The sequence below is a fragment of the Thunnus maccoyii genome, chromosome 12 (assembly GCF_910596095.1).
Source record: "Thunnus maccoyii chromosome 12, fThuMac1.1, whole genome shotgun sequence".
NCBI classification, from domain to species: Eukaryota; Metazoa; Chordata; class Actinopteri; order Scombriformes; family Scombridae; genus Thunnus; species Thunnus maccoyii.
In genome coordinates this window covers 9,478,780-9,619,801 of record NC_056544.1, presented here as the reverse complement: position 1 = coordinate 9,619,801, position 141,022 = coordinate 9,478,780, and the positions used below count along the sequence as shown (strand labels likewise).

The 141,022-nt window shown below is 40.0% G+C and overlaps 10 protein-coding genes across 27 annotated transcripts; 7 read left to right on the top strand and 3 right to left on the bottom strand.

Moving 5' to 3' along the window:
* Window positions 1–7,818: 7,818 nt before the first annotated feature.
* LOC121907952 (carboxyl-terminal PDZ ligand of neuronal nitric oxide synthase protein-like) lies at window positions 7,819–27,830 on the top strand. Of its 2 annotated transcripts, none has more exons than XM_042427540.1 (10): window positions 7,819–8,513; window positions 9,072–9,143; window positions 11,472–11,564; window positions 11,677–11,735; window positions 11,863–11,971; window positions 15,687–15,816; window positions 16,271–16,398; window positions 23,846–24,007; window positions 24,903–25,071; window positions 25,548–27,830. In XM_042427540.1, the coding sequence occupies exons 1-10, from the start codon at window positions 8,409–8,411 to the stop codon at window positions 26,078–26,080; spliced, it is 1,560 nt and encodes a 519-aa protein (XP_042283474.1). In that variant the 5' UTR covers window positions 7,819–8,408; the 3' UTR covers window positions 26,081–27,830. The 2 variants fall into 2 exon arrangements, with proteins under 2 accessions (XP_042283474.1, XP_042283473.1); XM_042427539.1 differs by having other exon boundaries at window positions 9,072–9,152.
* Window positions 27,831–31,860: 4,030 nt separating this feature from the next.
* Window positions 31,861–41,554, top strand: LOC121908664 (discoidin domain-containing receptor 2-like). The gene is made up of 16 exons (XM_042428867.1): window positions 31,861–31,943; window positions 33,147–33,249; window positions 33,793–34,030; window positions 34,737–34,884; window positions 35,088–35,190; window positions 35,293–35,500; window positions 35,925–36,165; window positions 36,333–36,398; window positions 36,908–37,044; window positions 37,240–37,450; window positions 37,540–37,763; window positions 38,077–38,204; window positions 38,413–38,631; window positions 38,725–38,959; window positions 40,479–40,628; window positions 40,831–41,554. The coding sequence occupies exons 1-16, from the start codon at window positions 31,868–31,870 to the stop codon at window positions 40,963–40,965; spliced, it is 2,622 nt and encodes an 873-aa protein (XP_042284801.1). The 5' UTR covers window positions 31,861–31,867; the 3' UTR covers window positions 40,966–41,554.
* A 182-nt stretch (window positions 41,555–41,736) lies between these two features.
* Window positions 41,737–47,464, top strand: LOC121908705 (3-keto-steroid reductase/17-beta-hydroxysteroid dehydrogenase 7-like). The gene is made up of 9 exons (XM_042428932.1): window positions 41,737–41,936; window positions 43,229–43,432; window positions 43,516–43,608; window positions 43,750–43,864; window positions 44,281–44,475; window positions 44,832–44,936; window positions 45,074–45,130; window positions 45,240–45,338; window positions 45,524–47,464. Exons 1-9 carry the CDS (start codon window positions 41,902–41,904, stop codon window positions 45,620–45,622), a joined length of 1,002 nt encoding a protein of 333 aa, XP_042284866.1. The 5' UTR covers window positions 41,737–41,901; the 3' UTR covers window positions 45,623–47,464.
* Window positions 47,465–51,376: 3,912 nt separating this feature from the next.
* serbp1b (SERPINE1 mRNA binding protein 1b) lies at window positions 51,377–59,969 on the top strand. Of its 4 annotated transcripts, none has more exons than XM_042427611.1 (9): window positions 51,377–52,069; window positions 52,864–53,044; window positions 53,367–53,507; window positions 54,066–54,137; window positions 54,596–54,670; window positions 56,201–56,378; window positions 57,251–57,334; window positions 57,574–57,762; window positions 58,754–59,969. In XM_042427611.1, the coding sequence occupies exons 1-9, from the start codon at window positions 51,814–51,816 to the stop codon at window positions 58,811–58,813; spliced, it is 1,236 nt and encodes a 411-aa protein (XP_042283545.1). In that variant the 5' UTR covers window positions 51,377–51,813; the 3' UTR covers window positions 58,814–59,969. The 4 variants fall into 4 exon arrangements, with proteins under 4 accessions (XP_042283545.1, XP_042283548.1, XP_042283546.1 ...); XM_042427614.1 differs by having other exon boundaries at window positions 51,378–52,069; window positions 57,251–57,313; window positions 57,577–57,762; XM_042427612.1 differs by having other exon boundaries at window positions 51,380–52,069; window positions 57,577–57,762.
* A 1,312-nt stretch (window positions 59,970–61,281) lies between these two features.
* Window positions 61,282–67,204, top strand: LOC121907989 (UDP-N-acetylglucosamine/UDP-glucose/GDP-mannose transporter-like). 3 transcript variants are annotated; one of them, XM_042427617.1, is made up of 13 exons: window positions 61,282–61,503; window positions 64,494–64,527; window positions 64,629–64,715; window positions 64,836–64,903; window positions 65,009–65,080; window positions 65,182–65,250; window positions 65,338–65,440; window positions 65,527–65,619; window positions 65,722–65,789; window positions 65,872–65,950; window positions 66,038–66,120; window positions 66,707–66,775; window positions 66,897–67,204. In XM_042427617.1, the coding sequence occupies exons 3-13, from the start codon at window positions 64,629–64,631 to the stop codon at window positions 66,925–66,927; spliced, it is 822 nt and encodes a 273-aa protein (XP_042283551.1). In that variant the 5' UTR covers window positions 61,282–61,503; window positions 64,494–64,527; the 3' UTR covers window positions 66,928–67,204. The 3 variants fall into 3 exon arrangements, with proteins under 3 accessions (XP_042283551.1, XP_042283549.1, XP_042283550.1); XM_042427615.1 differs by lacking the exon at window positions 61,282–61,503 and adding an exon at window positions 61,573–61,965; XM_042427616.1 differs by lacking the exon at window positions 61,282–61,503 and adding an exon at window positions 61,576–61,965 and having other exon boundaries at window positions 66,707–66,759.
* An 84-nt stretch (window positions 67,205–67,288) lies between these two features.
* mier1b (mesoderm induction early response 1b, transcriptional regulator) lies at window positions 67,289–77,487 on the bottom strand. Of its 5 annotated transcripts, none has more exons than XM_042427607.1 (13): window positions 77,403–77,487; window positions 76,594–76,618; window positions 75,331–75,479; window positions 75,061–75,240; window positions 74,772–74,901; window positions 74,557–74,624; window positions 73,023–73,095; window positions 72,743–72,894; window positions 71,122–71,203; window positions 70,870–70,973; window positions 70,412–70,539; window positions 69,761–69,888; window positions 67,289–69,240 (listed from the first exon to the last, which is right to left on the bottom strand). In XM_042427607.1, exons 1-13 carry the CDS (start codon window positions 77,409–77,411, stop codon window positions 68,924–68,926), a joined length of 1,545 nt encoding a protein of 514 aa, XP_042283541.1. In that variant the 5' UTR covers window positions 77,412–77,487; the 3' UTR covers window positions 67,289–68,923. The 5 variants fall into 5 exon arrangements, with proteins under 5 accessions (XP_042283541.1, XP_042283544.1, XP_042283542.1 ...); XM_042427610.1 differs by lacking the exon at window positions 77,403–77,487 and adding an exon at window positions 77,099–77,368; XM_042427608.1 differs by lacking the exon at window positions 77,403–77,487 and having other exon boundaries at window positions 70,412–70,458.
* A 2,573-nt stretch (window positions 77,488–80,060) lies between these two features.
* dynlt5 (dynein light chain Tctex-type family member 5) lies at window positions 80,061–82,200 on the bottom strand. Of its 2 annotated transcripts, none has more exons than XM_042427620.1 (5): window positions 82,114–82,200; window positions 81,624–81,757; window positions 81,328–81,419; window positions 80,864–80,988; window positions 80,061–80,763 (listed from the first exon to the last, which is right to left on the bottom strand). In XM_042427620.1, exons 2-5 carry the CDS (start codon window positions 81,734–81,736, stop codon window positions 80,560–80,562), a joined length of 534 nt encoding a protein of 177 aa, XP_042283554.1. In that variant the 5' UTR covers window positions 81,737–81,757; window positions 82,114–82,200; the 3' UTR covers window positions 80,061–80,559. The 2 variants fall into 2 exon arrangements, with proteins under 2 accessions (XP_042283554.1, XP_042283552.1); XM_042427618.1 differs by having other exon boundaries at window positions 81,624–81,780; window positions 82,114–82,199.
* A 3,344-nt stretch (window positions 82,201–85,544) lies between these two features.
* sgip1b (SH3GL interacting endocytic adaptor 1b) lies at window positions 85,545–130,658 on the bottom strand. Of its 5 annotated transcripts, none has more exons than XM_042428465.1 (26): window positions 130,615–130,658; window positions 130,002–130,140; window positions 129,793–129,911; window positions 129,358–129,445; window positions 97,002–97,065; window positions 96,437–96,485; window positions 95,810–95,866; window positions 95,395–95,452; window positions 94,582–94,757; window positions 94,416–94,427; window positions 93,835–93,846; window positions 92,773–92,797; window positions 92,592–92,655; window positions 92,333–92,403; window positions 92,160–92,234; window positions 91,999–92,067; window positions 91,146–91,907; window positions 89,542–89,663; window positions 89,170–89,320; window positions 88,571–88,682; window positions 88,102–88,257; window positions 87,784–87,916; window positions 87,499–87,701; window positions 87,107–87,171; window positions 86,708–86,872; window positions 85,545–86,550 (listed from the first exon to the last, which is right to left on the bottom strand). In XM_042428465.1, exons 4-26 carry the CDS (start codon window positions 129,377–129,379, stop codon window positions 86,528–86,530), a joined length of 2,646 nt encoding a protein of 881 aa, XP_042284399.1. In that variant the 5' UTR covers window positions 129,380–129,445; window positions 129,793–129,911; window positions 130,002–130,140; window positions 130,615–130,658; the 3' UTR covers window positions 85,545–86,527. The 5 variants fall into 5 exon arrangements, with proteins under 5 accessions (XP_042284399.1, XP_042284398.1, XP_042284397.1 ...); XM_042428464.1 differs by having other exon boundaries at window positions 129,793–129,890; XM_042428463.1 differs by lacking the exon at window positions 129,793–129,911.
* LOC121908443 (phosphatidylinositol 3-kinase regulatory subunit gamma-like) lies at window positions 122,724–129,159 on the top strand. Of its 3 annotated transcripts, none has more exons than XM_042428468.1 (10): window positions 122,724–123,075; window positions 125,413–125,524; window positions 125,639–125,737; window positions 125,861–126,041; window positions 126,216–126,332; window positions 126,446–126,588; window positions 126,724–126,900; window positions 127,012–127,086; window positions 127,200–127,370; window positions 127,492–129,159. In XM_042428468.1, the coding sequence occupies exons 1-10, from the start codon at window positions 123,021–123,023 to the stop codon at window positions 127,763–127,765; spliced, it is 1,404 nt and encodes a 467-aa protein (XP_042284402.1). In that variant the 5' UTR covers window positions 122,724–123,020; the 3' UTR covers window positions 127,766–129,159. The 3 variants fall into 3 exon arrangements, with proteins under 3 accessions (XP_042284402.1, XP_042284404.1, XP_042284403.1); XM_042428470.1 differs by lacking the exon at window positions 122,724–123,075 and adding an exon at window positions 123,184–123,504; XM_042428469.1 differs by lacking the exon at window positions 122,724–123,075 and adding an exon at window positions 124,826–125,278.
* Window positions 130,659–135,721: 5,063 nt separating the features above from the next.
* Window positions 135,722–140,803, top strand: LOC121908521 (intracisternal A particle-promoted polypeptide). The gene is made up of 10 exons (XM_042428598.1): window positions 135,722–135,960; window positions 136,356–136,740; window positions 136,868–137,079; window positions 137,226–137,445; window positions 137,563–137,718; window positions 137,966–138,133; window positions 138,233–138,370; window positions 138,902–139,024; window positions 139,247–139,467; window positions 139,580–140,803. The coding sequence occupies exons 2-10, from the start codon at window positions 136,395–136,397 to the stop codon at window positions 139,802–139,804; spliced, it is 1,809 nt and encodes a 602-aa protein (XP_042284532.1). The 5' UTR covers window positions 135,722–135,960; window positions 136,356–136,394; the 3' UTR covers window positions 139,805–140,803.
* The last annotated feature ends 219 nt before the right edge of the window (window positions 140,804–141,022 follow it).

Sequence of the window (141,022 nt, the reverse complement as noted above, 5' to 3'; positions counted from 1 at the left end):
TATTTGATAACCATATGTTGTTTAAATTGGAAAACTACTACAGCATTACTCAAAAAAATAATGAATACTAAAGTCTCAATTATTGTTTTCAGTAATTCAGAACACAGTGAATACAAGAGTCAAGCGATATTTAGGGGTTTTGTGGCAACATTTACAAGAAATAAAGCAGTTCAGATTTCATGTTCATGTTATTCTAACAGCTTGGAATCTGTCCAAACAATATCCACAAAACCATTTAAGTTATCAAATATAAGCCTAGTAACACTATCTGGGAAAACAGTCTGATAACAGTCTGATAAGGGACATTTTCAGGGGACATATTTGTTATACCTACAGTATGTAGTGAGCTGGACTGATGTAGTGAATGTATGCAGAGTGGAAGGTCTGTGTGACCAAACGGATTTCAAGTGTGTGCTGTAACTTCATGTGTCTACTTCTCCACTTCACAAACAAACTTCTCTTCAGTGTTTTCTGTTGTTAACTAAAAATAAATTAGAAAATTTAACAAAGACAAAAAGAATCAGTATGTAAAGGTTAAAAATAAAATCCTGGACTTTTTCTGTGAGCAGTTCAACTTCACTATTTTTAACTGCTGGACTTTCTATTGGCAAAAGTGCAAAAAGGGAGAAAAAAAAAATCCCCAGCCAAACCAAACCACAACACTGATACGCAACTGCAGACCTATGGTAACCCCTTAAAATAACACAAAGAAAATAATGAGGAAGTCTACTGACAAGCCGCGTACGGAGGAGGAGGAGGAGGATTTCTTCAATACTGATGTCAGTTTATGAGTACAGAAATATGCCTGTATGCTTTTCTTTATAGTACAGGAAATCTAAATCCTTCCTTCCCATAACTACAGTAAAAAAAAGGCCTTATTGAAACCATGAAATAGTTGCTTTTTAACTTTAAATGAAGTTTCCATCCAACTCATAAAACAAAGAATGATCTTAATAATTCTTTTAACCCTGGCACAAAAAATGACAGCTTTAAAATTAGATCTCATCACCTTCACCAGACACATTTTTGACGGCATAAAGATAAATTAAACAATAGACTTTTTGTAGCCAAATCAATTTCTGTTCCAGACTGGATCTTCAGTTCACTGTAATGTCTTCAGATTTAGCTATAATCACAAGTTCTTCATTTGCAGATTTGAAATAGTTATCACATGCTGGCTAGTCAGAAATAAAACATAATGTGTTTACATGATTAGCAAAAACAAATGAATTGAGTTTATTCCAGCACATTGTCTTCTACATAGTTTTCTCTGTGTGTCCGACACATGGATGAGCTGATAAGGGGGGAGAGGCCGAACCTGCTGGAGTGCTTCTAACACATGGATCAGTTTAAGTGAATGGCTTTAAATGTCAAGAAGGTTTAAACATAATTTGGAACAAAAGAGGTGGTGCTCTGTTAAACCATGGATCCGTCTCATCTGGGCACCAACTCCACTGGTAGAAATGAGTCAGCATATTCATTTTAAAACATATTTGCAGTGTGAGTGGTGATTAATAGTGTCGCCAACGGTGCTTGAACTCAGGAGAGCATTGTAAAAACAAAGAGCTGCAGTCATGGATACCAGGTTACCAAGGGAACAAACCCAGCACAGCTGAGCAGTCCCATAATACTCAATTACACTACAAGAGCTTAACCTCATTTTCATTTCATTTGGTTTGCAAAATGAAAAAATATGCTGTTACCACAAATAAAATCCTTGTCCACTGGTTGAAAATAGCCTCTCATCGGTAACAATAAACACTTAACAGTCTGATTATAGGTGATATTAAAATTTGTGTGATGTGAGATATAAGAATATACCTCACTGGGCCTTTTATTTCAACATCTGGTCTACATTATTGTGGTGCAGTTCTTCATTTCATGATGCCATATGAAGACAGCAGGGAGTCAAGTCATATACAGTGAATAATGATGACTCACCTCAGTGAAGTAAAGGGACATATGTGTCCTATTAGTGTGAATTTCCAGTAAAAAAATATGTAAAGATTGAAAAGACATTTTGAGTTTATATGGTGTTTGTGTGTTGACACAGTTTTCCCTTGGACATTATGGTTTCTTCCTTCAGTCTGAAGACATGCAAATCAGATGAAGAGGAGATTCTAAATTGCCCAAAGCTATGAATGTGTGTGGTGTATGTTTAGGCCTGTACAGGGTGTTTCCCTCTCTTATACCCAGTGTGGGTTTTCAGTATGTAGACAAAAAGACTGATTCATTTAACATTAGCTAATACAAAAGACGTAACACCAGAGTGAGACATTTTTAATTGGAAATCACACTTTTTCAAAAATAAAACACATTAAGAGTTTCCAAAATATGCATCAAAGTGTCTGAGAGCCTGTCCCATAGGAGACTTTGTCTGTGATCCTACCAGATGATCTGTCTTTCCACTTTATTTGTAAAGCGAGAGAGTATTCAGCTGGAATTCCCGAATATGAACTCATACTAAGTTAAAGCACCGCCCTCCCAGGGAAATCAGCCAATTATCTGCCTCTCTGCTTACAACACATTTCAAGAAACATTTGCAAGAAAGTTTTGAGAACCCCTTTCCCACAATTATTCTGACAGGGAAGGAATTAACTTCAAACTTGTACAGTCGTAGCTGAGTAAATCTTACATTAACATGACGGTTTAATGCAAAAGAACACTTCCCACCATGTGTTTGTCTGCTTTGTTAATTAATGCTTTACTTACTCTATGTTAGTTTGATGCATTCCCCTGATGGGTTTTGACCTGAGACGATATTATGAAAACTATGAATCCTTAAAAGCTTTAAAGTCATTTAATATCATGTTGACACTATTTGAGTGCAGCTAATAGGATCAAAGTTCACCAAGTTCCCCACTTAAGCAGATTATTTAAGTGGGAACACAAAGTCCTGAAGAGTTGAGGACAGTGACAAAGTAGAACATGTGCAAACAATGCTAAACTGAGGCCAACATTTAGAGAAATAGTTTGACATTTCGGTTAAATATGCTCATCTTGTTTCTCGTTTGTTTGATAATCTTAGAGTCTTGTCCCCTCACCCCCTTACCCCCTCACCCCTCACTTTTTATTCTGTGCACAATGTCACATTCTTTGCACCCTTTTTCGCACATTCTCAATATTTAAACTATGTTTTTCACTACTAACAAAGTGGAAAGCAGCCTTGAGGATGTCATGACCGGCAGACGGAGTTAACAGTTGTCAGTATAGGATGGAAAATATCTCCCATCTCACCTCCCGTCCACCCCCTGCCACCAGACTCCCCAGACACAGATCCCTTTCTTTACAAATGCTGACTTCTCTCCCGTCAGGCATAGGTGGTGTTATACTTTTTAGGAAATGTCTGAGGTCTGAGTTCAATGAGAAGAAAGAGCTGTGACAAGCCAAAACAGCTGTCTAGGAAGATGAATAAGTGGTGTGAAGGAACCCTGACTCCACCAGCAGTTTCTTTATTCCAAGAAAACATTGTTTACTGTAGCTTTTTGAGGATTCAGCTGGGAAATATGAGGTTAAGTAATGCATGGAGCAGTGCTTCAAGCCTCTTTCCTGCTGGAAAAAAGAAGACACAGGAAACAGTGTGACGTATGTCTTCCATATCCACATGACTAATTGAGAAATAATGAGAAGTGTGTGTGGTAATAACTGTGTGGCTTCAACAGTGACAAGGTAATTGGGTTTTGGGTAAGGTCAGCTTTGTACTCGGCCGCTCTGTCAAACACAGCAGGCTGTTGACCTATGCTAGTTTATTGACCTATGAAGAGCAGCTGATCTCATTTCAATCGCTCACGTGCCAGTTCATGAATATCAACACAACACATGATTCCTATTTGCCATCATGTCAGCTAATACAAACAGAATTAATTTCGAATTTTGTGATACAGCACAGAGAAAAATAAATACTGTATGTTTATGACAATCAGCTAAGTGATATTGATTCAGGAGCCAGTCTAAAGCATGTGCTTTTTATTACTTTTTATTATTTTCAGTGCCCCAAAATGCCATATTTTTCCGGTCAAGTGACAAAGCCCTGAATACAGAGGTCCCTTAACCTTAAAAAAACACTTATTTTAACCCAAACGATGTTTCCCTAACCTTAAATAAGTTTTTTTTGTGCCTAAACCTTTGCAGTGTCACATAATAAAAAACATTTATTTGGAAGCACAGACCAATTATGTTGTCATGCCAACAACTGTTGATATGGGGTGTCTGTTCAGAAAACGCTAACATTGTTCTGGCGTGCATGGATACATGACGTAGATTTGTTGCCATGTCAGTTTGTTGGTCGATAGGTTATAGGATAGGATTGTTGGTCAGCTCAGTTCAAAGATTCACAGTCGCTGGCTATGTACAGTAGTTTGTTCACTAAGCTAGGTGATCGCGTCGTTGTTCATACCATTGCAGTATTCAGCACTGATTCTGACAGTCTACAGTTCAGTGGTATGTTCAGTCTGCTGCTGGTTCAAGCTGTTTCATTCAGCTGAGAAGGTATGTATACTTTATACTACTACTTGATACTTATACTTTTTTATGAACAATGTTAATAACGTTAACAGCTCAGCAACCAACTATTTGCAAGAGGTATTTCTATGGCTTTCGCAGTCTATTAATAAGCTTTTAATAAAGAAGTAACGCACTGTTTATCACACCTGAGCTGACAACGGTGCACTCAGTCACCACTACATGGAGCTCCACTGCTAAAAGCAATTCGTACATGTTCTGAACCCCTCTGGTATGCACATTCATGTCCCCCTGACATTTCATCTAGCAAATCGTCAGGTCAAAATTACTTCTTTTTCTTCAAAACATCAGAGGAATTATTTTGAAAAATAAAAGTGGGCAACAAATGTGATTTTAACTAAAGTTATTAAGTAAACAGATGTTAATGCAGCAAGTGAATAAAGTAAAAGGAAACAGAAAGCAAATCAGCCTAAATTTCAGTTTGTTAATTTAAAATGATTAATGAAACATGGACAGAAAAATAGTGTGTGTGTGTGTGTGTGTGTTTGTGTGTGTGTGTGTGTGTGTGTGTGTGTGTGTGTGTGTGTGTGTGTGTGTGTGTGTGTCTTGTAAATCTATTGTACTAATACACTGTATCACACATTAGGACCACACCGCTCTTTCCTCATGTGGCGAGTGGAGAGCTGAGAGACAGATAAGAAGATGCCCTGAAGCCACACTTGACCCATATTACGCACTTAAACACCCAACTAAACACCAGATGTGTGACTTACCCGATGGTGAGTGTTAAAATGACTTCAGCATCTGACGCAGATGCATCCATTCCTACTCATCTAATTTAGATTTCTTAAGAAGACTCATTTGGACACAATGAGCTTTGGTTCTTGTCTGTAGAAGTGCTACATCACATATGAACCAAATAAAGTGTAAAAACATGACAACCAGCCGTTATGATGTGCTGGACAAGATGGCACATGCAGAAAATGGTCATTCATGCTGCAGGAACTGGATGCACTGACCAAGACATCAAACTACTTGAAACGAGGCAATCTTCAGAAGAAGGCCTCCACAAGCACCCGATATTATTTCTGTTCTGTTGAAGCGTGATCTCAGGGTATACTTTGTCCCTAGAAAAGTGTGGCTGGACACTTGTATCCCAAAAATAAAAAGTGATTTTGAGAGGTGACACAGCACTCTGTTCATTTGGACATTAATGGAGTCTCTCTGTGCCTTACTGAGACAGGGACTACAACAATCACGCTGAGTGCTTCTTGACACAGGTCAGCAAAAGACAAGAGGCAGAGGTAGAAGTAAAGAGGGACATGGAGAATAAAAGGAGCTTGCTTAATATATAAAGTGGATGTTTCACTTTGTCTCTTCTGCTTTGTCTGTGTCCTGTAAAATGCAAAGAGCTTTGTTGCCACCTGCTGGAAAGAAAACATGATTCAAGATGGAGCAGGAAATACAACAAATGTGTTGCTGACTGGTGAGAGAAAAGCAAAGCTGCAGGTTTCACTCCAGATTTTCTGCAGTCTGTGGGTGGAATACTGTGGACAGGTGGGCGACCAAAGTAAGCACAGCAATTAACTATTTTCATGTACCTCAACTATAACACTAAAATGAAATTTACATTTCAAGTTTACTGGTATGTGATGTTTCAGAGAATACTGGTCAATGAGAAATAAGGTCAGATTTTGTTGAACTTAAAGGTGCAGTGTGTAGAATTTAGTAGCATCTAGTGGAACGGACTTGGCAGAAATGGAATATTTATATCAATTATAAATATTAAAAATATATTTTTAATATATTAAAAATTATATTATTAATATTCATAAGTATGTTTTAATCAGTGTATAATCACATGAAAATAAGGACATGGACAAACCAAACACTGGCTCTAGAGAGGGCCTTTCATTTTTTTCACCGTAGGTTCTCCTACACGGTTAAAAGGGGAGGAGAGGGATATTCAGTTGGCTGCAATCTGCAACCTCACCACTAGATGCCACTAAATCCTACACACTGCACCTTTAAAGCTGCTATAATCAATATTTTCATGTTACTATTGGATCAAATCACTACAAGCATATGAAAGGGTTTGTCATAGTGATGAACCATCCAAGAATTATCACCCGACTCTGCAGTTACCCTCAGCTCTATGAACCATTTAGTTTCTTTCGGTTCATTGTTTTGGTTTTCCAGCCTGCAACTTTACGGTTTTGTTGCATTGTCATCACTCTCATCAATTTTCAGCTAAAAAGCTCTGACAAACCCACTGCACACTACCTGCTCAGCACCAGATAGCTGACAACTCAATTAGCAACTCCCTGGTGAACACAGTGGAGCATTTAACTGCTCAAGAGCCAGATATGGATTTGGTGGAGAGTGAAAAGAAGAGTGAATATTTAGTTTGAATGCTAATGTAGCTTCCTGGATGTAAGTGTGATGTATAAAAGAAAAGTAAGTAAAAACGATTAGCAATGAGAAGAATGCACTGTTATCTGTTATCGCCTGAGGGTGATGTTAAGGTGAATTGGGGTGCTCAGTGTATAGAAGGAGCTGCTGAGGTAGCAGACATATGTTTACCTGCCTCCTAATAAAGTAACCATCGCTAACTTCTTCTCTTTGTTGTTATAATTTTATTTTCCCACAATATTCTGTGATCAGATACAACACAACAGTAAGTATTCATTTGTATCAACTCAAAAGGTTGTGTTCACAGCTTGTTTCTGCTGTCCCCAAGTGGCCAAAAAATTGGTTACCACAGGCTTAAATTCAAATCTGCAGGACAAACATTAATTAGAATATGAAACACGACGGTCTTATCTGTCACCAGCATAAAGAATTCCAATAGAGGAAGGACTTTTTTTTTCTTGTGATAAATGCCAGTCACAAAATTGCTTTGTCAAAACCTATATCTGCTCCTAAAACTGCAAAGTAAAAAATACAGTACAGGAGCACTATAGGTTAAAAAAAAAAATCTGTGCACATTCAGCAAGTTATACCTTAACTTTATCTATATTCCTAATTAGCTGAGGGCTGTTTTCATATTTGACATGAAATAAGTTGCTGCATTGTTCCAGCTCTGCTTCTTGATCATCTCTCCCCCTTATAATGAAGCTGAGCATCAGAGTAAAGGTCAAATCTGTCAGTGTGTCAGCGCTGTGAGAAAAATCCACTAACACCTCCTGGCCTTTATGTAGAGGAGCTTCACCGAGTTAAGAGCATGTTATGGTGTCAGTTAATTAGGCTACAAGACCATTGATGTTCATTTAATGAATTGTTTTGTCAGAGAAATTTTTATTGTCTCTCTTTGTTTTTATATTCTACCTCTACTGTATATGTGCATGCTTTCTCTGAGATTATAGGCTACATTAATCCTCGGAGGAAACCAAGTGCCGTACAAGGACCCCTGGGGCTCCTGGAATCCACTGGGAGACCGTGATTTGGGGATTTGTTTGTTCCCTGCGATGCCACTAGATGTCATACAACCAAACACCAGCTGTAGCTGCTAATACAGTGTACAAGGAGAGTCTGTCTTCATTTATTAGATCTTAACCAGTTTAATGGCTAATAAACGCCCGCTGCTTCTGAATATTGATCACTCACTTTGATAAATTAGTGCCTAGATTGATGCCGCGGTGCTTCGAGGGGAAAAAAAGCAATCATGTGTTGACATCCGTGCGTCATCTGGACCCCGGCGGCGGCGCGTACTGCTACTCCGTCGTGCCTCCTCAGACCGGAGAGTGCACACATCGATCACCGATCAGCGCGTTAACTGAATCCATCAACCAATCAATCCGTTGCGACCGGCGCGACTCAACCCGGATGACCTCCAGAGAGTGAGGAGAGTGCGGAGGCAGCAGCGCCCGGAGGAGATGCGCATATCTGCAGGTCTCTAGCGCTGTCGTAAAACAAGTGTCGGGTACAAGTCAGCTATCATTTAAGCGATGCCAGGGGTAACCAAGTATAATTTAGTGGATGACGTGCATGATTTGAGGATCCCCATGCACAACGAGGAGGTGTTTCAGCATGGGGTCTGCTTCGAGGCAAAGGTAAGGACCCTCTTTGCAACAGATACTTTCTAGGTGGCAGGAGAGATTTCAGACATGAGGATCATAATGTGTCAAATCCTGAGGGCTGTATTCATGTAACTGTTACTAAAAATCAATGTTTTTGCAATGTTGTTGTTGGTGTTTATTAATCTTGTTATACTTCATCTTTAATTTGCTTTGCATTACTTTGAATTTTTTTGTGATTTATTTATTTCTGATCTTATCCGCATGATGGATTGTTGCTTTAACTGACAACTCACATAATTTATTTCTCTTATAAAATTTTGGACAACCCTGTCATGAGTGTAGATCAATTCTCTGACAGTTTCCACATTGTCAATGAAAGTTTGAGTCTTTGACTACTGGCATATCCGCAAAGTCAACAGTCCAAGTGATTTATCATCTCGCAGATGGGAATATTTCCAAAAAATGATGTGGAGGCTTTCAAAACCAGTACAACTGAAATAAAAAATCTGCCAGCACAGAGCTCACTGATCAATCAGTGCCAGTCAATCCCTCCAATTGCAAATCTTTCAATCTTTCTCTTACATTTTGCAGTACATTGGCAGTTTGGAGGTGGGTCGCCCCGGCAGCCGGATGGAGATAGTCGCTGCGATGAGGAGAATCAGAGTAAGACATGTAAATATGTAACTTCCCTGAACCATGCAGATGAACTTCACCCATGTGACTTCAGCAGTCATGACCCAACAGTTGATGGAGTGCATGCACATTAATCTTTTCTGTCTCTTGTGTTCTGTGTCTCATCATGTGCACAGTGCTGAGAAACATCTCCTCAGCATCCTCTTTACACTTAAATCACCGGCCTGCGTAAAACCACACACTCGGCAGATTCAGTGGGCTGTCAGGAGCCTTTTAAATCACAGCAGGATTCATAGGGCAGCTCTGATGTTACAGCTGACGAGAGATACAGCGTGCAGGTTTATATGCGATACTGTTAAAATACTGGAAAAAACAACATCTCTCGAGCCTCCTCCTTTCAGACCAGACAAGGCCACTGACAACACTGCAATGCCTTGTCATTGCATATCACTGCAGTGTTACAGAAGCACAGAGAGGAGAGGATTTAGCTGCTTGTCAGCTGTTAGATCTAATCTAACAACCAAGTTATTGTGTCATTCGGAGGTCGGCTGCATCCACAGTGACAGCCAAGAGGGACTTAATCCTGATCCCTTGCACAGTGCGATATAATGGCCATTTGCCCTGTAGTGGCCGAGATTTTAATGATGCTGCCTGTTCGAATGTCCTCATTGGTATATTGTGCAAGAATCTCAATTATCTGTCTCTATAAACCTTTTGTTTTTCTGTTTTTACAATGCATTTTTCTTATAAAAGGGATTTTCTCCTGTACAGCAGCTCAACAGGAAAAAAATGTACCCACACAATGATTGAAGCCGTTATTGGCAAAGTGTGTGTATTGTGCATTTTTCATCTCTCAAAAAGACAAACTTTAAATTGAATATGTGTATCATGTATGTAGAAGCAGACTTTGCAATGGGCTTTTCTGCAAGGTTGCAACACAAAAATAATAAATTGGATAAACATGAAAAAAAGAAAACACATTAAGAAACAAATAGGTATGTAAATGAAAATACAATAAACAGCATGATATTAAATGTGGGCGAGATTTAAATTGATAACATAAAAGTCAGTCAGTAAAAGCATGGCTGTTAGTGAGCTCTGTAATGGCACAATAATTAGGAGTCTCTGCTTCTGGGCAGACACACACACAATGAATATTCAAAAGCTAACATGCCCTTAAAAGAGCCTGAAGTACTTGGAGTGGCTTTAGAGATACAACTAACAGTGAGTTGACCTAACCTGTAGAGTATTTGTTTGCTTGTGGGCAGCGTTAGCCTGAGTTAGTTTCAGGTGAATGTGCATGAAAATGTGGTGTGAACACTTCCTGTGTTCCACTTCATTGCCCTCTGACAGCGACATGTGTGTGTGGAGATGGATGACACTGTTGCCCCAGTTTAGGTAGGGACTGCATGGATAGCATTAGCCTAGATGAGACACTATGGGAGTTGTGTCCTTCACCTGAGTATCTACATTCCTGGCTGCATGGGGAGAAAAACTCCCACACAACAATAAGATGGATGATCTGGATAAGAGCGTATGACAAGAAATAAGAGCTCAGTGAACCTTCCTGCGAGGGGCTTTTCTTCTGCACAGGTCACAGGCTAATAGACAAAGTGCTCCAGATTCATTAGGGCTGAAGTCCCCATATATTACTTGCCATGTCTGTAATATAAATCCGTGAGATTTCTTTTATTCTAAGATTGACATCTAAGAATAAAAAAAAAAGAGTGGGATGACGGGTCCAATCCAGCTGAAAATGAAAGTCAGCATAGGGTTGTTATTTTTACACAAACAAAAAGAAAAGATGACAGAGAATATCCAAGACTGTCATCATGCAGAGAGCGGTGGCGGTTCATTCACTGAGGAAGGGATGGGTGATTTCACAGAACTTCATGTGATCAATTAATCATCTGATGTTGTTTTCAAAGCAAGGGGTGTTATTCCACATAAATCCTGGTTGTTCTTAGATCTCCGGGCCCTGATATTTGGAGTATGAGCCTTCAGTGGAGGCAGAGGGTACAGACTCGAGCATTAATCATGAAGAGGGATGAAAGTGTCCCAAACATGTCTACCTCCCTGTGGGAAGTCGGCCTTTGAAAGCTTAAACAGCTCTCAGAAAAAGAAACTGACAGTGTCTCAGTGTTTACTCAATCTCAGATTTCCCCTGAGAAGAAGATAGTCGTACATAGTATCCTTCTGTTGGTATGATCCCTTCTCTCTTTTCCAATGTATCATTTATCTTGTGTAAAGAGCCTTTTGACAGTGGGACCATGTAATATTTAGTACAAGCCAAGCCACTTTTGACTTACTTTTTTGTCGACCATGAATGTTAATTTGAATATCGTTCTTCCTCCACAGTATGAATTCAAACTGAAGAAGATAAAGAAAAAGAAGGTCAACATTGTTGTATCAACTGATTTTGTCAAAGTGATTTTACGCAAAAAGAAGAAGGTCAGTCCTGTAAAATACCATTTTATTTAATCACATACCTTGAACTGTATCTGATGTCTTGTAAAAACACGTTTCTTGCTGTCAATTCTTGTGTTTTTTAACGTTGTGACAGAGAAAAGGGTGGACATGGGATGAGAATACAATCTTGGTGACACAGGATCCCATCTACAGGTAGGCCCTCTTGATGATATTAAATGAAAAACAAGGAGACGATAACCAGGGAGCTCTAACCAACTCAATACGAAACCTAATCAAAAAAACAACCAACCTGATCCCATGTAATGCCTTGCCTCAACAGGATCTTCTATGTCTCACATGATGCTCAAGACTTAAAGATCTTCAGCTATATAGCAAGAGATGGACAGAGCAACATCTTCCGCTGCAATGTCTTCAAATCTAAGAGGAAGGTAAGTTGAATTCCCTGATAAACTGAAAATGATGAAAGGATAAATCTGGTGATATTCTATATTTTTCTTATTGTCAATAAATCAAAATAAAAGCTGAATCCAACAATGAATTAATCCTATTAACAAGCATTGTCTGTGTAGCTGACATATTCCTCTGTGCCATAAAGCCAAATTGTTGTCAAAAAACTACTCAAAATCAGTCAGCCACATTTTTGCACTGGATTGCACTGTTTATTTTGAGTCATCTCATGTGCAGCATCATGCGTCTGTAAATACTCACTAAAGAACCAAATTTACAGATGAAATTAGCCCTACTCCACAGTCAGCAGTGTTTGTTTTTGGAAACTATTTTGCCTTTTTTTAATCAAAGTACTGTATATATTGTTGACATTTTCTGAAAGGAATAGTCCAACATCTTGGTAAATACGTTGTTTTTTTTAAGCTTTCTTTTAGAGAATAGATGAATAGATTGATACCACTCTCATGTCTGTACACTAAATATGAAGCTACATCCAGCAGCGGGTTAGCTTAGCTTAGCATAAAGACTAGAAACAGAGGGAAACAACTAGCCTGGCTCTGTCCAAAGACAACAAAATTCACTTACAAGCACCTCTAAAGTTCACTAATTAACCATTATTGTTGTATTATGTGGGGTAAGATGTCACCATTAGGTTACACTTTGGTTTTTGTATGGGCTACCTGTTTCCCCCTGCTTCTAGCTGTGCTAAGCTTAGCTAACCAGCTGCTGGCAGTAGCTTTATATTTAACATTAAGACATGAGAGTTGTATCAATCGATGTTCCCATCTAACCCTCGCCAAGAATTAAAATTTTCCAAAATGCCAAACTTCTCCTTTTTTAATGTAGTTGGTAGGAATGAATGTGCTTGGGCCTGAGAGCAACAGGACAGACATGGGGATTTGCAAAGTACTGAGAGACGGACTAACACATCGTTGGTTTTGGTCTTTTCATTAAATTTGTTGACAATAATAAAAGTATAGAATATATCCAGCTTTATTCTTGAAGTGGACTGCAAACAAATGTGAACTGCAGCCAGTCTGTCATTGAATTTTGTTTTCAGCTGAAAGCTCTGTATATTATTCAAATGATGATTTTATGCCCGTTGTCTCACATGTATGGTCAGTTATTCTGCGTTGTGGTGAAATGCTCATGAAAATGAAAGGCATGTTCTTATACACATATCTGCATATCAAGCAGAGCCAGTTTTTTCCTCAATGACAAAGACAGAGCATCAGCGAGGTTGACTCCCATCACTTCACCATGGATACCAGACAGACAGTGACTTAGCTGAAGCTGAATACTAATCATCCTGGTGGGAAGAGAAAAGAGGAGGGGGTTTTTCATTCTTCAGTTAAAGACATTTTCAACACTGCTGAACGAACACCCACCTCATTGTCAGGGACACGGCCAGCGGTGCCGCACTGCCTCCCCAGGGCTGCAGAGCTTTATCTGGGTGTTGCAGACCAAGCATGTGGCTGAGTAGGAGGAGATGGACCTGCTGATAAGAGGAGATTTGATTTATTTTCATCACTGCATGCTGCGGCCCAGCAGGGCTTACATGTCAGCTCAGTACATCCATAGAGCATAGAGCTTTGTGTTTAGCCCTGGGAGGGCTGGCTGTTTTACTTGACAGTTTTAAACCAAAATTAAATTTTGTATTGACGGGGCAAAATAACTTTTTTTTACTCTGTGTGTTATTTCTTTATGCTATTTCACATTGAACTTGTTTGAACTACTTTCAAGCTTGAGTTGAGATATTGACTGAATGCCTTAGGGCAGGATGATCCTTCAGAGGCAGACAATAATAAATTCATTTTGATGCTGCTTTTGCCACTGTTCAATTTAAAAAGAACACAAAACCTCACCTCTAGTGAGATTGAGGAAGGATATGGTGGATTAAGTTTAATTCCAGTGGATTTAGTATGCTGCCACTGGACTGCATATAAGGGCTTTAGGAAAAAAAGAAACCTTGAAATCAGTCAGGAGATCAGGGAAGTGCTGGCGTCTCACAGGCCATGTTGACTTTTCTTTCCTGTGAGTGCAGCTTAAGACACATCAATACCCATATTTAAGCCAGAAATACAGTGAATATTTAATCTATTTAGTATTAATATTTTACAGATTTTTTAAAAAGCCCTTAAAGACAATAGAACAATCAAATTATTTTCTTGATTCATCTTGCTGCTGGTCTATAAAATAATGAAAAATACCTCTCACACTTCCTCAAAACCACTTCAAATTGATTGTTTGGTCAGTCAACACAACCTAAAGGTATTTATATAAGACAAAGAAAACTGTGAATCCTCTCAAATGAAAAGCAGAAGCGAGGTAATGTTTAGAAAAGCTTGAAAAATGACTTAAACAATTAATCAATTATCAAAATAGTTGCAGATCCATCAACTAATCAATTCACAAGTTAAATAATGCCAAAACCTTGATTTAAGATCATAATGAAAATACACTCAAGTGAGCAAAAACCAGTACATATTTTTTGGAAATGTGTTGAGAAATAGCTTTAATGTCATTTAAAGGAATATTTGGACATTTCGGGAACAACACTTACCGTTTTGTTTTGGTTTTTTTTCAATCAATACCACTCTCATATCTGTGCCTTATCTTAGCTTCACATCAAAGCTGGAAACGGCGGGAAACAAATAACAGGTTAATCCTTGATGTTTTTTCACTTTGTTCAGACTAAGCAAACAAGATTCAATCTTTTGAATTAGCTCTAGTTGTGCTTGTGGACTTTTACACAGAGCCAGACTAGATGTTGTCCCCCTGTTTACAGTCTGTATGCTAAGCTAAGCTGGCTGTAGCCAGCAGACAGTTAATATCACTTCTCTAGACACATAGAGAAGTGATATTAATCTTCTTATATTGCAGATTTCAGGAATGTCAAACTATTCCTTTATTATCACTAAAGTATTTTTGTTTAGGTCTTTTTCACATAATGTAAATAAGTCAGTTTCTCATTTTTCATCACAAATGTTGTGTATCAGGGCTTTATGTGACTCATCATAGAAATAACTTGGATATAAACAGGATTAAAGTAAAATTGAAAATGTTACTCCTGAGTGAACAGGCTGCATATACTGTAAATCATCTGTAACAGAACTTTAGAATCCAGAAGCTAATTTTTCAGTTTTTGCAAATGAAACCATCTCTGATGGATGACCTGGCGATGCAGGTACACCTACTGAGCCTCCTGCAATAACAACAAACTTATCTTCACTCCCTCTGCCATCAAAGCTACTTGCCTCTGAAATGGACCAATCCATCACTATGACAGCAGAATATATGCAGAGCAGATAGACAAGGACAAGCAGCTGAAGCTCTGTGTTCATAACTTTAATTTGGTCTCTATCTCTGCTCCTGTTTGCTCCCTCCATCCCCCCTCTGTCTTCGTTTTTCATCTCCCTCTCTGCTCCAACATTCCCCATTTTCTCCCTTATTCGCTGTGTGTATTTTTCATCTGCTTTCTCGTTACCTGCACACAAATGTATGTACCTATCCACTTTCTTCCTGCACAATTCCTCTGGCACCTCACTTTCTCCCCTGCTGGGTTCCTTCATTTTTTGCATCCTGCCTTACTGTGCTCTTGCTGCTACTTTCTCCCTCCCCTGCTCTCAAAACCCCAACACACACGCTGCCACACATACACACTCTCGCTCGTTTTATCTCTGTCCTCCCTCCCAGTCTCAGGCCATGAGGATTGTGCGGACGGTGGGTCAGGCATTCGATGTGTGTCATCAGCTGACCCTGCAGCAGAAATCTGACGACCAGGAGGATGAGGAGGGGAAGGCGGACGAGTCTGAGGCAGCGCCAGGTGATTCACACCTACACACAAACACACAAAATTATATCCACAAATCCAGTCCCTTCCCCGTTCTCCTTCTGCAACAAACTCAATCTCCTTTTTTTCTCCTCACACAACAACACACACAAACTCCCCAGGACCTCTCTTCCTCTCTCCCTCTTGCTTTCTCTCTCACACAAATGAAAACACCTGAGAGCCTGCAGAAACAAACACACCTCCCAGAGAAAAGATGTCATTATCCTCTGCCAATAGTGTTTTTTAGCAGCTTTCCATGCTGCAGCCACAGATTGGTTTTGGTGAGTCGTGCGGGCCAATGATCAAAGACCTTGCTCATGTGGGGCTCTGCCAGCTCTTTGCCCGCTGCTGCTGTCACTGCCTCCAGATATGTTGCACACTATAAAGCTCAAAGTAAAAAGACAGCATTAAAAAATCCCCCTCCTATACCTATCTGGTCTCTCCACAGCTAAGAAGAGATTTGCATTGTCAGAGGAGACCGACCTTGAAGCCACAACAGAGGAGAGCATTGAGTGTGTCTCTTCATCAGACCTGGAGAAGAGCAAAAAGGACGAGGCCCTCGGTAACGACGGGAAGGTAGAAGATATAAGTTGTCCTTGATCGTTTCAGTCCCACTATTTTCTCACTCCTTTAGAAACATAGAAGGTTATATAAACACTAAAGCACAGATTGTGTCCTGCAGAGTGTAGTTTATGGACACCTCATGGCACCACTCTGCAGCTAACAAATATTATCATTATCAACGAATCTGTAGATTATTTTTTCATTGGTTTAATTGTTTGGATTGAAGTGTTAGTGAAAAATGCCAAAACCCCAAATAACATTATAGCATTTTTGTTTTAAAAAAATTACTTAAAGGGGCACTTCCTCAGATTACTCATCTTGAGGAGTGCTACTCACCTTGTGAAAACAGTAATGTCCTCTGGCTCTGGAAGAAGCATTTCTTTTGGGCCCAAATCTCGATTTGGATAACTCTACAGTATAACAGAAGGCCAGCTATACAAACTGGGGATGTGGCGTTTAAAAGAAGTGGGTGTTTTCCAGGCAGGGAGAGTCTAATGCTAAGATGCTATATGTTGCATCATAGGAAATATAGGAACTTGACCACTTCCTTTAATCTGTTTCTTCTTAGTCAGTCAACATTATGTTAATGTAAAACTAAATAGCTGAAGTACCCTTTAAAACAATTAATCAATTATCAAAATAGTTGCAATTAGTTATTTCTTTTGCTTGACTTTGCTTAATTAATCAGCCAATTGTTTCAGCTCAACTAAAATGCAGCATCCTAAAAACTTTTAATGCCTATAATTCCTGAAACTGGACTGATTTATTCTCCTTCTTCCACACAGTCATGACACAAAACTTTATTATTAGATCATTCACTTTGTCCCATTTGCAGTTGCATGTTCAAGAAACATCTGAGAATAAACAAGATGTGGTTTAGCAGAACATATTTTTTCCAATATTTTTGAAAAATTTTCATTTAAAATATCAGAAATGTCCTGTAAATAAATTATTCTGGGAGGTTCACAGCTCACACAGGGGTATGATGAAAGTTTGGTCTCATAAGGGGTAGTATGAAGAAAACACAGCTGAAGGATGTATAGGGAGCAACCGTGTCTCTAAGGGTTGTTTGTGAAGAAATGCTACACAAGGCTCTTCAATATTGATGAGATCATATGATTTATTGATGAAAACGCAGCAAGATTTTCTCACACTGCTTCACTAATCCTGCAATGTCAGACAAGCAGATATCTGCTGTCTGATATTTGTCAGCTTATTTTCCATCTCAGTCTCTGTGGAACTGTTGGTTTATTACCTGAGAGAGAAAACTAGTGTTTTGCTGGCGACTGGTTAATTGGTTTGAATTGAATGGATATTAGATCTAATTACATGGTCATCTGAGAAGAAGGAAATCAGTTTTATATTTTCGTTATTTAATTCTGCCACAATATTTCATATGTCCAGATCTCATGAGCAGTTTCTCCCTCTTCAATGTGTAATTTGAAGGTCAAGTGTCCTTCACAGTCCAATATTAATGACAAGAGAGTCCACCATATTGATCTCCTGTCTCAGATAGGACAGATAGGCTGTGTCCTTCATGGTCTCTCTTCCCACTGCAGCACTCTAACATAATTGTGTCATAATTCCTGTATAGTCCAACTATCCAATGGCAGCCGGTCCAGTCAATCTATAGATCTATTTATAGATGCCGCTGATCAAATCCCCATTAGGACACTCTCTTCACAATTAGATTGAGTGATGCTACTCTATATTTTGTAATACAGGCGAGATGTCTCTTTGCTATAACCAGCATTTGCTCATGAAATGTACAGAATGACTCATTTATAATGTTTGTGTTTGTGGATAAAGTGCCCACCTCTTTAAATGACAAAATACCAGTTTGAAATGTAAATTTTAAAGGTGTCCTGTGGAGTTTTCTTGTAAACAAACAAAAGTTAAGTTTACATTGAGCGTTACTCTCCGAAACACATTATGTGTATACTTGAGACATAACAAAAGTGTTGAATGCATTTTCTTTCTCAAGAAAGAAAATGCTCCCTATACATTTTTCTCAAATTGCAAAGCCAATTGTAAGTATTTTAAATCCTGCATGTTTACTAGCATGCAGTCTTCCACTTTCCTGCCCTTGCTGACACATTGCTGCAAGTCTTGGCACATTACAGACACCTGTAGATCATTGGCAGTAGTGTGAAACCATTGGCAGGACTGTGCCATCCTCGTGCCTGCATGAGACAAACAAAACAGGGACACACTCATGAAAAAATGCTCCATAGTGCTACTAGAGGTCTGAAACTCCACAGTATACCTTTATTCGCTTACAGCAGATGTAAAGCAGCAATAACCAGTATTTTGATATTAACATTGGATCACATGACGTGTAATGTGAAAGGGATCACTCATAGTGATGAACCTACAAATGATTGTTACTAGACTCTGCAGTTCCTCTCAGCATTACAGAGCGTTTTAGCATATTTTAGCCCATTGTTTTGGTTTTACAGCAATTTAGTGTTTTGGTTCACACTCACTGTTCTCATTAGCATCAACAGCAGGTAGCTGCTTTCTCTAAAAACTCGCTATATACTACCTGTACATGCACCAAACAGCAGACAGACAAAGTCAGCAACTAGCTGGTGAATATAGTGGAGCATTTAGCAACTGAACAACTAGATATTTCCCTCAGGAGTTTGTGGAGACCAAAACAGAGCTAAAAGGAGAGAAAATATTCGACTAACTGTAAATTCATCAAGGGGCCAGAAACACAACTCCAAATGAATACTAGTGTTGCTACATAAGTCAAGTCAAGTCAATTTATTCATAGGGCACGTTTAAAAACAACAGAAGTTGACCAAAGTGCTTTACAGAGAGATTAAATTATGGGATTATTTGTTTGATGATCACAATCAAACAAAAACACAGGATCAAAATAATAACACAGACATAAATAAGACAGAAAATCAAATAAAATCACAACACAAACAGCATTGCACAGGTGACAAATAAAATACAAAAAAATATAAGCCAGAGTGTTGTCAGGCATGTCTTTAAGATGACAATTGAGAGGCTAAAGAGAAGAGATGGGTCTTTAGGCGGGTTTTTAAAGCCATCAATGAAGGGGGAAGATCTAATTGTTAGTGGCAAACTATTCCACAATTTAGGGCCAACAACTGAGAATGCTCTATCACCTTTGGTTTTTAAGTGGGTCTGTGGAATGGAGAGCAGTGATTGGTCAGCAGATCTGAGGGGTCTGGAGGTGGAATAGGGGATGAGCAGTTCAGAGAAAATCAATTCTGTACTTCACTGGTAGCCAGTGAAGAGGGGCCAGTACAGGGGAGAGATGGCCTCTCTTCTTGATACTAGTTAGGAGTCTCACTGCTGCATTTTGAACCAGCTGCAGGCAAGATAGGGCTGACTTACTAATCCCTACATAGAGAGAATTGCAGTAGTCGAGGCAAGAGGAAATAAAAGTGTGAACTAAAGTCTCCAGATCTTTAATGGACAGGAAGGATTTTAACTTTGCAAGTGATCTAAGATGGAAGAAGCCAGTGATGATGACTGAGTTGGTTTGTTTATCAAAATTTTAAACCAGAATCAAAATAACACCAAGATTTCTTGTGTGGGACTTTACATTCAGTGGCAGAGGCCCAAGGGCATTGAATGTGGTTGTGGAGTTGTCTGCAGGGCCAAAGATTAGGACCTCGGTTTTATTCTGGTTTAGCTGAAGGAAGCTTTTTGCCATCCAGGATTTACATCCTTAATGCAATTTAGGAGGGAGTTAACACTGCATGGATCACAAGGTTTCAGTATTAGGTTTCAGTACAGCTGGGTGTTGTCGGCATAACAATGGAAGGGGATATTATATTTTCTGAAAATGCACCCCAAAAGAAGCATATACAGGGAAAGCAAAATGGGGCCTAATACGGATCCTTGTGGTACTCCACAGGAGATGGGTGCATTATTACATTATCAATTCTATCAGAGGCTGATCAGTCTTGGAGGAAGGAGGCAAACCACTGAAGGGCCTGTCCCTGAATGCCAACAACTTGGTTCAGGCAGTCCAAGAGGATGGAGTGATCGACCGTATCAAAGGCAGCCAAGAGATCTAAAATAATTAAAATAGTGTAATATCCTGAATCTAAAGACAAGAACAAATCATTTGTCACCCTCAGGAGAGAGGATTCTGTGCTATGTAGCGTTCCAAAACCTGATTGAAATTTGTCCAGTATGCTGTGTTTGTCCAAGAGGGAGATGAGTTGATTGAAAACTACTAAGAATTTTGGATAAAAACAAGAGCTTTAAGATTGGTTGATAATTATCAGGAACAGACCGATCTAAGTTAGGTTTTTTGATTAGAGGGTGACTTTAAAGCAAGCTGGGATATAGCCATAGACAAAGAGAGCTATTAATTATTGATAAAATGCTAGGCCCAACAGTGTCCAGCACTTCCTTAAGTAGGCGTGGGGGAATAATGTCTAAGGGACATGTACAAGGTTTCATATGTTAGATAATATGTGTCAAAGAGGAGAGAGAAAATGGTTCAAAGTTGGTGAGAACTGAGGAGCATGAGCTTAAATCTGACAGATCATAGGCTGGTGGTGAGATCTGAGATTGTATAGTGTCAAGTTTACTAGTAAAGAATCTTAGGAAATATTCACAGGTATCCGATGTTGCTTCATGACAGTTTGTGACTGCAGGGTTGCATACTTTATTTATTGTATTAAATAAAACTTTGGGTCTATGGACATGTTTAAAGATGATGTCAGAAAAATATTTGGTTCTCTCTGCTTTGATACACTGTTGATATTTAGCAAGACAGTATCTCAGATGCTGGTAAGACACTTGGAGTTTATCTTTTTTCCATTTACGCTCCGCTCTCTCTGCTTTCCTGCCTAACCACTTTGATTTTTGCTTTTCTAACTTTATAAGGTGCAGTTGAGTCGAGAATATTGGTGCAAGTGCAATTGAATAGTGTGACCAGTTCTTCTGTGCCCAGACCAGCAGGGGGAGCTTTAATGAGAGCAGAGGAGAAGGCATCTGAGAACTGCCTGGCGGTGAGAAGGGTAATAGACCTGGAATAGTTTCCTCCCATACTGTGTTTAGGAGTCTGGGAGGGGGAGGAGTGAGGTGGAAAATATAATGGGCCAATGATCAGATTAGCTGACCTTGTTTATCTGGACATTGGGCACTGGCATGCCAGAAATTAAGATAAGGTCAAGAATATGACCATGTACGTGAGTAGGACCCATGACTAACTGGGTAAGATTGAGAGAGTCAATTAAATGTAGAAAACCCTGAACAAGTGGGTTAGATGGACAGCAAAAGGGAATGTTAAAATCACCACTAATTAAAAGGTTATCACAAAAGACAAAAAGTCAGAGAATTAATCAATAAAAACCCTGTTGAATTAGGGGATCTATATATACATGCACAAAGTATTGGAATTGACTGTTAGATCTTACACAGCAGTCATTCAAAACTTGTATATTCATCAGTTGACATTGGTTTATTAAAAATCATAGCTAGACCCCCACCACAGCCAGTAAGCCAGTTTAAAAAAAATTGTATTTTGGAGGACACAGAAAAAGAGCTGATTTCACCATGTCTTTACCAGGTTTCAGTGAGAAATAAAATTCAAATTTATGGGTTAAAATAAAATCATTTAAAATGAAGGACTTGTTGGAACGTGATCTGACATTTAAAAGCACCATTTTTTGCAAGAGGTGCCACCTGGGAGGTATGCAAAATGGTTTCCATGTGATTGGATGAAATACGGATCAGATTGCTTGTGTTGGAAACAGTAGTGTGGCTGTACTGCTGACAATATAACCTGGTAGTATTTCTACTTATTATTCGTACTGATATACTGGCATTCGTAGGGGGAGTGGAGCCTCAAGAACATAGCCCAGACTCTTTGACTGTGTGAACTGGAACCAACACTATGAGTTAAAGGGCTTGGGCTGAACAGACATCATTTAAGGGATGATTAAAATGGGGTGATGTGTCACTTTTGTGTTTACAGCTTGTTTCCACTGCCCAACATGGCCAAAAAAGCAGTTTCAACTTAATTTAATTAAAAATTTAAAAAACTGTTAAAACAAGTATTGTGGGTGTCTGACTGCTGTGAAGTAACTTTAAGATATTTCCATCTTCAGCTTGTAAAATGGCAGAAGAAACAGATTTAAGGCTCTAAGGTTTTAGTAAATTTTCTGCTTTAGTGTCAGGACCAAGCATTTAAAGAAATTCTTCTTTCAACGGTGCACTCATTGCATTGCCTATAATTCAAGCAGAAATCTATCACAGAATCAAGCCGCAATACAAAATCCTCCATCAACGTCTGCCTCAATAGAGCAGAATGCAACTGCAAACTCTGGATTGATCTGCCTCTGGTGTGAAATGTTTAAACAACTTGACATGGTAGATAAAGTATAGATCTTTCTCTCTCTATCCTCATGATTCATCAACTATAAAAACTCACTAAACCTCACTCAGTCCACCTGCACACACATGCAACACAAAGAAACCTATTTTCTGTGCTGTTATGTCTTTTTGGGAAAAGATGGAAATCACCAACCAAAGTGTGAATTGAAAGGTGCAAATTCAGGCAGAGGGGGTACACAAAATACATACAGTTCAGTTTAACGTGTCATCACAACACCTTGAAAATCACCTAATGATGTTATCTAGTAGTTTAAGCACTCATGGATTTTTCCTTCAAGATGAAAACAGACAGACGCGATGCTGCCAGTGCAGTGTCTCTTGGCTGTTCTCTCCCTGAGGGCCTCAGACTGACGGGCTGACTGTCAGTTTTTTAACAACTTCTTCAGATGTGTTTCTACACACGAGCTCTCATATGTTTGTTCATTCCACTTTTACTCCATTATTTAGGTTTGTTGGTTATACTACATCACCGATTACAGTACTTTCACTTATATCTACTGTACAGCTCATCCACAGCCATATTCCTCTTGCTGTGATGTATTGTCTCTTTGTTTACTTTGTTTTAAAGTGGTAATATGCAAGATTATGGCAGCATCTTTGCTGCCAAGCGCCCGCTGCTAAGAAAGTTTTCCACTGCACTGTCCAGGAATGATGTAGCAATCAACTTCAGGGCTCCAGCAGCTTTTTCCCTGTATTTATTTTATTGAAACTTGAATGTCTGTGGGTGGTGCTCCTGTTTCTATTTGTTCATGGAGGCTATGATCACTGTAACTACCCAGGCCTTCTTCTGTTGATTCCAAACCAACCACATTTGTGGTATTTGGTATCAATCAATCTTCGGTGTTGCAGAGGATTTTCCTGGAACTCCTTTCAGACACTAGTGTTTAGAACATCAAATGTACGTCTTTCATGAGCTTGTCATGGGTGAAGTCGTTCATCAATTGGACATTTAATGAAAATATCACACTATTTAATATCACAATATCAAGACTTTGACTTTACTTTAACATTTTTCATGCTATTAAAAGTAGCAGTGCCAAATTTACTGTCATCTCTGCTTTAGGAATCCGATGACCCCTCTCTTCTGCTGAGCTCCCCCATCCTCGGAGCCTCTGTGTCAGGTCAGTCGGCAACAGAGGCTCCCTGCTCTGCAGACCACCAGGTCCACCTCCTTCAGAAACAGCTGCAGCAGCAGGAACAGCAGGCACTGGCAGCTTCTGCACAGGTACGGATAACACTGGACAGTTTTTTTTTTTCTTGCTTTAAGAGGAACAGTTTCCATGATATACACTTCTCCTTTTTTGTTGAGGATGAATTGAATTTTAAGAGCATGTTTGTTGATGATTTCCTGACTAACAAAGGCACAATTATAGCTTTGCCCTCAGTAATATGTACATTCAAATTCTTGAATTAAAATCATAGTAAAACTTAATCTGGCGTAACACAAAACTTTCTGTAACAGTGACCACATTAATAAAACGAAAATCTGGAAAGTTAGTGAAAAACCGCAGGAGTCACACTTTCTCATCTTATGTGGAGAATGATGACGATAATGATGCACTATTTCCCTTTTCAATCAGTGATGTGTTATTTAGGGTGTTGTGAGGAGTTTTTATTATTGCATTTTCATCTCTTTGATACCTCTAAACTTTTATACAGTCTAACATCAAATTAAATATGCTTTTGAAGGCCCTTGAAGATTTGAAGCAAACTGTTTTTGAGCTGTAGACTTTTTGAATCACTTTGAATCACAAGTTGATCCATAAGGCTGATGTGTTGCTTTCAGTCTGTCTCTTCTAATGCAGTTTCTGATGAAAGCAAAGCATTCCCTCAAAGTCATTAATGCACCAAAGAGGGAATCTGTAGACCTAACAAAAACCCAAACTGAAGAGTAAGTGTGGAATTTCATTAGCAGATTGCCTCTTAACAACAGTAATAATTGAATGTTTCTAGTTTGGATAAAATCGCATTTTTAAAAGAAAATCTTAGGAAATAATAATGAAAGCTAATTGGGCTATGTCTCTTTAGTTTTTTATACAGACTGATTCTTTTCTCTTTGTGTCATGTGTGCAATATTGTCTGAGTTAGTTTTTTAATAGTGTGTCTGTTGGTGTATTCAGGTGCACGTGCTCCAGGAGCAGTTGTCGGTGGAGGTGTGTGCTCGAACCGAAGCCCAGACGAGAGTTCAGAGGCTGCTGCAGCAGAACACGGACCTGCTGCAACACATTTCCCTGCTGGTCAAACAGATCCAGGAACTGGAGCTCAAAGCTGCAGGGCGTTTAACATCTAGTGAGTGGAAATCTGCTTTAATCTCCACTTACTACTCCACTTTCTTTTTCATATACAGTATATATTTCTATTTTGTTTCTTTATTTTCATCAGATTTCCTCCCCATATTATATGCCATCCAAAAATCATCCTGTTTTCTCTGCACATTTTTGCCTCTCCCCTCTCCTTCCTGTCTTCATGGCTCCTTTTCTCATCCACTTCTGGCAGACAATTAATTATCCCTATGGCACCCTTCTCTGTGGATTCAGTGCTGCTCTCTGCTCTCGCCTCCTTGAATGTAGCTAGTCGGGATATTCTGCTGTATAGCTATGAATTATCAAATCCTGTTAGCACAGACGTCATCCCACTCTGTATAATCTCATCTGCTTTGCTCAGACCTCTCTTGAAATGTCTTGCTTCTCTGTTTACATGTGATAACTACTTTTTCTCTCTGTACTTTGATCTTTATTCTAATCTCTTTTTTCATTTATCCTTAGTGGGCTCCCAGGACAGTCTTCTGGAAATCACTTTCCGTGCCAAGCCCCCCAGCACGCCCCGTGAACCTCTCACCCCCTCTTCATCTACGGGCCCCTTAGCATCTCAGTCCCAGCACCAGATTAGTGACAGTGCCTGGGTCTCCCCCCTCCCTGGGCCCTGCTCTCCAGGCACCATGGGCACTGACGCCAGTCTTCTGGGGCTCAGTGGCAGCGGAGTTCGGCTTGAGTGCTTCCGTTTCTCGTTCCGGACGCCGGACAACCAGGAGCAAGGCCAGGAAACAGGGGAGACTCCCAGCGACGGAGCCCCAGATGACAGTTCGCTGCTGAGGGATCAGGTCTTGGGAGCCCTGGAGCTGCTCCGGTTCAGGGAATCAGGGATCGGATCAGAGTACGAATCGAACACAGATGAGAGCGACGACCGGGACAGCTGGGGGCATGGGGAGGGAACGGGGGGCGAGGGTGCCGCTCGACTATTGAACGTGTTGAATGCAGAAGGTCTACCGGACTGCTTAGGAGATGAGATGGCTGTGTAGTGGTGCTCTTAAATCTGCAGTAGCCAATTTTACACTTAACACATAAACCCCAATAAGAAAAAGGTGAAATTCAGAATCTGAAGGACTTCATGACCCAGAAATCATGCATTGTGACAGTAAACTGCATTGCCTGCAGATATAAATTAAGGTGGCTGAGAGTGAGTCCAGCTGGAAAGAGTGCTCGCTTGACACATTTCTGAAGAAAGTTTTGATTTTGAGTTGGGTTTAGATTTTTCACTTCCTGTGCACTGAAAAGATGTGACTTACAAAATTGTATCATAAAACATGAATGATAAATGTTCATAAAAACAAGCTTGAAACTAGACATCACATGATTAACACATGTGCAAGTTCAAAGATAAATGTACACACCAAATAATATAAGTAATAATAATAGCCTACAGAGTTCTGAATAACCATAAAGATGTTCAAGCTTATTTTTATTAAGTCATTCATGTCTTTATCATATAAATTTATATAAAGAGCACAGTTATCAGTCCAAATTTTTTGTGAGTGAAGTTTCATGAGTTCTACACCACATACAGTGTATGTACTATACTGTAACTAGGAAATCATACCTTCAGCATCACCATTTTTGTTTCACAGCTCTATTGCAGTTCCAGTTTGTGATGTAGGCTGAAAAAAAAATGTGCGCAATACAACTTTGGCAAGGTTTTCAAACAATGAGACTGTCACAGACTGTCAGATAGTTTAAACACTGTCAGGCTCTGTCTCTCTGTGTCTGGTATGTGTTAAATAACGTACATGTGTATGTTGATAATTGATGTACCTTACAAACGTTTGGTTCCCTGCCTTGGTGCCATCGCCACCTGCTGGGCTTGTTTCGCTGTGGTTGTGTCTGTGTTAATGGATTTGTGACACATCTGGCATGGACATTGTCATGTTTGTTCTTTTCTAATATGAAGAAAAAGACTCCCTCGCCAAGTCTGTCTGGATATGCTGACACATTTTTTGGAGTGTGAAAAGTAAAACCTTGGCTGTGCTTGCTTTGACACTTGATCTGTAATTACACACAATGAGCATGTATGCCTAATAGATTTTGTCCCTTTTCAATACATTGTATATAATTTGATCAACTTTGATGCAAGGCATAAAATACTTGGCATGATTTTATTCATACTGTTCTTTATCCTGTTTATTATGAAGTACATTTTCCGATTAGTCAAGCAATGCTGTGTCTCAGAGGGGATCATCACACTGTGTGCAGGTGCTGCTACAAGCTTATTTGTGCTGCTTAAAAATGTAGCCACCACATAATGTAAGTATTATTTATTAATGCAGTACTGCAGCAGCGATAAACTGCTGCGTCACTGTTGCTCCAACCTTACGAGGAACTGTTAAGAAAGTCCTCAAGTACCTAGTCGTGGATAGATGGAAGCGTCTGAGACTTCTGCACGCCTTCATATTCTCCTGGCCAGCTGTCGCACCAGTTCTACTGTGCTGACTGCGAGCCAACTCTTTGAATCACTGAATTGGGGACGTGTCTTTGAGCTCTTTCCAAAATCGATTAATCTCTTCCCGGCCCTCCTCTCTCCCTCTTCCTCTCCCCTCCCTCACCTTCCTCCCCTCTGTTCCCTGAAGCTCGTTACCTCTTTCTCACTCTCTTGCACTCACAATCTGTCTGCTGTATCCATCTATCAATATTTCTCTGTCAAGGTTATGTCTGTTCACATGAAGTGTACTAAAAATGAAAGTGCACTTACATCGATGTATCTCCTCGTGGAATAAAATGCCCTTTCTCAAATGCTGTCTGGTGTCATGGTATATCCAGTGCATTTTGTGTGAGTTAATAATTGCTGAGATGTATCCGTTCAAACTGAAAAAATATCCTAATAATAAGCAGCACCATTCCCTGGGTTGACCTTTCAAAGCATTTTCCTTGTTAGTATTTATTACTGGTTGAGAAAATGGGATATGCACATGCAGAAGGTCTTTTGTGAGGCTCTCTATCATCATTACAGATACACCAGCTGTGGTTGTTGCACATGTTCAGCATCCGTCAAGCTCACTGTGTGTGCAGACAGCAGCCGCTTGATGTAACGCTGCAGACAAGCTGGAAAATATGAAGAATATCAGCCATTACTCACCCACCTCCAGCCACGACACCCTGCAGCTCTGCTAGTGCAGCTGCTGACACAGATAGTGGGCGGCCTCCAGTAGCTGGCTTTTACTTTGCATGATTATAATAGTGTCACTCTGCTCACCCCCTCATGAAGCTATCTTAGTATTTTTAATTGTAATCAAGTCAAATTATCTGAGAAAACATTGTTTCAGTGTACATGCTGTGTTATCCTTTGGTTTGGTATTTTTAGCCTAATGACTCTGCTGATCCCCTGACTTTAACTCTAGCACCATAGTTGGATGTTTTTGATTTTTAGTGAACTATGTCAATAACTCTTAGATGGATTCCTTAGAACTGCAGTAAAGATGTCCATATTGCCTGGAGGATGAATCCTAATGATCCCCCGACTTTTCCTCAAGTGTAGTCAGCTTGTCAAAATGTTTACTTATCCATTGAAATATCTGAACATCTGCATGATGAATTGGCAAAACATTTTGTACAGATATTATATGGTATGGTTATGGTTATTATATGGTTCCCAATCCTCCTGATGTTGCTGATTCACTGACTTTTCCACTGCCACCACCATAAGATTGATGTTTGTGGTTTTGAGTTAAATGTCTTGACAGCTATTGGATGGATTGCTATTAAATTTGATGAGTATTTTTTTTATTTGTTCAACAATTGTGACCAAATAGCTACCTGCAAAACTAATGACCCTCCTAAATTACCAGTTTCCCACTTGTAAACAGTCTTGACATCAACCTCCAAGTCATAATTATGACTGAGAAAATGGGATTTTTTTGAAAGCTCTGATATATCTGACTCAGAATTTAATAATTAGTGGGCTATTGCCGTGAACGCTGGCAAGGCCTTAACATAGTCATCTTTCCCATCCATCCGACATGGTGTGAACGCGCCATAGGTATCAACAGTTTCATTATGAGCATATTAACATGCTGACGTCAACATTAGCCTCACTGTACAGTTGCTAGCATGACACATCCATTACATCTGTTTTTATTACTCATTATTCCAGTTAAATTTACCACTTGTGCAGATGATATTCATGCACTCCAACAGATGTGAGTAGACCTGTCAGCCTGTGAGCCACCACTTAGCTGTCTCTGTATGTCCGTACGTCATGTATCCATGAGAACCTGCACCATTTATGATGAGTCATGAATCTCTCTCTAAATCTCCTCCTGCAAAATAGTTGATATTCTGCTAACCCATCGTGATCAGTTTTATTAAAGAGAGACAGTCACACATCATGATCATTTCTTAGAAATCACCTTTTAAAGAAATAGATTGATATTTGGAAGAAGATGCTCATTACTTTTTCTGCCAAGAGTTGATGAGAAGATTCATAACACTCATGTTTGTACACTAAATGAAGCTACAGCCAGCAGGCCAGTTAGCTTAGCTTAGCATAAAGATTGGATTCAAAGGGAAAAAACTAGCCTGCTCTGTCCGAATGTACCAGAATCCTGTTATCAGCACCTAAATTTCACTGAAATCTCACTAAATCTCACTAAAATGCCTTAGAGGTGCTGGTTGGCATATTTTTGACCTTTGACAGTGCCGGACTAGGTGTTTCCCCCTCTTTCCAGCGTTTATGCTAAGCAACTGTAGGCAACCTGGCTGTGGTGCCATTTTAACTGAGAGTGGTATTCATTTTCTCAACTCCTGGCAAGAAGGCAAGCAAGCATATTTTCCAAAATGGCTCTGTAATGAAGTATAACAGAGGTCTTGAAAACCCTTTTAAGTGTTGCAACTGAAGAAAAGAATAAGAGGTAATGTGGTTGAAAAGAAATGCATGGACTTATAAAATAAACAGTTCAACTGAAGTTTTAACACGACACATTCCTCAGAATTTCCCCATATTTTTCTTTCTCTTTTTATTTTCTTTCCTCTAGAAAATTACATCAGGCTTTGGTTTCGCACATAACATCCTTAAGGAAGCTTTTCATGGATATGTGTGTTGCTGCAGCAGCAGTGAACTTCTTTCATTCTGACCAGTGCCATGTCATGAATTCATGCCAGTTTCATTTAGTAAAAAATACATAACGGTATTGTAGTAGAAACTTTGTATTGCGTTTTTTTCTCAATTTAACATTTGATAAAAGAAGTGGAGAAGTCAGAAGACTTATAAGCATAAATTGCAGGATATTTTGTGGTTGTCCATGCTCCTAACCCATTCTGATTCATATATTGATTTATGATAATCAAAACTTCTTCTGCCTCCTTCTGCTTTAGCTACTGTGGCTATTTTACTTTTAATCCTTGCTGTGACTCATTTTGTTTGCATTCTGTGATAGTTTTTTGTTTTTCTGTAAAGCATCACATCTCCTCCAGTAATTAGCAGGTTGTCCTCTGCAGGAAAATGAACTCTGCTCTGTTTTTGTCAGTAGCTCTTGGTGGAAGCTGCCAGATACTGCTGCTCTCAGCTGCCTCTGTGGGCCATAATTGAAACCATTTGTGGATCAGGTGGAATTCTGGGATTTTGGCCTCCCCTCAAAATCCCAAAGCGTGTTATTTTCTCTGTTTCTTTACTCCAGCCAGAAAGACCAGAAAGACTCTTACATCAGCCTTCATTTCCCCTCTCTCTGTCTCTCTCTCTCTCTCTCTCTCTCTCTCTCTCTGTCTCTCTCTCTCTCTCTCTCTCTCTCCCTTTTCCATTCCCAGAAAGTTCTTCCGAGGAAGAGGTCAGCGACTTGCAGTGCTGAATGCATCAACTCAAACTAAATGAGGAATATTCGCTGAGACAGATGGTTTCATAATAAGGAGAGAAAAACTTGCGAAAGTAAGTCTAATTCATATTTTCCTCATATGAGACTATTAACCCCAATGTCCACGTTGACGTTTAATGTGTGTGTGTCGGGCTTGCTTCAGTATAGAGAGCAACATCATGCAGGAAAATACATGACACAAGTTAAAAATAAGCCTATACACAAGAGAGTCAGATCAGATCAGAGAGTCGTAGCTTTATTTGCATTTCTTTTTTCTTATTATTTTAATCAGGTACCAGCGAATTTGCAGTAAAGTAGTTATTATACCAGAAAGGTCAATGACCATCATGTCAGCTCTTCAGAAATGGAAATTCTAGTGAAAGATGTGAGTTCTCATCATTAAATTCAGTGTATATTTTATTTCTTATTATGTGCATGTCAGACAGAAGCTCATTTTGCACTATTAATACGACTACATTCTACACGTCACACTGCCACAGAACAACTTTGTCCCCCCACGTTTTTTGGTGAATGCACCACATGAATAACACTGAGGATCTAGTGTATGCCAGTGTGTGTTTAAGGTATAAGTCACTGTAACCTTCACAAGGCTTTTTATAAGGCGAATAAAATGAGAGCTCATACCGCAGGTACTGTGGCAGGAGAGAGCAGGACTGGATTACAAGGAGGACTGTGTGTGCATTTACCACCAGGGTTGTAGGATGTTTAACTCTGTTTAACAGTTTGTTACATCCTACTATCACTGAAATGTAACCACATATTCATGCTCATCCTAAATTTACCCATGATTGTTGTGGTAAATTTGTTGACATGGATTATTGGAACTTAAAAAAAAGTCATACTTTGGATTACTTTGCTGATTATGACAAGCCTTACAACTAACCTCACGCACTGATCTACAACCTTCTTGAAATATATTGGTGTGCAGCTCCTTGAGAAGCGACAAAGGTCATGGAGGTTCAGCAGATCACGCACCACCTCGTCTTTATCCTGCTGGCTGCTACAGTAAGATCTCAAGTCAACCCAGGTACACATTTATCTTTTATATATCTGCCATTTAGCTGATACTGTTTCTCAGAACAGGGAGAGGTTCAGTTTCTTACTTCTTGAACTCTTTGGTGGGCATTAAACTTCAAACATTTTCAAACCGCTAGTCCGCCCTGCTCGCTGCACGTGCAGTTGAACAATGAATGATAGAATGAGTCCAGTTTAGTTTACAGTGTGTGATTAAAGCATAAATGTATGAACCAGCCAATGTGGATCTGTCATATGTTCGCTTAAAATAACGTTTTCATATTCCTGAGGGATAGGTATGTTGACAAGATGGAGAAGGAAAGCAATTTTAGGTGGGTGGGCTTAAAATGCAAGAATGTAGTGTGTGTGTGTGTGTGTGTGTGTGTGTGTGTGTGTGTGCGCGCGCGCGCATGCATGTGTGTCTATGTGGTTTACCTAATGGTCAGACGGCAAATATCCTCAGAACAGGCAGACCTTTCACAAGCGGGGGGCATTTGGGGGAAAAAAAAAAGTTTGAAAATTTGAAGGCGTAGTTGTAGGTAATACACACATACACACACATGCATACACACACACATACAGTCATTTGACTTTCCCACTTTGAATATTTTTGCAGTAAAAGGCTTATTTGTTCTGCTTCTCTCTCAAGCACATGTCAAGCTTTTCAGTGGGAAGGTGAATAAAACACAGATGTCCCTTAATTGCCAGGTAGAGGTGGTATGAATAAACAGTGACACTCTGGTAGATGCAGTGAGCTGCCGTATGGCCACTGAATCATATTAATACTATAATCTTGCTTCTGTTGTTGTCAAAGGTATTTTTTAGCACCCACACAACAGTTAATGCCCAGCAGATGCCGATCCTTCAAAACTCAAAAGTTTCTCTCACGTGGCTGCTGTAGAAATTATGAAAAGGAATGAAAACTGAAGACCGGGCAGCTTAGAGGCCGCTCGTGTCTCATTTTGCTTAGACTGGCACCTACACAGTGATGCCTCTGTTTGGCTTTAGAGGCCTTGCAGGGCTGCTGGAAGGGGACTGGGGGGAAGGGACACACCCTGACCACTTAACACTCAGCTCCTCACGTCCTGCAGGGATATAAAAAGGATAAAAACTCATATGGCATGTGAAAGATCTCACACTCACATGTACAAACACATAAAAGACATATTCATAACGTGAGCAGCATGTGTATCAGTGATGCTTCATGTGTTTGTAGAAATGTGTCGCTATCCTCTCGGTATGACCGGTGGGCAGATTCAGGACGAGGACATCTCTGCTTCCAGTCAGTGGTCTGAGTCAACTGCTGCAAAATTTGGCAGGCATGTCATGGCATGATTATTAATATTTTTTTTCTTTCATTTCAGTTCTTTTCATTTACTTTGGGCCACATACTCTAATATGTCCTTAGAAAGCATGCAGGGTTGTAACAATACTTAAGTTCAATAATCAGGAAATATGCTTTGACCTTGTTACTTCTTGAAAGCACACAGGATGTTTCCAACACAAAGATGCCGGAAACAAAGTGGTGCAAGCAGAATATGTTGAGATTTTCAGGAACTGGCTAGAAGTTGAATAATTACAGTATTGTTTTACAATATTTCCAGATGGAGTACAGAGTAGTCGAAGATGCTGCCATGCAAATACGAATTCATTAACATAGAAAAGATAACACATAGTAGATAAGTTAACTTTTCCTCTCCCCTCAGTATTCTTGTCTTCTCTACCTCCTTCCTCTTCATTTATGTTTCACAACATTCTTCTTATTCTTGCTCTAAGATTTTCTGTCCCTTTCCCTCTTCCTGAACTCTTCACCCTTCCCTTCTTTCACTGTCTCATCTCTTATTCTTCTCTCTCCTCCTCAGACTTGACTTTGACAACGGAGACGGGGATGGTGCCTGGTGCCCTGACATCATGTCAGAGCCCGACGGCCTCAAAGAGTATCTCCAGGTGGATCTGCGGTCACTGCACTTCATCACGCTGGTGGGCACACAAGGTCGCCATGCCGACGGCATGGGTAACGAGTTCGCCCAGAGATACAGGATCAAGTACAGCCGTGACGGCAACAACTGGGTGGGCTGGCATGATAGGAAGGGAAGACAGGTGAGCGCGTATGATTCTGTTTGGGCCTAAACGTTATCATGACCAGGTGTGTGCAGAGTAAACACTGCCATATTGAATCTGTATTTCAGTTAGACAAGCGGACCATACGTATGTCATTGGCTCATTTTGTTTCTTTAAGTAACCCTGACAACGGTATGAGGGTGCCAGATATACCACTTTAACTTCAATTAGTCATTATGACAGGAATTTGTCACAATCAGTTTAACAAAGTCAAAGGTGTTTAGATGGAAAAGACATCTTCATTGCAACTGATAGCAGCATAGTTCAGAAAATGGTTTTAAATAGAGAAACACTAGCACTGGCATGATATATAGAGTACCAGTTTGTATACAGAAATAACAAAATAGTTAACCTGAAAAACTCACACTGATGTTAAAAATGCAAAAATTTTTGTCACAAAGCAACCTTGATTCTCAGCAGCGGTACAGTATTGTTCAGTTGATGATTGTTTATGCAGTTGTGTTGCGTAAGATACAGTTTTTTTTTAAGCTTGACCCAAACAAGAGACAAAAGGGCAGCATGTCTCAGCCTCTGCTGCATTGATTATGACTTTTTTTTAATCAGTTTCTTGTCAGTCCCCTAATTTTATGCCATCATCAATATGTACAGTATGTAGTTTGATTTCTATCCCTGACACGTGTCATTCAGACAGTCCGAATTTTGTCATGTGCATCTCCTCTGCCAGGTCATCGAGGGGAACAGGAATGCGTATGATGTGGTGCTGAAGGATCTGGAGCCTCCCATCATAGCTCGTTTTGTGCGCTTTATGCCAGTGACAGACCACTCCATGATTGTGTGTATGAGAGTGGAGCTCTACGGCTGTGAATGGCTGGGTTAGTCATACGTTTCCATAACAAATGTCTTCATTTAGTCAAACTACCAACATCAAGCATATTTTAAAAACAATTACCAAAATATATGTATTTGTTTTTTTCTATCTTGGTCATTTTTTATGATTTGACATGTTAAAAAATGTGTTAATAGTCATAATCTGCACATCAACAATAATGTCTAACCTTTGACCTGTCCCTTTTAGATGGCCTGGTGTCTTACAGCATCCCAGATGGGCACCAAATGATCTACAGAGGCCTGGATGTCTACTTTAATGACTCTGTGTATGATGGTGCATCAGCTGAAAGGTTTGTATTTTTCTGCTACTTATAGAAAGAATTTTTTTTTTCTTCGCATTGAAATATCAGTCATAACTTTAAATTTGACATGCTGTTGTTTTCTATTTTCAGTTCTTCCATCCAGCCCTTTACTAGACTCACAAAGGGGCTCGGCCAGCTGACAGATGGTACCTGGGGTCTGGATGATTTCCTTCACAGCCACATGTACAGTATGTGGCCAGGATACGACTATGTGGGCTGGAGCAACAAGAGCATCCCCAAAGGTTACGTAGAGATGACCTTTGAGTTTGACCACGTCCGAAACTTCACTTCCATGAAGGTAAGAAGTCAGCGCAGGGAGTAGTAGTGAACAGCTTTATGGTGACAAAGTGGAATAACGTTAAAATTGCTGAACCAACACTATACTGAACTGTGCCATGCTGGGCAAGCAGCCGTCCTCTATAGCTGCTGCAAATTTTATTGAGGCATAAACATTTTTAAATGGTGCGAAGTGTCATTGCAGTGTGAAAATGACTTTCTCTGTATAATCAGTCTATTTGTCATAGGTAAATGCTGTAGCCAGAGACCAGAGATGGAAGATAATGTTTTTAAGCTACAACAGCGAGACAAATTAGTCTTTACTAGACCAACTTCTGCATAATCTTCCCCTCTTAATTCTGACTCCTCTGACTAATTGCAAGATTTCTTTTTAGTTCTTTGATCATGCATGCATATATTTACATATTCCGCATCCACCCCCACAGGTTCACTGTAACAACATGTTTAGTCGAGGGGTGAGGATGTTCAGACAGGCCACCTGTTACTTCCGGTCAGGATCAGAATGGGAGGCAGACCCTGTGTCCTTCAGGCCTACTGTCGATCGTGTGAGCCAAAGCGCCCGTTTTGTCACCGTGCCCCTCGGGGACCGCACAGCCAGCGCCATCAAGTGCCGTTTCCACTTCAGTGACCTTTGGATGCTGTTCAGTGAGGTGGCCTTCCAGTCAGGTAAAATGGGATCCTTGTGTGGGTGTCATCTTCCAGTCGCTGCCTCGTTAGAAACCGAATGTTTCTCCATTTTATTTTCCAGAAAATGCTGGATAGCTGCTCTTCTGTCTGACTGTACAGTATATCTTTCATCTTTGTCTTTCCTCCTTTCTTTCTCCCACTCACAGGCTCAGCAGTGTACAATACATCTCTGACTCCTCGCAAACATGGACACCCAACAAACATACTACCAGGTCAGCAGCTGAGCACCATATGTGTGTGTGTGTGTTTATTTAAATATTGGCAGTAATTTCAAAGAAATCAGGCACTGCAGAAAAAGACTGGCAGGAGAGTGTACGCTCACTTGAATAAAACATGGGGTGAATATAATCTTCAGTCAACCATAAATATAATTATACATTTAAAAACATTCATTTATTATTTATCTTAATCTGGCTTGAATTTGTGTTATACATCTTAGATCTAGTATGTGTGATGATTTATTTCAGTCTAAAAATGCAGGTAGTATCACTTCAAAAAGGTGGGTTAGCTCGAATGTTCTCTGATTAAACAGTGCCCCCTGCTGATACACTTCAAAATGACTGATCATTAAAAAGTCACGCTTCTCTTACTGTGCTTGCAATGACACATGAGGGGATTAGGCAATAAGAATGTAATTAATTTGGGCTATGATAAGAACTTGAGTTGTGATGGATTAAATTAAATCCATCTCAACTCCCAACTCTCATCTCATCTTAATTAGGGGATGATCCTACTCATAAAGTGGATGACAGCAATACCAGGATCTTGATTGGCTGCTTGGTGGCTATTATTGCCATCCTCTCAGCTATCATAGTCATCATCCTGTGGCGGCAAGTCTGGCAGAAGATGCTTGAGAAGGTGTGAAGAGATTTTCCTTTTGTATTCGATGTCTCATAAAAATGTACGATTATTTGATGTCTTTATTTTTGATAATCACTGAGAAAAGTATTTTTGGTTATCATTCAGACTTATGGTTCTAATCCAACCACCCTTCAACAAAATTGACTTCTAATTCAATAATTAACAGCAGACTTTAACTACTCACCTTCTTAGGCATCCCGTCGCATCCTGGATGATGAACTCACAGCTCGTCTTGCAGTCCAGACTCAGGCCTTCTCCTTCCACCACTCCTCTCTGTCCAGCGAAAGTGGCTCCACCACCAACTCCACCTACGAGAGAATCTTCCCCCTCTGCTCCGACTACCAGGAGCCCTCACGCCTTATCAGGAAACTGCCCGAGTTTGCTCAATCCACAGAACACCTGGGTAAGATGACAAAAGCATAATAAAGCAGTGGAGGTCGGCTGCGGCTGCAGCTGCTGCATGTGAGCTTTTGTGTGTCTCTTCCACATCAGGACCAAGCACCTCCTGTAGAGCCCTTGCAGCCGGTGGCTCAGACAGTGCCCCCCACTATGCGGAGGCAGACATCATCAGCCTGCAGGAGTCCTCGGACAGCAGCACCTACTCCATCACGGCTGTCAACATGAATCTCTTCGCTGGCACCGATTCATCCATGAGAGAGTTCCCAAGACACAAGCTCACCTTCAAGGAGAAACTGGGAGAGGGCCAGTTTGGAGAAGTACATTCAGTTTTGTATCTCTGATGTTTGTTAGCATTGCTTTGGGATATTAGAAGTACTCTTGGAAATGATTATTAGATTCTTTTGACTGATCTCTCTATGCCAACATTATGTTGATGTAACTTTATAGCTCTTGTTTTTAAAATGAAATGAACTGAATGATAGATGTTGCTGTGTGGTGAAGTGTGAAATGCAGTGACTATACAGTAGATGCTGACAAAGAGGCAACACTTAGTGGTATTAAACACAGCTAAACAGATTGGTTTAAGTGGTGCCAAGTGGATGATGGACTGACAAAGTGTTTTTTAAACAGGTGCACTTGTGTGAGGCAGAGGGCATGCAGGACTTTTTGGATGAGGATTTGTCTATAGAGGGAAATAATGAGTCACCTCTGCTGGTTGCTGTTAAAACACTGCGAGAAGACGCCAACAAGAACGCAAGGTATAAGAAACTGGTAACTTCTTTTTGTTTGTCACTTTTAAGACAAATTATAATCTCTTACTGTGTGTATAATATAATATTTTCCTGATAATTTACCATCAAACAGGCAGAAAATCTACACATTTGTCTCCAGCTGCATGGTTCTAATTATTCATTAAGTCGTCAATCAGTTAGTGAATTACAATTGTTCGTCCCCACTCTGCCATAGGAACGACTTCCTGAAGGAGATTCGAATCATGTCTCGTCTGAGGGACCCCAACATTGTCCGCTTGCTGGCAGTGTGTGTGGACACAGACCCTCTGTGTATGATCACTGAATACATGGAAAACGGAGACCTCAACCAGTTCCTCTGTAATCTCAGGCTAAAAGAGGCTGCTGATGAAGACAAGACAGGACAAGAGGAGAAACAGGAGAAGAGTATGGTCAGGTAGGATCAGCTAAATTGTAATGATTATGAGGGGTATAATACATACAATACATATTGATACATAATATATATTCTGTTTCTTTTGCTCTTTAGCTACAGTAAATTGATAGGCATGGCCGTGCAGATTGCATCTGGTATGAAGTACTTGTCCTCTCTCAACTTTGTCCACCGTGATCTGGCCACCCGCAACTGCTTGGTGGGTAAGAACTACACCATAAAGATTGCAGATTTTGGCATGAGTCGCAACCTGTACCGCGGGGACTACTACCGGATCCAGGGCCGAGCCGTCCTGCCCATTCGCTGGATGTCATGGGAGAGCATCCTACTGGTGAGTAATCTGAGGAACATGTGTGACGTCTGTTGAGGAAAACTTAAATAACACATTAGTCTAGCTTTGTTTTGTTAAGACATAAAGCATGTTCCAATCATGCTCATGTTGAGGAAGTGGCTGTTTACTGTTTAAATGTCACATTAGACTTTATTCAGTTAAGGTCAATAAGTCAGGAAGAGCACAATAATCAGTCATTAAAGCCCCCACACTCCCATGGTGCACCCCCACAGGTGTTTTCACTTATCTTACCTAATTAGACCTCCTCTCAGGACTGAGGGGAAGTGTACAGATTCTGCCTGACAGACCTTTTTCACAGCAGACATTTTGACATGTCAAAGCAGGAAGGGCACAGGTGCAATTAATCACATTAATGATGGCTGAATCCCATTTAGGTTTTCCAAATTCATGACCCTGGTACAGTGAATTATGGTTCACCAGTATGGCTTCCTTGGACACTTGAATAGAAGAGAGCCATCGTTAATGTTATCATTCTCACCAGTGCTTCTCCTGCTACGACAAGTCATAATGTCAGCCATGGATAAAGATTAATTGAATTCTCCCTCTTGCTCCTATTGCTCCTATCTTTTTTCACATCAGACATTTTGACTTGTTATAGTCATATATAACACCTTTAATAAAACTGACTGGGCACTCTGTTACAATTGTGGCTATAGTGACAGTGTTACTAAATCTGAATGTAATAACAAACGTCTGTGTTACACAATGAATCTTATACTTGTAATTGTTAAATTCCACATACACAAGGCAAGAGTCTCTTAGTCTTTCCTAAACATAAATGTTTTTCTGTTTTTTTGGCTACTTTAAGACTTATGACAAACAAAAAAAGTGTACATACATTGTTGTTTTATGAAGAATTATTTTCCGTGTCCCTCAATTAACTAATTATGTTGTTTTTCATTGTCATTACTGTTTACTTGATATTTTTTGATATTATTTTTCTTATATTCTTATATTTTCATGTACTTCACATATAATTATGTTTTGCACAATGACATTTTGAATTGCACAAGAATGCATATTTTCTATTTAACTGCTGAAAGTCTGTATGTTCATGATGTTCAATAAAAAACTTTTTTATTATTTTAACATTAACTTTTCCATTTCAAGGGAAAATTCCCCACTGTGAATATGATTATTTCTTAAAACTAGGTCACCTATTTAGTAGAAATGTGCAATTATTTTTGAAATTGGTGCCCTATGACCAGAGAAAACTGAGAAAAGGGCTGTAGATTTCCCATACTGCTTTTAAGAGGGACTTACCGTCCCAGTAAGTCATGAGACAGTGTGACAGTGAGCCAACATGCACAATATCAGGACCCTGAAACTGGAATTCATCCTCCATTCATTTTATTATTCACACCTGTGCTTTTCCTACTGTGACATGTCAAAATGTCTCCTGTGAAAAAAGCCTATTACGGTCGGGCAAACTACTTTTGGTACATTAAGACAGGCAGCCCCATAGCTCCACCTGACTTGTCTCTTTTCTCATTTCCAGGGTAAGTTCACCATGGCCAGTGATGTGTGGGCATTTGGGGTGACTCTGTGGGAGATTCTGACTCTGTGCAAGAAGCAGCCCTACTCCCAGCTCTCTGACGAGCAGGTCATTGAAAACACAGGCGAGTTCTTCAGGGACCAGGGCAAGCAGGTGAGCATCCAGCAGGTTTAGACAACCAATCCTCATGAGTACAGTCTCTTTATAGTGATCACATAAACTATTACTGGCTATCACAGAGCCAGATTTACAGGCAATGTCTAAAAAATCTGTTCATTTTTAATTTAAAAAAATGCAACTCATTGCACTTTTAATACCAACCCTACATTGAGATTATTTTGCCTTACACTTGCAGGTCTACCTGCCAAAGCCTCCCTGTTGTCCTGATAGAGTGTACAATGATCTGATGCTGAGCTGCTGGAGGAGAAACGCCAAGCAGAGGCCAAGCTTTCAGGAAATACACAGTCGGCTGATGGAGAGCCTGGCGTAGCAGATGGAACGTATCATTTCTCTCTGTCTTGCACTGTCACCTTTGGTCCCTTCGGTCAGGATTTACTCTGAATCAACCTGTCAAATGTTTCCATTTGTTTTATGCTTGCTTACCACAATGGTGCTGTAAATAATAAGATATGATGAGAGGGTGTGCAACTGAACATGGTCTTACTTTGTAGATATGCAAATGAGCTCTGAGTATTTATTAATTTCTTTTTATTTCCTATGCTATGTCTATTTATAGAGTAGGCTACTCCATGGTAAGTCTAGGTTTTGAAACATAATTGTGAATATTTTTAAAAGTGTTTTCCATACATATATCTAACTCTATTGCACATTTATTAGAGAATGTCAGTACAGTTGTGTGACCTTTTTTGTTCAGCGTTTCTTGTGACATGTTAATAACTGTTTTCTGGGTGATAATGTGTTTTTACTCTGCAGCAGCTCACTGACATGTTTTATAAACATTTTATGTCCTTTTGCAGAAATGAATGAACTGTATATTGTTGAAGAGTAGCAAAGAACCAAGATATTTAATAGCTGTCAAACCAAAGATTCTTGTAAATAAAGAAAAATGAATAAGCACTTCTGTTTGTTGTTTTTGACTGGAGTTTGTTGTTCACATTTGTTTTTGTTTTGTTTTGTATTGGTTTGGATTTTTTGTCCAGTTGCCTTTTAGACACAAGCTGAAAAAATTATTGTAGCGACATTTTCAAGCGTTGTGCTCTTTTGGACCTCCTACCTCTCCGTAGTAGAAGCTGATTGGCCAGCTGTTTGCTGTCATCCAATCACACCACGTACCTGCTTGTGCATAGGCTGGTGCTTTTTCTACCGGAATCGGACGATGTGGCTGTCTATCCTGGTCTGTGCCCGGTTGGTCGGCACTTAAAACTTCTTTCTTTTGACAGAGAGCTGCTGTGAACTCCGGGCAGACATGGAGAGAGTTGTCCTGGTAACTGGCGCCAACAGGTAAGATTACTGAAGTGATAAATAGACACTCAGTTTGTCACGAAGTGGCGCCTCTTGCTCTCTTAGAAACTCTGAAATGTGACTGAATGTGTCCTGTGGGAGAGCAGGCTGTAAATTACCTCCTCCTGACACATTAACTGCTTGTAAATCTGTGATAAACTGCCTGCGATGTAAGTTAGTAATGTTTGCCAGTTGATTCAATTCACTATGTTTTTTGTATCTGCGTCAGTCAGACATATAAAGTATATACAATGTAACGTGTCTTTTTTAACATTTAATATTTTTCTCAGCACTCTATGCACTCTCCACTTCCGTCCAGTTTAATTCATTGGGCTTTATTGGCATGAAAGTTTCGAGAATAGTGTTGCCAAAGCATCAAAATACAATTTGTCCAAATATTTGGACAATACAAAATAACAATAATATGAATACTAACACAACATTAAGATTGATATATATTAATTATATACACACAGTATACTGTCCCTCAGGTTGTGGCATGTTGATACATATTATAAATAGTGAGCAACAAGATATGTTCACAGTTCACACAAACAGTTTCATCTGTATATAGTCATTACTTGTCTATATTTCTGAGGATTGTTGTGTTCTTACTGTGTGTAAGTACATTACAGAGAGCCACTTAACTGGAGTCACATTCTTTGTATGTGTAAACATACCTGGCAAATAAAGATGATTCTGAAAAAATACCTATATAAATAATGTAATGTTTAAAAATAGCCTACAGAAAAATTCAGAAATATTAAAAGTAAAATAAATAATACATACAGTATATATGTAACAAATAACAGTGATGCACAGTTCTGTCCTTACATTTCTAAACTCTAAAGCCCAACTGATAAATAAATAAATAATAAACATAAAATACTATCACCTACTTTGACTTCTTATTTTAGCAATAATTTAAAATAGAAAAAAAATACTACTTTCGAAAGTCTTTGATAACAGGACATTACCCATGAGCAATCATGTTGCATCCCTCTAACCTCTATTCAATGCACTGATCTGGGCTCTGTGGATCAAAATTATGTGATTTACAAGAGTAATATACCGTAAATCCTCATTATCCACTTAGATAATACAAATTTAAAGCTATTATCCCCAGTTAGACCTTGAGACTGCAAACAAATGTTTCCAATCTATTATTACAATACCTTTACTCCAAGAGAGTCCTCTATGTTTACCAGTGGATTTACTCAATCTGGGTTATGATCACCCGGTTCCTCAGAGAAAGTTTGCTTACATGTGTGCATTGTCATGTTTGTCTGCAGTGGCATCGGCCTGGCCTTGTGTGACAGGCTGCTCACAGTAGACAGCCAGCTTCGGCTTTGTCTGGCCTGCAGAAACATGCAGCGGGCTCAGGCTGCCCGCTCCGCCCTCCTGACCTCTCACACCGATGCCCATGTGGACATAGTGCACCTTGATGTGGGCTCTGTGCAGTCAGTGCTCACTGCTGCACAGGAAGTCAACGCCAGGTAAGACACCATAGATACACAGCCTCTATAGCTCCTTGTTCTCTTCACTCTGTGGTTTCAGCACCTAAAATGTGTTTCCACAGGTACGGCAGAATTGACTTTCTATATCTAAATGCGGGAATTATGCCCAATCCACAAGTGGATATCAAAGCCTTATTCAAAGGCCTGTTTTCCAGGTAAACCTCCAAAGCCAGCTCACCACTTACTTTATTTTGATTTGATTTTTTTCATATTGGCATAAAGCTGTGGCTGTCATCAGTGCAACTTGTTTCTGATTGTCCATACTGTTATGTAATATTGTACCTTCCCCTCTGCAGGAATGTCATCAACATGTTTGCGACAGCAGAGGGTCTCTTAACTCAACAGGATCGCCTCAACTCAGATGGCCTGCAGGAAGTTTTTGCCACCAACCTCTTTGGTCATTTCCTCCTGGTACACCAGACTGCACACCTGCATGAATTTAAATCTAAAAGATGCCATAATCTGACATAATATAGTCTTTTTTGTTATATATTGTAGCAAAATATTGTGGTAGTATATGGTATATTTATTGTCATGAGCAATAAATATTGCAATGTAGTACATTTTCAGTGAGTTATTAACCTCAATCCATTAATTGTTATAAAACACTTGTAGCAGTATATTGTATGTAGAATATAATAAGGCAGCTATTATGATGTAAGATGCCTTTACTGGTTGGGTAACTACATGCAGTAGTGTAGATTAAATATTCTTTTCACAGCTTTGATGTTGCATTGTAATTATAATCAAGTCACTGGCACTCATGAACTTCACCTGTGACAGTGTTCTCTGTCTGTGGGCCTGATGTTCATGTCTCTCTGGTCTAGATCAGGGAGTTGGAGCCTCTGCTGTGTCAACCAAGTCACACATCAAGGGTAGTGTGGACCTCCTCGAGTAACGCCCGCCACTCTGCCTTCAGCATCGAGGACATACAGCACAGAGATGGGACGGAGCCTTACAGCTCCTCCAAGTACGCCTCAGACATGCTCAGCCTGGCGCTCAACAGACACAAGAACAGCCAGGTTTGTATGTCACACACTCTGCAGACTGCTGGTACAGTAATGACTATCACTGCAAGCACTCAATTGATGGAATTGTTATTCCAAACCAGTCAGTGAGGAGTGGAAGTCGGAAATATGATATCAGTCATGCACTTAAATGTTTTCTAAATTTTTCTTGGGGGCAACGAAAAACAAGCTGTAAACACAACATTAACATTTTAACATCATCTAAAGTGGTTTAGATGAACATGTTGGCATTGACTGCCACTTATTCATCCAGCAGACATGAGCAACATTAGCATTCATATGGAGTCGTGTTTCTGGCCGCTTGACAAATTGACTTCATTGAATACATCTTTCTCATTTCTTTTTATCAGGGGCTTTTCTCCTCTGTGATCTGCCCTGGGCTGGTGATGACCAATCTGACCTATGGTATCCTCCCCTCCTTCTTCTGGACTCTCCTCATGCCCATCATGTGGCTGGTGAGTTGATTTTTTTTTTCTTTGTGTCTGTTCTACTTATCTGTGTGAAATGCACATATTCTATGTTTCATTTGACCAGAACTATTAACAGTCTCATGTGTTTTTTTTTTGTTTGTTTGTTTTCTTGTGCTGAACAGATTAGAGTCTTCACCAACACATTCACACTCACACCGTACAATGGAGCAGAGGCACTGGTATGTCATCAGACCATGCTGATACTGAAAGAAAAAGTCTTTAAGGATTTATATCTCTACTGTGAATGAATCATAAACATGAAATCCTGCTCTGGCCTTTCTTTCACAGCACTGGCTGTTTCTTCAAAAGTCAGAGTCTTTGGATCCGAGGGCAAAGTATCACAGTTTAACATCAGGACTTGGAACTAACTACACTCAGCCTCGACAGGTGAGTAACTTGAGTACATCACTTACGCTGGCGTTTTACTGCTCATGGTGTGCTTATGTGAACCTCATAGCCCAAATGTTAGTATTGCAGTAATTAAAACATAAGAGTGCCAAGCAGGAAGAAATGGAAAAATGTTATTAATGTGTGATCTGAGACTATTTTCTGTGTTTATATTCTTGTTTCAGATGGACATTGATGATGGCATGTCAGAGGTGCTTTATGAGAAACTTCTTGAACTTGAGAAAGGGGTCAGAAGGAAACTGACTGAAAGAAATATAGAGTAGATAGTTTACTCTTTGGAAATGGACCATGTGTAATTTGTAATGAGAAACATCAACGGTGCTCTTCGTTATTTCATGCTTGCCAATTTATACTATTGAGATATGGGTTTGCACGACCATACTTCTACCTCAGCTTTGATCTGTTTCATGTCATCAGTGATCTTGTTAGCTGTAGGAGCTGCGCAGCCAGGTCACAAAGCCACTTGGTAACCACAATCATAATAAAATCAGCAACAAATTACAGAGAAACACTAGATGAAACATTTTCATGACAATAGAAAAGGGGTGAGGTTTTGATTTTCCTCAGATTCAGCATTGACACGTGTGATCACTGATGTTAATATGATATTCCCTTCTTATATTTTTCATGTCTAATTTCAAAGACGTTTTTATATGTAAATTGATGATAATTGCGCTGCTATTGAACTTTTTATGTGACTTTTATGTTTGTGATCTCATAGTCATTTATTGATGAGACACTACTCTCAAATTGTCTTCTTAATAAATCCAAGACGTATCATGAATATCAACCTTCATACATGAGCTGCGATATTCACACTACTACAAAACTCTACAAAACTCTTTGTTTTGTAAGGCCCTTACAAACCCCTGTTTAACACAAACAGATGTTTTGAGGTAATTTGCTGATAAAAACGTCTTCTCTGCACTATGTGGCTTACAGCTCTCTGATTCTTTTATTTTGGTTGTACAACTTAATTGGTACTTTCAAGTGGGGTCCTATTTTTCATGGAAGACATTTTTTACATGTCACAGTAGGAAAAGCACAGATAAATAATAAAATTTATGTCTGTAACGTGTGCTTTTCCTGTTATGTCAAGTCAAATGTCTGCTGTGAAAAAGGGATAATGATTTGAATTTGTAAGTTGAATTGTTGCAATTTTTTGTAATTAAGTACTTTTGTAATAAATGCTTTTCTTTGTTCATAGCATGGCACTAATGTGCAGAAAACATGTTATTAACCTTTTTTTGAAAAGGGAACAATGTGACGTCCTGTGGCTTTGGTTTTGAGCTCTAAACGCACCACCTACATCTCAAGTCAACATTTTAATCTCAGAAAAAGCCTCTTTTCTAACTACTCACATCACTCATGGACATTGTTTTCTACTTTAATAAGTCAGAAAGGATCTCAAAGAATAATCATTATCATGACAGAAGGAAGGACATATAGCACAATTCAAATGGATTGGAAATGTAAAATATTTGATCTATGCTACCAATCAAAGCAAAAAGGAACTTACCTATTGATTTTCTGGATGAAGATGGGTGAAAAATCATACTCCACTGTCCAGGCAGACATGTGCCAACTCTTTGCTGTTGTAGAGTGCTGCTGCTGCAAGCTGATGCTCCAGCAGCACATTTCTAAATCTTTTAGCGCCACCTACAGGTGAAACTGTATCAAATGCTACAGACTATGTCAGCATCCCCATCTGCACAATTTTGCTTAATTTGGTTACCATGGAATATTACATTAAAGAGATACTGTGGCAGTTAATAAGTAGCATAGTGGTGTTTTATTAATAGCCACATGGTGGGGCTATTGGTGACATGCTTCAATATGTTGTGCACGTTCTCATAGAGAAATTGTGTGCTGACTTTCTTTTTATAATAGAGGACAGAATTGTAGAAATATCATATTATATTATTACTAAAGCGCCCCTTGTGGGTAGAATTGTATGAAATGTTACATACTTGTGCAGTGCGGCCATATGTACAATATTCCCACATTTGTTGCATATGAAAATATGAAATTTTGGATTGAAGTAAGTTGATCAAAAAAAATCTGATTTCATTTATTTGTGTGGAATAAATAGAAAGTAAACACTGGCTCACTCTCACATTTTCTGCAACACACTGGCTGCACAGCATTCTGGGAGACATGATCCCACCAACAGCAGGGTCGCCCAATGAGAAATAGGTTACCTAATTAATTAGTTAACCTCAGTGATAGTGAAACAAATTACTACATTAATGTAATATTATCTCACATCTGTCTCTAGGCTAAAAAGTCTATGCATATTGTATAAATCTGTAGTACATTAAGATTGTATTATAATTAACGAGTTCACTCTATTTCAGCATTTTAAAAATAAATATTAAATTTCTTGTTATTGGAAAAATGTATGTTAACAAGCACTTAGAGCAATGGTTTCTGTAGGGGAAATATTTATGTTCCCCGGGTCATTCTCTGGTCATTTTCTATACTGGGAGCAGTAAGTCACGACCTGTCTGTTTCAGAGCGGTTCATCTCTGTGTCTACTGAGGCGGGCTGGGATAAGCAGCTGTCTTGATAAGGCTGGGTGTATCCTATGGCAACCAAGGCTGGGTGGAGATATGTTGTGTTTTGTACAGACGGTCAGACTGGTTTCCTCATAGAATGGATAGCATGTGACCTGTGTACAGACTACGTGACTTCAGTTAACTTTAATCAGCACAGTGTCTTGTTTATAGTTCAATACCCAATAGAGGCATAGATGAATAAAGAATAACCTTATTTGGAGGTAGTAAGAGTAAGGATTTGGTGAAGGGTTTAAATAATCTTGTCTGGAAGTAGACGGCAGAGTTGAGTGGCATTGTACCGTGTTTCACTTGTACTGTAACTCTAACTACTGTAACTAGCTTCCCTTCAAGGGTCACAAGATATATCTGAGGGGTCATGAGACAATGCTAGATAGAATACAAGAAAAATTAAAAAAAATACATATTTCTGCAACAAATTCTGGCTTTTTATCATTATTTGCTGTTTTATTGTGAACTAGACTTTAAAGGGGGTATTATCCAAAAAAAATGGGTAAAATGAGTAAAGGAGGAAGGACACTGTTCCTTCAGGGAACAAACCAGGTGCAGCGAGGGCTGCCTTTCTGGCATTCCCTGGAGAAAGTGGAGTTCCCAGGCCAGCCATAAATAAAAACTATAATTGAATAATTTAATGTAATAATTCACAAATCTACCTTAAAATTTTCTCTCATGCTTTTTATTATGGTTATTATTGAATCACAACTACATTTTTCACATTTTTACAAACCATAATGTTGGAGTCATCAAATGCACGTGAGCTCAGTAACAGCAGCAGTCTCCTCTGTTGCTGCTTTCTTGTTGCGATATAGACACCACTGCCGGCCTTGTCTTCACCCAATAGCTGTATCATGTTTCCTCTACAGCAGGCTTCTTACCTTACAAGTTTTAAGTAGCTGTTTGTTTATGGTCTGGTGTTCTGCAGCCATCAACAGACCGCCAGCTGTCATCTGTGGCTGCTTTCACTACAAATCATACATTATGTTGCACAGTTATCTGGCTGGTTTAAATAAATGAAACATGTGCTGAGGTCTGTATGCTGTTTTTAAATAGGTGATGTTCAAAATAGTACCTCCTCCTGTTTTGCTTGCTAAACTTGACATACATGCAACAGCTGCCACACTGATTTGCAAGTTATTTGCCTTTTTGCCACCTCAGTTTGAGGTTTATTACTGTATTCTCAGTATTAAAGGGAAAGTTCAGTATTTTTCAACTTGGACCCTATTTTCCTAACTTTTTTCTAAGTGAATAATGGGGACAATTTTTGAAACTGGTCCAGTATTGAGTGAAATCGCCTCAGCCAGCAGCCAGAAAACAGGCTGAATTGTAATCCGACGGGGCAATAATGCCCGTCAATGTATGTCCACTAAATGTGCTTGTTTTTGCCACTGACAGGCTCAGATTGTTATCATAAGTGTCTGACAACATCATGGAAAGGACCATACAGAGAAATATAACGTATTTCTTTACCTTTCGCTCGATCCGATCTGCTTGTCACTGTGTCTAACCAAGTCTCGCTCAAGGAGAAGTCTCGTTCTTCCATGAGAGTTGAGTTGTTGTAGAAATCAGCTAATTAGTCCAAATTAGTCGAATCAAGTGGATATATTCTTCTAAGACTTTTTAGTGCAAAAGTTCTTCTTTTTGTTACTATACTTTCACTGAGGCTCAACAGAGAAACACAAAGAGGAAATTTTATACTAAAAAGACTGTCAGACTTGATTTGACCAACTCACACTGCCTCATATTAACTTGTGTATGTTCCATTTAAAGGATAGAGCTGCGATTTTCTATATTTTTCTTATTTTGTACAAATGTCATGTGCAGAGCCAAAACCAACAATGAACTCATCCACCTTACAAGTATTGTGTGGGTATCCAAAGTCTGATATATCATATTCCTCTGTGCCACAGACCTCTGTTGTTGCAGAAACTATTAAAAATGTGTCAGTGCTGCACTGGATGACTTGAGTTTTGCCTCTTGTGTGTATACAGTCTTTCCTCTTCTATGGTACAGAGGATGTTTTTTTATTTAGCTGTTTTTCACTGCAGGAGCCACCTTACCTGTTACTTAACTTCTTCTTTATCTGATCCACAGTCTTCATCTCTTTGATGTATTACACTTAATATTTACTTAATTTTATGTGTTATTCATTTAATTCTTTCTCCTCAATAGTGTATTTCTACTACTGAAACTTCTATGGTACATATGGCACCTACTACATCTACGTCTGTCCATCCTAACAGAGGGAACCCTTCCTGTTAAAGGGTTTTTGTGGGGTTCTTCTTTGTCCAAATTGAGAGTCTTAGGATAGAGGGTCCTGTATGTTGAAAAGATCTTCTCAGAAAAATTTGTATTTTTGAGTCACATGAAGATTTGTGATTTTGGCTTTACACATAAACTTGACTTATTGACTTAACTGGACTTAATCAATTCATCTGACTATAAAGAATCATTACAGACTTTTAATTGATTTTTGAGTAATAATATAAAACTTTTAATCTAGCTCGTCTTTTGTGTCCGTTAAAGTTTGTTTATTAACTTTTTATCCTGTATTAATCTGATTAAAGTTCTTCCTTTAGTAAAATTACATTTGCCTCAGTTTCTCTTTCAGTATGAAAAGACATATTTCTTCTTGTCAGTTACACGCAAGATAACCTATAAATCCATGCACTGTAAAATGAAGATAGAGGAAGAAAACAAAAGTCAAAAGATGAAGGTACATCAGAACTATATGTGCAGCCACACACTATCTGAAACACCAGAGAGCTTGTGCAGTGCCACACAAATATTAATTTTAGCCAGAATCTGATTTCATACAATCATGTCTTCCTGTGCTCATTCAGCTCAGTGGAGTCTGAAATTGTATTTTATCTGTACATATTTTATAAAACGGTGAAAAATCCTATTATATTTAATGAGAAAACCATTTCTCTCGTCAGCAGATATCAAAGCATCTAAATTACTGCTCAGAGAAAATGCACAAACATAAAGCCAAGTAATCAAACCTTAATTAGGGCAAATGTCCAAGCTTGGCTCACTTTATTAGATGCTTGTATTGCACTTTACTATGTGATTGCATTGCAGTGACCTTCTCTAAAAGCACTGAGCTGAAAATGATTCATTCATGCATTCTGGACAAGTTGTGCGCTTGTTTTTAAATCAAAGGCAAGACTCCAATACGAGCCTCAGCTTACGTGAAGAAGTGTTTGTGTGACAGCTTTTCTCACTGTGCTGAGGAGCTGACTCTGCAGAGGGCCGACTTGTCAGATATGTTACCACCAGCTGTTACTCAGCATGCCCCCATTGGCCTTAAGCCACACCATTTGCTGCTTTTTATAAACTGACAAATCCCACTTAATCTTAGCATCAGCAGCTGCATTTACAGAGTGCCAGTGAATTTTTAGCAACAATTGTATCTGTCTTATTTATTATATTGGTGTTTAATTTTAGAAATGAGTCAAGAACTCCTGTAAACAAAACATTGGATATTTATATAATGACATGCATGCACATTATTCCCTGTCAATTGTTGTGAAGTAGTTGACTTTGTTACAGCATCATGTAGGAAAAGCTGTTTTTCCAATAGGAGCCACATAAATCTATTGAGAGACATTGGACGTTTCCATATGCATGTGACGTCCACTCAGAGATCAAAACCCGGATTATTGTAAGAGGACATGAGAGCACATCATTACATAATGTAAATAAAAACATTGCAGGCAGCGCGTGTTCACATTGGTGCGCGCTACACGATGTCCCGGATGATGCTCGTACCGGAAGAGAAGGGGCAGCTCTCCCAGCCATTTTGTGGCAGCATCCCGCGAATTGTTCGCATCAAGCCTCGTAGAATCGGAGGTGAATCCCGCTGAAGGGGCGCCATCATGCCCGGACACCTGCAAGAAGGCTTCGGCTGCGTCGTGACCAACCGGTTCGACCAGTTATTGGACGATGAGTCCGACCCGTTTGAGATCCTGAAAGCTGCAGAAAACAAGAAGAAGGAGGGGGCCGCCGCTGGGGCCACCAAGACCGCGGCTCAAGCTGCCAAGCAGCCGAAGAAGGAGTCACAGAAGGACAGGAAGAACCCGCTGCTCGACAAGAAGGAGGAGAGCCAGGCTCCAGTCCCCCTGAAGAAAGAAGGTAAACATTTCCACCTGCGCTCCCGCTCATGTGCACTGCATGTTTTCTTTTTCGTGTTTTTGTGTCAGCTGTCATGTGCAGCTCCTGCTAGCTGCTGCTGGGTCTGAGGTCAACATGGACCCTGTCCTGTTGTTGTTATTATTAGAGGACAGACTCATAATTCCTCTCAGGCTGAGGTCAGTCGAGAAGAGCTCTCTGCTCCAGAGGATAACTGTGACTCTCAGGTTTAATGCAAGCTTGTGTGGCGAGCTTGTGTCGCAGAAATGGTTCCTAGCAGCATCCGTGTGGACGGCGCAGTGTTGGTTACTGGTTACTGGCTGATGCTTCGTGCACTGGCTGCGCAGCTCTGTTAGCAGCTGCAGGCTGTGCAAAGCAAATGCGCAACATATTTACCTGCGGACTGGTAAAACTAGACAGACGGCTCATTATTTGAATTTATCATGACTCCTCTGAGTGAAAGGCTGTATTTTTTTTCCCGTGTTAAGTCGTCCTTAATGAATTCAATAACAACAGGGTTGAGTTAATGAAAAGACAGGCCCGCGGTTAGCCAGCAGTGTTAATAATTGCAGTAATGGAAAGTGGTTTGTGCTTTTAAAGCTGCAGACAGGAGAGGTGACACATTCCCTCAAGAGTGTAAATATATCACCTCACATGACTGTTGACATGTTTACTGCACGTGTATGTGGTGAAAAGTTATGTTGACATGTAAACACACTCATTAAAGTACATAGTTCAAACACCAACAGAGCTATGGAAACTTTGACTGATTTTACACATGCACTTTTGATTGACAGGCATCAGGCGGGTGGGTCGGCGGCCAGACCAGCAGGGTCAGCCTGGTTCCCAGCATCAGGGTGGGCAGGGTGAGGGGCGACCCGGAGACAAGAGGCCGGACCGGAGACCTCCTCGTGAGCGCCGCTTTGAGAAGCCCACCGAGGACAAGCCTGAAGGAGGTGGAGAGTTCTCTGCAGACAAGTGAGTGGCTGTGAGGAACGATGAAGAGCGTATTTAAACATAGTCAACAACCCCAAGGCAGTCTGGTGCGATCACACGATCAGTGTGGGGGGGTGTGTGCAGGGATTAAGTGTGTGCAGCTATTGATGTAATCGTAGCCCACTTAACCTCAATGTCAAAGCCCAGCCATCTGTAAACTGCTAGTTTTTGGAGCTGGGCTGCTCTCTTTGACATTTTTATTATAACCTCTGATATTAAGATTACATATGCATGTGTCGCATGAGTTTGGATTGGATTGTTTTTTTGTTTTTTTTAAATGAGTTCATCTGTTTCTGTCCATCAGGCCTTCTGGAGACAGGCCCCCAAGAGGGCGTGGTGGCGGCCGGGGTGTGCGTGGTGGAAGAGGTCGGGGTATGGGCCGAGGAGACGGCTTTGACTCCCGTGGGAAACGCGACTTCGACAGACACAGCGGCAATGACAAATCGTGAGTCAGATCTGAACTGGGACCTCAATAGACCAGTGAATCCATAAATAGAAAAGACTTCTTACTTGTTCAGTCTTTGTTATTTACCATTGAAAGATATTTTCTGGTACTATGTAAATTACCCAACATTGCCCGGAACAGTTTGGACTGTAAACATCACTTGTGTTTGGCATAAAAGGGGGATGTTGAGTAACTTAGACGCAGGTTTTGCTTATTTATTTGAATTTGCAGTAATTTCCCCTTTTGTTTCACATAAACAAGCTTTATTTCACTTTTCTTTTTCATGCTGCATTGAACAACAGCCTGAATTCCCAGAAACACGTTCAGCCCAAATGGCATCACAAGAAAAAAATCTTTCTCAATTCTCAGATTAGGATCAGCAGATCCCTGTTTTTTCCCTCCACATTACTAATCTACTGTTGACTACAGACTTGGTGTCAAGGGTTGTTGGTGGTAGAGAATTCCTCTTCATTGTGGGCAGTAACTATTTTTAGACTTCTTACATCAGTGTGTGTGTGTGTGTGTGTGTGTGTGTGTTTTCCTTTCTGTTTGTTCCAGCAATCAGAAAAGTGAGGAGAAGCGCAGCGGCAGCGGCTCACACAACTGGGGCAATGTGAAGGATGAAGTGAGGTGAGTGTTCAAGAGTAGACACACAACCTGTTTATCTGAGCGATACTGTCTGCGAGATGATAATAATACACATCTGATCTTTGTACAGACTTTTCTTACTGTGAGTGGTCCGTATAAAGGAACTCTCTCTTTTATTAAAACAAGTGCACCAGTTTGAATGGAACAGGACACTCAAACAGTACATGCAACAAGAGAAAAATGCAGATTTGGTTACTCTGGCAAAGGCTCTGCCCTCTGTAGTCAGATAATTTTACAGCTAATGGTAACATGATATGTGTATCCAGTAAACTACATTTAATGTGACAGTTTTCCTTGGTTTTTCTATATTTAAATCACCAGATTAATGACAGCTTTACGTTAAAAGTGTACAATTCACATGCTAAATAGTCTGAAAATTCAAGTTTATGTGTAAAGCCAAGCAATGGGTTGACAAGGCTGCTATGTGTCTGTGTTTCCAGTGAGGCTGAACAGGCTCCAGCTCCTGAGACGACCCCAGAGGGAGAGGAACATGCACCTGCCGGTTCTGAGAACAAGTGAGTATTCATTTCCTGTCAAAAGCTCAGGTTTCAGGTGATGTTTGGATGCTCCATAAAGAAATTTCACCTGTTTAAGAGTTCTAGTAAACCGTTGTTTGCAGCTACATATTACAGCTCACTGTGATGTTTTCTTTTGGTTATAATGCAAAACATTTGGCACATATTTGTGTAAGACATTTGAGGATCTCTTCCGCCTTGATTCAGTCTGTATACAGACACCAGAGGCTGCTTCTCGTCTTTCACACTCATGTTCATTTACTCTGCAGTCACTGAAACAGGACTTCTGAGAGACCAACATGTCCTTTTTGCTGGTACTCAGCAGCACTGAAACACAAAGGACGACTGGCAAAATGTCTGGATAATGACAAGTTGGTCTGTGTCACACACAAGCATTTCCATCACAAATAGGGATGTCAATGATTAATCGATCAATAATGCAGAAGACAAGGGACGTGCAGTGTAACTGTTCTGTAGATTTGTTGTAGTATGTGGTTGCACCACTAGGTGGAGCTTCTTAGACTTTAATAAGGTTGGGTTACAGGTGTGTTCAGTGACCACCCTTAAGGGCTGCACTAATTGTAAAACAAACACACCTCTCTGCCATCCACAAAAGAAAAAAGTTGCAGCGCGCCTCGATCTGCTGCATGGTTGTATAATAAGATCTGCTCACTGTCATGTTGATGAACTCTGAAGCATAAAGTTGTGAAAATTCACGGAGTTGTTTTTTGGCGGATGACCAGTTTAGCTATCTGAGGCTCATGCTAACGTTAAACTAGCATGTTGAACAGAAACAGCTGCTCAGTTAATGCAAGCTGAGAGCTGAGTGTCAGACAGCAACATGCTTCCAACAGAATCAAAACAAAAGTGATGAACTGTATAAGTGACACTCCCTGCTCTGGGTATAAATGCATTTTAGCAGTGACAGTAAATGGACAGATAAGGTTGGAGCGACAGTATTTGTACATCTGTTGCAGCTGAGCAGCTGTTTCCAACAGCTGGACTAACGTTAGCTACAGTGAACACACATCACTCCATCATGTAGATCAGGTCTGTGTATTGTTTTATATAAAAGCAGTCAGACTGAAGTCTGTTGTGGGGAGATTGGGGTAACAAGTTTTATATTTATAGGATACCGTTACGGGTTATTTACTATTTAAGGCTGCTGCAATTTTGATTAATTGTTAGATTTGTCCAACACATCTGTCATTCAAGTGACTTGTCATTTACTTGATCTGTTCTTTTAACTCTCAATGTCTCTGATTTGGCGTCCAGCATCGGTCACATCAGTAGTTCAAACAGTGGATGACCAGGTTGAATTAACTGATAATCAATTGTTAAGGCAGCCGACTATTGCTTGAACAAATTGCTTACAATTTTCATCCCTTGTCACAAAGCTTTAGTGAGGATGGGATAAACATTGTCACTGACCTGCTTGGCCTCTGGATTACAGAGCATGTATAGAGCTAAGAGGATTGGCGGTTTTCAGGTTTAAGTTCCTACATACATTGTTGTATGCTGGCTTTCCAGGGAGAATGAGGTGGAAGAAGTTAAAAACGAAGGCCCCAAAGAGATGACCCTGGACGAGTGGAAGGCCATGCAGGACAAGGAACGCACCAAGGTGGAGTTCAACATCCGTAAGCCCAACGAAGGAGCCGACAGCCAGTGGAAGAAAGGATACGTTCTGCACAAGTCCAAGAGTGAAGATGTAAGTATGGGAGGACTGACTTGTTGTGTGGTCCGACTGAACAGAACAGACATGTTTTCCCTTTTTAACTGACACTACACCGGCTCTGTGCAGGCTCATGTTCCAGCTTTGTCCAAATACACATCACTGACATGTATTTTCAACAGTTTAAAAAATAACAGTTTAACCAGACAAATATAATGAACCACATACTCTCAAGGTGTTGCCTTTTCTAAGTTTTAGTTTTCTAGCACAAAGTGAAAAGCCCAGATAACATGAAGTATGTAGACAGGAAACATGCAGACTTATGGACTGATACCATAACTGAAGCTTTGTGTGTTTGAATTCTGTGTACACAGCTTGAATTTTATCAGTGTGAGACAGAAACGGAACCAATGTGGACACTAGGACTGCAACTGACAATGATTTCCATTATTGATTAATCATTTGCTCTATAAAACATCAACATGTCCACCACATTACCCCAGAGCACGAGGTGACATGTCTTTTTCTGTCTGACTAACAGTCTAAAACCCAAAAATATGACATTTACTGTAATGTAAATGGCCTGGTTGTTGTTTCTGTGTGACCTACTATAACGTGTAATTCTCATATTTGAGAACTTTGAAGCATCAGATGTTTGGCATTTTTGCTTAAAAATGTTTACCTGTGTAGACTTTTGGTTATTGTGCTGTTGCCTTTTTAAACAATTTTAAAAACTGACCTCTCTCTGTTTGCTTTTCTTTTTAATTAATGTAGTGTAAATAGAAAATGATCATTTGTGTTTTTTAGTGTCTTTATTGCAATTTCTGTGTGAACTTGGTGTTGCACACACATGCTTGCTTGTAGGTTGTTGTTGAGGTCTTTGTGACCTTCTCATCTGTGTGTTTCAGAGGCCTGTCGGTGCTTTGATTGATGCCTCAGAGACGGAAGCAGAACCACCAACTCTGTACAAGGTGCCTGCAGTTCCCGCTTTGGTCTGTCATTCACACACTCCATAAAAACATTTCACTTCTAACAATCTGTATAGTGATTTATGTAATGCACCTACAAATATGGAGAATAATATAATCATGTTTAATTGTGGTGGTTGATGTTGGTGTTAAGCAATACACACTAAAAGAATAAAAAAGAACACTCACTTCAGTATTCTTTGAAAAACGAATACAGAGTGCAGTCAAACTCTAACCTACTTGTTATCATCATCTCTTTTCAGCAGGCCACCGCTGACGAGTCCAGTGACCACCACTTCCGCAAACCAGCCAACGACATCACATCTCAGCTGGAGATCAACTTTGGAGACCTTGGCCGCCCCGGCCGCGGGCGTGGGGGCGCTCGCGGAGGCAGGGGAGGCCGTGGCGGGGGAGGCAGCAGGACAGCACGCGGGGGAGGACGTTCCGAAAAGGTAACAATAAAAGCTGTTGTCACTGCTAGCAACAAAGGTTTTAGTGTCCTCACAAAAGATCGAGTTCACTGACCGTGAACAAGGCCTAAGCCTAAAAGCACTGACTTGGAAAACGTGCTGCGGAACACAGACGCTGTCACAACAGACTAATAACCACATGCTCCACGATGCAAAACACAACAGACTGATCTCATGTCAGCGGGGAGGCTTTCTGCAGTGATGGTGCTTAGTTCTGTGAAGTCTATCTGTGAAATATTAGAGAACAGGAATGGGTATTGTTAGGATTTGATAGTTTTTCATTTTAATGGGATTAAAATTTATAAATAGGTGCACCAGTGCTGAATGCAGAGAGAGAGAGATGTAAACCAGTGACAGGCTGTGTAGTTTGCATGTGGTTTGTTACAGAAAAAAAACAAGCCTGCAGGCAAAGTAAAAATGCAGAACATTAAATGAATGAATGAAGTTCAGCTACTGATAGCCATACCAAATGATGCTGGAGCTTACAGGTATTATGCCTCTGACCAGTCAGGAGCCGGCACCAATTTCAGACCAGTCCTCATTACCCATTCCAAGTGAATCTGTCACAATTTCCTAAAACCCAACTTGATGTCCTCACACTGCTTATTTTGTCCAAAAACTATTCAATTAACAGTGATATGAAACCAAGAAATGCAGCAAATCATCATATTTGCAGCAAGGGTTGATGCTTGAAAAATGACTTGCTGATTGATTTTATGTTGATCAATTAACTGACTTGCAAACTGTCACTGATCGTCCTCTAATTAACTTATTCTTTACTTAGACATTTACTGATTTTAAATGACAATTGTGTATTTGATGTAGACAAAGTTATTTTACAGCTGCTCATGTTTAGACAACAAGGGGCTGAAACTAATCATTATCAGTTAAACTGACATTTATTTTCTCAAACATTTCTGCTGTTTAACCATGTCCTTTTTCTTGTGTGTTTTTTTTTTTTTTCCCCCACCAGGCTAGTGGAGTGTCAGTCCCCAATGTGGATGATCCTGAGGCCTTCCCAGCTCTGGCCTAAAGGCTCCTTTTCCACCACCAGCCCACCCATCAGCCCTTCCGGGGCCCCCCCCTCTACGAGGCTTGCATGCTTACCACATCTTCAAGTATATAAGAAAACAGAGAAAAAAAAAAAAAGATTTTAATGACAAAAAAAAGACTGTCATCCCATACCACTCACACCACCAGAGGACTAAAATTTTACCTGTTTTAAAGGAGAACAAAAGACAAAAAAAAAGGCGAAAAAAGGACCTCTTGTTACACTGAAGTTTTGTATTTAGGAACATGAAAGCAGGGATGTTTTCATACTTTCTTCTTTTTTTCAGAGATTATGCATACTTCATTGACTTTTTTTATTTTATTTTTTTGTTTTGTGCTGCTAGAATTTATGCATTTCTGCGATTAGGTTGAAGTGTGTGTATCTCTTCCCCTGAAGCTTTTGTGCTCGTTCCTCATGACTTTAGCTCAGTATTATGGGATCATCTTAGAAAAGACTTTCTACTGGAGTGTCCCCCCCCCCGCCCCCACCCCTCCCAGTAATACACACTGATGTGGTAGCACTACACTACATAGGAAACTTGTAATAGATATCTGAAGTATGGCTTAACATGCATTTAAAGTGTAATTACTCTGATCCTGACTACCCATCCCGTTTGGGAGGCACAAATTCAGGATGGGTAACCAGGCGAAGTGACTTCCTACTAAAGCTTGGTATTTTTCTGCTTGTTGTGCAGTGAAAGTAAATGCCTCTTTTTCCTTTTTTGATAGCTTGCCTTTTTTTTTTTTTGGTGGACCAGTGGTTAGTAATGCTTTGTATCCCCTGATCCAGATGTGCTTCCTGTGTTTTCAGGGTGTCCCAGGGCCCAATGTATATCTTTAGGCTGGTCCTCTTAGGTCATACAGACTGTACTACTTGTATCTTCAGGACCACTAAGCAAATATTGTATTTTTTTTTTTTTGTTAAGTGTGTGTGTGAGAGAGTGTGTGTGTGCGCGTGAGGGTATGAATGCAGCAAAGTGTGAAGCTGAATGTGTGATTTTTGACAGCTAGTTACTTAGAATTTAAGTATTCCTCTGCTATGAACTTGCCAGTCTCAAATGGTAGACTGTAAGTTCTCGCCTGAAGTAGTTCATAATGTCTTTTGAGAAGTGATTGTTGAAATCTAGGTGAGAATGATAGATAGACCGTTGACATATCTTGCTCTTAGAGTATCTGTATTGTCTTTCAGATCTCAAAGCACTTGGTTTTATCAGCACCAGTCCTCTGAACACCCCCCCCTCCCCTTCCCTCCCCTTCCCTTCCCTTCTGTAAACCATAATTGCTGTTTTTTATTTTTACTTTGTCAGTGCAGCAGCACCAATGCATAATTTGTCTGAAAGAAATGTCTGCTGTCATTGTGGAACAATCAAGAGCTACAGAATGTAATGTAAACTAATGGTGCTTTTAGCCACCTGTGTCAGCATTTCCAGTAAGCATTTTATTTTAATGAAGCGGGTATATTTCACATTGGGTTGGGTTGGGGCGGGTGGGTGGGGGGGGTTGTATTGTAGACATGATGGAGTGATTTTAAAGCTTTACATGCTGTGCTCTGCAAAGACTTGCTGGTGATGCACTGATACAGACGGCTGGAGCAGTTTTCTTGTAGGACTGTTTGAGCCACATGACGGTAAAACGTTCTCTGCAAACATCCCTGTTCTAATAAATTTGCTTTAGAGGTGTTACATGTATTCTGCCAATGGTTGTTGGGTTGTTTAAAATCAATGCTGTGATTTTAAAGGTGTAAACAAACGTGCTGTGGACTCTTCATTGAAATGTCAAGGAGGTTGTGGTGTATTTTAGTGCTACGCTATAGATTTGAGTGGGTTGTAAACAGCCCAGAGTGTTATATGAAGTTACAGTCAGTTGCCAGTTTATTAGGTACAATTAGCTAAAACTAATGTACCTAAATTGTACTGCTTGATACTGACAATTGTTGATATTATTTAGTCTACCCCTCATTTAAATAAATATATTGGACAGTATAACAAAAACACCACAAACTGCAGCCTCCAAAATAGCAGTGAAGTTGAGTCAACACTTACAATTTAAACAAAAACGGCATAAACTTCATGAATGTAAGATTTACTGCAGGGCTGATGTAAGTTATTAATAGCTAAACGTTAGTTTTAGCCAGCTGTACCTAATAAAGTAGCAACCTTGAGACATAAATTGACTGACACCGTTTAATTAATTCAGTCATTCATGTATATTGTGTGTATGTTTACAGATTTAATTCTTATCTTCAGTTTTACAAGTCTTAAAATTATATTTCGTCAGTTATATGGTGAGATTTTAGGCCAAACTCTTGTTGGTCGTGTCTAGATGGTAAACCTAGATTTGCGAACCTCTCGCGAGGCCGTGCTTTCCAGAAAGGTAATTAATCACTGTCACAAATTAATGATGTCCTGTCATGGATGTATTACAAAAGCATTCATGCGTTCTATTATGTGACAATATCATAAACTGTATGGACAATACTGAGACAAGGGCTGGGATTTGGGTTATGATCGCTTGAAACGCGTGTAAATCTCGCGAGAGGTTCACAAATATAGGGTTACCATTCAGACACGACCATTCTAACAAAGATGTAACGGTTACCGTTGACGTTTTAGGTCAGAGATGAATACGGCTTCCCCGAGGAACATTTTCAGAAACAACAAAAATATCTCAAAGGTATTTACTGCTTTTTATGTCAAATAATTTAAAGTAGCGGGGGTCAGTCATAGTTTATGAGGTTACATTAAGGTAATTAAGATTTTTTGCTAACAAAGTGCAAACTATTCCTCGAAAGTTGAAAGAATATAATTGAATCAAGATGGTTCCCTTCTTCCCGTTTCCGTTTTCGCCGGCAAACGTTCTCATACCGCTTGAGTGAAATTGTTGTACGCATGTGCAAAAGCTCTCGTACGCTTCCGTTTGAACGCCAGTGTTTGCCTAAATGATGGCAGAGCTCCATAAACGTCGACGTGAGTTCAGCGACAGAAATCTGTCGTCTGGAGGAGCATCTCCCGGAGTCAAGAGAGACACATCCGGTGACAGCTCCGCTGTGCTTCTGAAGCTGCTGGCTGCGGGTTTTTATGGAGTCAGTTCATTTCTCATCGTTGTCGTCAACAAAAGTGTCCTGACCAGCTACAGGTAAAGGTGCAAAGTGCAAACTGGAGTTAACAGGCTGCTCTGTGAAGGACGGGTGGTGACAGGTTTAATGAAGTGTGAAGGATACTCTGATACTTTTAGGTAGATTCTGTTCATTCTTAGAAAGGGAAATCGTCTTTTCTCAGCCTGTCTGGGGCAGGCAGAGAGTGTGTACACTTCAGCAGTTTGTTCATTCAGGACAGGGCTGTATACAGGATTTTAGATATACCATACAAAGACCCCCTTTATACCCAACCCACCTTAAGAATCACAAAATGTCACATTTATTTATTTAACTCTACAGTCATGTCTTTTGCATGACAGAAAAGTTCTCTGCACAGTGGTGGAAGAAGTATTCATATTATTACCCAAATCTGATTGATGGTTTTAATGGTTATAATGAAACCTACCATTCAAAAATGTTGTCGCATCCTTCACTTTCAGAAAGATTCATAGAACACAATCACAGAATAATTCTGGCTGACATGTTCTCCTGTTTTAGATAACATGAGATCATGATATAGTATGATTGTGAATGTATTTTGTCTGTAAAACGAATAGTGTCAAACCAAAAGAAAATACTCTCTCTGTTCTCTGAAATATTAATGAATGATTAATAACCCATTTATTAATGACTGATAAGATATATAGGGATGCTAAATATGTTTATGGTTCAAAATTTGGTACAGGGACTAATTATAAAGGGATACTTGAGCCGGGTCAAAAGTGACCCACTCCATGGGTTTGGGGCAGCTGTAAACACATTGACATATTATCATCTTTTGAGTTGATATGGCTATCAGGCAGTTAGCTATTTACACACCCAGCAGACACAAAAATATCTGGCTCTTTAGCTGCTAAATTACTGCTAAACTATGTTCACCAACTTTGAAAACAACAGAAAACTTGTGGGCTGTAAAACCAAAACAATGAGCTAAAAGATGCTAAAACGCTTCATAGTGCCGAAGGTGACTGCAGAGTCGGGGGATAATTCTCTGTTGGTTCATTACTACAACCGACTCCTTTCATGTACACACAGTCATTTGATCCATTGTTAATGCAAATATATTGATTATAGCAGCTTTAAAGGTGTACTATGCAGGATTTTCCTAAAAAACATGTGTTGACTCATACAAAAGGCGTCAACCTTTGGGCAGTGGGTGTGTAGCCTCCAGCCAATAACTGTGTGCAGGTGTGAGGTCGAGATTCGTAGCATAGCAACAAGGTTACGTCGCTGTGTCTGTCTCTCCTCTGAGCCACTCTGCTCTCTGTCTCTGTGTCATGGATGTATAAAGAGCTGCAGGTCTGTGTGTCTGCTAGACTGAGGGCGGGGCTGAGCGACACACATGCAGAGCAAAGAGGCCACAGTGGACAGGATGAAGCTCTGCATTCACACAAAATCCAGCAATGCAGCACCTTCCTGCAGTGTGGTGCAGAGGTGTGCGCATGTTTATTTGTGTTTTAGAACATAACCGCCGTGAAACAATCAGAAAATAATGTTTTATTTCTCTGATTCACAGCTTTGTCCTCACCAACACCGCTCACTCTTCATTCACTCTCTACCTCGCTCAACCACCGCTGTTCTCTCTCTCTGGTGTGAGCCTGGGAGGAGGGGCCAACTTTGAATGTTGTGTTTACAAACAAAAACCGACAAATCCTGCATAGTATGTCTTTAAGTAAAAGTCACAATAGTAGAATGTAAAATTTGTCAATTACAAAAGAACATATTATTACCAAAATGTAAAAATTTAAGAAATTTCAAAAGTAAAAATTTATTTGTTATACATAAGAGAGACCCCTGTCAGAAAAAAAAATACATTTGATTATTATTACAGATGTATTAATGTGTAAGCAGCATTTTAATGTGATATGTGGTCAAAGTGGAGATAATTCTACTATTTATATAGTGTTGCATATTTATGTATAACTGCATTATATAATATATGTTCACTATAGGTTTCCTAAGATCATAATTTGTAACTAGTAACCTTAAATGTTATGCAGTAGAGTACAGGATTTACCCTCTATGAAAGTATCTATGTATCTATGAAAGTACTCAAGTAAAGTGCAAGTACCTCAAAATTGTATGTAAGTGCAATAATTTATTTATTAAGTGACTTTATGTCATTGTCTCTACATAATGTTCTTTTCCCAGCTTTGCAGTTCCTGGGGAGAAAACAAATCCATATTATTTAAACATATTTAACTTTTTTAAATCAAATTTAGTCTAAAAATATACAAATTAGCTGTGTAATATGTATGTAATTGCAGAATGTAAACTCCTTCTCCTCATGTGATGATATTTCCCAGAAATATCACAGACGACACTGTTGTCCTTGATGGTATCTGCTGCCCTGGATGGGCAGTGAACCAGAGGTTGACCTGCAGTAGAGAAGCAGCTGTCTTGCATGATGATGAAGTAGAGATTTATTTTAGGCCATCAGTATTCTACTGTTTTAATGAAATATCAGTTGAGTCTTTGCTTTGTCCGTAATTTTCCTCATTCATAACATCGTCTACATGTATTGCAGATTTCCATCATCAACATGTGTTGGAATCGGCCAAGTAAGTTTCTCTAAAGAGTCTGAAGCTTATTCATCAATAACTTCCTGTTGACTCAAACAGGCCATGATGTACCATGTCTCCCTGCTTCAATAACTCTACAGATGTTGGCTACCATTGTCGTTCTGAGGATCGGAAAGATGATGGGTGTTATCTCATTCCCGGATATGGATCTGAGTATACCACGGAAGGTGAGCTACAAGATAGATTATGAAGTGGACTCAAATAGATGATAATATTCAGAGGAGAACATCATATTAAAGATCAAAACTACACTCTGGCTTCACCATGTCTTGTATGTATGTTTCCAGATGTTCCCACTGCCTCTCCTCTATGTTGGCAATCAGATATCAGGACTGTTTGGGACACAACGACTCAAGTTAGAGCTTGTTATCTATTAACTGCTATATTGTTATATCATATAAAACATAATTTCCTTAATATGAAGCAGCAGAATATTACACGGTGCTTTCTCCTCTCCTAGTTTACCCATGTTTACAGTTCTGAGGAGGTTCAGTATTTTTCTTACCATGGTGTTTGAGGGACTCTTGCTGAAGTAGGTTCAGCTTTACATTTCCTCTGCACTATTTAATGAGAATGTGCTCGCGTCTGAAAAGGAGTCATTTTAATCACTGGCATCAAATTTCTTCTCTGCAGAAAGACTTTCTCTACGTCAATTAAGATCACAGTGTTTACTATGATCTTTGGTGCCTTTATTGCTGCAAGGTGAGATGGACACACACACATTACACAGTTCCCAGGCAGTGTGTGTAAGCATGTATTTCACTCATTGGCATGATCTGTGTTTTGCAGCGCTGATTTAGCTTTCGACCTTGAAGGATACATATTCATAATGCTGAACAATGTCCTAACAGCGGCCAGCGGGGTCTATATGAAGCAAAAACTGGACTCTAAGGTGAGCAGAGCTGCTAATCACGACTTCAGTGTGATGCTTCTTTTGCATATGATGTCTTAAAGCGTTGTGTGCTGCTGTTCTCATAGGATCTGGGTAAATATGGGCTTCTCTACTACAATGCTTTGATCATGATTTTCCCTACTGTGGCGTATGCTTACTACACAGGAGACTTGCAAATGGTAAGGGAGTTTTTTTTAAGACAAATATGAATTTATAATTTAGTGTTTGACAATCAGAGTTGGTGCTGAGACTCTCTATTGCCTGTGTGTGTTTGAGTGTAGGGTTTGGAGTATGACGGATGGTCTGATCAGCTGTTTGTTGTGCAGTTTGTCCTCTCCTGTGTCATGGGGTAAACTAACTGCTATTCCCATCATTTGTTAATAGATAATATCTGCTGCTCTCGTCTAATTCTTCCTCAAACTTTCTCACAGCTTCATTTTAATGTACTCCATCATGCTGTGCACGCAGTACAACTCAGCACTCACCACCTCCATCGTGGGCTGCATCAAGGTAGGTCATTTAAAGTTGGTCCTGCCCTTTATTTGCTGTTTTCATGAATGCAGATGTGTGCAGTGACCTCCCGTGTGATTCCTGCAGAATATTCTCGTGACCTACATTGGGATGGTGTTTGGTGGAGACTACATATTCACCTGGACTAACTTTATAGGTCTAAACATAAGGTAAGACAGACATTTTAGGAAATATGCTTATTTGCTTTCATGCTGAGAGTTAAAAGAGAAGATTGATACCATTCTCATGTCTGTTCGATCAAAATGAAGTAGGTTAGCCTAGCTTAGCATAAAGACTGGAAACGGGGGAAACAGCTAGCCTGGCTCTGTCTGGAGGTAACAAAATGCATCTATAAAGCTCAATTATTAACATGTTCCATCTCCTTTATTTAATTCATACAAAGATCAAAGTGTAAAAACAGCATGTTGAGGTTTTACGTGGGGTTATGTCCAGGACTGTTTCTTGGTTCTGGGCATTTTCCAAACAACCAGCCGAGACACTGCTCCTGCCAAGAAATAGTCCAGCATGTAACCCCACATAAAACCGCAAATTGTTGTTTTTACACTTGGTTTTTGTATGGATTAAATACTAAAAATAGAGTTAGGGTTAGTGAGTTTTACAGGTTCTAGCTGTTCCCCACTATGCTAAGCTTACAGACGTACAGACATACGATTTGTGTCGACCCTCTTTTATGAGCATTTGATGAGCTCTTATTTCCAATTTGGGACCAGATTTTGTCATATTTGTTTCCCACAGCATCGCTGGGAGTCTGGTATACTCTTATATCACCTTCACACAGGAGCAAACAAGTAAGAGAATTAAAAAGTAACGTCAATCCTAACCTTCACTTTAATTTTAACACCATTTTCTTTATTATTGTGGAATAATCTGTAATGTATCCATGAACCAACGTGCTAAAAGTTTCTGACATTTTTTCATTTTACAGAAAAGGCGTAAACCACAGAGACCCACCCTAACACTGAAGAAATATATCCAGAATAGATTTTATATTGTTTATATGTGGACACGCATGCAGGATATATGGTTGGATGTGTTTAAGCCAGTTAACATGTTTTACATTTATTATTTTTGTTTTGTCGTCATACCATAGTTTTCAGTGCAATCATAGAAAGTTCTCTTCTGATGACACAATTGTCAACTTTTATATTTGTAATCAAGACAAAGTGCCTTAATTTTTTATAATTATATTTCACTGACTAAATTTAAAGTCATGAGCATTTTTATAACAGAAATCTATTAAATTAATTACTTTGTAAAGCCTTGTTTTTTGCTGTATTCATGTCTGCACAGTCTGGAAGCTCAAAACACGACAACTGATATTCATTAATACATTTATTAAATATAGCCAATGTTATTCCATCCATAGCCAGTCTTGGAATACACTTCATTTTTATTCATGTTGTCATTTACAGAGAAAAAAAAAACAAGACATCATTGTCAATAAGGGAAAAAAAAAAAGACTAAATGGATCAACGTCTTTTGAGACAAACTTATCTTAATTTGTGAATGTAAGTTCAAAGCTGGAGTACAAAGTAAAACACTTAAGCTGAACAGCTACTGTACCAAAATGGTTTAGGTCTTCAGGTCACACGCTCATGTCAACCTGACCTGTTTACCTGCTGGAAATCCACTGCTCTGAAGCCACTTAGAGAACAGACAGTACATATTGGTTGAAACTAAGTGCTTTGAGGAAGCAGAGTTTTTCAACCAAAGGCGAGCAGCACACTAAACCATGATGCACAAAAAGATGTTTCTCTGCAACAAACATTTCAGAAATAGCAGGATCATATTAGGAATGGGAAGTGCTGCCGAACTGAGGGAGAAAAAAAAAGGAATGGCTACTTTTTACATACATTTCAGAGCAACATAGGCGAAAAAAGTTTCTCAACAAAAAGCACAGTCTACAAGGAAGACCAGAAAGTACAGAGATGAACAGACGGTTATAAAAAAATGTACCAACTGTTCAAGGTAAGAAATCTATACAAACTTTACATTAAAAATCACGGACGTTCTGTCTAGTAAAAACAAAGCGTTGAGCAAAGCACTGACTATGAAAATCCAAAAATACAGCGATCTTCTACGTGATGAGTTATAATACAGGACATCACTGATGTCAGCTGCTTTACACAAACAAACCTGCGGGGGGAGAAACCCATTGGTTTATTTATCAGAATCAAACAGACAGCCGTGACAGAGGCCAGAGCGGGTTCAGAGGTGAAGGAGTGAAAATGTAATTCTGCTGGGTTTCATCACCACTCCTTATCAATAACGATGAGAAACATACAATCAAAGTGCAACTACAGTGAGCCAGCGACAGCACCGGCTTATCTCGTGTTTGCCTACTTTGCCTCTTTTTGACAACTTAAGCACATAATCGTTAAAAACATGTCCCCAGTTTCAGCAAATGTTCAAATGGCTTGAACAGCAAACACCCATCATAGACTTTTCTTTTTTTGTTAAAAAATATAAATATCTCTTGTGTAAAAAAATATTACAGGGAATTTATTTTCTTTGAGTACAAATAGAAAAAAAGAGATTCTTGGCAAAAAATTTGTCAGTCAGTCTCCAAAAAGGGAATAAAGATGATGGTAGAAGGTGTTTAGTAGGACATGATGGAGCTGTGGTACTTTGGGATGAGCTTTGCAGGCAGTCACTACATGGATGGGTTGGAGGGACGGGGGGTGTGGGGCAGCCACTGCCCCTTCCCCCCCGGAGGATCAGCTGCAGTTTGGTTGGCTGTGTTCTTCAAGGTGTGATTTTCAGTGACCTTTGACCTTATCAGAGAGTGAGTCATTGAGTCCTTGCTCTCAGGAGATACTACACTTGAGGACTGAGAGGGGCTCATCTTCCTCATCCCCTGCTCTCCTTACCCATAAGCGGGGAAGAAGCAACTTTTTGTTTTCTACCCCAAATCAGTGTCTATTAGTCAACTTCGCTGAGCTCAGGAGGCTTTTAGTTCTCCTGTGTTCTGGAGGGTTCCACCTCACTTTGAGCCACCGGCTCTGCCTCCATCCTGCACCTCTTGGCCGGCCTGTCATGTGCCACCGCTGTGTCTGTGTGGTCCATAGGAGGCTCCAGAGAACCATTTCGGTCGTGGTTAGGCGCACTGGGCTGGCTGCAGCCATTGGAGTTGTTGTCTGAAATGGGAGGAGGAGCTTCCACTGACGGGTGAGAGGGACCGTTGGACTGAACTGGCTCAGGTTTGACTTGGTTTGCTGGAGGTAACTGAACGCCTTCTGCTGGGTGGCTGGAATTGTGGCCTGTGACACCTGACAAAGAAAGAGAAAAAGTGAGTTGTTTGTGACAAAGAATTTCAACGAATAGCTTGACATTCCGAGAAATACACCTATTCACTTTCTTGTCGAGTTACACAACAAGATCGATACCACTCTTTTCTGTCCATCAGGTAGAAGCTACATCCAGCAGCTGGTTAGCTTAATTCTTGACTGGGAGCAGTAACTTCTCCATTGGTTGCCTGGCAACTGCTTCCAGCACATAAATGGTAAATGGACTGCACTTATATAGTGCTTTCTACCTTAATGGACAAAGCATTTTACAGTTTTTTTGCCTCATCCATCTATTCTCAGACATACACACACACAAATGGCGACGCAGCTGCAACTTTAGGTACAGTGTCTCAAGAACACTTCAACATATAGACAGTAGGAGGTGGAGATGGAACCACCATCCCTGCTATTAGTGGACGACCCGCTCAACCTCCTGAACCACAGCCACCCACGTCCTTTGTGTGTGTTAACGTGTATATGAATGTTGCATTCATCGGCTCACCGTTCTGACTGCTGCTGTCTTCCCTCTCGGAGTGGCTTGCGCTGCTGCTGGAGGTGGTGGGAGGAGGAGACGCTGCTCTGCTAGATGTCGCGCTCTCCGTCTCATCCAGCAACCTGTCCATGTAGTCTCTGATGAAACACAGCAGAACACAGCCCGTTTACACACAAGCGAACAATTCCCAACTGTTTTTGTGGAAGTGCGGTCCTGTGGTTGCTGAGTCGATATCTCAAGTTTTCACTTTCTTTAAAAAAAACAACGAAACTGCAGCTACACGACGTTAGATCGCCAACTTTTGTGGCTTTTGTGTTTGCACTCAAAAAATACATTTTATTGGCTTTCCAGTGTATTTAAACATATTAGGTCATTAAATGATTATTAACACAATAAGACCGGATGCAACATTTGCGTGTGTATAATAAAGCTAACACAAAGTATTTGCTATTATTATGGCTGGGTGTTTCAGAGATTTGAATCACAATTTATAAAAACAAAAAACCACAACATCAATCTGAAATAAAACAATTTGAGTCGTAACATTAATGAGCACTGCACTGACGGTAATTTACATAGATAACAAAGCATTTCATTTTAATCATTTACATTGTCCGCATTAGCAATGTACTCTGATACTGTATTAACAAAAAGACTTACGTGACACCAGGGTGAAGGTTGTATTTCCTTTTCCCAAGTCTGGTTTGCTGTGCAAAGAAATCATAACGCTCAGACTTCTTCCACATGTAATAAAAGGCCACACATTCTCCTACAGACCTAGTTCTCACCTGAAAGATTTAATTCAGCAGACATGAAATAGCCATTATTACCATTGTCTGAAGAGATAGATTCAGTACAAAACAAATAAGGAGACAAATCAAATTATGGTTTGGGTGTCTACAGACACTTAACACTCAAAACACTAAGAAATTTGATTTGTCTCAAAATGCAACACGGTTGAAATCGAGCAGATTTCAACCCTGAGCATCCAACAGCCACATAACAAACACATCAACATGAATGTCAAATTAATGTCATGCTTATCAAATTATTTCAATGCAATGAATGTATTGTTGACATCTTTATCACAAATGTTAAATCATGAGGCTTTCACGCACTTCTCTCACCTTGTTGGCCTGTATTAAGTGAAAATCTTTCCCATAGGCTTTTAGTCCTTGTTCAAAATTTCTACATTCCTCTTCAGTCCAGACAGAAAGCTCCTCTGCAGAGGAGATAAGTCAGATGCAACATTAACACTTCAGATCTTTTTGAAATAAATCTCAGATGACACAAGCAGAGAACACTGGACTATTGCAGGCATCTTGCATCTGAGAAAACTGGGGAGAACATTTTAGCGAGACTCTGCTTACCTCTGGCTGCTTTTACATTAAACCTAAGTCTTCTTAAAGCTTCCTCTGTGTCAAAGTCACATTTCACAAGTTCATACAATGCCTACAGGGGAAAAAAAATCAAACAGGTTTTCATTAGCCATGTGAAAAGCTGTACACATGTAATACATGATCTTGTCTCGCTTATGTAAAAGGATAAGGCTGGCGTTATATTTTTATTACAGTCAACGATTCCCATGAAAATACCAAAACAAGCTCAGTACTTTCCAACCTCCCTGACCTGTCTCTGTCACTCAGCTCCAAGCTTATTTACTCCTACTGAAGATGTAAATCTTTCACAAGACTACATTAAGTCGACAGCCACACCAGGGTCTCTGTGAGGCTGTATTGATCCTAAACTGTTAGATAAACTAAGGTGTTAGACAAATTGAAAGTTTGACCTGACTATGGCACTAGATGAAAAGTCAGGGGATCACACAAGTTCACAAATCAATGTTCAAATTGCACAGTAAACCCTCCAACAGTTGTGGAGACACTTCAGTCTGAACCACAAACGTCAATGTGCTGGTGGTGGTAGATGAAAAGTCAGGTATCGCCGTAGTCATTAAGAAATCTCTCTGGGAAACATGAATGTTTGTGTCATCTAGTAGATATTTCACTGAATATCTGAACATTTCATATGTGTGACAAATTTCATGGCAATCTATTAGTAACTCAATTAATGAAATGATACAGAGACACTAAAAACCAAAATTGTCAACCTCATGATATTGCTAGAGAAAACATCAGTAGGGTTCATTCTCTGGGGACCAGGGCTGCAACTAACAATCATCTCCATCACTGTTAATCTGTCCATGATTTTGTCAATTAATCAATTGGTTTATTTTATGTCAGAAAATTGTGAAAAACGCCCATCTCAATGTCCAAAAGCTCAAGGTGATGTTGTCATATCACTGACCAACAGTCTAAAACCCAAAGATATTCAATTTACTATCATATATGACAAATAAAAGCAGCAAATAATAATAATAATTAAGAAGCTGGAAACATGCATGTTTGCCTTTTTTGCTAGAAAAAAAGTTACTTAAAATGGTTAATCAATTATGAAAATAGTTGCTTATTAATTTTCTGTTAACTGATTAATTGTTTTAAGCTCTAAATGTCCGTACAAAATTTTATGGCAATCCATCCAATAGTTGTAGAGATATTTCAGTCTGGACCAAAGCTGGGGCGACCAATATTGCTATCTGTAGAACCCCGCTGGCTTGGCTACAAAGGTTCACAGATACATACTTTCATTTTTGAAAGTAATTTCCTAAACAGAAGGGTATTTCAGTTTTTAGCAAACATTTCTAAAACAGGAGGGAGTGGTGTATAGAAAGTGTTGCAGCTTAATACACTTTTAGTGCTTCGTTGAGTACTTTCAGCGGCAGGATGGTCTATGTGTGATTGACTCAAAACATAAACTTCAGTGCAACAGTGTGGCTCACTGATTTGTTTTCAATAGTTTTCAGACAACAATGTAGATCTATGACACAGAGAGATAAGTTTTATCAGGCTTAAGCTACACAGACAGTACTTGTTAGTAGGATAAATAGTTGGTTTCATGGGTGAAAAAGTAAAAATATGGCCAGTCTCTTACCTGTTCATTGTCTTTGATATGGGATCCCTCTGGGATAGCATCTACTCCCTTCTCCTCTCCGGTTCGCCTCGATGCTTCTGTCAAGAATTCCACCACTTTGCCTTCAGGAAGACACTCGGGGTTCCACAACAGCTGGTCGTCATTTTCATAAACTACAGAGCAAATCCAAAAGAAAAGGGCAACAAGATTATAAGCCTTTGTCCACTATGTCAACTTTGGTTTATTTGGATCCAGACAGGATATACAGTTAAATAGCCTAAATACTCAGGGGCTGGTTTACCTTTTTCATTATCTTTATATTTACAGAGGCCAACAGGTGTTTCTGCCTGATACATGGATCCCACCATAATCTCCTGTTGGAAATAAACACACGGTTAAGACTGAGGTGTAACTGTTCCAAACTAAATCAAAAATATGAATCAACAGACAGAGAGCAGACGTACACTACACACTAAGCTTTTACACTCAAACATACACTGATCATTTTTAAAAACTTTTTCCTCGTTTCCTGTGTTTATAATGGATTAATATGTATCACCCTGGATACTTTCAACAATCAGACTGCTTCTGGGCTCAACTGCGGATTTATACCAGCTGACTTATCTTTCAATGAGGTTCTTTCACTGTGGAAAACTGGAAAAATATTCTGTCCCGGACATTTGGTACAGAATTATCAGCTTTAAAACACACTTAACACCTCTATAGCAGAACCTGAGGGCAGAGTCTTAGTCTGATGTAACAGATACACGAGGATGACAAAAGCATGATTACTTGTTAACAGCATCCCAACTGAACCTCACACAGCACCTAACATTGAGGATCTGGATGACACGGTGCCACAGACATTTCAACTGACTCATACATGTACTACTGGCTCACCTGAGGAGCAAAGACTTTCACCTGCAATTTCCTCTAAAAAAAGAGCTGGAAACAACAAGCATCAGCTCTTTGCTGCCCCTGTTGATATCACAAAATTCTGACGTGCTGGTCAGCAACAAAGGTAATGCTATATAATCACTATTTCTTCCTCAAAAAGAACTTTGACTCAGAATCAAGTACATCATAATAGAAGAAATATGTCTATTTGAGTCCAACAGGCTCTGGAGCCAAAAACCCTTATTGTAGGAGATGAAATTAGAAGGGATGTAAAGAGCAAAGACGTAAAAATGTGCTGCCTGCCAAGTGTAAAAGTCACCGTCATGGCCCAGAAAGTATCTGAAATCATGGTGAACCCATTCCAACCAGCTTCTTTAAAAATGTCTTCAGCTGCTATCAGCTGCTCTCTGTTTTCAACAATTCTTTGCAGACTGGTTACTTCCCAAACATTTTCAAAACTACAATTATGTACCCACTCAATATTTCCAACCAGCTGTTCCTTTGCAAAATCCTAAAAAAAAAAAACAAGCATGCAATTGACTCTTATCTGATAAACTCCAGTCTGGTTTCAGAGGAAGGAAACTGTTCTAATGAAAATTATAAATGATCAACTGAATCAACTGCGATAGGAAAAAACTTTCCATTCTTGTGATTCTGGGCCTCAGTGTAGCCTTCAATACTGTTGTTCATTCTCACTGATAGGCTGGAAAAACTAAGTTGGTTTAAGTCCTACTTATCAGATCGCAACTTTGTGTCAGTTTAAAGCTTCTCCAAAGAACAGATATTCCACATGGGGTGCCACAAGGTTCTGTCCCGGGTTCACTACTTTTCAACCATATTGTTTTTGTTCTGACAAATGTTTTTGGCAATGTAGAATCAATCAAGCTCTACTCTGAATACGTGTGTGTGACACTCTGACAAATAAAACTATTACATACCTTTTTCCAGTCTTCAGATGGAACATAGTCCTCATCTTCATCTGACTCCTCCTCTGCATCGTTATTAGCTGAGACACAATGTAACATCAATTTACTCTGCTAATTCTCACAAATATTCCAAATAATTTACACTGTTTTGAAATGCAGACGTCACCACGCATAATTATGTTGCAACAAGAAAGAAAGAAAAGACAGAGAGATATGATGGCACTTACTTTCAAAGTACTTGAGTTTCTGGGGACGAATAAGTTCTGCTGTGCAAAGGGACCTGACTGAACGTGTGCGGCCCTCAGATGTTGCCTGGGCTTCATCCCCCTGTGCTGATGCGTTCTTAACTCCCTCGCCCTGAAAAAACACACACACACACACACACACACACACACACACAAACATACAAACACACACACTACGTCAACAAGCTGCTAAAATTACACGGAACAGTCAACACAACAAAATATTTCAATGTTTTTGGAAACCGAAGAAACTCATGAAACACCAACATACCTCATTTCTTTTCAGCTCGCCAGTGCCTCTGCTGCTTTCATCATTGTCCAGGTCTTCTTCCTCGTCCTCTTCCTCATCTTCTTCCTCTGGTTCTTCCTCCTCTTCTTCATCCTCATCTGCTGGTGAACCACCCCCATAACCGTACAGACTCAGCAGCTCATGAATGGGCATCTCTCTTTCCTGATGAAAGAAAAGTGACAATGCTGTAAAATTAAAGCTATGCTACACAGGGACCACAAAACCAAATTGTGGTGAAAGTGTGAAACTCACCCGTGCAAGATCTTCAATCTCGTTAGCGTTGGTCTCATCTGCTGCCTCCAACATTTCCTCTTCCTCCAGGGTGCGTTCATCGTCAAAGTCATGGACAAGCATGTCTGCTGATGGGTCGAAATCATGGTCATCGGAACCTGCTGAACCTCCTAAAGAAAGTAAACCACAAGCATTTTAGGTGCCTTTGTGAATAGAAATATAGCCGAGTTATTCTTTAGTATACTTAGGTATCTTGTTTATTAGCTTGTTTGTTTATAGCTTGGTTTACAAATCACAATCACAATTTAAAAAGTCTTTAAATTGTTTGTTTTGTCCAACCAACAGTAAAAAACGATAGATATTCAATTTACATTTTACAGTGATATAAAACAGAGAAAAACTGACATTTAAGTAGTTGGAACTGACAAACATTTTGCATTTTTAATTAAAAAAAGACTTAATTCATTCACTTTGATTCTGTCCATCAACTATTCAACAAATCTACAGATCATTTCAGCACTGGATGAAACATTTCCTGGAGGAAATTTTGAACAAAACAAACCAAAAGGTCAAATCTAGAGAGTTTTAGTTTACTTTTTTTTTTTACATTAAATAAAGAATGCCCCAGAAATTCACAGATTTCAGCTCAAATGTGTTGAATTAATGCTTTTCTCTGTCATACATGGTAGTAAATTGAATGTCTTTGGGTTTAGGAGTGTTGGTCAGACATAACAAGACATCTGAAGAAGTCATGTTTGACTCTGAGAAATAATAGTGGGCATTTTCGGACTCCTTCAAGACAAAACAATTAATTGAGAAAATGATTCAGTGATAATGAAAATACTGACTTGTTGCAGCCCTAGTCCAATCACTATGTAGTCCCTGGATTTTTTTTTAATAACTTTTTTTTTTGTCTCTCAAGTGATCATAATTGAAAACATGTTTTACTCATGTTAACATGACTGATGTAAGCAAACCTCTATTCATAACTTTTGGACAATAATTATTCATATTATTGTTATTTATGATTGAACTTAAAAAAAATACCATTTTATTGCTGTCCATTGTTAAGACTATCCAAATACCGATCAATCAATTTGGAAATAATGGCGTGTCCCCATCGTACGCTTTGAATTTTGGTGCAACCATTTCTTTATAATTACATTTTTTAATTTAATTTTTGTTCATATTAAGTATCACACTGAATTGAGTGTTAAGAGTTACTAACTTTTAAACCCATGTTATGCACCTAAACATCAACAGAAAGACTCAAACTGTATGTACCTGGGCTCGAATTCCCGAGGGAGGACTGCAAAACGGAAAAGACAAACACAAATGAAGTTACTGAACAGCGTTAAGATCAAACATCACATTACATGTACAATTTCGTATGTTTTGCGTTGTATAAACTTGACATGTTGCAGTTATTCTTCCTTGGGGGAGAGAAACGGGAGCTGACAAAAAGCGCGCCTGACCCTGTGCCCTGAAAGCTTTACTGAGCAGTTCAACAAGAAAAGAAACAAAGACTGACACCACTTCCTGCGGGAAAATTTAAGTAGCATTTCAGTGCTGTGAAAACCATAAGTACAGCAGTGTTTACCGCCTGGATTCAACCACTGTTACCTACATAAGACGAGTGCTTACTAAGTTAATTTGCTCAACTGGCTAACTTACATTACAAGTTACAAGCTAATTCAATTAATATATATTTAGCTAACGCGTCTAAACTAAGCTTGGTATCAACAGCCTGCGAATAATGACGGGAAAACAACACATAAAACATCTCTACCCGTGACGCTGCCGCTTTGACTCTGATTAAAATCGTGAATATGTATAATCAAGTGTTCCTAAACAAAACCGCGAAGTGATACCGCTAACCGTCGGGGCTAGCACAGCTAACGTTAGCTAAACCCGAAGTTTACTAAAACATGCTCGTCTCAAGAAATAGCTGTTACCTAGCAACCCAAACGTCTCATTCTAGACGTCGTATATTAAAACTACGATACACAAACAATGTGTACATTCGACTGGACTTACTATCTTGCATGATAAAATTATATTTTTTCTCTCGAATATTTATTTCACTTTCTTACCTCCGCCATGTTTGCAATCCTGCAGGGTCACGTCAGGGGTCAGCTGCAGTTCCCGGATGTAGAGCCCCGCCCACCTGCAGGATGGAGAGTAATGCCCCCGAAACTCACTAGAATGACTAGAATATAACAAATAATAACAAAAATATTACTTAACACATACATGTAGATCTTAGGGCAGAATATTAGGGCCACACTGAGAGGAAGAAATGATGAGATTTAAAGAATAAAGTCATAATATCTCAACAATAAAGTCGTAATAGTACGAGAATAAAGTAGTGATTTTACGACAAAAAAAGTAATTTTATGAGAATAAACTAAGTGGTTACATCTAATGTTAACACTTTTTTCTCCTAATATTATGATTTTTTTTATTTTTCCTCGAAATATTCTCACTTTATTCTCGTGATCTTGAAAAAAATTATGGCCCTAATACTAGTGCAGAGACACAGATGTGTAACTATGAGTAGAATACACCGTAATATTATAGAAATAACAAAAACCCAACTTTACACATATATGCTGTAGATTTAAATGATGTACATGGTATTTCAAAACAAGGTTGACCCCTGTATGGTTCTGGACACAGGTTTGGACACACTTTCTCATTCAAGTGATTGGGGGGGTGTTCAGACTTTTGACTGGTAGGCTATTGTGGATATATACAGTATATGTATGTAGGTACTTCACCTATATAAAATATACAAATATAACTATAACTACATCTACCAGAACCATTACTTCTGCACATATTTTACACAACCTTTCTATTTTTACAAGCCAGCAAGTCAGGTCATGCATTTAGCCTAAGTATTGTAATGTTTATAATGTATTGTATATGGATTGAATTCCATTTACTTGACCTTTTTTGTTGTGTTTATTACTCCTAGTTCTTATCTGTTTCCTTGTTTCCTGCACTGCTGTAACATGCCAATTTCCCGTCTGGGCATCAATAAAATCTTATCTTATCTTATCTTAGCCTGAAATGGAAAATATATTCCGGTTTTGTAGTAACTCAAATCCTCTGTACATTTGCACTTAATTCTAGCATTTCATACACACTTTGAGTATTTTGAGAGTTTGAGATTTTTCCCAGAGTGCCATGTTTTGTTTTGTTTTTTTCAGAATAATAACATTTTGCCTTCTTACTGTTGTAGGTTAACAAATTTTTGACTGCTGAATATCTTACAGTATTGGATCAAAACAGATCCTGTTAACTGTCTCACATTAACAGGACCCTTGGTAAACTATTTTCACAGTACACATTGTGACTTGTGTTTAGAGGAGAAGCACGAGTGGAACTAATGACATTAAAGATGGGTCACTTACATTGAAGTACAACCAGTAACTTGTCATGCATAATATCATTAATGTTATTAATAACACCTGTATTTTTTATGACAAGACGAAATCATGATTTGAAAAAAGGTCTATTTGTGCTTTAATTTAAAAAAAAAAAAAAAAAACAGCTGCATGAAAACAGTTACTTCAAAGGTGGATTACTGACCTGGCCAGTGGCAGCAATACCCAAGGGCCCTTTACTGTAATGCCTCAGCTGTGACCAAAAGAAAAGCCCCTGGTGGTTAGAGGTCCTTTGGCACAGGGGTGAATATCACATATGTAAAATGTGTGGGTAAATCCCAAGAATCTAAGAGATAAAGGACTGTACAATGTGAAATAAATATTACCAGATACTATAAAAAACAAGCTAATTTTACACCATATCATCAACTGCTTTAAGGCCAAAGGACCTGACTTGAGTCTAGTTCAAAATAACACATTATAACTGTCATCAGTTCTGTATAACGACGTACACTCCTCTCGAAGAAATTTATAACAGGAACTATATTTTGGATTTTGGTTGTGTTTAGCCCTACCGGCTCCATCTTTGATATTTAGAAATGGGCTGGTAATGACTATTTTGAGATCAGCTCTATTCCATGACACAGTTCAATTTGACAACAAGTGTACCGGTAAATCGGTAAATGCAGCTATCTCTTCTCGGAATCACTGATTTATGTCCATGATAGTGGCCCCACGCCCCACTATGTTGCTATGTAGATAGCCATCACCTCAGTTTGTCATAGCGTCTCAAGCGATCCATTAGGCAACACTTTGCTAAATCTGCGGCAGTAAAATCCCTGCAGACTAGACATAAAAGGGCAATTTCTTCTCTTTAACATTTACGAAAATGTAGTCAATCAGTGATCCTTCTAATGGCCTAGATTCCCACACATATCCCGCATTGCCAGATTAACACCTGTTGTTAAAAGCAAATGATGATGACGCAAGACACGCTGCTTCCTCGGGACCTACCTGAGGAAGACTTCGGATAGTGTGTGACATCACTGGAGACTCTGCATAAAAGGGCCGATAAGGACAGATGTTTTTACGAAGACAACAGAGTGTGTTTGTGTGTAAAGTATCTCAGCGCAGTATCTGGCCTCCTATCTGACAGCACCATGAGATCCTTACTCCTGCTTGCGATGCTGCTGTGGTGTGTAGCACATGTTCAGACACAGAATAACACAAACACCATGCGGCTGTGTGGCCGGGCACTCCTGCGGGCGGTGGTGTTCACTTGTGGAGGATCCAGATGGAGAAGGCTGACAGGAGAAGAGAAGGCTTTGCCATACGGTCAGTACACAGTCACTTGAATTGTTGATGTTAATATCTCCTTTTTCTTTTTTAATCAAAATAATAGCTTTGGCTCCTGTTAAACAAAGGCTGATATCTTTTGGCAGGCATCAGGGATCCAAACCTCATAAAGAGAACAGATGTGCCAGCGATGGACCGTCATTGGCGGGACCAAAACCAGGCGTTAATATCAGTGTGCTGTACACTAGGCTGTCGAAAAAATGATCTCTCCATGCTCTGCTAGAGGGCAACATCCCAAGGAGGTCACCAGTGATTCATTAGTTTGAAATATAACCATGAGAACATGTTTAAGGTGATGTGATTTCACTTTCCATGCTAGAAAAATAAAATTAAAAAAACATTGAATTTTGGTAACAAATTTTTGTCTTGTCTTGTTATGTATGTGGCAAAATGTGCAACATAGATAAAGAAAAGTTCAACAACAGCAATCTTTTCATAACAGTGAGAAATGCATGACTAAAATGAGTCCTGTGTACTTGACATCCACACCAGTTTCTGTGCTTCACTCAAAGTAAACGGCGTAGACAGTTGCTACACCAAACAGAGAGCTGTTCTTGAAAGAGTGAGAGGCAAAGGTGTCGTTAGATGCATCCCAAAGACAGCGGCTGCTGATCTGCATGCTCTGTCCTGTGAGCTGGCCGATGTGAACCAGGGTGACGATCTTATATCGGGGGATCATGAGGTCCTTTACACGGGCTCTTATCACCTAAGAGAGGCAACCCACAGAATTAGCCTTGATACAGCAGAAAGCCCGAGGTGTTACTAAGGTGCTGCTTGAACGAGCTTTTCACAGAATTTTAATTTACCTCACATATTGTTTTTGTCATTTGTCGAGACCATTCTACTTCATATTTCTCCTCTTGGAGGTAACTGGTGAGTACATCCTTCAGTATGTCTGTGACAGCAGGAACAGGGAAGCGTTTGTAAGGTCCTGTGGTCAAAAAAACAAAAACAAAACAACAATACCATGACTGAATAAATTTGACTTTGTGCGTGACTGCTTTGGTGTTTAACAGGGGTGTAAAAACATTGTGATGCATTAATTTGAACTAGGAGAGCAAAGTGCATTGTTTGAAAAGCTGAGATGGATTAAAATCTATGAATATTGCATCAAAATATCTGCTGCTTTGACATGTTTCTAGTCTTGTTTAGCCTCCATCCCTCATGATACTTTAATGAACTGAATCTGGCCTAAAAGGATCAAAACCACAGTTTTGTAGTTGGTGATGATACTGTGGTGTGTTTGTTGTGCTCATGAACATTATCTCACCCATCTGGTAGGTGTTTTCCATGGATACGACCATCCGTGCATTATCGTCATGGTGTGCTAGCTCATCTATGCACGACACAGTGCTTATAGAACTGAAAGACAAGATCAGGATGAAGAAATTGTCAGGAAAAGGTTGTCTGATTTCCAAATAAGTAATAACTGCAGAGTTGACTTCCAGTATCAAACTAATGAAAGATAAGATGCTATTAAAGGTATTAAAGATGACTGAAAAAGAATAAAAAGAATGATAAAGGGTGGATATCAGCTTATATTGTCTGGATGTTTGGACAACTCACTCCTTGGTCCTGCCAGTTGTTTCTTTGCCTCTGACTCCATGGCTTCCCTCTGAGGGCGCCTTTCCTGTCTTCTTCTCTCTTCTTTGGGATTTGTCTTTAACCTGATCAGACATGACAACTTCCTCCTCCTTTAGCTTGTGTTTACAGGATGAAAAACCTGCATTAAATATATTGTCAGTAGCTCATATCAAAACATAAGGTAGTTAACTCCAAATAGCACTTGGAGATATATCAAATACACACTCTCGATAAAGGAACACATTCATTTTTAGTGAAAATACACGAATAGAGTTAACGTTAGACCGTAACGTTTAAGTGATCCAAGCTATGCTCACTTAGCTTTTTAGGTTAACCTCGTTGTATTGGCGATGTAAATTGATAATTCTTTGGGTTAACGCTCACTGGATAAGAGTAAAGGTTTACAGGACATATCGTGGCAAAATGAGACACACGGAAATATTGGTCAGTGAAATTTAACATGTGTTTTTACCGATTTCAGGACCTCTCGAACCGAGCAGAACAAACTGCTACCTTAGCTCGCCCCGGAGAGCTTGGTGTTGTCATGACAACCATGATCAGTAAGTGGGCGGGGTTTTCAAGGCAAAGGTGACGTCAGTGCGTGTGACGTAATTTAGGAATAAATCTTGATGAATAATTAAAAAAAACATTCATAGTTAACATGCAATTTCACAATCTGATTTATATGTACACACTATAAACTGTAAGAAATATAGTTTTATATATACAAAGACTCCTCTCACTGCAGTAATGGACTGTTTATCGATGTAGAAAATGTGGTGTATAGTGTATATAGTATATAGTCTAAATGTAGCAAATATACTGGTATTTCTGCTCTTGCACATTCTGCTGTCTTTTTTGCACATTCACTTGCTCACTTGCTGCTAACTATACCATACATTAAGTGTAAGTATTGTTTCTTTATCCATATCTTAATGCTTATTTATGTTTTTTCATGTTTAATGTGTCTTTAAATCTTTCCTCTTTATATTTCTTTATAATCCCCTAAGCCCCCTCCTCCCTTCCAATTCTTCTTCTCTCTTCTTATATTATCTAATATTGCACAGTCCAGAATGTCATTTCACAATCCTGTATGTGACAAATAAAACCTTTGAATCCTTGAATATCTTTGAACAAATGAGAGAGAGATACTTTTCTCATATTTCATTTTCTTTATTACCAAGTAAAACAGGTATTACATTATATTGATTTTTTTTTAATATATTTACTTTCAAAATCTTTGGATGGGAAATTTACATGAAATGTTTGCATATTCTGTGTCTAATACAGTGAAAGAAATACAGCCAAAAAGTTGTAGAAAAAATAAACTTACAGAAACCCTCTGATATTGAGGACTTGTGTATGTTCACAAATAAGGCAAAGAAAAACACAAGCGTTAACAGAAAGTTCGAAGTATTATTCTTAATTAACTCAGAGACCCATGTGTGTGTGTTTTTTTTCTTATTCCTAAAGCCCAACAAGAACTAAATGAAATATTACACCCAAACTGTGAGTCAACACATCAAAACATTCTATAAAATGTGATGTTCAAACACATATCAAACCTTACATGTTGTGACATGAAGCCATGAAATATTTTATGAATGAAATTTAAGGTTTGTTTTGTGTGCAAGTCAAACACAGGAGATAGAAACACCTACAGCAGATTCATGGAGTGGGAATATTAATGAATACATGCCAAATTTATTGACAATGAGTTTCTGAAGGTTTCAACAATAGCAAAACAGAGAGTGGAGGTTTAAGTGAAGGCAAAAAGTCTCCTCTCATAGCACGATTATACAATAACACACGCGTCATGACCTTATTGGAATGGATAAGTTGGTGGTATTGCATTGATAAGACTGGTGATGGACAAATGCAGATTTCATGCGGCACCGTTTGGAGTTATTCATCAACAGTAACACTTTTTTTTTGTACTGTACAAGAAACCCACATGTAAAACAATTGATGAAATGGTGTCGTCACATATAACCTAATGCCTTATGAGTGCTGACATCAATAAACCAAGAGACAATCACAGACACATCCATATGCCCAGAGAAATATTTGAAACATAGCTTTTTATGTACACTTTTTACACTTAAATATTGCTATTAGAAAATGATAAAACATTTATTCAACATGGTGGAAAAGGAAGAAAGTATAACAGCAGGGACATGAACAGTGCTGCCTTCTTAACAGACATTTCTTTTCATTCTGTGATGTCCCCCAATAATCGTTTTCAAGACCTCTATCAAAGATCATGGTCAAAGGAATTGGCCAAGCAGCATTAAAGGCAACTCCTACAATCGTCAGCTCTGGTCCCTCAATATTCCTCCTTAAAGTTAAAGCTCCTTTTCACCACCGTATGGCACTCACATCTGGCTCTGTATGCATCAAACATCTTAAGGCTCTTTCAGACATAAATTCAGTCACAACAGAATAAATTGTTCAACTGAAAGTAGCAGCTTACGACCAATCACACACCACCAAAAATACCACCAAAGTCCACGGTTGTGGGGAATTTGATGTATCTCGGAATTGCACGTGTCCACAGTGGTAATGTTTTGTTCTCCAGCAGGTCAAACTGCTGTAACTGATTTACTGCCAGTATCAGCTTTTTGTTCACATGACCCGTTAATGGCAAAATGCCATCAAAGTAGTGGTAAAGGCTGCATGTATAAAAGTATGGCATTATGTGTGAGCTTCAATCCTGACTGCAGGATGGAACATTTGAGCACAAGCACATACATTATATTTTCTAGAGAAATTATTATCACACAGACAATTATTTAATTTGAGCACACAAAAATCTATTCTGTGCTCAATAAATTTAGTTGTATGTTTGTTATGTTATTATCGATATAAGCGCACAGTAGTAAGCTCTCTTTGTTACAATTTCAGCCAATCAGAAAACTGGGGTAATTTCTGATCCGCTGTTTTGTTTCCAATCTGATTGTTAGTAGAATTATCAGTTACAAAAAAGATAGGGAAGCACTGGAAGAAACACAGCCACATGCATAATAAATAATACATTAATACAGTTTTTTAACATAATTACATTGTTTTTCTTTATTCTGTGTAATTTAGTCTACATTTAGCTAGGTAGCTACCTAACTTCTGCCAGATAAGCACAAGCTAACTATTGTTATTGGTTATTAACATTAGTATTTATTTGGAGTCCTGTCTGTGTCCACTTGATGAATGGAAGTGCAATATTTACTCTCCTTTTAGCTCTGTTTCTGGTCTTTGCTAACTCCTGAGGGAAATTTCTTGCTCTTTAGCTGCAAAATGCTTCATTACGTTCACCAGCTAGTCGCTAACTAACTATGCTGTTTGTTGCTGGTAAGGTAGTGTACAATCAGTTTATCAGAGCTTTTTTGCCAAAAATATCTGCCCGCTGCAGCTGGAATCGAAGCAATGAGAGTGGTGAGAGTTAGCCAAAACAGTGAAGTTGCAGGTTGTAAAACAGAAACAATGAGCTAAACGACGCTATAAAGCCCTGTAGACTTGAAGGGAGCTGCAGTCTGGTGATAATTCTCTGTGGGTTCATCACTACAAGCTTTAAACTTAAAGGACCAATGTGTAGGATTTAATGGCATCTAACAGTGAGGTTGGAGATTGCAACCAACCGATAATCCCTCCCCTTCCAAGCGTGTAAGAGAACCTACAGGGGCTGCGAAAAACGCAAACAGGCCTCTCTCAGTCAGTATACTCATTTTCTCAAATTTAAATTCAGGTTTTTAATTTAGGTGCAGTGTGTAGAATTTAGTGACATCTAGCAGAACAGACTTGGCAGAAATGGAACATAATATTCATAAATATGTTTTAATTAGTCTGTTTGCCCTGAAAATAAGAATCGTGTTTTTGTTACCTTAGAATGAGCCCTTTATATCTACATAGGGAATGGGTCCTCTTCCACCGAGCCTGCCATGTTTCTACAGTAGCCCAGAACGGACAAACCAAACACTGGGTCTAGAGGATATTATGAAGAAAATTGTAAACACGCACATACATTTATTGAGCACCGAGTAGATTTTTGTTTGCTCAAAAGAAATTTTTTTTGATAATAATTTCTCATGTTCTTGCAAAAGATCCCTTCCTCTGCTCAAAATGTCCTGTCATGCATTTAGGATTGAGGCACAAATATAATCCCACATAAAAGCACCTTCAGATTCAGAGTGTTAGTCCGGCGCTGCGGGTCATTTTGAACTGTGAACTGACCAATCACCTTTAATCACAAGACTGATAGAATGGGCTCTGCCATTTCCAAGGCTGTCTACACAGAACAATTAATTCTGCTTAGACAACGATAAAGATCAGTCGCACATGATTGAAAAAAAAATCTGATTTGAGGTGGCAGTGTAAATCAGATATTACCATGTAACCTATAACTTATTGGAATACAACTGAAAAGCAAACCTATATTACATATTGTTTTTTTTACATTTTCCATTCTTTTCCACCTTGTTTAAGATTGTTTCAATATTATATAATCTATTCACATTATCTTTTACAGTGCATTTGCAATGACAACCAGTTAGACAAAAGAAACTGAAATGAATAAGGCTGGATCACTGTATGAATCCACAATTATGTTGAAACAAGAACAAAGAATCAGGGTTTCCCTATATTTTACTCCATGTAAGCCCATAAGTGTTCCAAGTGCACAAAACTAATGATTTGTATTTACTTGCATAAACTCAGCAGCAGTCAGTCTACTGAATATGATGTTATAAAGTCAAATATCATCTGTTTGTTTGTGTGTGTTATGTTATATTATTCTGTTATATCTCAAGTTTCAAATGCACTAAACATGGGATGGATCCGTAGTCTTCACAGTCAAAAGCCATTGATTCTCTTGGTTCCGTTCACAAACAGGTCCACTAATTATCCGCCAAATATTTCCCTGTGAAGCAAAACAGGACGAGTCAGAGAGTCGAGACATTCAGCCTTTCAACAGGTTAGTGTCTGGCTGTGTTTTACTTTAGTGGAATAATTCAAACAGTGATTTAATTTAAAAGTAAGTCACCTGGATGTCACAAACTTCAGATACTAAAACTTACCTGCAGCAAATCTCTTCTTGACCAGCGATAGCCGGTAGCCGGTCCCTACTAGCTGGATGTCACACCCTGACAGGGTGCTCCCCTCACTGGTGAACTGGACTGCCAGCTGGGAAGGTTTACAGGGACCTTCTGTTATCTGGAACCGGCCCAGGAGAGCCCCTACTCCTGCATGACACAGATACATGTCTGTTATAGTATGCTACTTAGTTTAATAAGATGTAAATGTTATTTTTTTTAAAGAAACTAACTAACAAAACACACTTGTGGCTTCAAGGAAAAAGTTGCATACTGTAACATACTGTTTCAGTTTTAAAGTCAAGTGGAAAAAAGGGAGAATGCAATGACTATGATAGTAAATTTGACAGTTAGATTATGAACATGATAAGAATGAGTACTTGCCTCCGTTTTCAGACCTATGAGAGAGGCTGGAAATCTTCCACAGTATCGTCTGCTGCTCTGAATTCCTTCATAAGAAAACAATGCCACATTACAGAAGACATGACATGCATTAAGTCAAGCAAAAGATGGTAAGGAACTGTCCACGCTAACGCAGATGAATTATTATCTTTTTCTAGTGGACAGTTTTACACAATTGCTTCTACAAGATTTTGCCTATATTTTGCTAATTGGTGCAACAACATGAGATCACACAGTTAGATTTCCTGATTTAATTTCAAATTTATAGCATTTCAACATCTATATCTATATCTATTTTGGTGGAAGACGCAGGAGATTGTGCCACACTGGTCTTAGCGCTTCTATAAGAGGGCCTGAATGTAAGGAGTCCTCACCAGGTGGCAGGTGGGATCATGGCCTGGACTCTGGCCATGCCTCCATTCACAGGGACCAGGAAGTGGATGTTGTGTAGTGGCATGGGGGCGGCCATGGCCTCTGTGTTGTATTTGTAGTCTATTCGAAGGTCTGTGTTGTTGGCGTCACCTCGCCAACTCACTGCCAGGTTCAGGGGAGTGGATTGGATTCCCTCTGCTGACACCTGAGACACAAAGAAATAGAGGTTAGTTCGATGGTTGGTTGTACGAATAGATGGATGTATAGATGGATGGAAGGACAGATACCTGATATTTAATCATATCCACGTTGTAGTACGTCGCCTGAGGCTTCTGTTCAGCCACTTTCCTTAGATGGCTCATCAGGTTTGGCATATTTACCCAGAACTCCTTGGTGTCTACACTGTCTGTTGTGGAATCACTAAAGTGATGAGAGGTACATACTTCATTCAGACAATCTCTAATCATACTGTATATTATGTCCAATTAAATATTAAAAAACAAAGACCAGTAGCTCTTCCAATTCTTTATCAACTGACTTTTATAACTGACACTTTTTGAAGATATTCAGAGACTTATGTTCACATACAGTATGTATTTTCCTACCAGCACAGCAGCTGTGGATTGGGGAGGACCTGCTCCAGTCGGTTGTAGTTGCTGATGCTAAAGGTGAGGATGGGTTGAGTTGGGTGGCTGGCAAAATGCCTGGTTATGCCTGCAGGGAATGACAGCACCATCTCCCCTGTGATCTTCACAACACATCTGAGGCAGAGTGACAGAAGAGGCAGAAATCAGAGATCTTGCTGAAAAAAAAACATACACTCCCAGAATTTCTTTAGTATCCAAACTTGTAGTACAAAGTTTCTGCAAAGCTGAAAGGAATGTGTTCACTTTATTAGTCTTTAAAAAGAGACTCACTGTATAGATCTCTCCCCTAAACTTTTTTTTTAATGTTATCTTTCCTGTAACTGTCTGTAAACATTATTCCCGGATACAACTTTCTATTTATGACAAAATTATAAATTGTGTAAATTGGTTGGTTGGCATCTGTCCAGAGAAGAAAATATGTGCCTACTTGCTGGGGTCAGCGCCTTTGAAATAGGCATTGATGGTTTCTGTGAAGGCAGCTGCCACTGGCAGAGTGTCCTGGGGTCCCATGGTAAGTGGGCTTGGTCCTCTGGAGCAACCTAAATTAAACACACACACATAAAAGGTACCTTTAAATGAAAAAATAAGTTCTCCTGGGTCATTCCCTATTTGCTCAAATATTCAGCCGGGGATCAGGGAGTTTAGACAAAAACAAGCAATCAGACAAAATCAAAATCGACAGTCTAGTATCCAGGTTGCAGGTGAGGTTGTAGTGAGTAGGACATGGGATGGGATGGGCAGCCATATTCTCACTCAGTGAACAAAAGCGTGGAAAAGACTGCAGGTAAAAAGAGGGCAGGTGCTTTTAGTCCATGCACTGGTGGGCACTACAGAGGCTCAACTCACCTTCAAAAGCTAAATAAAACCTGCCGTGGTCAAACCATACCAGAGGCTGTGAGGCCTCTGAGTGAGCAGAGACATGAGGAGGAGAGAATCATGGAGAGGGACAAGGCTGTGAGGTGAGCACGCAACGATGAGCCAGAGACAACATGGACACAGACTGAGATGTGAGACTAAATAGTGTACCTGTGTTGGACAAGTTGAGATCCCTCCCTAAGGTCGGAGTGGACGCTGCACTCTGCGAGGTAATGGAGGAGATGGAGGAAGAGCTCTCTGCCCGGGCCAGTGGGGCAAAAGGCGGGGGGCTGCCAGACACTGGCGGACTGAACGGCCGAGTCTAGAGACACAAACACACACTTTGATTATAGCGACAACACACACACACAATGAGTTATGAATGTAAAAATGATTTTTTTTAAAAGGGGAGACTCATGATTTCATGCAGAATTGATTATAAATTAACACATATTTTATTAAAACATCAGAATAAAAAGTCATCAAAGAAGAGAAGGGAAAGAGCGACAGAGTCAGAGAGATGAAAGGACGCTACACACGTACCAGGTCTGTGATTGGTTTCCCTGGGGGCAGCTTTGGTCGCGAGGACGGTCGAGGAGGAGGAGGAGGGGGGACCGGGCTGCCTCGAGACTGTGGCGTGGCAGGACGAGCTGGAGACGAGGGGCCTGCGGCACATACCAGTGTCTGTGGTTAGCACTGCCTTCAGATCACAGCGAGAGAGATTTTTATAACATTAGCTCCAACATTTCTACTCATGTCATTTTCACTGAGCGACTGTGATGACAAGATCACTTGGACTGTTGACCAAAGTTAAATCTGCATGCACTTCAATCAGTGAAGCAATGCTCTGCTGGAAGAGCTGTGATATTTTCCCATATTTCACTTTCACAATGAACTAGACAATGTCACCTCTCAGTAAGTAAAAAGAATAGGATTGGTGTTGGTGGTGTTGTGGGTCTGATTCAACCAAACTTCCTCACTACAGCTGCAGTTTGTTCTTTACCATTTAGTAAAAAGTAAACTTGTCCATATGCACTGCAATTAACTGCCTTCAACAGAATATTATTTGATTCTGAACATAAACACTCAGATGTTTTGGGTCTGTACAGTACAAGAAGGACTCAAAATCACTGAAAATAATGTAAAAGTAAACCTTCAATAAAATGTCATGTAACACACCAAGGAAATATTGCTGAGGGTTTTGAATAATGAGGCTGTTACTTCACAATCACACCACTAGATGTCAGTAAATCCCCCATCTATTGAAAACTGGCTAGAAATGAGACAATTAACAGACATTTACAACCTTTCCACTTTTTTCTATTTATGTTAGTTTGAGTTACTGTCCAGACCGCAGCGTCTGTGAATCAGGTGAGTTCAAGTGTAGGAGACTACATACAAAACTAAAGTAGGGGTTTCCTGGGTTGTGTTTCTGTCCACACGTCCAGGCAGCGAACTGTTAAATTGTTCTTAAGATGACCACAGAAATTTTTCCATGTATTTTAGACTAAATAAATTTACAACTTCATAATTAAGACTTTTGTTGTCACTTTTTGACATTACAGATGCAGCTATGATCAATGTCTACAATAGTTTTACTAGGTCACATTTTATTTTAGAAGAAACACCTTTATCACCACGTGTAGCTGTCATAGCTTTCTAGTAACTAAAATGGTAATAATGAAATTTTCCCTGTATTTGTTTTGTTTATATAACCAATTATATTGCATGGTTACTTGAACCAACAATTCTGACTTCAAAAGAAGTGCCACAATTTTTAACTATTATGTAAAACACTTTTAATTCACATAGAGATATTTTGTTTTGTTTTATCTTATCTGCTATTTGCTATCTTGCTATGCGATTTTTTTTTTTAGCAGATAATTTACTGATCAACTGCTGTTAAGACCAGCAGCAAACATCAAAACTAACATTGTTTCCTATTGTTGGTGCAGCTTACAATGTAACAGATTGCAAAGAAGACAATTCAAGAATTTGCATGATTTTCAGGTGGCACTGATGGCAGCATCATTCTCACTTTTCCAAACAAACCAAACCAAAGAACACCGGAGAGTTTGAAAAAAAAACACTGCAAGACACTCTAATGTGGACATTGTAAACATTTAGAGAGAGACCACGGTACTCACTGCTGCCTGAATATGGCCCTGGGGAAGACATAATAGACCTGTAGGTGGTTGGAGGAAGAGGAGGTGGTGTGCCCCTAAAGCTCGGTGTCAGCTCTCTGGGCGAGCCCACGAAGTCTGGGATATCATCTCTCAGGTACGCACCCTCTGGAGTCCTCTTTCCCCCCGTACCACCCAGGACCAGGGGAGAAATGACTCCTGTTCGAGGGGACCTCCGCTCTGCTGGTAGAGGGGGTACAGGGCTGATAGGGGCAGGGGACGAAGCGTACTCTGCAAACTGCAGCACCTCCTCATCAATTGCCTCCTCGTCAAGGCAGAGTGGAGGCGAAACACAGGGAGAGAAGTCAGGGGGCAGGGGAGGGGCTGGTTCATCCGGAGGTGGAGGTCCGAGCAGGATGGAAGGGGGCGAGTCTGGTGGAGTGAAAGGAGGAGGAGACCCGGGAGAAAACGGTGGAGGTGAAGGCGGGGGCTCGTTTGGCGGCGGACCGGGTGAGAGGCAAGGGGTGGAGGGCGTGGATGAAGGTGTGTCTGGAGCAGGAGAGTCCGGTGGCGGTGGCGGGGCAGGTTCATCGGGCGGTGGAGGTCTGTCATTTGTGAAAGTAACCCATCTGGAAGACACTCCATCCTCAATGGCGTGGGGGCTGTCCATGGGGCCAAACACATCATCCAGGTCAGGGGCCGGGGAGCCTCGGTAGGAGGCGGGGGACAGGACGTTCAGGTAGATGGGGGCAGAACTGCGACCTGCCCTTCCATTGGGTAGATCAGCTGCAAAGAATTTGATGGAGAACTTAGATCACATCTCTCATGGAATCTGACTATCTATAGAACACAGTGCACTTATTAAAGCTAAATTTACCAGTGGACTCCGAAGCGTAGCCATGATGACTTCTCGATGGAATGTTTTTTGGAGGAAGCGGAGGAGGAGCTGCAACACAGATTACAACATGTCAGTATATATACACTAATGTAATTCCTTGTACAACAAAGATAAAGTGAGGTCCATTCATGTCAACTCACCTCCTGTTGGGAAACTTCTACTCAAAGGTGATTCAGACGTTGGTCTAGATTCTCCCCACACATCAGTAGGGACCACTGTGATTGGATAATGACAAAGAAACAATCAATGTCACCTCTGCAAACTGTGTCTACCAAATTTATGTGAAGTTCTGTCCTACTGATAAGGTATGTACCATCATATCTGGCATATTTGGTCTCAGAAGGCAGCCCGAAGAAGGTAGGAATGCTCTGTGGTAGCCTGTCACTGCGGAGGGGGACATAAAACAATCAAAAACTTTTACTTTTTAAGTAAGTGCTGCCTGTTGGGGTTGATTTTTGATCCCTGCTCCACCATTATTCAAGGCTAACATAGTGTAGCACAGTTGCAGACATCAACATATAAACTGATGAAGAAGATATGGTTTGTTATTGGCCAGTAATCGAATCGCAGACCTTGGCGTCTCAGGGGCAGGACTTGGTGTAGGAGTGGAGCGTCTGGGTCGAGCGATCTCCTCATCTAGGAATAACATAACAACAAGTCAGCTGTCATTTGAGTAAATGTCAGATAAATACCAGAAAAAAACAGCTTTAATGCAAACTAAGATTAAATGAAAAGGAATTTCTAAATACTTACAGGACAAGTTCCTTTTCATCTGTCCCTGAAAAACAAACAACCCAAACAAAAGAACAATTGAGGGAACAGATAAGCAGCATAAAAGTATGTGTATACTTGACTCAGACCTTCAATACATCTCAGACATGTCTATCTTAAATTAATTTATTGTTCTACTCAATGTTAAGACATTGTGGATGTTTACACCTCATTTTCAATGTAAATTTTCTAAAACAAGGCAGATTATTTCATTCATATCAAGAAAATTTAACTTTACTCAACATATTTTATTAAACAAGTTAAAGGAGAGGTTCACACATTTTCAAGTCTGTCTTAAAACAACAGTCAGGAGCCAAATGAACACTGAAACAGGTTCCCACTGTTCATTCTGACTATTAGAGGATCCCGTCATAACGCACTTACAATGTAGGTGATGGGGGCCAAAATTCACAGTCCTTGTTTTTCGCAAAAACGTTTATCTGAAGCTTATATGAAGATTCCGCTGTCCAAATTAGTCAAGTCAATATCTTTCAAACTTACTGTCTTTTTAGTACCAAATTCTGTCTTTTTTGTAACTATCTTTCCACTGCAGCTCAACAGGAAAACACTGTCTGAGGAAACAAAGCAATTTTTCACTAAAAAGACTTTGGCATATCCACGTTATTTGACTAACTCAGTCTGCTGAAGCCTCATATTGTCTTCAGATAAACTTTTAAATACATTTCTGTACAAAACAAGGACTGTGAATTTTGTCCTTACAATGTAAGTGCATTTAGAAGGTATCTTTCAATGGCCAGTATGAACAGGGGGAATGAGCAAGCAAAACCTGTTCATGGAAACCTCACTATTGTTTTAAGACAGACTTGACAAATTGTGAACCTATCCATTAATTTCTATTGGAAATATTTGAAATAATGTGACCCCATTGTCACATTTTTCACTTATTTTAAGAAAAATAAGAATTTGAGATTGGCTTAATGACTGACCAAAGACAATGTAAAACAAGTCAGGCAACAGAGATTAGAAAGCTGTGTTTCAGGTTGTCTGCTTTGAAACAGCCAGCAGATGGTGTAAGAAACTTACCGGGCTGCGTCTCTGAGACCAGCAAAAAGGAAGAGAGAACAGACCTGGGTCAGAGAGTGAGTGACAAATCAGTCAAATGGACACCAACTAAAACTGCACACACCACACCTCTTTACTTTCACCACAAAGCCTTAATAATGCAACATGAGCCATAACACCCCTGAGATTAAGAGGACAATACGAGCATCACGCACGACTAACATGCACAGAGGGCTGCGCACTGAATGCAGCAGGTTGCTCAGCATGTAAGCTCCACAAATCAATAGGTTTGGAGCAAGAGTATGTGTGTTATGTTTATGTGCATTATGTAACAAAGACGCTTTGCCAGACAGGTTCAAGTAAAGCTGTAGCTGAACAGAAAATAACAAAAAGAAGTGAGGTTTTTCAAGGTCCAAGAAGGACACAAATAGTGAAGGTGAGAGAGAGACTGCATGCAGAAAAAGAGTGAAGCCATAAAGGCAATTTATAAGTAAACTATCACAGGAAGGAATGCTTTATCAAGCATTTCTACCAAGTGAATTCATGCCATGCAATATCTGTAGGTGGTGACACCGTGATGAAATGTATGACTTAAGGCTTACCGGACTTCTCTTCTACAAGATGACAGCAGATAAGTAAGAAAAGAAACAAACACAAAGAGAGTGAGAAACAACACAACAGCTATTACAATACATAAAACTGCAGTGTCTCTGTGTTTGTTCTTCACTGTTATGTAGTGGAACAAGAGTGCTGATCAGCAGCGCTTACCAGAGACGGAGATAGTGCCAGGCCTCCCACTGAGGCTTTTAGCTCGTCCATAGATGGAGGGACACATTTGCCGCTGTCCGCCACCAGCGGCTTGATCTTGATTTTGAACTTTTTCTTGGTCTCTTCATCATCCTCTGAATCACTGGAGGAGAAAAAGTGCTTTCCTCTGGAAGCCGGTGAACACTTTGTCAAGGACAAAGTAGAATAAGTACAATATATAACACAAAACACGGAGGCTAATTCAATCTTCTGCAGTATTTAAAGCTATGGTCCAGATGTGTCCTTACAAAATAAGTACATTTTCTCTCAAATGCACACACAGTATACGTGCACAGCAATGCTGCAGCAGAAGAGTGAGACTCTGCTGTGTCCCAGTTAACAATATTACACCTGCTGTAACTGACACTCCTGCTCTGTCTCAGCTAAATCCTCCTGCTCAAGGGTAGTCTCCATAGTACCAGCTCTCTATGAATCTAATTCAAACAAATAGCTGCTGACACCTACGGGAGCAAAAAACCTAAAATACCAGTGAACTGTGTGTCAGTGGTTAATGAGAACTGTGGCTCAGTGACAACTAGAAAGCCGGTCCGAATGTAACGTGGCTCTGTCTAGTCGCCCTCCTGCTCCTTTCTTTTTTTTTTTGCTGCTGCAGGGACACACACGTGTGATGTGGCAGGAGAGGGAGGGACTATCGATTTGGCCTATTTAATGCTGAGAAGCACTCATCCAATGAGTCACTCAGCCAAACAGGTCAATAGTTTTGCAGGCGAGAGTCCCAAGACTGCTGTTGCTGCTCCACAAAAAAAAGGATATCATCGCCCTCGTCACCGGGCCGGAGGCTGAAACCCTCCTCATCCACGTCAGGAGAGGCCTGGCAAAGGGAGAGAAGAAAGGTGACATGTCATTTCTAGTTCATCACACACTGTAACAGAGGCACCGCTAAACTCTTAGCATCACTGTGAGCAGCACACTGCATATAAATGTGGATCACATTTCACAGATGTCTTGCCTGCGACGGTCAGCTTCCTGGCTGAAGCTCCTGCTGACTCACAGAATATGCAGCCATCACTCTATTCGCACCGTTTACTCAGTGATTTTAAACCAAGTGTTACATGGCACAGATATGCAAAGCAAACTGAGTACACTTTTATGCCCACAGCTGCAGTGTCTCTGCCCGATCAGAAAGAAAGAGTACACGCAAAGCAAGGAGTAGACAGTGGATACTTACATATCTGTCCCAGTCAATCTCCCCGTAGAAACCATTGGGTGCTCCATTGGCCTTTTTCTATCAAAAAATGGAGACAAGAAAGAATAGCATCATGAATGTGCAAGAGCAAATTCTTTTTTTGCGAAAGCAAATGATGAAAAGAAGAAGAATTATGAATTTTCTTAAAGGAGAGTCTACTAATAGTAACATTGTACACGCCTGGTTAATTGTTTAGATCTGGGAATGTGGTGAAATCACTACAAATAAGTCAAACAGGTTTTAAACAAACTTCCGGGTTAGACAAACTTATTCGGAAGAGTTAATGAAGGCAAACAGACTGACTTTCATGTTCAACGTTGGCCTGCCATACTTGCCGTAGTTTTGTGCACACAAGTTTTCTGTGCAATGAGGGATTATAACGGACATTTCTGATATGCTCACTTTCAGTTTACCCTCTAAATAAAGTGGTTTAGATAATTTGGCTAAACTGTCGCCTTGTTTACAACCTGTATGATTGTTTGCTTGTTTCTTGTGTTGTCTGACAATGTCACAGTGTTCCCATATCTCAGTAAATACTTTGGTGATCTGGTGGCCAGTGATTGGTGGTCAGATGCTGAGAAGAACAGAAGAAACATAAAATGTACGTACACTTCCTTTCTTTCCACCACTTCCAGTTCCTTCTTTGTCAGGTGAACTCCTGTGTTTGAAGTGACAGGGACAAGGAAAAGATTATATCACCAGTATGTCTACACTAGTCTATATACGTATGTGTTAAGTATAATTTTCTTAATTCAATCTGGGTTCTCAAAACTAGGGCTGGATATCGTTTGAAATTTAATGCCAATATAATATCTGAGTTTTGGTACCCATTCTTACTTTGAAAAAAAAAAGTGTTTTTCTACAAAACTCTTTTTTTATTAAACAAAAGAAAGCCAACGTTCTTAATTGTTAAATGCCTGAACAGAAGCAGCTGTACAACAACTTTGTCTAATTAAAAAAAGTCTAAAGTTAAAAATTAAGAACTATCTGATCACAAAACAAGTAAAAAAGAAAAAAAGGTTAAACATTCAACATGCAACAGATGTTGGTTAGTAAGAAAAAAGTATTAAAAATACTATTCAAAGCACACAAACTGATACATTTTTCAGCTGTAGTCAGAGCTGTATAGTAAGCAGGTTTATTGTGTTACAAGTGTGCGTTTGAGCAAACTCACGTTGTTTCTGTATCCTTGTCTTTCTTTCGTAAGCCCAGGGCTTTCCTGGTTCGGTTTTTCAGTCCTAGCACAGAGAGAAAGATAAAGTGAGAGGGAGGACAAGATCATGAAAAATTAATTTGAAGTTATAGAGCCTAATATAAAGTTAACTGTCTTGTCATTAAAATGCACTTAAAAGCAAATAACAGAAGAGTAACAGGCTGATGTGCAGTAACTTCGGGATGAACATGTCCTCGTGAATACACACAAGAAATACAGTAACCATGATAAGTTCATATAAATTAATGTATCGATTCTGGACACAAACATCCTGCTGTCTGGAGCTGCCACATAAAATGAAGCAGTGCAGACGCAATCCCCTTAAGTGTCCCCTCCCTGACTTTATAAAATGGAAACACAAGCAAAGGTTGATCAATGTGTTCACTTCATTAGTGAGATTCAGGGGGAGAGAGGGGGAGAGATCCACTACAGCAGCCTGTCAGCCAAACTGGACGCCAAGACCCCTGCAGCACTGACAGTTGGCACCACTCAGTGCTGGGATAAGGACGACTGGGAAAACCAACAAAAAGACACAATTCAAAGTGTTCAAAGCCTAAAGGTTTCAACAAAACTGAGCACTGATAGGTGGAATTTTAATGTAATACTTTATTTCTGGATGGTGGTGTCACTGACAGTTTGTAAGACTAATAAACAAACAATGTGCAATGAATAAAAACTAAAAACACGTCACCCATGAAAACTACTGAAATCAGTTGATTAACGTATTAATGGACTCACAGAAAATAAATGTTTATTTTGATAATTATTTTTTCAGTAATTTTTAAAGTAAAAATCCCAAAACTGGTTACAGCTGGTATCATCAGGGGTTTTGGACTGATTATCAGACAGAATATGCAGTATGAAGACAATTTGGGGCTCCAGAAATTTTGGATGGATTAGACTAAGTGATAAATCATTTTTTTGAAAAAAAATAGAAAATATTTTAATTAATAATGAAAATAACTGGTACTTTCAGCCCTGGCCATGAAAACTTAACATTTGCTAAATCACACAATAGACTTTATGAGTGTGATGATTTCAAGTTTATTTACAACAGCCGTACTAGCAGTTCTGTGAGACTGTACTAAGGCTCGGTGATGATTTGAGATAAATGCTAACATTAGCATGCTTACAATGGCAATGCTAACATATTGATGTTTAGCAGGTATAATGTGTACTATGTTAACTATCTTAGTTTGGTGTGTTAGCATGCTAACCTTTGCTAATTAGCACTAAACATACCTGAGTCTGATGGGAATGCCATAAACCAAAGTATTTAAAGTCCCCTTCAACTCAAAAATGTGTTTTGCTTGTTGTTACTTCACTTGGATGAGGTATGTTCATGTAAGTGTAAGATGTGTTTGTATGAGCCTGATTTGTGACATCACACCTAGTTTGGAAGACAATCATGAGTCCAGTATGCAACTTACACAAGTGTCATTGTTCAATGAGGTGAAGGAGTCGATATCTTATGTTGAAAAACCATATCAGACAAAAATTATTGATCAGAAGTATTTTCATATGTCTTAAAACATGTCTGCAGTGTAAAATTTTGACTTGATGATGTCACTAGATGAAAAGTCAGAGTATCACTGAAGTTGTTCCAGTTCATCCTGAGGGGAACATGAATGTCTGAACCAAATCTCACAGAAATCCATCCAACAGTTGCTGAGACATTTCAGTGTGGACCAAAATGTTGGGGTGGAACAACCAACCAATCAACTGACTGACTTTGCCATCCACAGAGTCATGCCACTAGCCTCTAAAAACAGAACGTGACTGATGAACAGAAAATGATTTTGATTACTGAAAATAGGTACATGATCATAGATTTCTCTGTGTGTGTGAGTTTGTGAAAGTTGACCAGACAGCAAACTCTCACAAGTTGTTAGAGTTGAATGGATACTCAGTTTTGGTTTGTCTTGCTCCACACATGCACTAAATGCAACGCAGACAAGGACAAGTCAAGGCTCAAACAGGTGAGTTGTTGTTAGTGAGGCCTAATGAGTGAATTAACATTGACAATTCTCTTAGGTCAAAGGTGTGGCAGCATTTTGATTTTACTCAATGTGTATAATGTATGTGATAATAACTGATAAAAGACATTATTTCCCAGGTTTGTAAAACACAAATGCTTTACTCCATCTAAAGTAAAACTAGCAAAATGGCAGATGTCATGAAAATTAGAAAGAAAACAGCCCCACAGACAACTGACATGTTTGCATAACCATGTTTTAGAGGACGAGTGAGCACAGTGGGTTCTTACATCCTCAGAAAAGCAACAAGGACACATGTGATGGACAGTTGGGTGGATGAACATTTTGTACTACTCAGAGGCAGCTCAGTTTGTGTTCTTCTTTGTTTGCCGTCTCTTTTTGTTCCTCGGGGCATGTTTTAAACTGGGACATATGCCCTAAACAGACATCTAGCATTGTTGATAGCTCACTTATTTCCTGACAGACTTCTTTTCAATATAGACTCCTGTACTGATGTTGTGGTGTTTTGATAATCTGTTGACAGGAGGAGAAAATTGAAAAAGCTTACTTGAAAATCTAATTCTCCTCAACATCAAAATAAATACTGAGACATTTGACGTGGTGAATCACCACACTGGACGGGTGCTCAGTACCATTCACTTGGGAAAAAGCTCTCCTGGGTACTGAAGGGCATGTCAGGGCCTGTGATGTATTAGTAGCCAGCTGGGTTGCTCAATAGCAAAGATTATTCCTGCATCGTGGTTCTTCATCAGTGACAACAGCTCTGTACAGTGAGCCTTCTGTCCACCCTTAACCTGCATTCATCTTGTGTGATAAGGAGCAAACGTAAAGAATCAATCCTGACATTGATACGTAACAACCTGCTGAACTATGAAACACACTGAAGCAGCACAAGCAGTCCAGTTGGGTATTTTTTGGTCACGATCAAATTGTGCATCAGAGCAGGACTGTTGTTTTTGTAACCCATTTACAAAGTTTGCCTGAGGAGAGCCCTAAGACGCTCATTAAACATAGAGATCTTTGTAATTAATGATATTAGCTGTGAATATAATTGAGTTTGGTTAATTTACAGAAACTCGTGAACGTTTCCTCTAAATCTTAAACCATGACTTCTAGCCATTTTTCAAAGCATAGCATAACCTAACTTTAGCATCATTAATCCACTGGGTCCATATGGTGTTGAGTGCACATTCTCATTATTTTAGAAAAATGCAAAGCTGTTGGTGTTAGAGTTGTTTTAATTGACTCCTGTGTACATTTTGAGAGTATTACCTTAATTTCTACGTAGCCATTTAGTCTCAATCCATGTCACTGTGGTAGGAAAATCATCTTGAGACTCTAAACTTGACTAAGGTAGAAAATAAGTGAACATTTTCTTTAGCATTTTTTTCACTTTTTGATCAATGTTCAAATATTTTGAATCTTAGACATTCGAGACCTGAGATCTAGTCATCAAACATCATCTTTCTAAATCAAAATGACCTCATTGAGTTACATCCACACCTGACCTGGACCTACCTGTGATTGAATATATGTTTCAAATAGTATAAATCCAAATAGCGACATCGTTATTATGACATCCAATTTTTTTACTTTGACAAAAAACGAAAAGCTGTCAGGGCTTTCCAGAGGAAATCTAGCAAGTAATGTAAGAGTTGTAGAGTTTTTTCAGTACAAAACTATCCACTCCTGAAGGCCACCACACGGGAGTGAAAGCTCCAAAAGAAATCTAGGAAATGGACCTTGAGCTGAGAATGTTTTTGTCAAAATACTTTTTTTTACAATTTCTAAACCTTCTTACTGTTAGTCTTGCAGGTTTGGTCCTCTTGACTTCCCACAATTATCTGACTGAACCTGCAAGAAAAGCTTTCAAACTCTCTCTTCTCTCTCTGTATTGGATGAATGTGTCCCACAATTTTTGCAAAATTCCTACAACAGACAATCGGTCAGTTGTCTGTGTTGGTTGTCAACTGTCAGTTGTGCATAGGTGTGAAAATTCTACTCTCCTCATTTTTCACACAGCCTACTTAACAACATCATACCTCTTTAGCCAGTGATGGAGAGGTTAGCTTGCATTTGGATTTGCGAGATCACGAGATCACACAATCACGCGATCGCGCAAAAATCCATCTTGTCAGGCTTCACGTTATGCGCTTGTGTCCGAACCACCGGTGCTTCGGACCAATCAGCGTCCTATGAGGATTCTTGCGTAATTTTGTGATCTTGCGAATCCAGCTGCCTCGCAAGGTAAGACGGTGATAGACAGATGGTTCATCCAATCATCTGCCAAATATTTTTTGAAAGTGCCTGTCCTTTTCCAAACAGTTCCCAAGGATAACTTCTCAGATGGTTCTGTGTAACAAACCATCTGACGCGTTAAGGTTAATGGGGAGGCGGTTTGAAAGAAAAAAAGATTAGAGCAGTACAACCAAGGTCAGTACTGAGTAGTCTCTGCAGTCCCTACACTTCAACTCCCTGTTTAACTTCATCTTCTGACTTTTGTACTATATTTTTTTATTTTATAGTACTTGACTATGGTAGCTTCTCAAAAGCATCTGCTAACTAAACTTCTTTGACAGTTGGTAAACAAACAAATAGCACATTATCACCACCTACTGATCTCTCTGATAACTGATAACTCTGGCTTGTACAGTAATTTCACCCTTTTCTGTGATGTCCAGCTTCTTGGATAATGCATTGTACACCATGCATTGTAAAACCTTTTTAAATGTTGCCTGCTTTTGATAACCTTTCTCAAGCAAGTTTCAAGTTTCTGCAAGTTGCTTTTCATACAGTGTCGACATGAACTGCAACCAGAGGCTGCCTGGAAGGAAGGAAATCAGACTAACATCTTATGCACTGCTCTGGAAAATGGTCAGTATCAGTGTGAAGTATAACGTATGTGATTTGTAGTTGAAACATACAAAACCACCACCGTGGTTTGATGTCATTTAAAAAAAAAATTAACATGCTCATTTCATTCTGAGAAAGATTTCACAGATTATAATCTCTGTTCCCTGTATCCTATTTTTGTCATCATAGAGCTAGACATACATGCTGCATCAACAAGAAGCTTGTTATTGCAGCACAAGCACTGTAGCCACATTTGAGTCTAAATAACATGTTCTGAATGTGACTGACTACACCTGACAGCCTATTCGGTGTAATTAGCAATGCACGTGTGGCTAACAAAGGCTATGATAAACATGTGACATCTGTGTGGAGTGTGGATTTCCTCGAGCTCATGAACTAAGTACAATATCATGGCAGGCTGACTGCAGACCTTTTGCTAATAATAGCCACCTTCCATTACCACATTGGCATTAATGGATGGTAAAGGCCCAGCATCTGTCATGCTGGGTTAGATCTACTACCATAGCTTAATGTATTTTATTTACCTCATTCCAACACTGTGAACCCTTGCTTCAATTTATTTAACAGAGGCATCAGCTGCTGTATGGTTTAAGGATAACTTGTCCTATTGACATGATATAATATGATGCACTGGTAACAACAGCAGCAGAGGTACGAGAGAGTGCAGCTTCCTCCTCTAATACACATTTATAGGACACAGACCAGTATAAAAACCTGAGGACAGAAGTATAATCTGCACATGCACACACGCACACACATGCAAACAGGCACATGTGTAAACACACAACACACGACAGGACGTCAGCAAGTGAAGAATTACACCAGTTCTTCCATTACAAATCCACACCTCACACGCCTTTGCTTTCATCTCACACATCTTCCTATAAATCTGTCATACACAACGTCTCATACACACACACACACACACACACACACACACAACCGACACATCATCACGCTGGTCATGGATATAGCTCAGTTGTCCCAGAAGTCCTCACGGCACGACAGAGCACATCACTGGATTCACCAGCTCTAACGGCCCAGCAGGACACAAGAGGGCAAGAGGAGGACGAAGGGGGAAAAAACAGGGGAAATAAGGGAGGAGAAGGAGAGCACAGATGGTTTACCTTGCATCATGATTCCAGATTTTCATCCTATGTTGCCCCTGGTGTGCAGGCGGACAGAAACGGAAAAAAAAAAATCCTGCCGGTCAAAGGATGCCTGGGCAGGGCATAGCTAATTCTGCACAGCTCCCCAGCAAAGCACGATGTTGATTCCCTCCACCCAAGGGCCCAACTCCCAGACACCCGCACAGGGAGGTGGGGTCGGGGGAGAGCTGAGAGGCAGCGGCAGTGGAGGACACAGGCAAGGGGGAGAGAGAGAGACCCGAGAAATGCAGAGCAAATCGGGGGAAGGGGGTCCTCTCTGTGCGCGTTAGGCCCCAGACGCCCAAGCGGCACCGACACACGCCATCTCTGAGAGGGGGGATGCTGAGGAAAGGCAGAGGAGGAAAAAAAAACAGAGCGGTACAGAGAGAGAGAGGCAGAGTGAGGCAGAGAAAGACTGGGAGAGAGAGGGGAGGAGGGAGGGAGTGGGAGGCTCGCTGATGTCACATCTGCACTAAACCAATCCCTGCAACCATGGTCACATGGCTGCTGTCCCCTGATGCCTTAGCACCTCTCGGCTTGCCCTACAGCCAACTGCATACATATTATACAAGGTCTCACATAATATAATGCACTATTTGGCAAAACATTTTCTTACATTTAAATAGAGTGCACCTAAATTTTCACTTTCTAAAAAAAATGAGTTGTAAAATCCTCAAATTTGTATTTGTTAGTAGAGATTTATGTACAACCACAGAAATGTCACTTTTTAAAAATACTTATTTTCTAGGGTACTCTAAACATAACGCTGTTGAGCTAAAGTGTGCGACACACACATCACACACCTACAGACATACGAACAAACATAGGAGGAAAATAAGAGGTCAGGCATAGTTACCGTGTTTTAAGTCCTTGGTTGAATAGATTGAAAAACATCTAATAGACTGAGAAGGAGAATGCCATCATTTTCAGGCATCTACTGAACCATATGATTTTGTCCTTGAATGGGCGACGGATAAAAGCGCTGATAAAAAGGCCTTGGGACTGAAGTCACTGCTATATATGGTAGAGCAAGACCACGCAGTGCTTTGTATACAAACATTAGGATTTTAAATGCAATTCTACAACTAAAAAGGGGACCAGTGGAGTAAGGAAAAAAATGGGGGTAAAACGGTTCCTTTTGTTGATCTTGTTAAAGTCTACAAGTCAAAAGAGACAAACACTTCCTGGTTTGGAGCTCAACAAAGTTGCATTTTCACAACTGAATCTATTTGTTTATCAAATTTAAATGCTTTTCTTTGAGTAGATAGTTTGACATATAATAACAGGACATTGTGCTCAAGTTTCAAGTGATAAAAGAGGTTGATTTTAGTTCAAAGGAAATAACTTTTGATTGTTTTATTCAGCTGGAGAAGGTTCTAAGCAATATTTGATGTCCTAAAGGCAGTTACTGAAATCTGATGAACTATTTGCGTTATTGGACTCAAAAAAAGTCCTGAAAACCTACCATCTCAGGCAGCTTCTTATTATGGTTTTCTACATGAACAAAACATTTTCTATCAAAGGTAGAAATCATTTTAGTTATTTCACATGAGAGACATCTGTATTTGTCTTTTTGTCTGTGATCTTCTAAGGAGTTTGAATTGGGCGGGACTCAGCTGGAAAAAGGTGATGTCATGCACCTCCATGGGCGAATCACGGTTTAGCAACATTTAAACTGTCAATCAAATGTGGTGAAACGACACCGACATAGATTAGACATAGTCAGGGTTTTTGAGTATTAACTTCATCTTATTTAGGGACATTAAAGAGAAATACTTGAGATTTGAACTATGCTTTAAAGAGAGATTAAATTGACTGTAAACAAAGTAATAATGGAAAGAGATGGTGTGTTTTTGGGGCACATAGATGGAGGGGAGGGTTGGACTGACAGTCGAGCTCTAGGGTAGCCTGCAGGAAATGGAAGCTGAGGATGAGCACGAATTCCCAGTGGAATTGTGAAGGTTTGTATTGGATGAATATGAGGAAATTCAATCCAAAACTGAACCGGAGAGACACTCGTGTTTTAGCCCTTAATGAATCAGAAAAATGTGGTCTGCACTGTCAAAGGCTGCAGTTAGACCTCAGAGCAGGAGGAGGCCAAGACGAGATCATTTGTCCAGATTTAGGAGGATGGATTTACTTCTGTGGAAAAACTATGAAGACAGATTTATTTCAAGAGGCAGTTGGACAAAAACTACTTTCTCTAGCATGCTGGAAATAAAAGAAGATATATATATTGACTGCACGCAGCTGCAAGTTACAAGATTGTTTCTATTGTTAAAAATGTGTCACACTGGAGGACAACTGTGTGTCTACCACCGCAGAATACACACTGTCAGCTATAATCATAACACAGGCTCAATGGGAGGAGGGAGAAAGGCAGGGCCTCCAACTCTCACATTTGAGCCCGGAAGGTAGAGAGAAAAGGACGACTAGTCCCACTACTATTGTGCGAGTGTTACACTTCAGCAGCAAAACTGAGATGCTTTAGTGAAAGATGTGGCGCTTTAATGGTCGTTTATTGGAGCAGAGTGACTCATCCTCACTGATAGGGAGAGAACAGATGGGGAGAGGCAGTTAGAGGATGGTGTGTGCTTGTGTGTGTGTGTGTGTGTGTGTGTGTGTGTGTGTGTGTGTGTGTGTGTATGGTCTGTCATATGCTACTTTTGGGGACAAATTTCAGACTTAGGACCAGTTAATTGAGGACAGCTTGTCCAATTGGTTACAAAAGCCATGCCCCCGATTGGGAAAAGGCAGATTTTTGGGTCAGTGGTTAGGGTTAGGGTTAGGGTCAGGCAAGTAGTGGTGATGGTTAGGGTTATGGTAAGTCTCCAGGAAATGATTATTAGTCTGTTATGTCCCCAAAAGTGATCATGGTCAGATATGTGTGTGTGTGTGTGTGTGTGTTTGGGGATAGAGTTTCTGCTGTGGAGGTCATTAAGGAGCATACAAAACAAAAAAGATACACAGATTCAAATATGGCCATAAGTCGTCCACATGGTGTGTTTTCTCTTCTCCTCTGCTGTTTCTACACTCCCATGTGAGGGACTGTTGTATATCAGTAAGTGGGTGAAACATAAGAGAGTGTAATCGGATGCAGACACACAAACCCTGTGGACAACTTTATACTCTTTGTTTAATGTACACTAAATATCAGTTTCAGATTAAATATATACCAAACCCTAAAAACAGGAATATTTAGTAAACTGGATACAGAACCCAGCATCTTTATCTGGTGTTTTTTGATTTCTTTCTTTGGTTTACTACTTGCACCACGGAGGTGTATTTGTAGTTGTTGTTGCTACCTTGAGCGTCCTGGAGTAACTGTTAATGAGCTTACCTAACTCAGTGCAAGAGACCACGAGCTGCTAACGTGTGCTTTTCTTAACCGGATCCTTACATAAGATGCCATCCAGGAGTCAGAGGTCACGGCAGCTGGGATTAGCAAAGGAGAACTGGACAGAGTAAAACACAAGGAGAGAGAGAGAGATGTGAGCTGAGGGATACTTAGAAATTACTGTTACTACTGGGCACTGTACATCAGGTACACAGGGAGAAATGAAAACTGTGAAAACATAACAAATACCTCTGAGTGAAATAAAACAGTAAGTGAAGCAAAATTAGTCTGAGCACTAATTTGTTGTTTGTGTATCTACAGGAACTAAATTATATAGATTCTCTTTGGCATATAAATCAAGTTGTATTATATTAAAGACTAAATCCAATATGATAAAACCTATGGTATGACATGATGCACTGTAAATCTTCAGCTGTGTAGCTCAATACCGCCACCTACTGAATGAAGTTACTAAAGGTTTACATGAGGTTTTTTTAGCAAAGTTATCCTGACGTAATCATTGTCTTCATTATCATTATCGCTATCATATTAAGGAGGAAACTCAATGCCATAGCCAGAATTCAAACTTTGCACTGTGCACTGATTATTTTAACTTAATCGTGAGCAGGATGCAGGTCATAGGCTAAATGTGTTCATTATTTTTGACTATAAATATTTAAATGTTAGCAGAATTCCTCATTGTGTCTCAGAGCATGACAACATTTTTGCAACCTGCAGAAAATCAACAAAGCCTCACAAAGTTTTTTACAGCACAGGATGATACTGGAGTCAAAGTGTTAAGGTATTACAGTTAACCACAAATGCATGCACACTAAATCTTACTTCAACATTACACAAGAGTTCACATTCATAGATAATCTCTGCCTGTTTAGTATCATCGTGGCAGAGACTGTTTGTGTCCTTGTTGTCCATGTGAGATCATTGTTGTCCATCCTCTGGGTGACAAGGCAACATGACTCCTCTGTGGTCGGCAGGGTGACAGCATCACTGTAGGTCATGTTAGTGCTGTCAGCCATGGTGAGCTGGTATAACCTTGCCACCGCCGTCTCCGGCCCCGAGCTTCTCCACCGGAGGACCAGTGAGCCTTGATGCACGATAGTGAACTACTCAACTACAACTACAACTCTTTTAATCTACTTGCATCTCAATGTTAACGTTTAAAGACCCTTTATTGAACCTCTCTGTAAAATAATGTGTATGTGAAGGTACTTCACTGTTTGAGTTATCAGTTACTTCCATGACAACGTACATTTATAGTATCAATATCATCATGTTAGCTATGTTATTCTTCTATGTGACTCAACCCAGTTTATCCGGTGCAATATTTTCACTTTACTCTGTGGTGTTATGTAGGTGAACCAGCAAAAAGTAAGTCAGCATCGTTTAGCTCTAACGTTAATACTCTTATACTCTGGCTGACCTACTTAAACCCAGCAGCAAGGTCAACCATGACAAATATACTAATACATTACTCTGTATTATTGTGTGTGATAAGTTAACAGGTTCCATTTAGAAATGAAAGCCATAAATGTAGCTCTGGTGAAATTTGATTTGTTGAGTATGACGCATCTGTCTGAATTACCAGAGCTACACTGGTGACTCTGAGAAGAGGCTGGTTAAGATGCTGACTTTCAAGATGGTACAGCATGTTATTGAGATCTTGCAGAAAAGTAAAAGAAATGCCCTTCCCTGTGGGAAATCCTGCCACTAAGTCATGTGTATTCATGTTTAACGTTTTGCAAATAAAGGGAAGAGTATGAGGTTTCTGTAAGGTTTCAGGATGTCAGTATTTACTGCAGCAGCTGCTTTGTGAATTACATCATGAAGGTTAAAAGGCCATGTTGAAAAGATAAATGCAAGCTGAAAATTAATCAATTCTAAAGTGAAACCCATTTGAATGACATTTCATTGAGTGGTAAAAGGCTTTCTTTCAATTGTATCATTCAATATAAAGACATTTAATTAACTGTGAATTGATTTTCAATGACCAAGAATCTGAAAATAAGATAACACTAAATATGAAAGAAAAGTTTAATATTTTCTGACCAAGTGTGTCTGATTATCATTTTCATTAATATAAATTGACCTCTAATATCAGTGGTTGCTTTCTTTTTGCTGGACAATTTTACAAAAGACATTTGCTTCTTTGACCTTCTCCAAGTAATTTCGGGTGGCCAAAGGGGAAACCCTTTTTCACCAAGTGCTGATGGAGATTAATTTTAATATGAGACATAAACACTGATTGCACAAAAGCTGTCTTAATACTGCTCTGCCTCTGAAGTTATTGAGGAACTGTTATACATATAGGATATATGGATATATATTTTCAAAATATAAGGTTAACATAATGTTTTACTGTTGGTATGCTAAAACTTGTACTTCTCCCTGTTTGTACTACTTTGGGCAATGTGCTTTGGCAATACTGTACTTCAATATGGTTATGCCAATAAAGCCTCAATGAATTGAATTGAATTGGATATTATTACACTAATATCTTGTACGCCGTGACAGACTTTGTGGATTAAATATTGAGTGGAATACAAGTCAGTATTATTGGACATTGTGGTTTGCAGAGTCGCGAAACACCTTCCGCTGCTCAGATCCAGGTCTGCTTGTGAATATCAACAAAATGGTCTTTCCCTTATTACTATCTAACTGCTTTACTGGCCCTGAAGAGACTAGACATCAAGTGAAATAGATGTATATGAAATTTTAGGGTAATTTGAGATCCAAATATTCAGTAACTACTGCTAAACAAATGTGCAGAAATTAAGAAAGTGAGGGAAAAAAGAAAGCAGACAAACAGCTCCTTCGTTGTCTTTATAAAAGAAAATCATTTTGCTCAACAAAATCTGTCTGTGCTGAAATATTTTCCCACCCCGAGGACCTGTTTTATGGAGCAGATAACAAAGAGACATTAAGTGTTTGAGGAATCTGTACGCGGCAGTGTCATGACTGTCTCTTAAAGTCACAGACTCGTGGATGTCAGCTGAACCAGCAACACAAAGAACTACTGAAACACCAAAAAACCCCTGTGACTTATATAAAAATAACCGAGTGATATAATTGATATGCTGCAACAAGCTTAAGCTTGCAGTCGAGTAAAGATGTTGACATTTTGGCAGAGCAGAATGTCACATATGTATAGATAATGGAGTAACAAATATGACAGTAAGAATATGACATGTTTTCTTGCATTCTGCCACTAGATGGCACAGCAACACTAACAAAACACACTGACTGCACAGGGTAACAGTATCCTCCGACAGCTCAGAGAAGGCTCCTGATGGTCATAAAGCACTTGCATCTGTTCTACATTTTCTTACCACTGAAGAAAATTTGGCAGAGTGTCATGTGATAATGAAACTTACAGTCAGACTGATGCATTCTGTCTGTGTGTGCAACTGTGATCTGGTCGGTGGTGGTGTGTGATGGACACCATCAAACATCGCAACAAGCTAAACATGCCGCTGAAAGGTGTGTCGGCCTCGCAGACGGCGATGGTATTGTGGATCAGGAGGTGGCAGTGTTATACACCGCTGAATTAACCAATTGTCTCTGGGCAGAAAAGGCTGAACACAGAGAAATGTGGTGAGGGAAAAGAAGGAGCAAAGAGGATGATGTAATCCTTTAAAGGGACATTGACAAAAAAATAAAATAGGGCTACAATAGAGAGAAGGCTGTAGTAGTGCTGAGATGATCACAACACATACAAATGCATATGTAGGGGTGCAACCAGTGCACATCACAGTTCCCCACAGCCCCAGGTGACATCTTCATATTGCATGTTTTGTTTGACCAACAGTTCAAAACACAAAAATATTCAATCTGCAATGGCGTGAAATGGAGAAAAGCAGCAAATCCTCACATTTAAAAGGCTAAATATAGAAAATATTCTGATTTTTTGCTTGATAAATGACTTAAAATTATTACTCAATTAGTCAGTGGCTAATCATTTCAGCTCTATAATATTGTGTACATGTGCTCATGTATGTATCTGTAATATCAGGAAAATGTAGCTGCAAGCAGGAAATGACAAGGATTTAAGCTATTGATAAACATCTTAATATAATGAAAAATAAAGATGGTCATGGAATTATCATCCAATCAGACATCCAGTCTCAAATTCAGTTACTGCTGGACATTGCTGGATATTTAGTTGGAGGTGGGGGGTGGGGATTAACTTTACAAGCTTACAAAGTATTTCTCATTCAAATTCTGGTATTTCTAGGGATCAATGCCACCAAATCTGCCAACTGTGGAAGGTCTGTGAGGGTTGAAAAAAATTTGCATGAATATTTTCGTTAAAGCAACATTATTGGCATATAAAAGCAATATTTAATGAGGGACTTCACCAGTCAGCTGGTGGTGAGTCTTGAAAGTAACAATAAAATAAAAGAGTAAAGTTTGTCCATGAGTAAAGATTATATTTTAGACAATTTCATTCAATTCTATGGTGCAGTTTACTTCAAAACATATTTGACTTTTAAGCAGAACCTGTGGACAAATTTGAATAAACAGTAGTTACACAGGTAGGGTTGTTTAGTATGTGTCACAGCTTATATAAACTGGTTGTCAAACAAGAGAACCTTAGGCAAAACAGTAAGTATTATAATAGATTATGCAAATCACTAAAAAAGAATCAAGTAGATTAGGGGTGCAGTACAGTAGTTTAAACGGGTGAAATATTATTAATATATTAATATTATTTTAATTGTAGAATCTTGTGTAGGCAGTTAAGAAAATATACTATGAGGTCTGTGTTTAATACATGTAAGATAAGTGTTCAAAATTCAAGTCTCTACGATTTCATCAACCTGATCAAATACATGCAGCGAAACATTTTGCACTGTATAAAAGCTGAGGCCCAGGATCTGCCTTGTTTGCATATGACCTCAGCTCCAACGCCTTAGGCTAAACAGAAACACCATCCATTATGAGGAGTGGTTAACCAGCTCTCTCCCAAATTACAGTGACTCTGGGTTCCCATTTTACTGATTTAGCGGTTGTGTGGTTCCCCATCTCATGTTACTGTCTGTTATAGTGAGACGTACTCACGCAGGCTATCCTCCCCTTGTAAAAAGTCCGCTAGGCGTTTGTTGGCCATTTAACAGGCACCAAGCAGGCACCAAGTGAAACACAATTAAACATCTGTCACAGGGCTTTAAGAGATTATTTGCTTACTCTACAAAAAGACACATTTACTTTTTTAAAATCATTGTGCAGCTTGATCATACAGCTGCACTAACTGGTAATGTTACATTGTGGCTTCACAAATGCTGCCCCGGGCTTCTCGGTTGAGACTTAACCACATCCTCCGACAAATGCGAGAGGAACATTTTACCACCCTGACCAAGAGTCCGTTGCACAAGGTTTTCGATCGAGACAGAACATTTCCTGAGCGTGTACGACTGCAGTGACCGAATCACCGTCCATTCCCTGTTTAAAGCTGGCGACAGGTCATTGGTCTTGCTGCGGTATGACTTTGATTGGCAGCTGCGGAGAGGTATCCAGATAACACCCTGGTTAAAGAGTTGACCCCGCTTTTAACCTGCTGGCACAACTCCTGTCTTCACCCTGCCCCCTCCCGCCCCCCTCCGCCAAAATCCGGGCCAATCCTGACAACATTTTACCCAGCGCTTTGTGCTCCACTCCTCCACACCAGCTTCCTCAGAGGCATCTGCCCTTTTTTAATACCGATCTTTGACCTCACAGATACACTAAAGATAAGTTAACCTCTACTACCGTGTCCTGAACACGGTCTCTTGTAACATGGGTTTGTTAGCGAGCGTGCAGTATCTGAGCCTGAGAGAAAACAGGGTATGTGTTTTAAAAGACTTTTTCAATTACACGAGGAGTCAAAAGTTGGAGTTTAGGAGAGAGTCTTGTGAAAGAAACAAGCTTTGTCTGAAGTGTGAATGGCTGCAATACTATTTCCTTCTCTCTCCCACCCTACTGCCAGCACCAGTCAAGGGATTTTCCTTCCCACCATCTCCGGCTGGAACACTATTTCCGGATTGTGTCGTTCATTTATTTAGTTCGCAGAGCACTCTGGAATGAGAGGCCATGGAAAACTGAGTGTGGCAATGTGGCTAGAGCGGTAGGGAGGGAAAGGAAGAGAAAGGGGAAGAGGTGTATGTGTGTGTGCGTGTGTGTGTGTGTGTGTTGGAGTGTGTGTTGGAGTGTGTGTTGGAGTGTGTGTGAGAGATGGAGAAAGTGCAAGACAGAGCTGGAGAGAGCTGGATCGTCAGAGACAAGCCCAAGCAACGGCCTTTACCAAAATAGCACAAGCAAGAATCTTTGCGGGCAACATAAATTTGAGCATGATGAGTGTAATCAAACTGAGAGGGGTTAGACATGCGACATAAACTATCTTCATGACCATGTGATGTTGAGGATTCCTTTGTCACAACTGTGTGCTCGCCTCCCTGCCTGCCTGCCAGTCTGTTTGTTTATCTAGCTGTCTCCGCGTCTCCCAGAACATCCTATTACACTACTATGTTGCTGCAGTTAAAACCCAGAAACAGGCTGTCACTGACCTGTTTACCTTTTGACATTTGCAGTGTTGATAACAGCTAACCCTCTCTGACAGGCATAATTGTCAAAGAGAGGTGGTCACACAAGCTTAAGAGGCCTTTGACCTTAATGCAGCATGCCTTATCCTCGTTAGATGACCAAACAGGATTGAATCCATTTACTAAGCTCATTTTTGTCTTGACTGCAGGGGCTTTACAGGAAGAGTGGGGCAACAAGGTGCATTTGAGATGTCTAATATAATTCTTTTTTTTTTTTATTCAGCTTTTAACTAACTTTACCAATTATACTAGCAATGTAATTAATCAAGCTAATAATCACATTAATTAATGGATATTTTAAAATCAACATAGGCCCCTACTTGTCTTATACAGTGGTTGCTGGCATGAATACATAGTTATAGTAATGATTGACTACTCATTTTTGCTAATTAAAAAGGGGCATAACAAAAATGTTGACCTGATGATAGTGCTAGATAAAACATCGGGGCATCACCAAAGTTATAACAAATTATCCTGAGCAAGGCATGAGTGGCTTTACCAAATTTCATGGCAATCCATCCATAGTTGTTGAGATATTTCACTTAAAACCAAGAATGTTAACTCGTGGTAGCACTAGAGGAAAAGTCAGGGGATCACCAAAGTCTGTAGGATTCATCTTTTGGGGACCATGAATGTCTGGATAAAATTTCATGGCAATCCGTCCAATAGCTGTTGAGCTATTTCAAGTCTGGAGCAAAGCGCTGCACCCAATGACCGACCGACATTGCCATCCCTTGAGTCATGCCGCTAGCACGGCTAAAAAATAACCCTGATGATGTCAATGTATTGAGTTGCATTACAGAAATGTACAGATCCAGCATTTTTGGAGCTAGACCAATACTTGAGACTAAAAGTCAGGATATCTCAGCCTCTTTTTCAACCCATTCTTTTTTTAATCTGTCTCTTGTGACACCCCCTAACCTATAGTAAATTGCTGGAGCATCCCTCTAATAACTATAACCAAAATCTCAATAAATCCTTCACTCCAAAAAGGGGAAAAAATCAAATGTCGTGTTCACAACACTGAGTCGACATACTGTAGACACACACACAGATGTCACAACAGTATTGTGGTGTCACACATATGTACCACGTACCATTGTGGCGAGACATAAAAACACAAAGTAGGCTTTAGAAGTGTGAGAAAATCTGACTTTCTTACCCAACTTCCTCTAATTACTTTCTACATTAAACCGTGCCAGATGCCAATAAAAACAAGATCCCTCTTTTTTAATTTTATGTTTTCTTTTATGTCATTCTTTACCATTACATTCAATTGTTAAACTATATATCATCATATATATTCTTTTATCTTCTATGTTAATGATTTGTCTGAGACAGCATTCATTTTATGACATTGTAGAACTTTTACGACCTGCTTTGACAATACTGAATTTAACTGTGATCATGCCAATACAGCATATTTGACTATTATTCAGCAGGAAAAAGGAGAAAATTCTTCTACCCTGAAGTAACTAAAAAAACCATTACCAATAAGTCACAAGGATCAGATGAGGTAAACAGCCTGGAGCATCATTTTCTCAGGTCACCATGACAATTTCAGCCTGCACAGTCAGCAGTTTTACAGTATAGTCGCATTCTTGCACAAAATCTCTTGAACCGAGATTGATGGTGCAGTGGAAAGGATACAGAGTGCAGGTATGAAGTGAAAAGATGATAGTAATTTATGTTGAATGTTATGATAACAAATGTAATCAGTATTTTGGAACACACAGTGTTGGTACAAGCTGTATTAATAATGTAATTTAGTTGTGTGTATGTGTGTAAGGGGAGTTTATGTCCCATAAATCATCTAGTGTATTCAGATTGTTGCATAGAGGATTTGCAATTTCGGAGGACAGAGCAGAGTGACTTTTGATAATTTCAGCTGCATTTATTCTGTTCTTTCATGTTAGAGAATGTTTTGTTCTTGTGAAACTTTTTTTTTCTAAACTGAGTGAACTATTTTGGCTAGACCAGAGAAGGAAAAAAAGGGTAGCATACTGGAATCTGATAACGTTTGATTTATGTGAATTTGGCATGGTATACAGAGAAAAAAAGTTATAACGACTCCTTTAGTTTGCAGCTGATACCTGATCTTGTCAGAAGTAGTCTGATACTATTACCACAGAAAATCAGGGCACAAAGTGTAGTGAGACAGATGATGATGTTCTTAATCGTCTAGGACATACATCCCAACTTATGACCTTATAGTGCAAAGGTAAATCCCAATGCATGATGCAGAAAATGAGTTTCCGCGCTCTCCTCGCGGCTCAAGGTCTCATTTACACAGGTCACCGATGTTGCTATTGTTTGTGCTGGAGTTGTGTAATCCTAGATTCTTTTGTCCTATCCTCTTATTGTTATGGCTCCTCACGGAGTGCTTAACACATGCTGAAATAACTTCCTTAAGACCTATGTAAGCAAATACCACTTAAAGTATTTGTTTGCCTGTACATGAGAGCTTGCGTGTGTGTGGGCAGGGGGCTACTTGCGTGCAGGACAGGGGTGGTTTGTTTTGTCAGCAAAATGTCAATCTGTCTTTGGAAGGTTATCCCATATGATCTCCCTAAATACACAGGGCTTGGTTGTCCATCTGGTTGGCAGTTGAGAGCTCACACCCCCCCATTAACACCCACCACCACTCGCCCAGGTCTGGAGGTCTTGCCTTTCTACCTCCCACTGAGAGGATATGAAAAGGCCGACAAAGCTTTCCATTCTCTTCTTTTACTGTCAGATTTTTGGATCAGTGTAATCCTCAAATGGCTGCAACACGTGTACAGCGGTTTGGTTGCTCCCTAACAACTAACTTGACAACTAAACAATGCAATGATTCTTACTGAAAAGGGACACTCAGAAGAACTTTGCATGTCCAGAAAAGATCCGGACTCTCCTACGTGCACACACACACACAATGCAAAAGCCAGGCAACCTCCCAACATCCCCTAAAAAGTCCAAAAAGTCAGATCCGTCCCCAGTCCAAACGGCCTTGGGCTCCCCTAAGCTATTCAGCGTGTGCAAATGAAAGATGTGTCTTGGAACAGTGCAAGCCTCTAGGCAGAGCAGAACTAGCCTCGTGCACAGATATACACAGCAGCCCTCTGGACAAGTTTGGCACCTACACCAGCAACTGTGGGCCAAAACTCATGTTGCGTGCTAACTCGCTCCCTCCCCCATCCCCTCATGCTATCCCGCTCTGCAATTATATGCTACGCTCCCACCCAAACATGCAAGAATAGGCCTTCTCAGTCAACAGACAAACCGAGTCATTCTGTCCTCAAACCATGACATCATGACCATTTGACTTCAGCGAGAAATTCAAGCTTAATTTAACTTTGTCCGGAAAAAAAGTGGTGTGTGTTACACTGGAAGAGCGCAGCAGCAGTGTGAACAGTAACTTTATGCAATTCTGGGAAGACACAGCTAATTTATTCTCAAAAATATCAAACTTATGAGGAATATGTGACTCATGACAATCTCACTCATCATGTATTTACTGTAAGAATTGGTTTTGTGCATGTTCAGAATAGAGCTGGACAACAATGAGAAAGTAAAATATCTTCTTTTTGTGACTTTATATCTTGACACAAATGATTATATTTTAGGCATCATTATTGATGTTTTAACACAAACAAATATAAAGTTATTAGTAATGAGGATTTCAGATAAAGGCATGTGCCCAGAGTAATCAAATTTATAGTTCATATAATCATATAATTTCACTCTAATGCAGATCCTCACCGGAAAACACAAAAATCCCAGATGATATCTTGACTTATGTCACAATGTGGATATCATACCAACATATCTACCAGCTTTAGTTCAGAATGATGTCAATGGCCTCTTGTTTCTGGAAGTTTCATGGTGTTTTGATGCCTGAGAAGCATCTATCAAACTGCTGACAGCTATTGTGTGAAGCACACCTCATTTTCCAAATCTGCCTCGCAACAGAGTCCTCTCCTCTGTCCTTGCAGCTCAGGGAGGGGTTCTTAATAGTGTGTGAGCACTTGCGTATGCGTGCATGTGCATGTATATATGATAGAACCGAACCAATGACAGGCACCTCAGCCCAGCCCAGCCCTTGCAACAAAGAGGCTGGTGGGTTTCACTGCAGCCCCTCTCGCTCTCCCACACGCTCATAAATAACCATACAGAGTCTCTGCCCTGGCCAGGGGGAGAAAAAGAAGAGAAAAGAGCCATTTAGGCAGCTCCTCTCCTCTCATGCCTTCCAACTGACCTTTTCTAAGGGTCAGTCAGTCCAACCACAACTCCGTACCCAACTCCCCCCACCACCACCATCCCTCGTTCTCTACTTGCTGACACTAACCTGAATCGTCCAAACACTAGTGCTGTGGAGAGAAGCCACTTAGCAGGCTTGGGTCATTGTAAAGGATCATTTAAAACCTGGAAGGCATAAAGCCTCACAAGCTCTCAGTCCCAGAGCATGTGAGATGGCAGCAGGGGTCAGAGGTGAAGGTCACAATATGGGAGGAGGGGAATAAATCCTGTAGCATGGACGACAATAGCTGCAATCCCCACTGACAATGATGCCATTGTAGGCCATGGGTTGCTTAGTGTGTCCTGGAGCTGTGCCTAATAGAGTTATAGTGCTGATGTGATGGCTGTGTAACCGAGGAGAGTAGTGTCCTTTTATATAAAGGGGGCAACTGCCAAGGAGCTTGAAAGAGGTCCCGGCTTCTCAATTTTGCTTTGCATGAAAGCCTGGGATTGTTTGTGTGTGTTTGAGAGAGAGAGTGAGGTTACTAGCTTAACTTCAGTGAGCTTCCAGCCATGAATCCTTTGCTCACTGATACACATGACTCCTCTCTAAAGACTCATAGACTACGTTTACGTGCACAAAATATTCTAGTTTTTGCCCTTATTCCGAAAAAGAAAATATTCCTACTAAGCTGTTTACATGGCTAATGAAAATGAATATTCAGCTAATATTCCCCTTTACATGCAGCCGTGCATATTCTGTTTATCATGTCAAAATATGCAAAATTGGAACGGCTGGAGCCGCTTGTGCCATTTTGCTTCTTTGTGTCAAAATAGGATATTTTGTCCGGTGGTGGACTTGTTTGACTGTGAGAAAGCAGCCTCCCTCTTTCATTCATTCAACCACCTTCTTGAAAAGGTTGGCATTGCAATTTTTGTGCATATCAAAAAACCTATTGTTATTCAAGTCTTTCAAAATGTTTAAAAGTAGTGCATCTCTTCCTCAGCCTTGCAAACTGTTGACTAGTCGGTAACACACAGAGCTGACCATAAACAGGAAAGAGGTGTCTCAAACTGCAGTAAAAACCCCGACCGAGACACATATTCCGAATACACTGTATACACGTCCAAAGAATGCTCCTAAAACCTGAATAATATCAGCATATTCCACATGTCTTAATCGGAAAATGCTACATTCGGAATAAGGCCTAATTCGGAATATGCTTTTTACATGATCCATATCAAATTCGGAATATTGTCATATTTGGAATAATAGTCGAATATTAGTGTGCATGTAAACGTAGTCATAGTTCACAAGATGTATCACAGAAGTTCTGCTGATTTCAGTGTACAGGTGGGCTGACTGTAACATGACTTTTCTATTTGTCACACTGTTCTAGAAATAATACAATCTTTGTTTTTTAGAAAACTCAGCAATTACATAAGACAAGTCATGACATAATCAGACGCCGGGTCAATTGAAAGAGTTATCTGAATAATAAATTAATTGTTTATGTCATTTATCAAGCAGAAATACAGCTTATTTTCTGTTTTATGTCATTGTAAATGGAATACCATTGGGTTATGGACTGTTGGTTGGACAAAACAACCAATATAAAGATGCCACCTTGGGCTCTGGGAAATTGTGATCATTTTTTATTATTTTTGACATTTAAACTAAACAAAGTCATAAAACATAATCAACAGATTAATCAATAATGAAAATAATTGGTAGGTGCAACCCTTGTTGTGGCCTATTTCAATCTATACTTAATGATATAAAGACTGAAAAACTGTCAGTATCTCATGAATCTATGCTGCTAGTGCTCTTTATAGTCAGGTCTTTATTTGGAATTCCACTTAAGCAGAGAGGTGGGGAAGGCCTCTGGAGAAACAGAGGCCGCTGATACCACAGGATCATCATCCTCTGCATAACTCATACACTCAGCTGGTAAACGTTATGTGGTGGCATGCCACGAGTACCTCAGTTGTCACCTCTGTTAGTGAGATTAGGCTCTGGCAGGATGGAGTGACAAATGATGAGTGGTGGGTATGACCACCGGGTGTTAGATGGATGCAGAGGACAGAGACAGCTAGACTTGACAGACAGAGAGTCAGACATACTGACACATGAGCGTTTGGAAAAACGGTATGTCAGTTTTGCTGATGTCTATAGTAACAATAGCCTCCAATTTGACATTCTCTCCACCAAACATTGGTTTTCTGGTTTTTTTTTCCACTTTTTGGCTTCTCTTTGACCTCCTTAAAAGAACAAGCTATGTTTCCCAGGGCCCAGCTATTTGAAGCTCATAGTTTTGGTCATCCAAAGTTTTCTGTTCCAACTCAAGCCGTTCAGACACTGTCCCCACTCACATTTCCACAATGGCAGGGTCCTGGGGGCCAGACCATAGCCGCCCTACACTCTGCCCACAGTTGAGTTGCCTCTGGCAGGACTACTGCATGCTTTGTGTGCTGGTTCTGGCCGCCGATCAGGGAAACCCCACAGTCTCTCCATGGTGAATGTCGAACACCCTGCCAAGACCATTATGCATCCCTTCAATGGCCGTGAATAGCAGCACACTACAGTACAGAAGATTTGAGAGATGTGCAATTCACCCAGGGCTACAATGCGAGACCATGACACAGATACTGAAATTGGTCAACTGAACTAATCCCTGACATGGATTCTCTGTGTTGTGTCTTTGAGTCTTTTTCTGATGGACAACAAACAAAACAAATCCAGATAAAACATGTCCTACATCGACTGCACAGGAAATATGAAAACAGTTGATGAGGGATGTTCCTTGACACAGTTAGTGAACTAAGTCTAAACAAACATTACTCTAAAAAGCCAGGAGATTATCACAGAGTCAAATATTGGTGGCAGCAGGAAGCCTATCATGTGTGCATTTAACACTCTTAAATATGGGGATTAATGCTCTTTTCATAATTTCACCACGGAGTTAACACAGTACACTGCACCACACTGACCTAATAACCTAAGACACTAAATTAATCCTGTTTGTCATCCTTCTGAGCTCTTATTTATTTGTATTTCTCTTCCTGGCACTGCTTTCCTGACCTTGCAATGTTCACAGAAAAATGGCCGAACTATTTTATTTTTGACACCTTCTCTCCTTACTATTGGCTGCTTATAGTGGTCATTCTGTAGTCATTCTAAGTTGCTTGTCAGATCAATGTCAGAATGCAAATCTAATCAAATTAGTTTAACTGTTATCTACTTTTAGCACAGAGAAACATCTGTCGATTAATATAAAACTCATGCAGAGTTTCCCAGCACTCCCACAGTCCAGTGGCATATTGCGGTGGTGGATATCAAGATGAGTCACATCAGCTAGCAGGCAGCTGGCAGGCTTGCAGTATCAGCCTATCCCGTTAATCTTACGATTAGCCTTCACTGATCCCATCAGGACTGCCTAGATCTGGGGTGCAGAGCCTAAAGGTTTATCCTGCAAGACGGCTCTCCCTCACCCTGGCCACAACACGCACAAATGTGGCACGCAAACACATAGCGCACCCGAAACATTTGGGATTTTTCTAATACTGATAGTAGGAGCAATATATCCCTGACACACATGCTCATCATGCCTATTCCTGACTGTCCTCCACTGACTGATCTAGGGCCCTGATGCCATTGTGTTTCTTTTAAACTTAAGTTTTATTGTTTTTCATTTAGTAATTACAGCGCAAGCATAAGTTGTGCCATTGACAACTTTTGCTACAACTTCATACAAAGGTTTTAGTGGTGTCTTTGTGATTGGTTCTGTAAGTAGTCCATTTGTCCCATTTCTCAATAAACTCAATTGTTGAATTCTCAGAACATGTGTGAGTCTTTCCAGCGATGCTGTTGTGTTTCAAGACGGTGGTGGTAGAGAAATGTGTCACAGAGGTCAGACCCAGAAGTTAAGGGGGCAAATTCTGTGCTCTGCTGACACCGGGGGAGGGTGGCAGGGGGAGGTTGGGTAGCAGCCAAGTGACATGCTGTGACAGGCTTCAAGGCTTCTTTAAGTAGGAACGCATGCATAGCACACGAGCAAACACTTATGCGTTGCATTTGCACCCACACACGTGAAACCATTCACTCCACTTGTGGACACACCCACAATTACATACCTGTCAAATGGTGGATCTGATGCCTAAAAGAAACCTGCCTACATTCCATTCCATTCCATACGAATACCATTCAGCAAGTTAGTCAGTATTTCACAAGATGCAAATGATGCACAGATCCTCTCCCCATAATGTTAATCAACCGTGCATGTGTTTGTCTGAACTACCCGGGAATCCATGTGTGTCTGCAAGGCATGGTTGTGCACTCTTGCCATAATATGCTCCATCGTGGCAGTTAGTTTAGGACGTTTCATGGGTACTGAGTGGACACAGGAAAGAATCATCTTACTGATGGGAAAAAGGAATGCTGGAGGCAATTACCTCCCTGACTCTCTGTCCTTGGGTCAAAAGGGGACCGGCCATAAACGCCTGGACACCAACAGAGACAGACCTCTGACCATGCAGGCCTTGTTCCACTCTCCCTGCAGCCACTAACGTCAGCTGGTGGAAGAGGCCCTGATTGTTTAAATTTACAGCACAAAATCATCCTGTGTCATGAACGAACAACAATGCATGTATTCATCCGACATGAACACATGAGGGGACAGTAATGCTAACACTCTGGCCATTTATAGCATATGAAGATTAAAACACCACAGTGTCTCATCATAAAATTATTCTTTCTGCCCAACATTCATTTTCAACCCATTGTACAGTTGGTAACATATCTGCTATTACCTATCGTGTCTTCAACAGGGTCATCTGAGAGCAGCAATAATTACGAGTGGCGACACTCAAGATGCCATTTTTGCTGCTGAACGTGTTTGACAAGCTCGACAAGAATATAATACACACTTGCCAACTAGGCAGGTGACGCCATCGCCTCCCAGACAAAAGAGTTTAGCCTGGTGCTTTCTGGATGCCAAAAAGCTGTTGAATTATCATAAAGCCTATAGTATGATGTCATTTTATTGCAACTCTATTCATTCAACAGTAATTTAGGCAGACACCTAACATGGCAGAAAATTATTTAACCCCTAGTTGTTTAAATTATTAAACAAAAAAAAGGTATAAAAGACATCATGTACATTTAATGATTCAAGCTAATAGACTAGGTTTTTCTTTTTCATTCATGGCCTGCAAGGAATTTTTCAGCTACAGTGTCGTGCAAGAGTTGAATGAATCGGTCTGGAACGTACCATTCCAATTTAGGGGGGAAATGATATGGCATAGACAACGTATCTGCAAACAGAAATACACCAAATAACAAATTATTTTGCAGAGTCTACTTGAATAAGTTGTTTCTGTCTAATTATTAAATATGAACTTAACAAGGCGTGTTTTGCGTAACCGTGAAGCTGGCAAGGTAAAGAAATCCCCTACTGTGCTGGCAGGTTGGACCGTGCCAAGATGATGTTACGATCGGCCCTTTAAAGTCGCTCCACTTCCGAGATGAAGTAAAGTAGAGCTCCACCGCACAGCAAGAAGGCATGGACTGACAATCTATACGTCTGAAAAAAAACCCAGAGTTAGACAGGCTATGTTAAGAGGGCACATTTGGACTTTGGGATGTTTCCTGGAATCACAATCGAAGGATTTTTCTTTTTGTCTAAATCTATGTAGGACGTGGCGTCTGCATTGAGGTTCCACTTGCGGCAAAAGAAACGTGCTTTTTTTCCTCCTTTCCTATTTCGTGCAAAGACAACAACAGCAACCTGGACTACTCTTCTGAAACAGGAATGGTTTATCCTCCCGAAGGTTTATTCTATATCGAAATGGATCAAGCACCTCCAGGTAAGTTAGGGTTAAAGGCAGCCATTGTCTCGTCTGCGGGGGGTCAGAAAGACGTTTTCTGCATTTTTCTGCTTTAACCTTTTGCTGGCGTCATCTTATATAATGACTATAATGAAGCTGACATCTGACAAATGCTGTGCAGGTGGCAGTGAAACGTTATAATGGCCAGGTCCTGGGTGCTGCGCTGCGCTCCCCCAGTGGCATTGCCCAGGCATGCATAGCGCAATTCACTTGCCAATTACGTAATACCTTTTCTGTGGACCAGGCGCAGTGGCTTGCCTCTTTTCTTTTGTCCCAGCACATATGACAAACTTAGACAGAAATGCACAGCGGGGGTTTTTTTCTTGCATTTCCTCATATGCCAGGGGAAGATTTGCTACAGACATGTTGCACGGTGAAGGGTGCATTTTGAAGGGAATATAGCAGAGGGTGCGTTAATGAGCGCCGCATGAAACGAGCGCTTTGTTCTCCTCTGCAGCCAGCCGTGGCTCATCTGTGTGCTGCTAGCTCTGAAAGTAGGCTAGAGGCAAGCAGGCTAGACAGCTCGTCTCATGACTTAACTCCGCCAACTCACGAACACTTCATTTTTTATTTACATTTGTCACTTGACCGCCGCGTTATTACATTGTTCTAACAGTGTGACACTTTTATTTGGGTATTTCAGCCCTGTTATCCTACACCTAGCTAAATTAAGTTGACTTTAGCACATTAAAATTGCACCATCGCTATTTTCATTCATATTATTTATTATTTGAAGGCTTTTACTAACGACAGTTGATAAAATACATTACAGTATGAACTTTAAATGAATATAGGAACAATATAGACTCCTTGTATTGTTCCTTTAAGATGTATTATTGTAGGAATGTTTTAGTGATTATCAAGACCTACTATATTTTATTCACTATTGTTGTGTTTTCTGGATCTGACACTATGCAGATCCAGGCTACAGCGTGGCTGATTTTATTATTTCATACTTAAATTACGTGGCTCTTGTCTGTACTGGTATGTGGCTTTTGGAAGGCAGTTGAGTTTCTTGGCAGCCGACAGGAAAAAAAGGGGGGAAGGTGTGCAGATTTAATTTTGCTGGGTTGAGGAGCCGCAGCTTTTCGTTTTTGTGCCTGCCACTGTGCTGCTGCACCTGCCTTTTGTTTATTTTAAGGTCAGAAAAAGAGGAGAGCGGATGGTGGGAGAAACCCACATTTTCTCCTCTCTGAGGGTGCTCTTGTATTCTCCCTAACTGCCTCATGAAAGGCACTTTTGTCCTGCAGTGAAATATATCGCCCTTCACCTCCTCTTGATGCGGTTTGCCCTCCTTTTTCATTTTTAGGAAAACGCTTAGACTCTCTTTTTTCCCCCCTTAAGGTTGATGGAAAACTTCTGAAGATCTGTAAGAGTGCAATAATTATAACATGTGAGGAGTAGTTCAAGAGGCTAAAAATATCAGTTTTGGTCTGTTTAATATAGAGCTGCAACAATTAATCAACTAGTCAATTAAATTAAATTAATCTACAACTGATTTGATAATAAATTAATGGGTTTTTTTTCAAGCAAAAACTCCAAACATTTGATGGTTTTGTAATAATTTTCTGCTTGGTCTTAAAATGGAATATTTTTGAGTTTTGGCTTCTTTTCGAAAAAAACAAGACATTTGATGACATCACCTCTAGGATACTGTTATGTTTCATTGTTTTCAGATGTTTTACAGACCAAACGATTGATTAGAAAATAATCAGCAGACTAAACAATAATGAAAATAATCGTTAGTTGCAGCCTGTATTTAATACTTCTCATACAATTCAGGAAAGTGTGAAAAGCGGCTGCAAAGTTTGAAAATTAGACTTTGAATATACTTTGCAGGAGTTGCAGGCAATTGAACGCCTAATAATGAGAATATCTGGAATAATAAAAGAAAACACATTCAATAGTTGTTGATTGATCTTCCTAAAAAAAATTAGGACTAAGTGCAACATTTCCTTTTTCAGTGCTGACCACACTTAAGATCTGGATAATGATTTGGCAAGTGATATCTCTTGGAAACATGCCTGGGCTTGTCCTCAGATCATGACAGGCTCCATCAAGCAAGGGTGTGACAAAGAGAGTGTGTGTGTGTGTTGTGGGGTGTGGGGTATATATAGAGAACACTGATACCCGTAACACACACACACACTTCCTCGATTGCAATGGTCATAACATTTAAGAGGTCATGTTTACAGTACTTTGCTTGAGACATTTCACAACAGATCAATGCCGTACAATTTTCAGTAGATCTCTTTCTAAGAAACTGTCATTTTGATCTTTTTTTGTTTTGTTTTGTTATCTCTCTTTGGCTCACAGCTCTCCCTCCCAGGTCAACAAAGCCAGCGTCTTCCACCATGAACAACAACGGCCTTTCACCACCTGCGTATTCGCTACAGGACGCTGAGTGGTATTGGGGAGACATAACCAGGTACAGTATTGCAACATTCCCAGTCCTGAATCTCACCGCTGAGAAATGTGCTGTTTCATTGTTTGACATCTATGGCATGTTTGATACGTTAACTGTTAACCGATTTCCCCTCAGGGATGAGGTAAACGAGAAGCTCCGAGACACACCTGATGGCTCCTTTCTGGTGCGTGACGCATCCACAAAGCTGCAAGGAGACTTTACGCTGACGTTAAGGTAAGCAGAAGTAAAAGACTGCAAACACACCAGTCAGAGCACAAGTCCAAACGTCATCAGTGGAGTTTTATTTTTTTAAGCTTGATAATCTAATTTTCATGCTTTGCTATTTCACCCTCTCAGGAAAGACGGACACAACAAGCTGATCAAGATTTACCACCGTGATGGGAAGTACGGCTTCTCGGACCCCCTCACGTTTACTTCAGTGGTGGAGCTCATTTGGCACTATCAGCACCATCCATTGGTGGAATACAACGCCACACTGGACCTGATGCTCACCCATCCTGTGTCCCGCTCCCAGCAGGTTAGTGAGCACCAGTACTATTATATGTACTATTATATGAATGTTGGTCAGCAGTCAGACACTGCAAATATGTTTGAGTGAAGATGATGGTAGAGATTTTGGTAAATGAGGAGGAAAAGACAACTGAGATCAGTGTTGTACATGTTTGATAAAGTGTTTTTTTTTTGACATCAGGTGAAAGAGGACAATGTCGATGTTGCTGGAAGAAAGCTCAAGGAAGTTCACTGTCAGTATCAAGAGAAATCGAAGGAGTTTGATCGTCTTTATGAAACCTTCACAAAGACCTCACAGGTAAAAACTAAATTTGTGCTAAAAGCAAAATATCAATTCTGTTCTGAAGAGTAGAATTTGCATTTGACAGTCTCCTGAGTCATTTCTAATTTGACATGTTCTTTGTAATGCAGGAAATCCAGATGAAGCGAACAGCAATCGAGGCCTTTAATGAGACAATGCTGATCTTTGAGGAGCAGTGTCGTGAACAGGAGCGTTACGGGGAGGAGTTCGAGAGGAACAATCAGTCCGAGGGAGCCGACAAAGATCTGGAGAGGTACTTCATTACGTCATGGTTCAAAAAATGTCCCTGTTAGGTGAATTACATGCCAAATGTAGTTTGATTTGGATGCATATTGATGCAGCTCACATCTCAAAAACCCTATTCAGACCTATGACCTTCCCTCTTTAGCTTTCTGATAAATTACGAGAAGCTGAAGTGCCGTCTCGGGGAGATCTATGACAGCAAAATCCATCTGGAGGAAGACTTAAGAACCCAGGTGGAGGACTACAGAGAGACAGACCGGAAGATGAACAGCTTGCGGCCTGACCTCATCGAGCTACGCAACATCAGAGACCAGTACCTCAAGTGAGTTGCATCAGAATCCTGTTTGTGATATTCGTGGTAAATCACCATAAAAGGCTCTATGATTATTTAATGCTTAAAATTAAACCTTTTTTGCACCTTTCTTCCTTGCAGCTGGCTTAATCACAAAGGCGTACGGCAGAAACGCATAAACGACTGGCTGGGGATACTGAGCGACAGCCTTGACGAGTAAGTTTTAACTCATTCCTTCAAGAAACTACATTTAGTAATACAACTCAATGCATGTAAAAGAAATACAGAATTATTACAGAGATGTTACATTGTCACTCTTATTTTTCCAGCACCTATGTGTTGAAGGGAGATGAGAAAAATTTGCCACATCAAGATGAGACGAGTTGGTTTGTTGGTGAGCTGAGCAGGACGCAGGCTGAGGAGATGCTTCAAGGTAAAGCTCCTGGAACCTTCCTGATCCGCGAGAGCAGCAAACAAGGATGCTACGCCTGCTCTGTTGTGTGAGTACAACATTTCAGAAAGCAAAAATCTGGAGAATGGATCAATTTTGAAATTAATATTACACACAGTGTGCTCGTCTGACACTCATTAACGGCTTTTCTTTTTTTTGATTTGTTTCAGTGTGAATGAAGAAGTGAAGCATTGCATGATCTACAACACACCACACGGGTACGGCTTTGCCGAGCCCTACGACGTCCACTGCTCACTGAAAGACCTTGTCCTGCACTATCGCCTGCACTCCTTGTTGCAACACAATGACGCCCTGGATGTTCGGCTGTCACATCCAGTACACGCCAAAGCCCCAGCCACACCTTCGCAACACGCAGAGGAACACAAACTCTTACAGACTCCTAAACACACAACGGGGCTCCCGCCTGCCGCTCCTGAAATGTAATCGAACGGAGAGAGAGAGAGAGAGAGACAAAAGGACATGTTTACTGTATCCTGCGAGAACGACTGCATCGAGGTGCATTGTGTAAAGTTTTGCACTACAGTGATTCCATCGGTGTTTGTGAATGGGATTTCACAGATTGAAGTGGGACCGTAACTTGAATGTCAGCTTGAACTTTGGGAAGGGGGGGGGGGGGTTGTTTTTTTTGTTTGTTTTCAAAGAGACTGTTTAAGCTTTCAAAAAAAATGTTTTGTACTTCATTTATTGCCGTTTGTTTAATGGACACCTTTTTTGGTAGGGATGTTGACAACCACAAAATTGCTCACTGACGTCAGGTGCTGCATCTTCGTTTGACTTTTACAACCGGAGTTGGTGTTACCAGAGATGTCCATTTTCCCTAGTTAAAAAGTATTCAGTTCTGAGAATTTGACCAATGGGTTACATATAGTATATTGGGTTACTTAGTGCATTTGTGAGGGGAAAAATGGTGCTGTAAACAGGCTGTTTCCGCATATTGGTTTGGTGAACCAAACCATTTTTGGGTAAATGCCACGTGTGAATATGTGAAAAGTCGTGGTGCATCTTGACAATTTTCCCCTTTCTTAACAGACATTCATATACAGTGGATATTATGTAGCATTAACATCCTGTAGAATACCATTGTAATAGCATACTCAATGTTATACCCATTGACCAAAGCACTTAATTGTGAGCAAAAACACATCCCTGTTTAGTCCAGTAAATGCATTTGGGCAAGGGGAGGGCAATTTATGTACACCTGCTGATGTGCTGATCAAAACATAATCTGAAGTACTGTATGTTATATTCTGTTACTCAAAGAAGTATAAGCTTTTTGTATTCTATATATATTTTTTCTATAAACATGCCACAAGATGAAAGCTTGAAGAAAGTGCAATCCAACAGTATTTCTATTGTTGCAATGTATGATGATGATGATGGTGGTGAAGGCGATGCTGTTATGAGAGGTTGACATTTGCCACAAAAATGCACTCTCTTTGGTGGTGTTGGTATGATGTGGCCTCCTATGTTTGTGTGAACTGCCAGAGGTCCGGAAGTATCCTGCCTCCATTACTTGAACTGTGGCATTGCTCGAGCTATGAATGTTTTTCATGACATGCAGCCTACATAGCTTAAGAGGAAAGGAATCCATGTTGAACTTGGCACATTTTTCAAGTTTGAGGACAATAGATACTCTGTACAGAGAAACTGTAAAATGTATTTCCGAGGTTGGTTCATGGAAGGAGGGTGATTTAGCCTCTTGTATTAAAAAAAAACTCCACTGGGGGATTGAGGAGACTCCTCGGGTGAAGCTAAGCAATGTGAGAGACCTTTTTCTTGCTAAAAGACAATAAACTGATGAGGGTTTTGTCAGCTTACGTAATCCATTGCTTTTCTTCTGAGTCCATTGCTGATACTGTGCATAGTTAACACTTTTTCTCATGTAGTGGCCATGTAAGAAGTTATTTTTTGTCATGTTTTACTAGGTTAAATGATGTTTAAATTTTCATGAAATAAGTAGGAATATGACCAAATACAAAGCATAGAAGTGAGACAACTAGTTATCTACAATTTACCGTCTGTCTCTAGTGTAGCCATTGTAGTCCAATGAGCTTATCCTTGGGTCAGCAGACACAGGAGGCAGTGAGGGCACTGGAGGACACACTGTGGACAGATGGAAGAGAAAGGAAGCGATAAAGACAATGGCAGGATATGTGCAGGCCCTTTCCTTGTTCAGTCTGAGTCACTAGAAAAAAATCCATTTCATGAGGAACATGCAATATTTTGAAACCCAATTTTTTTTGGGACAGCAAAAAAAAGCCCCTTTGAAAGGAATGCAGCTCGACTGTAAACATTTAGTACCAACTAGTTTGAGAGCAGTTTTAGTTTTGTCTCCCAAACTTCACCACACTGTCAAACACCATCGTTATCTGACAATAAAAAATCATGTCTTCCAAATTTTCCAAGCTAAACTTTTAGCACCGTCTACAAAGAAGCTCTTGTGTGTGAACCTTGGGATATAGTGGCCACTCATGATGATGATGATGGTGATGATGACCCTGGATGACACCACCATTGGTCCTCCGTGACTAGAACAGCAGGTGGCCTCCTTTCAACCATCACAGCAGGTCTGTGTTAGGTAGGGATTAATGAGGTGCAGAGGGCAGGGATGTACCTGGGGATAGCCTCAGTTCCAGGCCACGGATTACTTCCCTCTTACCTGTGTCAGCATAGAGAGCTGGTGGACAGGCCGGCCTGCATGCTCTGCTAGGATGGACCAGATGCAAGGGGAGGTAGATAAGATAGGACAGACTGTACCAGCGCTGAGTCACCCTCAGGCTGCCAGTGTGTCCGAAAGACTAGGGAGAGAGTGGGTAGAGAAAGTATGTGGGGTAACGTTAGACAGAAGAGGACAAGAAAGAATAGGACTCAAAAAGTGCACATATTCAACTCCTGTAAAGGATAGTGTGGGAAAAAAGAAGGCTGAGAAGGTCAAGTTTGGCCTTTTTGCTACATTTCCTTTAGCCTGAAACACACTCTGCTGCCTGGCTACATCCCAAAGCTATTTGCCTTCACAGCAGTTTAGCTTACTCTGCTCAGTCCTATTTTCCTTAGCTCCCTGAAGCTGAGTTTAATCTATGTAAAAAACCCAGCCCCCACATCTTTTTCCTCTTAAAAATACATGCACAAGCCTCCTCCACTTTCCTCCCTCTTTCTCCTTCCTTGTCAGCACACCTCAGTAATACAACTCTTTCGTTTAAATTCATAGTAATTTTCCTTTATAGTTCTCAATTTAAATAATTCCTGGCTGGGGGAGGAGGAGGACGAATTACCTTTGGAGTCACGCCTAAAACACACACACACACACACACACACACACACACACACACACACACACACACACACACACACACACACACACACACACACACACACACACACACACACACACACACACACACCATCAACTGTCTCGCAGGCTTTCAGGAAAAGAGGTTTTCGCCTTCAGTTTGGCCACAACCAATCGCGTCTCTCCTCCCCTCTGTCTCCGTCCGATTCCACCGTTTTCACGCTGGCCGACCAGCCAATGGGAGGCCGGGAACATGCCGAGTGTCAGCCAATCAGCGGCCAGTTGCTATGTTGGAGGCAGAATCGATAAGAGAAGGATTTTTTTTTCCTCTTCTTTTTTTTTTTACTAGCTCACATTATAGCTGGCTTATAGGCTGAAGGCAAGAGATCCTGTTGCCTGCCAAGCAGCATGTAGGTTATGGACTGAAGCATTAAACATACCAGCCCCACTTTGACTCTCAATGCTCAGTAAAAGCTCCACATTTTAAAAACTTAACAGCGTATTCTGCATGTATCTGTCTGTACATGCACACATGTATGATTTTATCTATTTAGTGTAGAATTTAGATTCATATGTTGATCACCCGCTGAGTTCTTGAGGCTATGGAAAAACTGGAAAATTAGGCTGGAAAATAGTTTCCGAGCCTGGAGGAATTATGGTAAATGATGCTTACATCAAACAAGTTTTAGAAATGTTGCACAAGTTTGTACACTGTTCTTTATCTTTCTTCAGGCTCCTCTTTTCTTTGAATATCTTAAGAATAGCCAAAATAACAAAATGTTTGATTACTTTAGGGCCCAATGTACAGTAGACAAGATATTGAATACTATAGTAAATTGCTATACTGTACATATTCTTCAAAATGTAAAGGAAAATGTAAAGCTAAACTTAAAATGTTTCAAAATTGTTAAGCCATATGTCCTCATTTCAGTCCTGCCAGGTATTTTGCTTAATTGGACTATAAAAACAAAAAATAGAATTACATTAGATCGTTAATCCTTTAAGGACCGGTTCACAATTTTTCAAGACAGTCTTAAAACAACAGTCAGGTGTCCATATGACACTGAAAGAGATTTCCCTCACTGTAATCATTCCTCCTGTTCATACTGGCTATTAAAAGATCCCCTTTTAATCTAAGTGATAGAAGCCAAAACCCACAGTGTGTCCACACAGTTATTTTTTTGCAAAAGTGCATTTAAAAGTTGATGTGAAGCTTACATGAGGCTTCAGCAGTCCGAGTTAGTCATATAAAGTGGATATCTGCCACATTTACAGTCTTTTTTAGCATCAAATTCCCTCTTTATGTTTCCTCAGACAGTGTTTCCCTGTTGAGCTGTGGTGGAAGTATAGTAACAAAAAAAAATGACTTTTACACTAAAAACACTCTAATGTTGAAAGATGTTTAATTGATTTGACTCATTTGGATGTCTGAAGCTTCAAATTAACTTAAGATAAACTTTTCAATACATTTTTGCACATAAGTGGGACTGTCATCATTTATATTGAAAATGCATCATGAAGGGATCTTCTAACAGCCATTATGATCAGGAGGAATGATAATGGCAGAAAAACCTACTTCAATGTTCATTTGGGCACTGTTGTTTTAAGACAGACTTGAAAAACTGTGAACCTGTCCTTTAAGGTCCAGTTCACAGTCCAATCACAATATGAATTGCACCTTTAACCTTTACTTTAAGTTGACTAGGATAAAAGCGAAACAGCAGAAATTTTACAAAACAAATGTTAATGACAGGATTCCTTGCTGTTGTATAAAAAAATGTACTGTGTCATCACTTCATGCAAGTAGCTTCAGAGTCTAAAATGATCTTTTATTGGTGGTCTCAGTGACCTCTGGTGACAGTTATAAGGGGTTCAGATCACACAGAGATGAGAGGTGACGCTGAGTCAACTCTTATAGGGGATAACATACCACTGCTTGCTGACAAACCATTCAGGAGAGATGCCAATCCAGATCCACAACCAAATCAGATTTGCAGATACCAGCTTAGGCGGGGATGGAAGATGATCCCACCTCCCTGGAACAGGTAGAGCAGGACACTGACAAAACTCTAAAAATAACTTTCCTTTTTGGTAAATGTCCAAAAATTTTGCAGATTTGCTTCTGGCACAACCTGTGACATGCCGTATTACAATGCATTTCTCTTTCTCAAGGAAAAAAATCCTCACTAATGGTTTCAGCTGTAATAAATGAAGGACCTCAGCATTCCTCAAGCTCTCAGGACAATCTCATTGCAGGAGTTCAGCTCTCAAATAGATTAAAATAAAAGAACTAGTCTGCAGGCACACAGCCAGCAAACCAATGTGGAACAGGACTGACGGATACTGACTCCAGTGCAGATAGCAGAGAAGCTGCAGAGTGAAAATCAGAAACCAGCTTGGTCTGGAAGTATATGTACACTGTAGGTGGTGAACTCTAGCCAAGATAGGGAAAGGTTATGCAGTTCACAAGTTGTTGCAGGTGAGGACAAGGGTTACGCAGTTCACACGTTCTTTCAGGTGATCACAAGGGTTACGCAGTTCACAAGTCCTATCAGGTGAGGGCAGGAGCCTTGTCTGGCAATATCAGGACAAACATGTAGAAGAGATAACATTCACAACTGTAATGTATTTGTAATAAGAAGAAAATTGTATGACTAACACAAAATACCCTCATCCCACAACAGGGATTTTTACAATACAAGTTATGGGCAATATTATGGAAATAATGGAAATAAAAATTCTTACCACAGATTTCTGTAATTACTTGTTTTGCTTTATCTGGTATGATTTAAAGCCAATGATAATACTCAATAAACTCTAATATCTACTCCCATAAGAACCCTTAAGCTGTCGGTTTCATCTCATGATGTTTTTCTTTCCTGGTAGAAGCAAAGTCTAGCCAGAGGACAGATCCCTAATGAAAAAGCCAGGCATACTCTGCACTTTAAAGAGAATGGTAATTATGGTGACCACTTTCCATAGGATGACCCTCACACTATTTTGTTCTTTTCAAGACGGATTCTGGGAGCAAGTCGAATGCTCTTTACCATCATCACAACGGGGGACAGAGGATGATCGTTGAAAATCATCATCATTTTCATGACAAGCAAAAATCATTGCCTGTAGGAGAAAAAAAGAGAAACTTCATCCATGCCTGACAAAAAAACATCATAATCACAATGTAACAGAGTAATTTTCACCAAAAGAAGTTTCAGTGTCAGTGCATTCAAATTCATTTTACCTCACCTCACCTACGTATTAAAACCTGTTTTACAAGAGACACCTGCCCAGGCAGCAGCATAAAGAACAAAAGACAAAGAAAAAAAAGCACTTTCATATTACAAATGAAACACATAAAGCCTTGACAAAAGCAATAATGCATGAAAATTCAGTCATTAGGTTAATTCATTATTTTTGGAAGAGGCCTGTTTTCTGTCAATTGAGGACAGTAGCAATGAACAATAGAAAAATCAAGAATCTGAACTTCTGAATGAAATGTCTATCAGTTATTCAAACCAAGTTCTGATGGGTCCATTAACACGTTGGACTTGTAGAAAACAAGCGTGTCCCTCTGCAGCATGTATCATCTGTTGAATGAATGGAGGCTGTTGTCACACGTCAATGAAACACCAATGAGGCTCTTGAATTGCAAAGCAGCACTGATCGCCTCACGACTGCTAAAAATAATGTGATTAAAGCATACTGTATGTCTGTCTTGTGGTGGAAATAGTGCCACTATCGGGGGGGGGGGGGGCTTATTTGAAGATTAAGAAGACATTTATCTTCAAGACTTTCATGGTTTTCGGTTTTCTGAATGAACATGTTGCCAAGACAAAGCTGTTTCATTTATGGGGTGAAATTAAAATAGATGGCAGAAATCATAGGTTAAAACACTGTTGAGTAAGTTCAAGTTTATTGATGAAAACCTGAGCTAAAAGTCTTTTTTTACTTTTTAGGGGGTGGGGGGTGGGGGTCACTAATAATATTTTTCATGTTCACAAAGTCACTGTAGTCTCTCAGAGCAGACAAGTAATATTTTTAGGTTTTCGAATTCCTAAGATATTTCGCAACAAAGAGGAAAAGAAGATTTACGTGACAGGTCATATATTTGTCTTTTCAATGCTCAATCAGTTCAGAGGGTGAGCTTTATATTGGCTTACTAAAAGTCCATTTAAGTTGTATCCAATAAGCTAATTGTTCCACTGAAGTAATGACCATGCTAGATGCTCTTTAGGAAAACACGACACACTGGAGATTGAACAATGCAGGGCAACCAGAGGGCAACCAAACCAAGGGCGTAGCTAAAGCCAGCCAGGTTGGCACGGCTACCCTTGAGTTTTATTTGGCCAATGCTAGTGCCACCTCATATTCTCTGGCTCACGGCTGGCTGTTTAATTCTGCCTGACACAATGAAAATGGCTGGAAATACAAGTCTAGTGACAGATGTGACATGACTTGTATTTCAAGTGTGTGACAGATAATCTTACTGGAGGTTTCAGTTATTAACCCAGATATGTCAGACTGTAATTCACAAGCTTTTTCACCTCGAATCAGTGGACCAGACAGGTCTAATGAGTCCTGTGTGTGTAATAACAGGTTCCCAACATAATATTTAAACTAATTTTATACCAAGCTACTGATTACAACATACTGGACAACCCACTGCCACTGTTAAGAGTCGGTTGGGTTGCAGGCTCGGTCAAGTCTGCAGTAGAAGAGATGACAGCCAACACATTGAAAGATAGCTACATCTAAAATTACCAGTGTGTAAGAATACTATGATAATTTAACATGGTAGGTTTCTGTGGCTTGTTGTCAAGGACTTCCATATTTGTTTAGCTGCTGCTTCAAAGTCAACACTGCCACCTGCTGTTATGGCACTTTTCAAAAACAAGTTACAAAGTGCTTTACAAAGACATAAAAACAAGAGAAATTAACAGATAAATAATAAATAAAAGTAGAATTGATACAGTAATAATAACAAGGCAGGTATGAATTATTAAAACAGTAAAAAGAAAAGAATAACCGATTCAATTAACCGATTTTATAAAAGACTTGTGTATTACTAGGTGATACAGATGAAAAATTAAGAAAGAAATAGCATAAACATAATTCAAACAAACAAAATAAGTAAAAAATGTAAAGTTTCCTCTCCCAAGAGCGACAACAAACTGACAAAAAAAGATGGTCGGGGATTGATTAGTTATGACTGACGATTGAAGGATTCAACTGCCAGACCAGTGCAGTCGATCCAGAGCAGAGGACTTGACGGGATTGACAGCCTGCAGGGCGGCGGAAGTTGCCCGCATCCTCATCAGTAAACTTATGGGTAAGTAGCGGCAAAGAACACACAGAAATGTGACTTTTTAAAAAAAACATACATGTCTATAATTCTCAGTGAGCAGAGTCTGGTGGAGCGGTAAAATTGTCAGAGCTCTGTTGACCATTTTTATTGTTGAGACCCTGGCGAGCTGTTGGTTAGCATGCCTGGCTAACGGCGGCGGCAGGTGTGTTTTCATGGCCAATATAGCGACAGTGAGATGGACAGTGATCACCTATGAATGCTCTAGTGTGCTTAACCATGTGACAGCCAAGAAAATCGGTTTTTATACGTTTATTTATTATTACACTGTTTATAAAGTCACATTTTTCTGTTGTTACACAACAGTCGAGTGTGTCTCTGTGTGTTCTGGTGGTTATGTGGTCTCCTCATGTGTCTTTCAGGTCTGTTTTGTGCTCTGTAGAGAGGAGGGTTTGGGGTCCATGTCCTCCACTTCTGTGTCAACATCTGCTGGTTGTTGTGGTGGTGCTGATGCAGCAGCTGCCATGGCAACGCAGGCGTCTGAGCAGGCTCTGTTGGCCTCAGACCGCTACGCTAGACTCATCCTGGCCCAGATGAACAAGATGCGGCTCCGCAAAGACTTCTGTGATGTGGGACTGAGGGTGGGCAGCCGTGTCTTCAGGGTCCACCGGCTGGTGCTCGCTGCCAGCAGCCCCTACTTCTCTGCTCTGTTCTCCGGGGGGATGAGGGAGGCAGATAAAGAGGAGGTGCAGATCCTCGGAGTGGAGACTGAAGTGTTTGAGGTTCTGCTGGATTTCATATACACAGGTTGCCTTTGATCCTGATATCATCATCATCATCATCATCATCATCATCATCATCATCATGGCATTCTGTAAAATCTGCATGATTGTGCACTGTTTTCTGAATGGAAATATGTTCCCTTCCCTATCAGGCGTCATCAGTGTGACCGTGGAGAACGTTCAGGAGCTGATGGTGGCAGCAGACATGCTGCAGCTGAATGAGGTGGTGTCTATCTGCGGAGAATTTCTCAAGGGCCACATGGACCCATCCAACTGTGTGGGCATCTTTCAGTTCCTGGAGCAGATCGCCTGCATGGACATGTTGGAGTTCACTGAGAACTATATCCATGTTCACTTCCTGGAGGTATGAAATAATAAAAGTCAATTGCATTGCATCTCTCTGCCAAGACTTTAGGTCAGTCCTCTGTTTCCCTCTTTAACTGAAGCTAGATGTACAGTACCAGTCAAAAGTTTGAATGGGAAGGTGTCTATTAACTGTCTCCCTTTTAGGTGTGCGTTACCGATGAATTCAGGGGCTTGTCGAAGGATCAGCTGGTGAGGCTTCTAAGAAGCGAAGAGTTGAGAATTGAGGATGAATATCAGGTATTCACCGCAGCCATGGACTGGGTTCTCCAAGATGTGGCAAAGCGGAAAAAACACATCGTTGAGGTGTTGGAACCGGTCCGCTTCCCTCTACTTTCCCCACAGAGACTGTTCAAGTACATAGAAGGTGAGCTGAGTATGAAAATTTGCATTTTCATTTGATATTCCACACACTTTCAGGTGCATATTCAAAATATTGTTTTCTGACATTCTGACATTTTTGACATTTTGTCTCTCAACAAAGGTATTACTGACTTCAGCCTGCGGGTGGCACTGCAGACTCTGCTGAGGGAATACACTGAAGTCACGAAGTCCCCCAAAGAAAATAAGATGTACAGTCAGCTACAACCAGCCAAGATGAGACCTAGAAGAAAAGCCAGGAAATACCTCTATGCCATAGGTTCAGTTTCACATCTCTTGATTTAGCATATAAGAGTGAACTGTGATGACCTTTGATAACACTTAAATGAAGGTATCAGCAGAATTAAAATTTGTGTGGGAAATGCAAAATAAATGAATTCTTGCTAAAGCCAGGAAATGAAAAACAGTATGTAACATCAGAATACGTGTGTGTGTTTGATACCTTCCATTCAGCTACATTAGACACTCCAATAATTGTGGGACTTTTGCTTGTTTTCTAATGGCAGGAGGCTACACTCGGCTGCAGGGCGGCCGCTGGAGCGACAGCCGGGCGTTGAGCTGTGTGGAGCGCTTTGACACCTTCAACCAGTACTGGACCACCGTGTCCTCCCTGCACCAGGCCCGCAGTGGGTTGGGGGTCGCGGTACTGGAGGGCATGATCTACGTGGTGGGGGGTAAGTTAGTAGAGATGGTGCTCTGTTTGAAGCCAGTGAAATTTAAAAAATGGAATAACCTGCATGGTTATCAGTCTGACACCGATTTTCTTTTCTCAGGGGAGAAAGACTCAATGATTTTTGACTGCACAGAGAGATATGACCCAGTGACCAAGCAGTGGGCTGCTGTGGCGTCTCTGAATTTTCCTCGCTGTGGAGTTGGCGTCTGCCCCTGCCATGGAGCTCTGTATGCACTTGGTAAATGCCACAGTACTATTGCTGTGTTTTGCCAAAATACTTACAGTACAAGCTTGTGGTTTAGTTTTAAGCACAGTAACAGAACATAGAAGTAACGTTACTCATGATATAATCAAATATGACAATAGCAAATGGTAAAAGATGCAAAGTACTATGCAGGACAATGTTATCATTGCAATAAGATTCTTAAAATATTTTACAATTTGAAATTGTTTAAAACTACACCTAGAAATTGAACTGTAAGTGAACTGAAACTATATTGTCCAGGTGTAAAAATAATCCAAACATCTAAAAAAAAAAAAAGAAAAATGCAAAATGTTTTCACATTTTAGAAGACAGATCAACAAAAAGCAACAAACTACATCAGGATTACAGGATATGACACATAATCTAACTGAAAGAACAACAGAAGAATAAAATAATAAAGAAAGTCAAGGATTGCGTAACTCAAGCAGTACAATTAAATTAATAATTCCTTGTAGTACATTAAAAAATTAGACAAAAAATCATGGTTACGCTGTGTTCATTTAGGTGGTTGGATTGGCTCTGAGATTGGGAAGACCATGGAACGCTACGACCCAGAGGAGAACAAGTGGGAGGTCATCGGCAGCATGGCGGTGCCCCGCTATTACTTTGGCTGCTGTGAGCTACAAGGTGTGTTCCTTATTTTTTTAAATGAATACTCTCAGGTGCAACTTGTAAGTACTTTCATCATCTTTTCGATGAAGCAGAGACGTTTACAGCAGAGTGAATATACCAAACAAATACTATTCTAAATATAACTGTAAATGCATTTGAATCCCCCTTCTTGCTTGTGTTCACTACAGTTTATCTCTGTGAAATTGCTCTGAACTAAACGCCGTTGTCTCTTTGCAGGGTTCATTTATGTAATCGGAGGAATCAGTGACGAAGGAATGGAGCTGCGTTCAGCCGAGGTGTACGACCCCATCTCTCGCCGCTGGAGCGCCCTCCCCGTCATGGTTACACGTCGAGCCTATGTGGGCGTCGCCTGCCTCAATAACTGTATTTATGCCGTGGGCGGCTGGAATGAGGCACTGGGTGCACTGGAGACAGTGGAGAAGTACTGTCCAGAAGAGGTAAAGTGGAGGAGAAGGGAGGGAGAGGTTTATGTTTGAGTAAACATTGTTCAGTTGTTGTTTATATCTGGGTCTTCACATTCCCCTCATCGCTCTGCTTGTCTTTCCATAGGAGAAATGGTTGGAGGTGGCCCCAATGTCGACTGCCCGCGCCGGGGTGTCTGTGTCAGCAGTTAACGGGCTGCTGTATGCTGTCGGAGGAAGGGCTGCCAGCAGAGACTTTTCCGCCCCAGTGACGGTGGACTCTGTGGAGATCTACGACCCTCACCTGGATACCTGGACTGAAATTGGCAATATGATCACAAGCCGCTGTGACGGCGGGCTGGCCGTGCTCTGATTGCCAGGAATAATCAAAACTGTGAACGTGTGAATCATCCCAAAACGGCATGAACTGATGAAAAGCTGCACCTTAAGAAACACAAGAGCGTGTCTGTGTCACAAGCAGGCGTTCACATTATCATATACGTTATTTATACATGGATTAGACATGTTTTTTTTTTTTCTTTAATTGTCCATCACATTTGACATCCGTTATTTAAGTTGAGCACAACTGGAAAACTGCCAAAACTGCTTCCGCTTACACTGTTTGATGACTCGTCTGTTTCTCGATTTTCAATTCACTAAATGATTTTACAAGAATGTCATGAATGAGGGGCGACACTTATGTTCCTCTCTTTTGTATTTGAAGACAAAGTGATCTTGCGATGAGGATCATTTTTCACAACAGAGGAACTCTGATTTCGATGGACTAGAGAGATGTCAGAGTCCTGTTGGGACTGTTGACATTATTCTCAGATATGATGTGAAAGCAGTTTTTTTTTTTTTTAGTGTATTTAAAGAAAGGTTTGAGGTGTGTGCATTGCTACTTTGAAGATTTATCAAACCACTTGAGCCTATTTAACGATGGAACCAAATGACACTCGTTGGTGTCTCAAGTTTCATGGTAAGTGATTTCTGTAAATAATTATGAACTCAAACAGCACACCACTGTTATCGCACCAGCGCTGTGATCACTGGATTATTTTTGTATCTATGAACACAATAGAGTCTTCATTTCATTTACATTTCAGCTTCCTAATGTCGAGACACACGAGACAATTATTGAAGGACAATGCACGTTTACCTTGTTTACATTAGGTACCGGTAACGTTGTAATGTTTCGTCTTTGTATCGTGGCACATCAGGTTAACAAGCTGAGTGGAACTGCTGCACAGTAACAGTATTGCCTATCATGTACTGTTGCCCCTTTACAAACAACACAATATTAACATTACACAACAGGAATAACATCTTTTATCTGTTGCTTTTCAGACCTAATAAACTTCACATAATAAGAGTTTTGTGTGTGTTGGGTTTTAAATAAACCTTCATGACATCTTCATTTGAAAAATGTTATAACTTAAAGAAGTCATTTACAATAGAGATGACACTACTCCTCTCAAAACTACAATTCCTCTCTGATGTACCAAGTGACAGTATGGAGATGTTTTAGGTCTATTATGGCAAATTAGACCTTTATAATTGCAGTCTGTGCCAAAAACTGTGGCTGTAAAGT

Coding starts and splice junctions, on each gene's coding strand:
- LOC121907952 (XM_042427539.1), top strand. CDS start 8,409: ATGCCAGGGGTAACCAAGTATAATTTAGTGGATGACGTGCATGATTTG. Junction 16,399..23,845: donor CCCTCGGTAACGACGGGAAG/GTAGAAGATATA, acceptor TCTCTGCTTTAG/GAATCCGATGACCCCTCTCT. Junction 25,072..25,547: donor TGCAGGGCGTTTAACATCTA/GTGAGTGGAAAT, acceptor ATTTATCCTTAG/TGGGCTCCCAGGACAGTCTT.
- LOC121908664 (XM_042428867.1), top strand. CDS start 31,868: ATGGAGGTTCAGCAGATCACGCACCACCTCGTCTTTATCCTGCTGGCT. Junction 31,944..33,146: donor AAGATCTCAAGTCAACCCAG/GTACACATTTAT, acceptor ATGTGTTTGTAG/AAATGTGTCGCTATCCTCTC. Junction 38,205..38,412: donor GACGCCAACAAGAACGCAAG/GTATAAGAAACT, acceptor ACTCTGCCATAG/GAACGACTTCCTGAAGGAGA.
- LOC121908705 (XM_042428932.1), top strand. CDS start 41,902: ATGGAGAGAGTTGTCCTGGTAACTGGCGCCAACAG. Junction 43,433..43,515: donor GCACAGGAAGTCAACGCCAG/GTAAGACACCAT, acceptor GTGTTTCCACAG/GTACGGCAGAATTGACTTTC. Junction 45,131..45,239: donor ACAATGGAGCAGAGGCACTG/GTATGTCATCAG, acceptor TTTCTTTCACAG/CACTGGCTGTTTCTTCAAAA.
- serbp1b (XM_042427611.1), top strand. CDS start 51,814: ATGCCCGGACACCTGCAAGAAGGCTTCGGCTGCGTCGTGACCAACCGG. Junction 53,508..54,065: donor CACAGCGGCAATGACAAATC/GTGAGTCAGATC, acceptor TGTTTGTTCCAG/CAATCAGAAAAGTGAGGAGA. Junction 54,138..54,595: donor AATGTGAAGGATGAAGTGAG/GTGAGTGTTCAA, acceptor CTGTGTTTCCAG/TGAGGCTGAACAGGCTCCAG.
- LOC121907989 (XM_042427615.1), top strand. CDS start 61,769: ATGATGGCAGAGCTCCATAAACGTCGACGTGAGTTCAGCGACAGAAAT. Junction 65,620..65,721: donor ACACAGGAGACTTGCAAATG/GTAAGGGAGTTT, acceptor GTTTGAGTGTAG/GGTTTGGAGTATGACGGATG. Junction 66,121..66,706: donor TTTATAGGTCTAAACATAAG/GTAAGACAGACA, acceptor TGTTTCCCACAG/CATCGCTGGGAGTCTGGTAT.
- mier1b (XM_042427607.1), bottom strand. Junction 70,974..71,121: donor TAATGTAAAAGCAGCCAGAG/GTAAGCAGAGTC, acceptor TCTCCTCTGCAG/AGGAGCTTTCTGTCTGGACT. Junction 70,540..70,869: donor AGGCCAACAAGGTGAGAGAA/GTGCGTGAAAGC, acceptor TAAATCTTTCAG/GTGAGAACTAGGTCTGTAGG.
- dynlt5 (XM_042427620.1), bottom strand. CDS start 81,736: ATGTCTGATCAGGTTAAAGACAAATCCCAAAGAAGAGAGAAGAAGACA. Junction 80,989..81,327: donor GGAAAACACCTACCAGATGG/GTGAGATAATGT, acceptor TTTTGACCACAG/GACCTTACAAACGCTTCCCT. Junction 80,764..80,863: donor TGACAAAAACAATATGTGAG/GTAAATTAAAAT, acceptor TGCCTCTCTTAG/GTGATAAGAGCCCGTGTAAA.
- LOC121908443 (XM_042428468.1), top strand. CDS start 123,021: ATGGTTTATCCTCCCGAAGGTTTATTCTATATCGAAATGGATCAAGCA. Junction 125,738..125,860: donor GACTTTACGCTGACGTTAAG/GTAAGCAGAAGT, acceptor TCACCCTCTCAG/GAAAGACGGACACAACAAGC. Junction 126,589..126,723: donor GCCGACAAAGATCTGGAGAG/GTACTTCATTAC, acceptor TTCCCTCTTTAG/CTTTCTGATAAATTACGAGA.
- sgip1b (XM_042428465.1), bottom strand. CDS start 129,379: ATGGCTACACTAGAGACAGACG. Junction 95,867..96,436: donor GTGGTGGAAAGAAAGGAAGT/GTACGTACATTT, acceptor ATTTTTTGATAG/AAAAAGGCCAATGGAGCACC. Junction 92,656..92,772: donor GATGAAAAGGAACTTGTCCT/GTAAGTATTTAG, acceptor TGTTATTCCTAG/ATGAGGAGATCGCTCGACCC.
- LOC121908521 (XM_042428598.1), top strand. CDS start 136,395: ATGTCCTCCACTTCTGTGTCAACATCTGCTGGTTGTTGTGGTGGTGCT. Junction 136,741..136,867: donor GCTGGATTTCATATACACAG/GTTGCCTTTGAT, acceptor CTTCCCTATCAG/GCGTCATCAGTGTGACCGTG. Junction 138,134..138,232: donor CATGATCTACGTGGTGGGGG/GTAAGTTAGTAG, acceptor TTCTTTTCTCAG/GGGAGAAAGACTCAATGATT.